Genomic DNA, 138,916 nt, shown 5'->3' with positions numbered 1-138,916 from the left:
TTGGCCTGGGGCAATATGTTTTCTTCTTGGTAAGAATTGCAGTTTCAGCCAGAGCTGATTCAGGGTATCTACAGCTGGGCCACTGTGTTGCCTTTGGTCTTATGGCAGGCTTTCCAAACATCTGTGAAGTTTTCACTTTTTCTGTTAAATTGTCATGTTCTTGCTATACTCCCCCTGGTTCCACCATGGAGCTAAGATTCCTGAGCAAATCAGCTCAACACTCCTACTCTCTTCCACCTCTTCAAGCCCCTTTCCAAAACCCATATAAATCTTGAGCAAAGTCTTTGAACTTAACTGCTTGTTTGAGAAATCACTGGCCTGCCTTTTAAAACTTTTTTGAGTGGTTGTTCTTATTTGCAGTTCTAGGGAAGTTACAAAAGCATTATTGGGAACTATCCTCTGAGATGAAATAATTTTTCCACCCTCAAATAACTGCTTTTAACCCATAGGGCACCAAGTGGATTTGCAATGTTTTGCAGAAGAAAATCTCACAGTTCTGATAAGAAGAGAATCAAGAATTTTTACAAAGGTTTCTATTTCAGATATTTAATATTTACAACTAAACAAAAATACTGAGATTTTTTCCTTGTTTTCATTTTCCAGAAGTGGGCAGAGGGAGGGAAGAAATGAGGTAATACAAACAGTTTCCTATTTACTCTCAGTCTTGCCTTCCCTCTAACATGTCCCAAACAGTGCACAGTTAGCTGCTCACCTAAACCTCACCACTCCCAAAGCAGAGGAGCAATGACTGTGCGTCTGTATTAGTAGCTGTGGATAAAGAGACTTGCAGTTTGGCAGCCCTGTGCAGAGCTGAAATCCTTGGCTTGGTTCCAGCAGCAGAGGTTTGCCCCTTCAAGCACTGCTGAAACAATTGGTTTCATTTTCCTGAGAGAGAAAATGAGTTAGACAGGTATAGCTGACTAAGATTTTCCACAGAGCATTTTTCAAGCATTGCTGGTTTTCTTTTTTTAAAATCTGGAGACAAGGGGATGATTATAGAGAAAATATTTTGCATTAAGCAAATCTTTAGGTCTGTGTGAATAGGTTGACTAGAGGTTGTTTTTTTTTTTTAACCAAAGGTCTGTGAAAAAGCCTGTGCTTGCCCACAGGAAAGGGCCCTATTATCTCTCACTGTAAATACGCGCACTCCGGTTTTCTCCCACCCGTACGACCTGTCAGGGCTTTCCCAAGCCAAGCCACATGGCAGAAGCATTTAGCATTTCTGACCCAGCCTAACCAGAAGCCAAAACCCTCCAGCATCGGTGGGGAGCCACAGGCCCTCTCAGGTAAAGTTTTGATTCCTGCCCCTCCTCAGGTGGAAAGCAGAGCTGAGGCTGGAAGCATGGGGAGGAGGAGCTGTTGCCTAGCTCACGCTGCGTTTGTGAAGTGTGTGGAGGCCCACCAGTCCTTGATGCCGAGATGACACTGTGAAGAGATCCTAACGGCAGCTCCTGACAGTTCATTAGTGCCATCAAAGCGTTCTACTCTTACCCTTAGTGAACTTAATGTTATCTTACTTAGGATTGTGTTTCTGTGTATCGGGTGTCAGAGCCCAGGTGTGGCAGCAGGTGGCTGCAGGGCAGCCTCTGTGAGGAGAGTCCGGGGCTGCCTGGTGCTGAACACAGCCGGTTCCAGCTGGTTCCAGCTGGTTCCAACAGACCCACCACAGGACACAGCTAAGCCCCTCAGCCAAGCTCATGGCACCTCTGGGAAAACGTATTAAAGAAACGTGAAAACTGCTCAGCAGCTGTGAGAGGGAGGAATAAAAAAATGTGAGAGAAGCAGCCCTGCATCCCCGCAGGCCAGTGAGGAAGGCGGGGAGGAGGTGCCCCAGGCACCGGAGCAGAGATTCCCCTGTAGCTCCTGGAGAAGACCATGGTGACGCAGGTTGTCCCCCTGCAGCCCATGCAGGACCGCGGTGGAGCAGATATCCACATTGCAGCCTGTGGAGGATCCGACACCGGAGCAAGTGGATGTGCCCTGAAGGAAGCTGCAGCCCATGGACAGCCCGTGCTGGAGCAGGCTTCTGGCAAGATCTGTGGCCCATGGGGGACCTACACGGGGGCAGTCAGTCCCTGATACACTGTACCCCATAGGAAAGACCCATGCTGGAGCAGTTTGTGAAGGACTGTCTCCTGTGAGAGGGACATCACGCTTGAGCAGGGGAAGAGCATGAGGAGGAAGGAGTGGCAGAGGCGAAGCGTTATGAACTGACCGCAATCCACATTCCCCATTCCCCTGCGCTGCTCAGGGGGAGGAGGTAGAAGAATTAGGAGTGAAATAGAGCCTGGGAAGAAGGGAGTGATGTGGGGAAGGTGTTTTTAATTATCTCTTTGCTTCTTACTGTCCTACTATAATATAAATTATATGGATCTGCCTCAGTGCAGCTCTCCACATCGTGCCACTGGTAACACTGGCTTCTGCCTACTCAATGTTCAGGAAGGTGTCCGAGTCATCTTGATATGGAATATCCCTTTGGTCAGTTGGGGTCAGCTGTCCCAGCTGTGTCCCCTCTCAACTTCTTGTGCACCCCCAGCCTCCTCAGGTGGGGTGATGTGAGAAGCAGAGAAGGCCTTGACTCTGTGTCAGCACTGCTCAGCAATAACTAAAACACCTTTGTATTATCAACACTGTTTCCAGCACAAATGCAAAACATAGCCCCATACTAGCTACTGTGAAGAAAATTAACTCTATCCCAGCCAAAACCAGCACAACCCCAAACATCAGCTCAATGAGGAGGGATCTCTTGGAGGCACTCATCAGCCTGAGCTTGCAGAAGTACGGGTGGAGGCCAGCATGGTTAGCTGGCATTTGGACAATGGAGGCAGGACCTCTCAGGCTGCTGTCACCTGTTGCTGGAACCAGAGGGCAGTTTTTGCCACATCCATTTCTCCTAGGGAGCCCAGGCATAACTGTATATGCACAAGACCATTAAGGATAACAGTTTGTACAACGATGTGCAGCTTTAGATGACACAGAAACTAAATTCTTGCTCTGCCAGAAAAGGTGGCCCCCTTACTCTGGAGAAAGAAACAAGGAATGGAGATGGAAGTAAGGGGTTGGGAGTTGGTAGGAAGCAGTTGTCAAGCTGGGAGGAAAAGGGTTGTTCTTTACCGAGGAGCATCCACCATCTAGAACACGAAAGGTTTCACAGGTCTGTTTCTGTTTCCGTTCTTTGCCACTGAGCCCTGGAAAGACTTCAAAGATGAAAGAGACTTCTCTTGGGATTCACAGTGGAACGAGAGGGAGGGAAAGGATAGTTTCTCAGCTGAAGGGCTTCTGAGCTGCGAACTCGACATGCAGGACATGGAGAAATTAGGATATTCTCAGCCAGAAGTAGGAGGGTTTATCTGCATGCAAGGGACCATGACACCAGTGATGAGTGAGTGAGATAGGGAAATGTTTGTCTGTTGAAGATCCCATGGCTGCCTATTTGGCCTGGGATATTTTGTAAACACGGCCCACTCATGCTTGTCCCCAGCTGTCTGTTTGTAAGTGAAGAATAACTTCAAGTAATATTTATTTATTTGTTTGTTAATTAGGGATCAGTTCTAGTCCCTTTTTGCAAAGAAGTCTCTGGGATGTGCACAAGCTCTCTTCTCTGCACTGGGGAGGACAAGTGCTCTGGCCTAGTCTTCCTTGGCAGCTGGGTTCACAATTTTCCCCATGAAGAGGATGCTGTGGGTAGTTTTGTCAACAATTATCATCAGGAAGGGCCTGTTGAATCTGATGTGAGGAGGAGGAGGAAACTCTGCAGACATTGGTATAATTTCTATCACGGTCACCGCAGCAGCCTCTGTGCCATTCTCACTAACATCTACCACGGCCTTGTGAATTGCCTGCAAGGGAAGCAAAGATTAAAATCAAGGTACAGAAGAGTGAGAAGCAACTGGGGACAAACTTGCTTGCTTTAACATTGTGAGAAGATAATTTTTAAATGAATACACAGAATGAATGTAGAACTGGTGTGAAAAAGATACTCATGTCCAGCCTTTCCAAGACAAGCAAAGTTTGCTCTGAGTTCAGGGAGAGTTTTCTTCAACACTCTGGCAGAGTCAAACTTGGCTGCTTGCAGAGACTGAGCAGCATAGAGGACATTTATCATTCTGTTGTTTCTTAGAGTAAGATTTTCTCCTTAATATTTAACACAGAAGAATAAGGTTTTCATTTTGCATCAATTTCTGTGTATGCAAAAAAATTCTTTCTGCAAAGACACAATAGCGACAAGCTTTATAGGGTGTCTTTCCGTAACACAGTCTACTGATATGACTTTACTTTACAGGGCTTTCTACAGTAGGTATAGCAAATTCATATTTCTAAATTTACGTAATCTTATTTCATTGTCTTTGGTCAGCCCTCTGTGTTTTTTATTCATTGTCCATAACGCATCTGAAAATTCCTCTCATGAGGTCCTGCTACACTTCCTCTATTCACTTATCCTATATCTGTAATCCAGGTATTTACACATGTAATAATTCAGTGTGAGGAATCACAAAATCATTAAATAATATAGGTTGGAAGGACCTCTAGAGGTCATCCAATGCAACCAACCACTCTACTCTGAGTCAACTCTGACACTAGATGAGGTTGCTCAGGGTTTCATTCAGTCAGGATTTGAGTATTTCCAAGGATGGAAATTTCATAGCCTTTCTAAGTAACCCATCCAAGTTTTTGACCACCTTCACGTTGAATTTTTTTCATAATATCTGATGAGAATTTCCCACTTCCTATCTTGTGTGCATTGTCTTTTGTCCTGTCACTGTGCACCTGCAAGAAGAGCCTGGGTCCATCTTCTCTGTACCCTCCTAATAGGTACCTGTAGACAGCACTAAGAACTCCCTTCACCTTCCCTTCTGGCTGAACAACTCCAGGTCTCCCAGCCTCTCCTCAGACATCCCGTGCTCCAGCCACGCAGCCATCCTGCTCACCCTCCACTGAACTCATTTTGCTCCAGTATGTCCACATCTCCCTTGCACTGGTGAACCCCAAACTGGATGCAATACTCCAGAGGTGGTCTCACAAGTGCAGAATAGAAGGGAAGGATCATTTCCCTCATGTCACAAGGCATATATTCCCTGGGACACTAGTGAAATGGCTTTACTTGCCTGTATGCCAGTTTCTTGTTTGTGAAATGGGGCTATCCCTGTCCCACAAGTCCGTTGTCCATATAAATTCTGAGGTGCTCAGATAATGCAGTAATGAAAGGTGTGTATGTAGGATAAGAATGACTATTCCAAAACTTATGTCATAACTATGACTCTTGTCATGCATTAATTATCTTACACCAGCTTTTTGTGAAATTATTCCTGTCATTCTTTCCAGATTTGTTTTCTTCTTAAGAGACTTTCAAGTGAATTTGCAGGATCACTGTGCAGTAAACAATTTAATATTAAACTATAGGAACAACAGCCATTTATTCCCTAACCTTCTCCTTCCTTCATTACCATCAGTGAGCCATGACTACACTCCAGAAGTGGGATGAGCCTATTTGTGGAGATAAAACCTGCATGTAAGCAAGGCAGACAAATCTCTTGATTACCATCTCTGTTTGCATACTTACTTTGGAAACCTTCAGATGAGTTTTATCTGCCACTCCAGAGAGATCAGCCTGGTCACTGAACACCTCTGTCACACCCATTTTCTGAAACAGGCTCATAACATCATAGGAGCCAGAGATGGAGAATTTTGGAAGGTCCAGGTAGATTTTTCTTTTCAAAAATAAACAAAAAATGTGAGTTTATTATTGCAAGATCCCTCAATGCAATAGCTGTTGCAGGTATACACCCATCCCAAATACCTGTGGAGCTAAGGCTTGGCTTTCTAAGACAGTGATAAATCCCATGTTAGAGAAGCAGAAATTGAGGTACCTGTCCCACCAGCCACAGTCTGATCAGTGGTGCAGGGTCACAGTGCTGGTTTATGAAAGTGACTGGCTGGAAAGTATCATCCAGACTGGAGAAAAAGAAATTGTATTTTCTTTTGAACTGGATTCTTCCTACTCAAGGCAGGCTCCTGAGGGCAGTGTACCCATGTGCAGGATCCTCACAGCTGGTAGCGCTCCCACTGTTGTGACTGGGGGAGCTGAGGATAGGGTTCCCCTTAGGTACAAAATTGCCCGATACCTTGTCTGATTTAAAGAAACTATGCAATGCTTGTTCCTTAGAGCTGTGCTTAGCAACTCATTGTGGCATCCTAAGCTTTACTTTGCCTGGATGAGTAGTTATGGCCTTTTTGATATTTAAACAAAGCAGCAGTTAAAAGATTACCTTTTTTCAAGTGATTGCATCCATTTAGACACTGTTTCTTTTAGCAGAGCATCCTCCACTTGCTTCATTGTCCCTTCATCAGGCAGAATAAACAATGCAGCAGCATTTCCTTTGTATGGGAGTTCTACTACCCAGCAAGACAACTTCTCATCCCTATGGATATTAAAGACTTTGTTTTGATGCATCATTTTGACCTTAACAGAATTCTTGACATCCAACAAGAAGTCATCATCTCTGGTGGTCAAATTGCTGAAAGGATTTTCCCAGTAGCCTTTTGACAAAAGAATGAGTATAGAATTGAATAAACAGAAAAAGAGACTAATAAAGGCATGTCACATTAGTTGATGCTTAAAATACTATATTTGAACCGTAAAGGCAACAAGAAGCCTATTTCAGTTTAAGGATGCTTGTTCCCTGGCCATGAAAAGAAGCTTTACATCATTTCAATGTTTCTAATAAAAATCACACAATAAAAATACAGGCTGAGGGTTGCCGTGGAAAAAACCTGAGCCTTTGCCTGCTAAGGCAATGGTAAAACTTCCACTCCCAGTATACAGTCTCCAGGCTTATTCCTTTCATACAAGTGTCATCCATGTTTGACCATGTCCTGCACAGCCAAACACCTGTGCCTTTCAACAAATGATCATAAGTTCCCAAGCTCATCCCTTCTGAATATTTTCAGCTCTGAACCTGGCTTAAAATTGATACAACATTGATCAGTACTTCTACAGGTTCTTTTTTTTTTCCTTTCTTTTTTTTGTACTCTCATAGAAAATGATTCTTCATACTTGGCTTTCAAATATTTCCTTATGTCATTTAAAAGTAGAAAGACATATTTTAAATTAGATGATAGAATAGGTTCATAGTGTGAAAAACATCACATTTCTTAGATCTGGATAAGACTTCCAGGGCTTATGTATAACTGCTACCCATGTTTGTCACTCACCTTTAAAGAAAATGTAGTTTACCAGAACCATCACAGTGTCTGGATCAAGACACTTGAGTAAATCAACAATTTTCCCATGGGTTTTTGTTTCTATGTAGTTATTGATTTCCTTTATAGCCTCTGGAGAATTCCGGAAGTTACTAGAAATAGCTTCAGAATAATAAAAATTTGTGACATCATTCAAAAATTTTTGGAGCAGTTTCAGTCGATCGTCTATGAACAGGGCATTGCCCATGCTCAACTGAACTTCTCGGTGAGGGTCGTTCAGCAGCTGGAGGACACGCTGAAATCCCTCATGGATCTCCTGCTCCTCCATCTCTGTCAGGTTGAAGGCAAGGCCTTTGTGCAACTGACGGAGCGTGTTTGATCTGGCCCCCAGGGAGAGCATTGCAAAGGCAGTGGAGATGCTCAAAGGAGAAAAGAAAATGTTCTTGTTGCCCGCCTCCTCTCTGACCTGCTTGTAAAACCTAAATGCGAAGTCAACATTGCTGGGGGCTATCTTGCCATGAGCCAAGTTTTCACCTTCAGCTGGGGAATAGTCTTCTGGAGAATGGGGTATTTTTTGTTCCTGCTGTTCATCATTGAGGTTGGACTTATGTTGACCCTGGACTTGAAGTCCAAGAAACAACAGACACAAATACAATGTAGTCTTCATTTTCCTTCTGAACAGTTCTGTTAAGAAAGAATAGAGCAACTTTTAGATCTAGAGAATTTTATCTTTCCTGCATAAAAATAGTTTTTGTATTCTAGATACTGATTTTCAGATGTCAGTCTTTAGGATTACTGCTCTCTTGAGAAATACTCTTCTACTTGGCTTCCTGGATAAGTCTATTTCTAATCAGTTCTATCAGTTTCCGACCAATGAGCAAAGGAAGGAAGATATTAATATGACATCTCCAGGAAAGAATTGATGTTGTGTGGGCTTTTGTGAGGTATTATGTCTGAAATAGTCCTTGCCTATGACCAGCATGGCCTCATTGCACTCCTAGGTGGCTTTGGGTGTATGGCTGAGTTCACCTATTGCCTCCCATGTATTTGGTAAGTACTTTGGCAGAGGGACTGTCTTTTGCTGATATGTTTCTATAGTACCCATGGTCTTCTTATGACTTAGATTTTCAAGCACTGCCGTGATACAGAGATAATGTCAGTTATAGCTGTGAATAAAAGCCATCTAAATGCTCACCCCTTAAAGTGTTTATATCTTTCTGCCTCTTGTGTAGCAGCTCTAAACTCAAGAACTATATTATTTCGAAACATTATGTTAAATGTTTCAACAAATTTAACATTATGTTAAATGTTTCAGAGGATAAATCGAGAAAGTTTATTGACTCTCTCTAATGTGCATAAACTATCCATAAGGTTGCAAAGCCCAAGACTCAAGAGCTTAGGAAAAGCTATAGTGGAATCTGCCTTGCTGCATATGCGCAATTTGATGACCTTTCCTCTTCCTTTAACTGACATCATAAGCAAATTCTACATAATCCCAGAGTCTCTCTTCTGCCCTTTTCAGGGGAAGAACCATGAAATATACTGGGGAAGAATGTTCTCCATAGGGTGCCTCACCTAAATTATCTCAAATGACAGAAACTAAAAAACATGAAGTAGGCAGTGGCCTGCAGGAAAACAGAGGTGATTTGAATGTTGTTCATAGCAGCTGTATACTTATTCCGGAGCATGGGATTCTGCCGTAGGGTCTGCTCAGGCTGTGTGTCTAATGCCAGGTTTAGGTCTTACATCAAACTTTTCATGGGGAGTTGTTAATTCTGGATTCCCCCTTTTCTGGCTGCCCAGTATGAAACACTGGAGATATAAGCTGTGGAAGTGCTGAGTATGGGAGCTGTGCTGAGCATCTCTAAAATGCTGGATAAAAACATCGACTGAAAAAAAAAGGCATTCTAAATGGAGGTAGTTCATTTTGGTCTGGTAAGTAATCTTTTCATAATTCCCCAAATCTGCTTTTGAGAGAGACTAATTTCTCTTCCAGGCCACTTGGCTGCAAGTAGCCTGGTGTTTAAGCACACTGGAGGCACAGGGACGTTACTCTCATTAGCCCTGCATCAGCCTGGAGTAGTCAGGACATTGAGATTGCAACTAGATTTACTCCTCTGGGAGCAGAGACAAGGTTTTTTTCTTCACTTTGGTGTTGACTGTTGAGTACTCATTTTGGACCTCATCTCCCAGTCATCCTGCCATTATAGCTAGGAGCTGGATCACTGACTGAATCCTGCTTCCAACATTTAGAACATGCTTCCAGAAGCTAAAATAATTTGCAATTACTGTACAAAATAAATTCATCTCAGAATTAAATATTGTGCAATAAATGGTAAAGATTATAGACAACATGAATTCAAAGACTTCTAAGAAAGTATAATATGGTACTTACAGTGCTGGACCTCTCTTTCACAGAGCTTCTTCCCTATTCTTCATTTTGCTGGGTATTATTAAGTTAATGTCCACTGGTAAATATTAAACAGAGCAAATAAGATTTATTTGCAAAGCAAAGATTAAGCAAGCTTTTTTTTCTGGACATTAAACATTACAAGTCTCTTTTTCCCATCATACAGGCAGGATGATGTCAGCACCTAGGGCTCTGAGGGGAGAGAAAGAGCAGGGACCTTGCTACTCTTGGGCTTGAACCAAACTGTGGGCAAAAGAGCTTTGCAAGGTAGGCTGGCTTAACAGTAGTAAATGAGCTTTAGAAAACAGAATATTAGAAGAACTGGAAACCTAAGATAGGGCCAAAGCAATGTCTCTTTATAAAAAGGATGTTGTGTCCCACTGAACTCTCTGCATGGGATATCCTGATGCAAGGATGCCACCTAACTGAGTACCCAAGCAGCAAGTTTGTTCAAGAATAGCTCAGTATCTCTATGTTGCCCTGCAGCGCACACTGCAGCTGTGCCCTAACTGGCATTATTTGAAGGGCTCATTAAATCATTAGATAAAGGATAGTAGGGGACACTGGTTAGCCTTTTGAGAGGCCTTTGATGAGTATTTTAGAAATTACTAAAGTGAAAAGCAAAGTATTAGCATGGCTTGAAAAATAGCCAAAACAAGAAAACAAATAGAAGAAGGAAATGGGCAATCTTTACCATGGCAAAATTTTTGCTGGGGAGAAGAGGGTAAATCTTCTTAACCCCTTGCCACATACACATAGGATAGGCACGATTTATATACATACTATATGTGACTTACACTGGGATCCCTCTCAGAGGGAGCTGAGAGAAACAGGCACAATTCAGCTATTTACAAGTTTATTTAAGGATGACATACATGCACTCATCCTAATTAGCAATGACTAATAATTTCCATTGAATGTACATTATTTCACCCCAGGTAAATCTGCAATTTATCTACACATAGGAATCTACCCACCATAGTTATTGCTATGTAACTACTATCTCTTACAAGATAGAGGCAGAGTTGGTCAGAAGGTATTTCTGCAGAAAGGTTTTTTTTCATGATATGTGCAAGTACCCAGAAAGTTTATTGCAGTATTATGTAAAATGACCAACGTTCAGCAGGAGCAAGTATGCTGTTGCTTAACTCTAGCAAAGACAAGATATTTTTCTCAAGTCTAGGCCTGCCTACATAGGTAGCATGAATCTTTCAACCCAGCCCTAATGCTTGGCTAAGCATCTGAAGGATGCTACTGTTTTCAGGGAGGAACTGCTGGGAACAGCAGAACTTCTGCAGTGACTCCTCTATTTTCTCCCAGGACATGCAGCAGCACTCAGCGTGTCAGGGTGTCCTGGTTTCAGCTGGGTTAGAGTTAATTTTCTTTCTAGTAGTTGGTATAGTGCTGTGTTTTGGATTTAGTATGAGAATAATGTTGATAACACACTGATGTTTCAGTTGTTGTTAAGTAGTGTTTATATAGTCAAAGACTTTTCAGCTTCCCATGCTCTGCCAGGTGCACAAGAAGCTGGGAGGGGGCACAGCTAAAACAGCTGACCCAAACTGACCAAAGGGCTATTCCATACCATACGACGTCATGCTCAGTATATAAGCTGGGGGGAGTTGGCCGGGAGGCAACCATTACTGTTCAAGGACTGGCTTGGTGTCAGACAGCAGGTGGTGAGCAGTTGCATCACTTGTTTTCACTGGGTTTTGTTAGAATCATAGAATAGTTTGGGTTGGAAGGGACCTTTGAAGGACATCTAGTCCAGCCTCCCTGCTGCGGGCAGGGACATCTACAACTAGATCAGGTTGCTCAGAGCCCCATCCTGACCTTGAATGTTTCCAGGGATGGGGCCTCTGCCACCTCTCTGGGCAACCTGTGCCATTGTTTCACCACCCTCATTGTAAAAAATGTCTTTCTTATATCTAGTCTAAATCTACCCTCTTTTGGTTGTCCTGGTTTTGGCTGGGATAGAGTTAAATTTCTTCCTAGTGCTGCGTGTTGGATTTAGTATGAGAAGAATGTTGATAGCACAGTGATGTTTTTAGTTGTTGCTAAGTAGTCTATAGTCAAGGACGTTTCAGCTTCCCATGCTCTGCCAGGTGCACAAGAAGCTGGGAGGGAGCACAGCCAGGACAGCTGACCCAACTGGCCAACAGGGTATTCCATACCATATGATGTCATGCTCAGTATATAAATAGGAGGTGTGGACTTGGAAGTAGCGATCACTGCTTGGGTATCAGTCGGCAGGTGGTGAGCAATTGCATTGTGCATCACTCACTTTGTATATTCTACCATTATTATTATTATTATTATTATTATTATTATTATTATCCCTTCTTTTTCTGTTCTATTAAACTGTCTTTATTTCAATCCATGAATTTTACTTTTTTTTTGATTCTCTTCCCCATCCCATTTCTCTCTCTCTCTCTCATTGTTTTCCTCTTCATTACAATTTATTATTATTGTTGTTGTTGTTGTTGTTATTATTATTATTTTATTTCAAGTATTAAACTGTTCAAGTATTAAACTGTTTCAAGTATTAAACTGTTTCAAGTATTAAACTGTTCTTTTCTCAACCCACAAGTTTTCCCACTTCTACCCTTCTCTCCCCCATCCCACCAGGGGGGAGGGTGAGCGAGCGGCTGTGTGGTACTTAGTTGCCGAGTGAATTTAAGCCACAGCACAGGGAGAGAGTGGAAAGTTGCTGCTGTCCCTGCTCACCACTCCAGGCACCAGCTCCTCTGACCCTGGCCCAAGTCTCTTCCTAGGCAAGGTTAAGACCAGCAGTTATATCAGACCCACAAATGACCATTTTTGCCTGCAAACTTCAAAGCAATCAGCTTCTCAGCAATTCCAGATAGCTCAGCATGGTTAATGAATGCATCCGTCACACCTAGTCCTTTGAAAATCTCCCTTAGGTCATAGGTGCCAGAAATAGAGACTCTTGGAAAACATGAGTCTCCCCTGTTGAATGCAAAGGAAAATGAGGGTGAATCACCACACATGGGTATCACCAGGATACCTGCCAGATGGCAGCGTCTGTGAGAGGGGAGGGGAAAGCAGTATGTTACTTCTCTGCACATTTCTGTTGGTGCAAACTGCTGTGTCCCCAGAACAGATGTGAAATGTGAGGCTAAACTGGAAAGTTTGTGCAGAGTTTTGCAGGAAGGATTTCCATCCAGGGGAATTTCACAGAGGAAGGTACGGAGCTCCTGGATGCTTCTAGATGAACAGTGGCTGGGACAGAGGGACTCCTGCTCCAGGAACCAGGGGAGTCATGTAAAGGACTGATAGACGTGCTTTTCCCATTGGCCTGACAATGGTCTATATAGAAGGAATTAAGGAATAATTTGATTATCTCATTCCCTACTGTGGGCCAGTGACTCTGCTCAGTTATGCAATATGTCTTGGTTCCTCCTTACAGGAGGAGTTTCATCCCATACCATTAACTTACTCCTGTTGCTACTTGGTTGTCAGATTATTATATGCCAGCTTTGCAAGTTATATTTCTGGGTTTTCCAGGGCAAAGGATTTCTGGCTGTGGGAAGATGATAAGGATTGAGCAAGAGAAATGTGCACTTTGCATGATAAATCCTCATGCAGCCATTTCTTGTTGCCTTATGTACCACTCAAGGTCTGTCTGCAAAAGTTCATATAAATAAACTTCTTGACATAAATAACTCCATTAAAATCAGGAGATTGGGATCATTGCAAAATTGCTGTAACTAGAATAAAAATCAAGTCCTCTCTGTATTTTTATCTGCTTCTGCAAAGGGCATCCCAACTATGATCTTCATGTCTTACAAATATTCATCCTTTTCTCCTTGGATAAGGAAAGTTCTTCTGGCTCCATTTCAAAAACCAGCATGACTGACAGAAAGAAAAAAGCTGAAGGCTAAGCAAAAAGTCTGTGACAGAACTGGGAATAGAAACTAGACTCTGCTTTGTTTTCAGCTTCTTTCACCAATGCATAGGAATCTCGGAACTAAAATTTCATATGAACTCATAGTTTGCTAGATGAAGGCTGTATAAAGAGAATCAAGTAAGCTTATTATTCTTTTATTACCAGGGTGTGATTCCATTTCTCATAACAGACATTTCACCTCAGATGATCACTTTCATCAGTTTGCAGAAAACAATAATTTAAGTTTTCTGCTTTGTCTGTACCTAATCTTCTAACACTGAAAGAAAATGCATTTCCAAGAGCATGCAAGTATTTAAAGCCTGATGTGTCTTCCATGGGAGTCAATCAGCCAGCATTTTAACATTCAAGATAGATAATCCCTCACTGAGAGCTCATCTCAGGTTTTACTGATATATTTTCCATAAAGTTCCCGGATGAAGACATTGGAATTGTAGACCTGCTTGACACTGCCAAGGCTTTTCAAAATTAGTTGCTATAAGATTTTTAAAAATCACTAGAATAAAAAAGGGGAAAAAATAAGTAATAGTAGGTAGGCTGCCAGACCAAAATTTTGCTCTCGAATTGAATAGTAGCTTGAATTTATTTTTTCAAAAGATACATCAAACTCAAGTAGTTAAGACTACAGACCAAAAACCTTAATCAAGAACTTAGAGATGGCATGTATAACTCCCAGAATTAAACTAAATGACAGTAAAGGAAAGTGGTGGGTCCTCCTGAGTGTCAGGAGGTTAAAGGCCAGCCCTTCCAGCACCTGAGTCTGGCTGATAGTTCTGGGGGGTCAGCAGGGCTGACCAGGGAGAAGAAAATGCTCTTGCCGGTTTCTTGGGGAGTCACTTGCCTGTAAAACTGGAAGGCAAAGTCTGTGTTGCTGGGGACTGTTCCAAAGGGATCTCCCTTGTGGGGATGCTGCTTCTGTTCTTAGTTTTGTTACTCTGCTCGTGGCCACTGGACTGTTGACAGCCAGGGACAACAGGTTCAAGTGCAGCAAAGGAGCATTGCATGCAGTCATGGGTAAAGCAAAAGTAAAGCCAATTCAAGGTTTCTTGATCTAATTGTAAATAGATTTCATATCTGGGTACCATGCCAGAAACAACTCCTAAATTAATCCATCTGGCCCTTTGAGAACTTCTTTAGTTATTACTTTATCGGGTTATAGCAACATTTGTCTTTCTGATCTGTCAGTAAAACCATTTCCAAAAATTTTTAACAATCAAAAAATACGAGTTTCCCTTTGGTCTGGCATTGTCTATGAGAATGAATTGATCACAGGGGATCTGGTTACATGTCTCTGATTCAGCACTAGTTTGGCAGTGGTGTTACTGCAGTCATTGTCTGCTTTATTTAACATCACTGTCAGATTCGAGGAGCGGGGAGCTGTGCACTTCACCTCCATCTCTGCCTGCCTCTGCGCAGTCATTGGAAGGAGAACTGCATGACATTGGCCTTGGGTGCTGAGCTTTTCTCAACGGCGGATCCAGCTGCCGAGGGAGAGTCTCCAATGGCCTTTTTCTGCCAGCTCATTCCAGTTTGCAGAGTCAGGGCAGCACCTAGCAAGCAGCTTGCACAACTGTCAAAAAAACTGTCAGGTCCCTGAACCAGTGACAGACTTTCTGGTTCATAACAAAATTCTTGTTTCAATATTTGTAAGGAGGGGGGCAGGATATGGACGATGGACAGTGGCTATGCCTCCACAGTAAGTTGTATCACATTTGAAACTGTATTTAAGTTCATTTGTAATACAATGTAATAGAATTAAACTTGCATATTTTAAACTTCATGATAGTTGCTATATGCTCAGCTGTGAAGTGTTTCAAGTATCTGCATCATCAAAACATTGCTGTATTATCTGAGGACCAGCACAAATCTTTAATGAGGAGCAGCCTTTTGAAGATAAGCATGCACAGTTACTGTGACAGCAAATGCACAGGACCGATCAGAAGAAACCCCCAAAACACATCTATGTGTACACGGGAGTCTCACAGTTTGTGACTTGCAGTAGTTTTGAAGGGTGTTTCTTGCACTGCCTAATCTTATTCCACAGAAGGACAAAGGGTCTCCAGTTCCCTCATTTTTGGGAAGTAGCTAGTGAAGGCCTATCAGCGTGACCTGGAACTTAGTGTCCTTCAAAAAAGGCAGATCGCCAGCAGAGGAGGAGCTTATAGGGCTGAATGACAGAGGGACAGTTTCCGACCCCTCAGTTGGTCACTCTGGCTCCATTTGTACTAGTACACTGAGCAGTGCTGGGGCACAGGCCTGGCCATCAACCTGCAGTCACTCATGTTCTTACATTGTTAGTACAGTTTCAGACACAGGTATTGCTCACGCCAGCTACAATTCTTCCAAACAAGTGCTAAGCATGTTTTTGGAGTTAGCACAGGCCAGGGGATATTTCCAATAAGCAGCCCAGATGTCTTGCAAGGTCAGAGTTAAGCAACATGGATATGAGCTGTGATGAGCCAGTTGACCTCACGGCTAGAGAACAGACCTTGGAGCACTTTATTTACTAGCATAGATGTAAACCATGGGGATATTATTAATCTCAATGTTTGTTTTACCCCTTCCAGGTATTCATACCCTATCCCTTCTGAACTTCTATTTGTTGATGAAACATGAGATTAAATCTATAAAGCAATGCCAGTAGCACCTTCTGGGTGTCTAGCCAACTAAAATATTCCCCAACTCTGATTTAGGCATTGCTTCCACATAGGATGCTTGTGGAGAGTTTGTTAGCTTAAATGGGGACTCAAAGAAGCCAACACAATGCGGGTGGATGCCATCAGGCTGTGAATGTCATAAAGGAGAGTATGGCAAAAGACTTGACCTTCAAAGGAAGTACCTAGGCCTGGTCTGAAAGTGACTGACTCCCCCAGCGTGTGATTTGAAGCTATGCCTTCCTTTTCCTAGAAGCCCTACCAATGTCACAAGATTTCATTGCTTCAGACACCACCCACTCAACAATGTGGTTTGCAGAGAATTCATTAGGATTTATCCGCCAAACCCATTCTCCATCCAGGGAAGGGCAGACCTGGTTTTCCATCTTCCAGGCAAATATCCTTACCAGCACTCCAGGTCCAATGCTAGCTCTTCTTTCGCAGGGGTCAGCCTGACCAGCCTGGAGTTTAGGCTCTTGGAGGCATGGGATTGTCTGCCTTCAGGAAAGGGAGGGGTCTGAACATGAATAATCCTGAATAACCTGTACACAAGGCAAATGTTCTAACTGTACAGACTGGTGTGGGCAGGTAACAGTTACCTTAGAGAGGCTGGACAGAGTAGCTCCTTCTCAGGTACTAATTGCTCTACTATCAAATTGATCTCATGACCCTATAGACTCAAACTTCTCACTTAAAAAATTAAACTCCTGATCACCTAACCCAGTATATTTAAAGAAATTGAATGAGGTTCAACACACTGAGAAGGGTCTAGGTTTTTTTAACCTAAGTCTATGCTGCTGTACTCCTGAGCAGTGTTAAATACATTTATCACTGTTAAACATCTGCTGTTGATCCCACAGGATGGAACAGGGAGGCAGTCAGGCTGACACCACACCAGACTCGCTGTGTTTCTGTTGGCACGCAACCCTTTTCTTGGTGCTCCAGATCCTCACAAGTGCCAAGCCTTGGCTCTGGATTTTGACACTGCCTTGGATCCATAAAGCTGCATTAGGAAAGAGATGTCAAATTGGCACAGACATCCTCAGAAAGGCGAGCAATAATTTTCTCATGGAAATACAACATGACCTTTCTCCATCAATGACATCCATGTGGAAAAGAAGAACTAAGATATCCCTGAGTGAACTGCATTTGTATTTTAAATTTCCACGTCAGCCCTCCAGCACCAGGACCTGGTGAGAGCTGGCAGCAGCTGGAGCAAACCTCAGCATTTTCTTTCCTTCCTACCCACAAGTCAAGAGTGGCCACTTTTTTCAATTTTTATTTACTTAAAATGTTTTAAACTGATTCTCTCAGCTGGATACTTACCTTGTTTTTCAAAGATGGCATACACTGGTCATTAAAAGGCTGATTTATAAATTTTTTCATAATTCACAAATAGGTGTATCTCAGTGGTTACTTTCTGCTGGAGAAGGAAGCAAGAAGAGTGTTTTTAAGAATGACCACACTCATGCCTCATTTCTTTGGAAAAAGAAAATTGTTAGTAACTGATTTGATATAATTTTAATCACACTGAACTACAATTGCATGAAGAATGCAATTTAGATCAATAAGACCAGCCACTGACCAGTCATTTTTCAGTTGGGTTTACAATTTTTCCCATGAAGAGGATGCTCTGAGTATATTGATCAACAATCAGCAGCAAAAATGGACGGTTGAATTTAACAACAGGAGGAACAGAATGAGGAAGAAAATCTGTGCCAGTGACTGCCGCAGCCTCTGTGCCATTCTCGTGAATTTTCAGCAGGGCCTTGTGAGCAGCCTACAATGAAATAGAGCAAGAATTAATGTATGTGGAGGACAGGGTGTGAAATGATTAAAATTAACACTAAGTTAATTCAGTTACTGCCTTTCACAAAAATTGTTGGTAGGCCAGGAACCAGGAAGGAGGCCATTATAGCCCGTGGTGGTTTTTTTAACAATGTGGTCTCCATAAGCAAGTATTCTCACATTCGGAGTTCCTCAACACAAGTGTATCCAACACAGACCTTAGGGATTGCACAGCTTGTGAAATTAGTTGAAAGTAGAATATTCAAGCAAATTCACGAGGAATGACAATTTCAGAGGGAAAGGAAGTTGGGCTCCAGAACTGCCCTGTATGTATCCCTAATAGCATGTACATTACAGTTTAGCCAGTAGAAATTCAAACTTGAAACCAATTTTTTTTTACATTATTGTTCAGCATTTTTAATCTTTTTGTTTTATTAGCCCCAAAATGTTAGAACATTGTAATTGCTGCTTTCAGAATGGCTGCAAGAATGCTAGCCTTCCTCTTCACTTTATCTGTTTCTCTTCACATTATTTTCAGGAAATGAGATGTTTTCCTCAAGTCTGGTCCATCTTACATGATTAGCACTCATCAGGTCCTTCAATGGCAGCAGAAGTTTTAAAATCTTTTAAAATTATAGAATGCACATGTTAGAAAAAGGCTACTTTTTCTGCTAGATATGCTGATGCAAGGCATCCCCAACACAGATATCCTTGGGCACTTCTTTCACATGCAGAAATCGGGCTGTGTTACACCCCTCCCAACCTTTGTCTGTCAGAAGGAAGACAGTACCCTTATCTCCAGATCTTGGAGAAACCTGAGAGAGTTTAAAGTTACTTTATCATCTAAACGTTCTAGTTCAGAGTATCAGCCAGCCCTAGCAATAAGTGAAATTTCACAACTTAGCTTAGGGCAAGACAATTGGGTATTGAGGAATCCACAGACCATTGTTTCTGCTGACAAACTTACTTGTGAAACCTTCACATCAGGCTTTCCTGTGATTCCAGACAGATCAGCCTCGTCAGAAAACACATCAGTTACACCCAGATTCATGAACATCTTCTTTAAGTCATAGGTGCCTGAAATCGATAGTTTTGGAATATACACTTCTATCCTCCTGTTAATTCAAAAGGAAATTATGGTAGTTATTGCAATCAAAGCATGCCTTGGACTGAAGACTCCCAACTTGCTAGTGGTTCTTTTGTGTTAAAATGTTAGTCTTTTCATTTGAAAAAGATGGCAACAAATAGAAGATGGAAAGATGATGGTCTGGGACATGGGAAAGGAGAACGACATCAGTTGGGCTTTCTTGTATGATTCTGCAACACGGTCATTTGATGGGAGAGCAAGCAGCGGTGATGCCAGCATTTTTGGGCCTAGGTTTGCATTCTCTTGCTAGCCTTGAAGGTTTTTCTTTTGGAATCCACTCCCTATTCCCTCTGAGGGATCGATTGCTATGTCGCAGTATTACCACTCTTAACATTGTGTTTGAGACAAGGGAAATGGAGACACTTAATATGAACTAGAAAATGTGTGGGGAAAAAAATTAAATTTCCAGCTCACAGATCTCTTCCCTCATCACAGGGCAACGCTGATTCTAATTTTTGCTGAAAGTATCAAATCATCAAATCATTTGGTCTGTCCCTTTATATCTATTCCATTGCTTAAATCTCCAATCAACAGCAAAGGCTAGTAACTGTAAAACCTGATCATAGTATTCAGACTTTGGATTCTGATTACCTTGAATCATCAAAACAGAATTCTATATTTACCGTCTTTCAAGTGATTTTTCCCATTTAGACACAGTGTCTTTTGTCAGGGCATCTTCCAACTGTTTCATTTTTCCTTCATTGGGCAGGATAAACAATGCTGCAGCATCTCCCTTGTAAGGTATCTGCACCACTTCGCAAGACAGCTCCCTGTCAGAGTATGTTTTATAAAATCCATCTCGAGTCATCATCTTCACTTCAACTGAGGTCTTCGCATTCACATGGAAATAATCCTTGTGAGTCCCCTTAATATTGAAAGGATTTTCCCAGTAGGCTTAAAACCAAAAGAGAAAGTATGCAATTGAACATTTATTTCAAGGAAGATATATTAATATAGTCCAGACTAATGTACACCAGATAAACCCATATCTGAAGATTTACACTCATGCTTGAAGATCAAAGGTATTCCAAGTTTATTAAAGATCTTGTTCCCTGTCATTTTTGCTGTACTGTGTTCAGTAAAAACTAAATATCCCAGGTTAAATTTCATATGGATTTGTACAACACCTTTCTAAGTCAGATAAATTAAAGTAACTTCATCATATTACCTTACTTTTTTATTTGAAGAAAATGAAAGCTGACCAGGATCCAACGAGTTACTTTTTGGTTTCAGAATATTGCTGGTAAAGCAAGTTCCACAGCAGATGTCTGCCTTTTAAAAGGTAGCATGTTGAGCACCTTCCGTGCTTTTTCATATGTTCTTCATCTTGTAGCACTAAGGAAAAGCTTACATGCAAGAACAACCCGAACTTTTGGGCCCGCTCATAACTGCATTACGGTAAATGGAATAGGGCTTCAGGGGCTTAAATCTTCAAAATTGTTTTCTCTTGATGTTTATTCAACTGATATTTTATTTTGTATTAAATCAGGTCATTCACTGAACAAATACACAGGGATCACAGCTTGCCATTCTGTAAGTATGTTCTCTTTTTTTAATATTGAATAGAAATAAAATAAAATTGAAGAATAAATAATGGAATGTAAACTCCACTGTACTCTGATTACTTTATACGTTTGAGCTTTCCTCCCTGCCCCCCCAGTAAAAAAAATATATGCTGGTACATAAAGAAATGCCTCAGATTAGGGTACCTGAGAGTAAGGTACCCGAGACTAGGGTACCCAAATTTAATAAAGTACTTGAAATAAAATCTGTTTTGCTGAAAGTTCATCTATTTGCAAACATCCCTTTCTGGGTGGTAAATTCCATGTATGTCCTGCACGCTGCTACAAATGGATATATCACGAGGAAGTTAATCATTGCCAAAGCAGTGCTTTTGCAAGTGCCTCTTGGGATATGTATAATGTGATGACAAGCTGTAGAACATTTAGACTCCAACTCCAGAGGTACCTACCCATTTAATAGGCATGTCCTGTAAGTAAATTAAAGTGTTTGGCAATTTTTGTTAATCTGCATCTTTGGAAATTATTTTTCTACTTCATGCAGCATGTGAAAACATTGTAATTTTTTAAATAATAAGTAGATAAAGTCTGACAAAAAGAAAAATTTACAAATGCATCAATCTGTTGTGCTCTGGCAATTCCCTAAAACTTGAAGATCGCAAATAAATAAACTTTTATGCTTAGGAATCTAAACATATGCTAGAAAAATTTAGATGTGGAAGAGATTTCAAAGTGTGAGAACTTTCAATGTTCCTTATCATAATACCCTAATATAAACACTGGCCCTTCTTTTAAAAATAATTCAGAAATAACCTGGGATATTTGTTTTAGTGCAGGTGAAACTGAGGTACTGCAGTAAGTAACACCTATGTAACTTACCTTTGAAATAAATGTAGTTAACGATTACCATTAAAGTGTTTGGATTGAGGTCTTTAAGTATTTGGTTTATATTCCCATGGGTTTTATTTTTTATATGATCATTGATCTCTTTTTTAGCTTCAGTGGAATTCTGGAAGTTACTAGAAACAACTTTTCCTTTGTACAGTTTTTTTATGTCCTTCAGAAATGTTTTCAGTGGCTTCAGGTGTTTGTCTATGAACAGGGCGTTCCCCATGCTCAGTTGCACCTGGCTGCCAGGGCGGTTCAGCAAGAGGAGGAGATGACGAAAGCCATCGTGTATCTCCTCCTCCCGGGTGTCGGTGAGGTTAAAGGCCAGCCCTTCCAGCACTTGAGTCTGGCTGGTGGCTCTGGAGCCCAGGGCCAGCAGGGCAAAGGCAGTGGAAATGCTGACTGGGGAAAAGAAAAGGTTCTTGCCAGGTTCTTGGGTGGTTGCTTGCCTGTAAAACCGGAAGGCAAAGTCTGTATTGCTGGGGACTATCTGTTGGCAGGACTCAAAAGAATCTCCCTCATGGAGATGCTGCTCCTGGGGGTCATTTGCCTTGGGCTTGTCATTGTGGTGGTCAGTCTGGGTCAGGCTCTGGACAGTGAGGTGAAGCATGGCCACCAGCAAGCACAGCAGGAGGGTGGCCTTCATCATCCTTCGCCGCTACTGTGTGGACAAAGAACGAAATAGTCTTGGATGCTGGAGGTCAGCTGTGTCAACATCTCTTCTTTTATTTCTATCTGCTACTACCTTCAACAGCTATCTGGTAATCACTGTTATCTCCTGACCTGGTCCTTTACTATGGAACTGTTTTTTAAATCCTTGTGCTTCTGAGTTTATCTGTAATTCCTATCCATTGCTGCCTACTTCAGTTCTGCTTTAGTCCAGCTACAAAAGTCACTTGTTACTGGAAAGAAACATGTGAGTATTAAAGAAAAATAAGAGTCAGAGGGAGAGAACAAGTGAAAAGGCGCTTTTTTTATTTGGTCTCTGTGTAAATCCATTTTATGGTGAGGCAGGACATCAGGAGCAACTCTTAATTCTTTTATGTTTATCTCTGAGAACTCTCAGGATTATTATGCTATTAGTGATTGAATGAGGCTTACGTCAAATGACAGTGCTATGTCAATGGAAAACAATGCTCCAGAGATTGCAGCACTCAAAAGTGGTATTCTTCCTCTCATTCCTGACTCTTTAATATACAAAGTGACTAATCACAAGAGAGCTGGTAAAAATTTTCTGCTTCAATACCTGATTAGATCAGAATATGTTGCTTTATTTTAAACAACCACTCATGTGATGCATGTCTTCCAGATGGATTCCTCTCTGTGTGTACGCCCCCCATCCCGGTCATGGGAGGGTGAGGTCACTGGTGTGGGCTTGGACCCTCCTGTCTTTCCAAACTTTGTATCAGCAGGAAAGCCTCCTTTCATAAGGCAAATAGCCCCGTGGCCAGAGTAGCACTCAGCAAAGGATATGGATGGCGGCATCTTGGCCGTTTCTGATAAGTGTGGCCATTTTTGTTTGTTTGTTTATAGCTTTCTCTTTTACAGGTTAAACCAAGAACATGTTGGGATGATTTGTAGTGTCTGGGATGTTTAACCTGTCAGAAAACAGGCAAGAGCTATTCCAATTAAAAGTTGTACTAATGACGAGAAAAGCAACTCCAAATAGCCTTCACTCAATGTCCTACTTGAAGCAGAATGTCTTTGGGGAAGAAGATCACATGAGTTACCTGCTCACTCCCCAGTCAACTCAGAGACACGGGTTCAGCAGAGCAGATGAGATGTTTATTGGTATTTCCCCCACCCTGTGTAAGCACTCTGACCACTAAGAGTTGGGTGAAAAGGAGCTAGCTTGTCCTTCCGCAGCTTTGCTTTGTGAGATCTGAGTAAATCAGGACTAACAGGGTAGGTTGGCATAGCAAAATCAATTTGTGAATCCTGTCTGGACCATGTTGGTGTAAATAAGCCTGCTCATTCACCTCAGTTTCGGTTATCTGGCTGTAAGCTTTAGGGAACATTAGTAATGATAAAAATAAGACTGGCAGTTGGGAAGTCAGAATACTTCCCCTTGTTAACGAAACAGACTTCGTCTAAATGTGAAAGAGCTATTGGGATAAATATTCAGAGCAGAGTTATACTCTGTGGAGCTGCTATAATGTATCCCCACAATTTGCTATTCAGTATTTCTTGAAATTAAGTTTTGCTGTCATTTGAATGCTTAGAAACCATGTTTCACCCTTGAAAGCAGATGTGCTTCATGACTCACTAGCTAAATGCCATACAGCTGCATCAAAATTGTTAAGGTAAAGATAACTGGGTACTTACATTACATTCAGAAGGGTCTTGCTCTCATATAGGTTGTGCTGTTTCTTGCTGTTCTACTCATACTGCTGTTTTCCTCTGTTAAACATTACATGGCTTCAAATACATATTACCTAGAAGGACAAAGCTGAATGCTGATGAAGCTAGTTTTCTTGGACATCGTATCCATGTGTCCACATACATCTACTTCAAACAGAGAGCAAAGACCATGGGGGTCAGCCGGTCAGTAGGGTGGAGTGTTAAATCCCAAAGGGTATGCAACTCCTAAACAAATAATCATTGGAAGTGAGGTTTTTGTGCCACGGGCAGCTACTTTGCCCTATACGCTGCCTGAGATGGAGATAACTGTTCATCTGGAGACATGCGATTTTACCCAGCACTAAGCTCTGAAGGCCAGGGTCAGGGCGAGGGAGCTGCAGGGAGCACCACTTGTGCTCAGCCATGCTACCCAGCCTACTGGACTCTACTTAAGTGTCAACATCTCATCTCATCTTTTTATTTCTACACAGTAGAGACCCCACTGGTCACTATTCAGAAGCCAATGAGTCCTCTTGGCCTCATTAATAAAGGGAGTACCTCATTCATTCATGTAAGAATGGTGAATTTTAGCTGTATATTGAATGGTAGTCTTATAATCTTTCAGACACGGTGTCTCCTCACAACCTAATAATTCTCTCTGTATTTCTGATAAGGACCACGTAGTATATCAAGATCTGAAAAGTACTTAGTGTAGACTTTAGCACTTGAAAAAACTGTATAAAATATGCAAGTACCCAAACACGATACTGAACAAATGCAACTGTTGTAACATATATAAACAGTAAACCAAGGCATAGTCCCAACTGTCTCAAAGAATAGCAAGTAACAGAAAAGAGCAACCCAGTAACAAATCAAGGCTATCTCAAACAATAAGTCTCAGCCTTCTTGTAAAGATGTATTTCAATTTCCTGGGATTGTTCCAAAGGAAGATAAGTGCTGTGAAGCTGGCTGACCAGCATTCATGGCTGGATGAACTGTTTGGATGCATGGGTTGATCAGCCAGCCAGGAGAATGCCTGCTCAGTCCCTCTATGCCTCTGCTGCACCTTGCAGGACTTGTTACCGTCCGCTCAGGAAGGGGCAGCACAATTCCCTGGATCTTGAAGAGCCAAGGAGCTGTGTAAGTAAAACAGTGTAAGCACGGCTGTTCCCAGTCCCCAGCTGTGCTGCTTTCAGAGGTACTTTATCTACTGGGACTCATGGCCTTGGTCACGCAGCTAGGTTCCCTGCACAGTAACTACAGCCTCGGCTCTTTTGTTTTTTTTTTTGTTTGTTTTTTGTTGTTGTTGTTGTTGTTGTTTTTTGGTTTTTTTTTTTTGTTTTTTTTTCCCAGAATACAGCTGAACTCTGCATGCTCGTTTTGGATATAGCCAAAGTTTGCTGTTAAGTACTTTGGTTTTGAATTTGTATTTTTTCTTACTAGAGTACCAGTTGCTGCTGTCCCCTGGAGTGCTTGTGTAGGTCAGGTGAGGCTTGATGGAGCAGATTGTTCTCTTTTGCCAGCCACAAAACCACTGCATTTGAATTAAATAAATGTATAAGCTAGAATGGTTGATTGCACAAATGCAGTCTTCCAGGAAAAAAGAGTGAGATGCTCAGAGTGCTCCAAGACAGTCAGGCTGTTGGCTGTTCTGTGCTGCTCCTTTAGTCATACAGCTGAGCAGCGTTAAGCATTTACGCTTCTGTTAAACATTACATGGATCAAAACAAAATTATCTGAGGATGCAGATAAATGCTGATGAAACTTTTCCGTCCACATGTAGCCATGCAGAGCAGGTAGAAGTCAATGATCGCAGGGCCAGCTGGCTTTAATGTTTGCTGTCCCCAAACATGCATAATTGCCATAGGCAAACACTCTTCTGAGAGAAGAGGTCCATGACCATGAGCAGCTGTTCTACCAGATATATCTTCCCAGCTTATTGCCAGCTAATGACACAAGTGCTAAATCTTCTCCTGAGGTGTGTTACGGCCTGCCTTGGGGCTTTAGTTTCCTGACTGTTCAGCTCGGACACCTACTACAACATGCTAAACCAAGCTAACTTTCTGTTCTATGAAAAGCAGAGCAGAAGGGGTAATTAACATGCAACCTTTTTTTTGCCCCAAAACGAACTTAGCATCAGTTCAGAAACAGCCCCCACACTCAGAGGCTTTCTTTGAGCCTTGGTTTAGTCACATCAGAAGAGGAAGCCTGGGCAGTGGAGTCCACTGTGCAGCTGCACGGCCAGCTGAAGAGGAAGGTAACAGGAGAGAGATTCAATGCTGTAAAGAAGAGTTGTATGCAAGGGTTGCAGGTAATTCTGGATTCCCCGCATGACTCAGGTGAACCAAATCATACTTCAGTACAGTGAGAAAACTGTGGCAGGGACACAAATGCAGATGTGTTTGCTGTTCAGACATTCATCTGTAGTATTCTCTTGTTGAAAGTCAACATGGATTGATTTTGAAACTCTTTCAAAATCTGCCTCTCTTTGCTTCAATTATCAGTGTTCTCATGAGGTAGTGGCTTGAAAAAGCAGCCCATTGTCCTACCAGGGAGGTCAGCAGAGGTTCTGCAAGCCAACAGCTGGTCCATCACAGGGCCTGCTTCTGGAGAGAGTAACCTGCAGAACGTGCCTATACTGCCACTTTGATTTACACCTTAGTTCATTCCTGACTATGTGACTGTACCCATACTGTTTTACTCCACGTGTCTCTGGTACGAGCTGCCTAGCTCCTTTCACCAGCAAATGCTCAGGAAGCCTTGCAGCCTCAGGCAGCCCCAGCCATGCCCTGCTGAATGCAATGCCCACCCTCAGCATCACTCTGTAGAAACATTTTCTCAGGCTGTTACATAACTCTCCTGATATTTTGGGCACTCTGAAAGAAAAGCAAAGCAAAACAAAAAATGGCAATGTCTCAAAGCAACAGAATGTCAGCCTTGGCTGAGTGAAGACTCAGATCAAGTGCTTGCAGAGCAGATACAGCCATCCCACTCCAGAAAATCTATAACATCCATATTATATATCATATATCTGGTATAGACGTGAAGCACTCTGTATCAGCTGGCCCAAGGGTGTCTTCAAGTCCTGTCCACAAAGACAGTATACGCATTGCCAAAATTCACCATTGCTTACCCCAGCACCAAACTCTAGCTGAAAGGATGCAGACAGTGTGGGGGAGCCAGACGGGGGCTCTGGAGCAGTAGTCAGTGTTAGGTTGAAGAACCTACCTAGAGTATGTCTTGAAGACATACATGGTTGCAGTCAGATTTTCCCATGAATTTCTATTCTTACCACAAGACTGAAGGCCCCCGACCTTCAAGTCAGCAGGGAAGGAGGATGCATGGAAGATAAGCCACACCCAGCCTGGTGGACGTTCACATAAGAATCTTCCCTGCATTTCTTTTTCCAAAAATTTTTGTCTTAGCTCTATTATCCCATTTGACAGATCCTGCGTGCTCATTTATACTGTAGATGGAGATTAATGAGACCTCTAAGTCAGGAGCTTGTAACTCTAATGAGTCTTTAATATAATAATTTGCATAATTTGAGAGGTAAACATATCCATTTCAAATAGTGACTATGGAAGTTACAGATGATGAATGGTATTGTCAAATTATCCAGAAGGAATGTAGATCTATGATTCTCACTGAATCTAGATAGAACTGGGATTCACATGTCAGTCAAGCATAATACAGTAGGAGTTCAGTTCCTAACTGCCATTAAAATCATTACTTTAGGATAACAAATTTCGTATTTCATAGTTTTAAAACATATTCAAGATTTTCTTTAGTTGTCTTTTAATAGTTACCTATGTAAAAAGCACTCCCAACTAGAGAATTGCAGTGAGAAACACAACTCAGTTATAGAGATGTGCAAAATGGTTGTTTCCATTTTCATATTGCAAAGCCTTGAAGACAATATTTCAGCTCTAAAACCTCAGTAAAAAAGGGATATGATCCCATTTTATTTCCTTCATTAAATCCTCAAAAGTTTCCTGTCCATGTATAGTATTTATTGATTCAGAGAAAAACTGTAGAATTTATGTATTTTATAGAGTATTCTGTGTCATGTGGAAAGCAAACTTCTTACACTGGAACGGCTGGAAACAGATTTTCTAAATCCATGTTTATGAACCAAAACAAAAATTTCTTAATAATCATCTGTACTTCATGCTTACATTTGGCAGATGGTTGAAAGAAATGTTAAGGTGCTTGGTATTTGCTGGCCAAGTCATGTTTTTATCCAGGAGCCCTGCTGTGACTTAAAGAGTGTAATTTTAGGACTCCAACTTTGAAAACTCTAGTTACGCTAGTGGAAAGTTTGTCCATGGAAAAGTCTTACTGGTCCTAAGTAGCTGTTATTTAACCTTTTTTTTTTTTTTTTGAGTAGTAATGATTGGCTTAAAAGAGACTTTTTAAAAACAGCAGCCTAAAATCTTACATTAGTCATGCAAACACAGGTTCTGGATGCACTAAAATGTTTCTCACTGGCTTGCTTCATTTTTCCCTTTAGCACATTTGCTAAAGAAACACCATTTTTCTCTTAGCTCTAATATAAACACGGTCTGTGTGCAAGGTTGTTCTGGTCTGATGTATTGTGTTTATACTTTCATGGGAGACAACTGTGTTGATTTTTTTAATTGGTATTAAATAAAACTTTAGCCTTGTGTTTTTGCTTGGTTAGGGCTGTAAGAATTGGTGAATTTCTGTGAACAGTTACACAGTGGCTGTTCAATGAGCCATGCCTAACAAAGTAATAAGGTTTAATTAGCCCGATGTAATCTGACAGCTTGCTGCTGGCACACTATCTGTTAGCACAGCTGGCTAGTGATGTATGTATGCATATGAAATAAAGATCACTCCCTGCAAGTTTTCTATGCTTTTCCGGTATTGTGTAGTTGAATTCTTGCAATCTCAAGTTGTCTTCTCGTACAAACTTTGCTTCCCCCGCCCAATTTAAAAAAAAGTCTCAGTTAATAAGATTAACATGTTCTTCATTTTGAGTTTTGATAGAGGCTGTTTTCAACCTAAGTATTGGCAATGCCTATACGAAATTCATATTCTAGTTGTTTGGGTATGTCAAAAGTCTGGATCACCCAAGAAACCAAAATCCGTATGGCCAAGCCCCCAAGCCTATAATACCTCCAACATGTACCATTGTGCCAGGGTGCAAAAGCCCTTAGTACAGTGCAGAGCTAGGCTTCTCAAGGCAGCATTAGGCCTGCACAGAGATAGTCACAGGTTTAAGTTTACAGCATCTTCATTTATACTTTAAAAATGAGACCTTTTCTTTTGTACACGTGTTGATGTGCATAAGTACAAGGGCAAGATCAGGAAATTGCCTTACATGGATTTCCAAACCCAAAACTCTAAGCCAAGGTTTCCTCATTTTTTGCTACAGACAATTTAACCTACAATCACAATTAATAATGAATAGTGAGAGGACAAGAACTAAACCTGTATTCAGCCGCCCTGGCTAGTGCAGCCTCCCTGTGCTTCCCAGCAAAATTCAGCAGGGCTTTGTGAACATCCTGCAAAGAAAGTGGGCAAATTTCATAAGAACAGGGTTGGGCAGCAGAAGTGTGAAGAGAGGTCCCTGATGCAGTGAATCCCTGGAGCGATTGCATCTGAGGAAACCCAGCCCAGGGGCTGGAAAGAGACCCAGTGGAGGGCAGAGAACTGGAAATGCCAGAAAGAGACTGAAGTAGAAAAAAAAGAGAGAGGTGTGCTGTGCTCCTCTAACAAAACACATGCATCCACTCAGCAATAAAATCTTGTGCAAATTCTGTCCAGCTGTGTTGTCCAATGGCTTCTTGCAGCAACCTCATAATCAACCAATACGTCAGAGAAATACTAAAACTTGGGGATCATAATCAGACATTAAAACATATTTCTGAAACTGTCCCTTTGTACAACATATTTTACTTTTAAAGAAAACATAATCAACAAGTGTGCCAGTGTGTTTTCCCCACGGGATTTTGCCCCTATGCAACAGAATCTTAGAATCAAAATCTAGATTGGAAGGAACCTCCAGAGGTCATCTAGTCCAACCCTCTGCTCAAAACATGCCTATTTAGATCAGGGACATGCCTCCAAGGATGGGGATTTCACAACCTCTCTGGGCAACCTCTTCCAGTATTTAACCATGCATGGTAAAAATATGTTCCTAATTAGAATTTTCTACATTCAAACTGTTCATTGGTCTTCTCTTCCGTTTCTGCCACCTGCAGCATCATACATCTCTTTGTCATCATCCAGAAATTTCTGGGCTGTCATTTACAGTCAGGGCATTGCATTTGCTCAGCTGGACCTTGCTTAGCAGTAATTGAAAGAAAACCTCCATGGATCTCCTCTCCTCTGTCTCTGTCAGGTGAGGTCTTTGTGCAGCCAACTCCACATGGATGCCTTGCCCCCCAAGGAGAGTATTGCAAAGGCAGTAGAAAGGCTCAAAGGAGAGAATAAAATGTTCTTGTCACCTTCCTCTGCCATGACCTGCTTGTAAAACCTAAATGTGAAGTCAGCATTGCTGGTGGCTACCTTTAAATGAGCCAGATTTCAACTACATTGCTGCTTTCCAGGAGATGTTTAGGTAATTCACAGCTTTCAAGCTGTACTATTCACTGGGGTGACCAGTTAGTATGTGGGAGTGAAACCTAATCACACAGTGGACTTCTTGTTTGTTGGCTGTCACTTACAAGATAGTGAGGAATGGAATTGACATCTGAGTAAGAAAACATCATGAAAACTACCCATCTCTCCATAGAATGCCATCAATATTTGTTACAGAGGTTAATCTTATGCTCGTTCAGATCTATGACTGAACTCAAAGACCAGCATGCAAACAATGACAAAAAAGGGTTTTAATTAATGCTTTTGAAGTAGTTTCTAAAGAAAGACTGGAACACCCATTAAATCCACAGAGTGCCAAAAATAATTCCTCGTTTTTGCCCACAGAAATGAGATACAAGGCTTAGGTCTCAGTGGTTAGTTCAGTGTTGCCAAACTCCATGAATACTGAAGTGTTTAGAGAGGCTGTTTTCCCCTTAAACTTCTCTTGACCTTTCATCATCTTCCCCCACCCAAATTTCACCTCCATCCAAAGCACACATGTCACATCCAACTGGAGTGCTTTAGAAAGAAAACAGAGCTGGATTTCTTGGGGGATCATGGGAAGAACATTTTGGGGATCAATGTCAGTAAAAAAGAAACTTGATAAACATAGTCTTTACTGTTAAAAATGGAAAGATGGGACATATCAGACCTCTCTTACTGCCTCTGAACTAATTTGCTCTTTTATTTTTGCTGTGCTGAATTAAATGAAGATGTATATCTGTGATGCTTTCGTTTGTACGGCAACACAACTACAGAAAAGTTGTTTTTTTTTTTTTAAAGGAGCAAGAATTAAAACTACGTGTGTTTACCCAAACTGTGTTTTTGTCCTCCTCTTTTTCTGCATTCCTTTTTAATGCAGAAAGTGGATTATTTCTTCAAGGAGCCTCCACATATTATACTGTCCAAAAACTGGCCAAAAAGTGAGTCATCTCAGAATAGTTCTGAGTTTTGTTTATGATTCATAGGACTTTATTGAAGGAGTTGGATGCAAACAGGTCTAAACTAAACACTGGGTTTAACTCCACTGTACCAGATCTACAAAATCAAAGAGAGAGAGGTAACCATCACTTCATCAAGCTTGGCAGGGAGCAGCCTTTGGGTAGACTCTGAGGTGGCAATTGCTGGCAGTTAGAACGTATGTCTCAGAAGAGAAACTCCATTTGCTGCAGTGCTCTAAAACTGCTACACAGCTTGGTGCAGGGAAAGCCCCACGTACTTCCAAAATAAGGAAGAAGGAGCAAGAAGTGATTGTGTCACATCAGCTGCCAGCTCCTACATATGAGCTTGCCTTGGAGAAAGAAGTTCAGGAAACCTGCCCCAAAGACTCAAGGATATGTAAAAACTAGAGTCAAAAGCTCAAACCCAAAACCTTATGTATACCCTGCACTACATAAATAAAAGACAATGCAAATGAAAGTGTCACATAAAAATGACACAGGAGTGGAAAGTTAACAGAAGGGCAGAATCTTTATTCTGAATGTTTCCAAGTTTTAAAACTTTAAGGACCTTATGTGGCCAGCGTGTGAAGGGCAAACTCCAGCCAACCTTTGGACTCCCAGCAACAGAGAAGCAACAGCGCAGCTGCACTTGCACGGGTCTGAGCCTGTGCCCTGTAACTAAACAACATCTAACTGATGGAGTGAAAAGTTCAGTGTTAAATCTTCTTCCCTACAATCGTTTCCTTTGATTTTCTTTCCATTGGCATCACTTTCTGGCTTATTTATGCCAAAAGCTTTAACATCTGCTAATTAAGTTCCAGTCAAGCCTTAGAAAGACTCAAAGTCTACATTGCATGGTGGCCTGCCCAGAGAGATGAGCTAATTAGCCCCAGCGTACTGCCAGGCTGCTCTCACTTCCCTGCTTCCCTGTCTCATGGCAGCTGCAGGAGGGAGCTCAGCTTGTGCCTCTGCCTCTCACAGCACAACGTGGACATCTTGGCAACCTTGGTAATTCCCCTCTCCCTCCCACCTGCTCCCCATGGACTTCTGCCTTTTTTCAGGGAAGAGCAGTGCTCTTCAAGACATAAAATGTTTCTTCACAGAACTTCCAAGAACACCATTTTCTCACCATTTCACAAACGCAGCTATTTTCCTGGTCCTTGCTTTGCAGAGGGGTGATTCCCTTTATCACCACTGTCAAACCCACCCTTTTACATAGGTGAAATAAGAAACTGTAACACATGTAACACAGGCTCTAATACAACAGTTATCTCACGTTCACACCACTTGCAAGGTGCTCCCTTAGCCAAGATGTCCTCTTCTGCTCTTTGTTCTATTGCTTGTACGCCACACAGCATGAGGCAACTGGATAAGAAAGTAAAAACAATCCCGGAAGCTGTAAATCAGCTTCTGAGGAAGCTCTCTTCCTTTTTCTCTTTTTTAATGCAGGCATTTAGTGGTTTAGGTGCTTTTAAAGGTATTGTGACAAAGAGGTATGTTTTTCGATTAACTCATAACAAACACTTGCAGGTCCATTTCAACTGGAGAAATCTCATAAGAAATGTCAAAGTCAGCTACCTGGAGGGAATGAGAGATATGAAGAATGGGATGGAGAGCCAAAGCCTCAGCTAGAGGCTGCTTTGCTTATGGAGCCATCCATTTGCATGGAGCCATGATGGAAAGTGTAAACCTACTTCTTTCCCAGTCCTTTTCCCCAGATTGAAATGTTTACAACTGAAATTGTTTCTGACTTATGAAATTGTTTCTGGTTTATGGCAATCTTAGATTTCTGGATGCTGAAGCATGTGTCTATTCTTGGAAAAGTGAAGTAGGAAGAGCTACTGAGATGTTCTGACAGCTCTGTAACTTCAACCTCTGAGGCCATAATCTGGAAGCAGTTCTCAGAAATCAAACTGGTCCTCAGGAAAAGCATCCTGTGAATCTTTATCTAGAAGAAAGCTGCAGCCAAAGCCTGGAACCAGGTAAACTTCACCATGCGCAGAAGGGAAGTTTCAAACCACAAAGTAAAGAAGTGAAAGGTAACAGTACTTCCAGTGATTGACTTGTCTGTGTGCATCAACATCTAATTATCATAATACTGTACTGTCTTCATAAGTTCCTAATAGGAAAGAAATATCATCCTCTACGTAAGACAAAAATGACCAAACCATGTTGTCTTTGAAGAAGAGAAATACAACCCTTTGCCAAGCCTTTGCAGGAGTCAGATAACCACAGACCTTCCATTCTTCCCCGCAGGTATTTTTTCTCCTGGCCAAAAGACAAAGCATAAGCCAGGAATCTAATATATAGCAGAATTACTGAGTTAACATTATGGCTTTCCATTAAAAAGGCTTGGAAATGTTTGTGTGAAATGCATTCATTTGTTTTGGTCTGGTTTTTGCAGTCTTTTAGCAGCCAGTGGTACAATTAAATACACTCCATTCCAGAAAACGTTTTCTAGATCCATTACAACAATGAAACTGTTGATGCCTTCAGACCCCCCATTCTGAGCCCCAACTGTACCTCACATAGCTGATTATGCTGGTAACTCCATCTGACATATGCCAGGGGTATGCATGTGGTATTTGGGGATACCAAGGCTCTGTGAAGGCTGCACGAGAGCACTGCCTTGAGCAATACATCTCTCACAAGGGCTTCCTGAGCTTAGGTGTTACTGTGATTAGCAGTTGATGGATGCTGGCTGTGTGGATCTCGGCCACAGCACCTTCATAGCTGCCAAGTGTCTGGTGGCAATAGAAGCCAGGTTTTCAGCACTGAATAATCACCAAGTTCTTTGAGAGATGAGAAATTCACATAGTATTGCCCAGGAATATCTGTTAATTACTAATTGTGTAACAATTGCTACACTTTCTGAATACATAATGAAATACATGACATCTGATTTTGAGAAATCGGAGACCCCCAAGTGACGGGTCTGTGACATGAATGGCTCTGTTTTCCTGCAGGGATAACTATTTTGCCATTAAGATAATGATGTGGGTGCACTGATCAGTAATGAGCACCAGCAAAGGCATGCTGTCGTTAAGGGGAGACTCCACCATCCCTGAAGTATCATGGGGTCAATCCCCACCAGAACTTAATAAACGTTGCCAAAATTTTTCTTTGTCCTTATGTCCTAAGAGTGACATGCAGAAAGAACAGTATCATACAGTACAAGAACATAATAGGTTATTCAGTATCAAGACAATACTAACAAGATGTGACTGTTATATATTAGAAAGTTGTTATATATTAGAAAACAAATTAAAAGGTGATTGCTTTGGAAAGGACCTAAATTATGGTATGATTCTATGGTATCTCCTGCTTGATGAGGATATACTGGCATCAGAACTATGTGCCTCAGCTTTGTCAGGAATTTTTCTCATTTAGCAGCCTGTGCCTTCTACCATTGTTAAAATATGGGTTCTTATTTGTGCTTAGGTTTAACAGAGCATTAGTAGGTCTTTCCAGCACAATATGTAATTTGCTTTTCAGCCCATGACCTTTAAGGCTGTTGCTTATGTTATGTGCCTTTAGTTTCTTCCTAGCAGCTGCTGCACAGCACTGGGAACAACAACAGACCTGCGCATTGATGCTAACCACTGGGTGTTTGAAATATGTTATTTTCCTTGATTTACTTCAAGCATGTTATTTCCTTTTCTGCCCCCACTTTGCTTCTTCTTGCTTGTTTCTTCTTTCCTGATCTTTAGCACTACTCAAAATTGCTGCTAGATTTCTTCCAATGTCTTTTGAACTTCACGTAGTTTGTAGGTAAAGGTTAAATCTACCTCCGCCATGGATTAATCCTGGTTTCTGAGCTCCTTATTTATGCTTTTAAACTTTGTTTCACTTCTGTAGATAACTCCTTCCTAGTTATGACAACAAATACACAGTTTACTGCTATTCCCACAATGCTTGTTTTCCTTTTCACCTTATTTCAGAGAGCTGCTCAGTGTGTGCTGTTCCAAAGCTTCTGTTGTGCTGGCAATTCTTCTTCTATGGCTGTTAACCTAAAACTGCCTTTACAGAAGACTACTTTCAGTCATTCCATCACAGATTTCTCTTAGCGTCCACACAGGCAGTGCTGAGGCTGGAGCTGCTGCACACGCATGGTTGCTTGCACTCCCACATCGGATTTGTGTGTAGGCTTCAGTGCAGGCCGGGTTAGAAGATGTCCTTTGTACTTTGTCCCTCAGGTGATGCATCAGGTCAGCTCCATCTTCCATCAACGTCACTGCATTGAAGTGGCACACCACAGTACTTGCACACAGCAGCAGAAACTCTTGACTAGCTGGAGAAAAGTCCTTCCCCTGTTGCACTGAGGCTTCTTGTTCATGAAATTTACAGTCAGCAAATCAAACCAAGAAAAAAAATCCAGGAAAAAAGAAGCAAAAAACCAACAGGTTGAAAGGAGAAACACTGTGCTGAACAAACCATGACTGCACTGGATTTGTGACAACCTTAAGGCTGACAGTTTTGGGGGGTATGTGCAATCCTTCTGTACTCATTAGGTACCACACAAATTTGCTGTCTGCTGCACATTTCCAGTGAGGGACATTCCCTGACTTTTCTCAAAATACAAAGAAAACTAAGGCAAGACCCATGTATATGGTCCCTACTCCCATTTGAAGATGATCCCCTACCAACCTAGTTTCTTGATATTTTTTGGTTATCCATTTCTTAATTCAGCTTGATTTTTCTCCACCCACTTTCAAATAAGTTAAGCAACAGGGTTACCTCTCAAAGTAAGATCTGATTGGAAAATATTGTTTAGATATTTTTTTCCTACTAACAGACAGAGACTATTGATCTGAGGTCCGTGAGGAACAACAAACATAAAGTCTCTTGGTATTCACCTACAGAGTCATTTGTCATCGCAAAGCTGGACTTTGGCATACCGTCCTGAACTAGCCCTGAAATTTGCCAAGAACTTTTAAATTATCTTCTGTAGAATCAGTTTATCTGTATTACATCAAGACCAAGTCCCTATATGTTTAGAGGTATGAAGCCAACTGTTTGTTACTAAATACTGAACAGACTAAATACAGTTATGAGTAAGAAACTTTTGTCATTGGTTTACATGATTTTGAGGAGGGCTTTGAGAGTGAATGTCAAATGTTACATGGCTGGCAGATAGACATGGAAAGGTTCTTATATTCCTTATTGGTATACTTACAGCTACAATTTACTAATATTGATAACATTAATTTAATGTCAATGAAAATAAAGATCCCTAAACCAATCAAGATAATTATATTTTAGAAATAGTCACCATAATTTTTGAGTTATATTTTTCACAGACATTTTAAGAGACTAAAGTCTAAAAAGTTGCCATTTATATGTGACTTTTTTCCTACCTGTTTGAGATATTCTATAGCAAAAGATTTAATCAATCTGTAATTTAAGTGCTTTCATTGGCTTTCTGTATTTTAATAAGACATGCTAAGGATGTTGGTTTAAAAAAATAAAGAAAAAATAATAAAATAATTTAAATATTTACTGATTTGTGTTTGTTTCCTTTCATAACCGTACAACTATCTAGTATAGCTGGTATGTTAAAATCCTATCAGTTGAGTTACTATAAAACAACACAGTAACAATAAGTTAGACTCAAGAAACCTTAAGTGAAAAGGTACAAATGTCAAGTCACAGTATGTTTTTACTCTATAACAGTAATCCACTGTTAATATTTAAAAAGGTGACTTCTCAAATATTACCTGCATTTTGTATGTGTGTCTACGATAGTTAACAGTCCCCAGGAAAACTCTGCTGTTCCTACTGAGGAAATACAAACTCTCTGGTGTTATAAGTTTTCATTCCTTCTCTTTTCTACCACAGTCTGACAAGTCTAGCTGGGAAGTGTTGTAGTGAAGGTGGCATCAGTAGGAAAAAAGAGAAATGGCAGTGATAACAAATCCATAAAAAGGAAACTGATGTTATGTCATGGACTGCTCCACCATACTTTTATCTCAGGGCACTGGCAATAATAGCTATATTAGCAAGGTAAAACAGAAAGTCTTTTTGCTGGTATGGCTTCCTTTCTTAGTAGAACAAACATTATTTGTAAAGCAAAAACACCCTTCTTGTCTTCGTGAGGAGGGCTTCCACTGAGGAGGAGACAGAGGGAGGCAAGCTAAAACAGCTGCACTCATCAACCCTTTACATTGCTGTGTCCTCCAGTGTCCCAATCGCTGATTCTGCAGCTTCACGCCATTCTTTGTTAAAAACCAAAGAAATTAATGGAAATTCACTCCAATATTAAGAGAATCTGCATTTAAGATTAGTCATCAAAGGTTAGTGGATAAAACAGATGGGACTTATACCTCCCACCTCCTTTTCCCCATTTCCCTTCTCCTGCTCTCCTGTACACACACCATGAGTGTACAGCAATAACTACATCATCCGGAGACTTTAAACCATCTCAAATACCCCACGGGAGCATGTCAGGAAGGGCTTCTTACAAAACCAGTGAAAAGTGACTTCTATTTCCTCAACGCTACAAGCTATGCCCAGCTGCAGACTGGGGGGAAATACCAATGACTTTTGGACAAGAAAAAATAGGGTTTGTGTTTTAAGGGATTGATAATGTATGTAAGGATAATGCTTGAAAGATGAACACTAGTATGTAGTGGTATGTACACATAAATTTTTTGCTGGATCACAGGAATTTAGCGAGCAATGTGCATAAGTGCATGTCCTCTAGTCAATCAGTTATTTTTCAGAGGGTTTACGATTTTTCCTATGAAGAGGACGGTGCGAGTGTATTTATCCAGAATCACCAGGAGAAAAGGCCTGTTGAATCTGACTCGAGGTGGACGAGGAAAATCACCAGATCTCCAGGTAACCTCCTTCACCGTGGCCCCCGCTGCTTCAGTGCCATTCTCATGAACATTTAGCACTGCTCTGTGGATCACCTGCAAGGACACAAAGCAAAACAACCTGCAGCTGACAACCCAGCAAGAAGAGAGCAGCCTGCCACCCTCCTCGCTCTTGCCAAAGAGAGCCCTGCCTGGGGCAAGACCCAGCAGCGCCAACCTCTGGGAAAGTCATCACCAGCCGCTCCGCTTCCCAACGCAGCACAATCAGCCATCAGACCACTCCTGCTAGCCTCCTTCACTGCGTGTGCAGAGAGTAACCCTCAAACAGCAGACAGCCAAAGAGCACTCAAGATGACTGATGGCAAGAAACTCTGGAAGCAAAGAAACCTGGTAATTTAGCCCAGACTTAGTTTTGCCTTTGGCAGCTTCATGTATTATTGTGAAATTACCCTATCATCTAGCGGAAAAAAATAAATTTTTGAGAGCACTAGAAGGGCAGGAATAACAGCCTTTTGCCCTCTGTAGGCAAAATTAGAGGAAATTTTACCAAAGCTAATGTGTTACCTTTAGATAATTTTGTTTGGTAGCCAAAAGAACATTTAATTGTATGTATGTCGTCTTCCTCATCCTTCCTCAACCATGTATGCATAACCCCTTGTAAGCATGTTTGGCTTCAGGTTTAGGAAAGACAGGGCTTGCTTTGCCTCCAGACTGGCAGCTGTTGATGATTGAGTGATGCTTGAGAGAAACTGGGATAAGCTTTTCATGGGATATTTATGTCAGGTTCCTGGGAACAGACAAATCCTGTGGTCGCTGTGTTTCATGTGCTGACTTACTTTCGAAACCATCAGTCCAGGCTCCTCAGTAATCCCTGACAGATCAGCTTGTTCAGTGAACAGATCAATCATACCCACTTGTTTGACTATCCTTTTCACATCATAGGTACCAGAAATAGAAAATTTTGGAATGTGCAGGTGTATTTTTCTGTAACAAATAACACAAATAGGGACAAATTGTTGTCTAGGTAACACTCCTCAGTGGCTTCAGTATAATGACACTTCACACTTATTTTTCTAAATGTTAAAAGTCTGCTCTCAGGGTTCAGATAGCACTTCTGACCAGGCTAGCTATCTAACGTGGAGGGTTGGAGCAGAATGAGCCCATGTTATCCTCTGCCTCCACAGTGGGGTTCAAAGAGTGGGGTGGAAGACACAACTACACCAACGCTGTGACAAACAGAACTACTACTGCTGGGTAGCAGGTTTTTTTCAGAAGATCATAGCTAGCTGCCCTAAGGCTGTTCAAATATACAACAGGGCCTGGGCCACCACAGAAATAGCTGCAGTAAGATGAATGAATAAAATTTCTGCTTTTACATACAATGCTCTCAACACCCTAACACCCAATACCTCAGAAATAACTACTCCATTGCAGTTTCACAATGCCCATATGAAACAAAGGTCAGTTAACTTCATCATGGTGCTAAGCAACTTGTGGTTGAGCCAGGAACTTAACCTAAGATGGATCCCAAGTTCAATGCCCTATTTATTCACTACCCACAGCTCTTTTTCATTTTCCAACTAAGAAAAGGGAAGTCCTGCATGGAGAGGGACCATTAAGTGTATGGAGTTCAATAAAATAACCTGGCCTTTAATGTTTTGTCTTGGTGAGATAAACTACTAATCTATAACATGGTCACCTCTCACCGTAGAAAAAACACTTACCTGTCTTGGAGGAACTTTTCCCATTTAGACACAGTCTTTTTCAAGAGAGCATCTTCCACCTGCTTCATCTTCCCTTCATCAGGCAAAACAAATAATGCCGCAGCATTTCCATTGTAAGGTATCTGAACCAGCCAACAGGACAGCTCTTCATCGAAGTAATTTCTGTAGTAACCCTTTCGATACATCATGTCAACTTTTACAGATGTTTTCTGATCCACAAAAAAATCCTCCTGTTTTGTATATGAAGTACTGAAGGGTTTCTCCCAATGGGCTTATGACAAAAAGAAAAATAATTCAGTGGAATACAAAGAGGAATGGTCATGGTGAATAAAACAGGATCTAGTCCCACAGCCTTCCTTTGATTAGAACAAGTATCTTTTTCAAGTTACTGCACCCTCAGATGTTACAGCATTGCAGCTCTTCTTTTTTTTTTTTCAAGTGCTTGAAGACAATTAAAGACAGTTAATACTGAAAACGTCACCTTTCACTACAGCATGAGTCTGTCATCACATTAAAGAATTTACCAAACTCAACAAAGATATTTGTTAAAAAAATTCAGTCTTTTACTCAACCAGGTGAGGACACAAACATTTATACTGACAACAAATATACATGGTTTTATAGGAATATTTTCCAGATACTGAACATGGTTTCCTCCATTTAAAATATTTGAACTACAGTTTCTTTCTGTTAGGTTTTCATTCCCTCTAATAAGCAATAAGCATCTAAGTTACAACCTTCGCACCCTTTGATATTTCTTACCTTTAAAGAAGACATAGTTAACAAGAACTATTGCAGTGAGAGGATCAAGGTTTTTCACTAGTTTAACAATTTTCCCATTCGTCTTTTCCTCAATATAACTGTTGATCTGATTCTCAGCACCAGAGGAGTTGTTAAAGTCAGTAGAAAAGACTTCAGATTCATAAAAGCTTTTGACATCATCCAAGAACTTCTGTAGTGGTTTTAGCGTCTCTTCTATAAAAAGGGCATTGCCCAGGCTCAGCTGGAGCTCACTGTCTGAACGGTTCAGCATGTGGAGGAGTTGGCAAAAACCTTCATGTATTTCCTGCTCCTGAGTCTTTTTCAGGTTAAAGGCAAGCCCTTCCAGAATCTGTGTCAGTGTCGCTGACCTGGCACCGAGTGCCAGCATTGCAAAGGAAGCAGAGATGCTTATGGGTGAAAAGAAAATATTTTGATCAGTTGCTTCGGATGCGACCAGCTTGTAAAAAGAAAATGCAAAGTCAGCATTGCTGGGAACTAGTTTGACAAAGGTTTTGTTCTTAACTGGATAAAGTCCTTCCCCGTGAGAACTGCGTCCTGGGTAATATGTCCCTTTAGGATCACCCTGCTTATTGCGGTAACGAGGATGCTGGTGACACTGGGCAACAGTATACAAACCAGCCAGCAATAAACACAAGGAGAAGGTGGGCTTCATTTTCCTTTTAACTGTTTCTGGAAAAGAGACAGACATACAAAACATGGCAAGGAAATTAATTTCTTCATGCTGTGTGCTCCAGCCAAGCAAAATGAGGCTCTCGGAACACACCTGCTCTCCAAAATCCCACGCTTGGATATTTCACATTCCTGATGCATGCCAGTGATCCCAAGAAAGAATATGCCTCCTGATACACTGTTTGTATAACCAAGTACTCTCTCAAAAGAGGCAATTTTGATCATATTAACTTAAAAAATAGGGTAGGACTGATTGTTTTTAAATTTGAAAATAACTGGAAGCTTATGACCTTTTCCCCAGTGTAACTGGTAGAAGTTGGTTTTGTACTCAGTACTGCAGGATGGCTACTGCAGCCCTGTTAGTCTTCCTCAATTCATCAAATAATTAGAGAATTAAATCTATGTTAAACAAAAATGTGATATAAACACAGATCATACTGTCTAGGACCAAAATTACAAAATACTTTTACAGTTTCTTCAAAGATAAAATATTGGATCATTGTGGTAGCAAAGTCTATAGGCATCTCTATTGTTTCCAAAACAAATTTTTACTTAATTATGTGAAGTATCTTCTTCACTAGCAGCCAGTTCCTGCTGGCTTTTGGCATGCTTTGATTTTTTGCATAACAGGTATATCCCTTTGTTTACATGTAAAAAGGCACCATTCCCAGACAACAACATAATTCCCCAAAATGAAACATCCAAATGATCCAAGGGAAAATTAAAGGGTACTTACAGTGCTACAAAAGGGTCTTGCTGCGTACATCTGGTCTTGTCTGCTCCTTCTTCTCTTCAGTACCATTGAACAGAATTAAGCAGAGCACCCCCGTTAATCATTAATTAGTTCAAATAAAAATTGCCAGTGTGGATGCAGAGCAAGCAGCAATGACTTGCTGGGTGGTGGGTGGTGGGTGCTGGGTGGTGGGGCTGTGGACGAGAGGGAGAGGAGCAGGGACTGCTGCTTCCGTGTTTGTGGATTGACACGAGAAACCTACTGCTGTGTGTGCCTGGCAGGAGAGCCATACCCTTCGTGGCTGGAGCTGAACACTGTGACTTCACATGAAGGCCACCCCTTGCCTGGGTCTGGCTGTGGGGGACGAAGCTGCCAGCACAGCTCATCAGGCAGCCCAGCCTCCCTGCCAGACCGTCCCTCTTAGCTTGGTCCTGGGGGACCGATAAATGGAACAGGGACACTGCCAGAGTCATAACCTCTCTGTCACAATTTCAAAACAGGGTAAGCCACCTTCAGATTTAGAAAGCCCTTCTGCCTTACTGTATACCTCAGCCACAACCTTTGACATCACGTTTAATGGTTTTGGGTCTTTTCCTAAGTGGAGCTGATGTGATTGGTGAACAGTCTCTAAATTTCTTTCGAGAATAACATGTGACATTACCACCCTAGTGAGGCATTTCCAGTCAATACAGCTGTTCACTCATTGCTGTTGGTCATTGTCTGTGACTGGGTATTTGGGGAGTTGGTTATTGTGGTTTAACCCTAGTCAGCAACTAAACACTACGCAGCTGCTCGCTCACTCCCCCACTCCAGTGGGCCAGGAGAGAGAATCGGGAGACTAAAAGTGAGAAAACTCGTGGGTTGAGATAAGAACAGTTTAATAATCAAAATAAAATAAAGTAAAAATAGTAGTAGTAGTAGTAATAATAATAATAACAATAATAATAAAAGAATATACAAAGCAAGTGATGCACAATGCAATTGCCCACCACTCACCGACCGATGCCCAGTCCCTGAGCAGCAATCGTTGCCCTGTGGCCAACTCCCCCCAGCTTATATACTGAGCATGACGTCATATGGTATGGAATAGCCCTTTGGCCAATTTGGGTCAGCTGTCCTGGCTGTGCTCCCTCCCAGCTTCTTGTGCACCTGGCAGAGCATGGGAAGCTGAAAAGTCCTTGACTGTAAGCACTACTTAGCAACAACTAAAACATCAGTGTGTTATCAACATTATTCTCATACTAAACCCAAAACACAGCACTGTGCCAGCTACTAGGAAGAAAATAACACTATCCCAGCTGAAAACAGGACAGCATCTACCCCTTACTCTATATCATCTACATCATGCCCAGGTCTCACTTTTCCCAGTACATTCCAATTAATCACCACCACTTTTCCTGTCTTTTGATATATACATACAGATATCATTCCCTTAGTCTATGGGCTATCCCTCTAAAATGTTCATTGAGTTAATTTAGTCCATGACTTTGGGGTCCATCTGTCATAACAGTCTTTCAGGGCAGGAGAGATGGTGTGTGGTGTTGGATTGTTGCATGCTGGAGCCAGTTCTGGTTCCACCACCACTGCACTTTGCTTGGTTTCAGTGATGTTCATTCTTCATTAATCTGGGTGACATACAACGTCTTCCTTGAACAGATACCTTTCCTTCACGCCTGACAGCAGTCGCCTCCAGAGGCTGAGGACTTGTGCCCCTTTTCCAATCGTTTTGCCAGCGTCTCCTTCCCTAGAAAGGGATTCCAGCTGCTTGGCTTCCCTACCCTCTAGTTCCTGGCTACTGGCCCCGTTATCCCAGCATCGGGGCAGCCAGGTGACAATGTGCTCGCCTGGACGATGACTGAAATCTTTTCTCATATCTCTCAGCTCACCCAGAGATAGGGATCAGGTGGTTACCATCTCAATTATGGGTTCTGCCTCTTCCTCCTCCTGTTCTCATGATGGCCCTGGTTCATCTTCATCCCTTACTAAACGAGCTGATTTTCTTGTGTATTTCTTCTTATGTATAGGGGCGACTGATACCGGCACAGGTTGGTTCTCTGTTGTGGGGGTTGGAGTAGCCACAGTCCCTGTTGTGGGGGTTGGACCTGAAAGGAGGTTGTAGCGAGGTGGGTGTTGGTCTCTTCTCCCAAGTAACAAGTGATAGGACGAGAGGAAATGGCCTCAAGTTGCACCAAGGGAGGTTTAGATTGGACATCAGGAAAAATTTCTTTACTGAAAGAGTGGTCAGGCCTTGGAACAGGCTGCCCAGGGAAGTGGTTGAGTCACCATCCCTGGAAGAATTTAAAGGATGTGTAGATGTGGCGCTTAGGGACATGATTTAGTGGGCATGGTGGTGTCGGGTTGACGGTTGGACTTGATGATCTTAGAGGTCTTTTCCAACCTAAATGATTCTATGATTCTATGATTCAAGGTAGCGAAGGTGCCTTTCTGTATTTCCTCCATAAAAAAGCCTCTCAGAGGAAGGTTTTCTCCTGGCTTTTTAAAAAATGTGTAACAAAACCATCACCACTATGAAAAAACACTTACATTGAATGGTTCCACAGACTGACTGCAAAGAGAGACATGTGGCCAGTGAATGCCTTGTTTCCTCAGGTTACTCTTCTGTATCATATGTAACTGAAAAGGACCCTGGCAGCACACAAAACAGGCTGCCAACTCACCTGTCAGCCAATGTTAAAGATCACATGCTGGCATCACTGGATGGAATTCAGGGTTGAATATCATATATGGACAGACCACCCAAGGGGCCTGCTGGAAATGCTCCCCTGCCATAAACAAAGCTTCAGGGAAGAAATGGTTGCAGATCTGAGGATTAAGCCACCATCTTACGGAGTGGAGGAAAGGAAGGCAGAGATGAGAGCTGGTGGGTAATTTTCTGGAGAAAGCAATGAGGAGGAAAGAGAGGGCAGGTGTAAGTATAGGAGAGAAACACAGGAGCCATTAGAATACATCCAGTCCCAGAGTGAGACAAGAAACCAGGACTTCCGAGTGTCTCTACAGCTGCGTCGTTAAGTCACCAGCAAAACATGTCATGCCTATTCCCATTATTACAGCCATTTTTATTACATCAAGGCTGGACAGTATTAATTCTGGTATTTCCTAAAGACTGAACATTTGGCCTTGCAACCACAATACTCTGCTAATGTCCTTCTTTGGGATATAACAGACAGTTTTGTACCCTCAGTCTCAGTCTGTACCCTCAGAACCTCACAGTTGCAATGAAATGCTGTAGTATGTCTTACCTTTAAAGAAAACTATAGATATACATAACCTCTCTGAGTTCTTTCTACTTTGCTCATTATTCCTCGTTATTTTCTTCACTTTCTAACCAAAGGTATATTTATCAGCCTCAGATATTCTGGAAGTTGGGTTTGTTTCAAGCTACCTTCTGATGCTATCTAAAACCACATAAAGCAGGAAATGTTTAAGTTGCTTGCAGTAGCAAAAACACATTTATTGTGGTCTATAGCTTGGAGAGCATCGTGGGACTATGATTTACAGCTTGACTACATCAGGGGATATTGATGCTATGTTGCCCAGCAAGTAGTTAATCCATCCTGAGGACTTCCTTTTCCGGGTTCCACTATGCCAAAAAGCTAGATATATAAACGAAAATGCACATAATTCCTTCCTTACCCTGCAAGACAGCCAACGCTTATTCTTTTCTGTTTTTTGGGGTATCTTGCTTTTAAAGCTTTACATTTATTTCCTTTTGTTATATAATTTTCTACCTTGCCAAGATATTAGAGAGAGAGAATTAAAAAAAAAAAATCCCCCACTAATTAAAAATTTTAATGTGCTGGAAAAACAGAGCATACTTTCTCAGCAATGTTCACTTAGGGTTTTTAATACTGACAACTCATATTCATTCTCCTAGAATGACACTAACATGGTCATGTTAACAATAAGTTCTCCTAAAGGACTGTCGCGGTTTAACTCCAGCCAGCAAATAAGCCCCACACAGCCTCTCACTCACTCTGCCCTGGTGGGATGGGGGAGAGAATCAGAAGAGTAAAAGTGAGAAGACTCGTGGGTTGAGATAAAGACAGTTTAATAAGTAAAGCAAAAGCTGTGCACACAAGCAAAGAAAAACAAGGAATTCATTCACTCCTTCCCATCGGCAGGCAGGTGTTCAGCCATCTCCAGGAAAGCAGGGCTCCATCACGTGTAACGGTTACTCGGGAAGACAAACGCCATCACTCTGAACGTCCCCCCTCCTTCTTCTTCCCCCAGCTTTATATGCTGAGCGTGACATCACATGGTATGGAATATCCCTTTGGTCAGTTGGGGTCAGCTGTCCCGGCTGTGTCCCCTCCCAACTCCTTGTGCCCCCCCAGCCTCCTCACTGGTGGGGTGGGGTGAGAAGCAGAGAAGGCCTTGACTCTGTGTAAGCACTGCTCAGCAGTAACGAAAACATCCCTGTGTTATCAACACTGTTTTCAGCACAAATGCAAAACATAGCCCCATACTTGCTACTGCGAAGAAAATTAACTCTACCCCAGCCAAAACCAGCACAAGGACTAACCTAGAAGATGCTTCTCATTTTCCATTAACTCTACCCACCATTTTAACTCGTATTTCTCCATCAGGGAACCCAGATGTGCTTATTCCTTCATGCAGGTTTTGCTTCATCTGTCTTCAAGAAAGTAATTCTTCATGTACAAATCTTGATAATTGAATCTTAAATATAAAAGTTGAGGAAAAGTGAACACAAGATGTATTGTAATCCAAAAGGATTTTGTCATGTGGATGTGGCCTGCTCGCATGTTTGCTTTGTTACTGCTGAACCACACGCAGGAGAATGTCATCTGGCAGATGTTCTTATCAAATACAAAACAAAAAGGAATACAGTGTAAATGATTAAGATACTAATTTTTTTTTGACTGTATTAGTGAAGAATGTCACCATCTTCTCGGAAAAGAGCATTAGTATAGATGAAAGCCTATGCCAGGAGGGAGAACTACAGTAATACATAGCGAAGAGCGGTGGCCAGGTCAACACACACATCCCTCTCTGCCAGCTCCCAAGCATCTGGCTCCTGAGCAGGACCCCCAAGCTACATTAATGTTGAAATGCCCCACATGAGGCGTTCAACACCTCTGAATGGGAGCACCCTGGTGGGGAGCTGCATTTAGAAGTCTGAAGGCAATACTGGAAAGGGAACTGCACTTTTTTCCCCTCAATTTCAAACCCAGGCTCTTGTCCTGTGGTTGTCTCATACGGCTACATAGTCAAGCAGCAAAACAGGGCAGGGCACACCATTTTCTTTTTTAACTCAGCAGTACCAATATTTTGCTTACTAATCTAGTGACTGGAGCACTTGATCACTTGATCTGGGTACAAGACCTGCAAGTCTTACAAACCTGAGATAATCAGACCCAAATCGCCTACTTGGCAGAGGAATAGCTCATCTTCAGGCTGCAAGAGGCTGACGAGAAAGTGAAGGGAAAGGCAATTCCCAGACTTCCTTCTGAGGATCTTCTGCTTAAAAATAAAATAAAATATAAAAATTACTTATGTGAGACATGTAGATAATTGAGGTTTCTCTCCAAGAACAATTCAAGTAGAAGAAGAAACAAAGGCCTTAGGAATTGTTTTTGAATGTGATACCTGATTGCACAAGATGTGCAAGTGTTATTAATTCCAGTCATGAGTAGTGTGTGAGTAGTTCCGCTAAAGATAATCATTACCTTTGCTAAATCAGAACCTGTGGCAATAATTAATGCATTATGATTTGAATTGAAAAGAAACTGAAGAAATGCTATCTCAAATTAATTGTGATGTTTCGATAACATAACAACAACTTCAAAAAACTTTTTTAAGAGCTTTGAATAATTGCACATTTACTGGATTTTATATGCAGAAATTCCCACAATGTTTTAAACCAATTTTTGCTAAAAGCTAGTAAACATGAGATTTTTTTCCCTCCTGATATGAAGTGATGTAAAAATATTTTGAGTTTGTTCACCAAGATTTTGTTAAAAAATCTGAAAACCACTGTTAAGGACTCTCGTGGTTTAACCTGGCAGGCAGGCAAATACCACGCAGCCGCTCACTCACTCCCCCCGCCCCCCCAGTGGGACGGGGAGAGAATCAGAAGGGTAAGAGTGAGAAAAACTCGTGGGTTGAGATAAAGACAGTTTAATAGAACAGAAAAGAGAAAATAATGATAATAAATAATGATAGAATATACAAAATGAGTGATGCACAATGCAATTGCTCACCACCCGCGCTGACCGATAACCAAGTAACGATCGGTACTTCCTGGATCACGCCTACCCTTCATATACTGAGCATGATGTCACATGGTATGGAATACCCCATTAGCCAGCTGGGCTGGCTGTCCTGATTATGTTCCCTCCCATCTTGTGTACCTAGCTCAGTCAGTAGGCACGGGAGCTGTCCTTGGACTAGGAGGGCACTTAGCAACAACTGAAAACATCGGTGTGTTATCAACCTTCTCCTCATACTAAATCCAAAACACAGCACTAGGAAGAAATTTAACCCTATCCCAGCCGAAACCAGGACAAGGGTAAATGAAAGGAAAAAACCCATAGTATATTAAAAGTCAGGTAATGAAATCAGGCTGATTATTGTATTGTATATCAATACTGTATTGATTAGGCTGACAATACGCAGGCTGAGAGACATTAACTCTTTCAGAGAATCTGTCATCAGAAGAGAATATGCCAGTAGTTATCACTATTTTATTATTTTATTTTTAGTTAGATGTAATCTCCTTCCAGCAAGCTGTGGTGAGGTAGAAACTACTGTCTTTACCTGGTCTTGAAATATTATGATGGTTTAGTATCTAGCACCTCTATAGGCAAACTATCCTGTCATCAACTTCAGTAGTGTCCAACTAATATACTGGCCTGAAGAAATTAATGAGATTAAAAATCTGAGCCTATCCCTCTGTTCTAGTCTAATGCAGATTAAGAGCACAATGTCAATGCATGGTATTGATTCACATCACACATGAAATTTTCATAGTACAAACGTTCATGAACTTTTTTTTTCCAAACTGCACTCCTAGAAAAAAGAAAAAGAACCTAAAACTGACTCAGAGGAAACATGGTGACACTCACTACACTCTGCTAGAGCCAAGACAAAGCAGAATATTTAACAAACTGTTCTGTAAGCAGTGGAGATAATAAAGCCTAGTTTACTAAGGATTTATGGCTTTCCTCACCACAATAACTACAGCTTTACTCCACAGCCTCCAGGTCGACTCCTACCAGGCAGGAGAGCAGGGCTGGGGCTGGGGCTGGGGCTGGGGCTGGGGCTGGGGCTGGGGCTGGGCTCCCTGCCATGCACTCATTACCTGCTGTGACCAGCAGAATTTAAAGCAGCTGAGTCCTGCCTGTCTTCCCCACAGCAGGCACAAACTTGCATTTCACTGATTTTCAGAGAGTAGCATAATGGTTTTTCAATCTCCTACCTCTCTGTTAAGCCTGACTGAAATTTGTCAATAAGCTGCAGTGTTATGGAGGGTAGTCAAGAGAAGGCAAGTGGCTACAAACATGAAAATTTGATGTTGTTGCCTTTGGAAACCAAGCTGGTTGTTTTAGTTTCTTTGCGTTTGAGGTTATATGAGCCACACTTTCTCAGTTTTCACAGTTCATGTGACTCCATTTCTCACTAGTTATCATGAATATTTTCATCATCCTTACATTTACTTATGCAAAAAACCCAATTTATTATATATTACCTTTTAATAATGATGTATCTCCATTTTTATCATCATTAGCTTTTCTTTTATGTCCTCTCCAGGAAGAGCTTGTAGACATTCCAACACCTGGTGGAGTGATTTAGCAGTACAAGATGGATGAAAAGTAGATTTGGTAAATGATAAAACTGTTTTATAACATTTTATAACCAGACTGGATGTTCCAGATCACCATATATTTCAGCTGAGATTTTGTGTCATTCATTAATAGGTATCATTGGAGGAGAGAACTTTAAAAATCAATTTCTAAAAGCATAACGCTCAAGAAGCTAAGCTTTACTCTAGTTACCTGATAAAACCTACTGAAGAACTGTGATAAAATTGGTATGAGCGAATATTCAGTTAGCAAATCCAGCAAGCCTATGGGATATAAAAGACATTTGCTGAGATGAATTAGTAGTGACTGGGAAACATTGCGATCTAGAATCCACCTTGGTAAAGCAGACAGGCTATACCTCCATATGTAATCAATCTGGAGCAGAGCAGCCCAGCAGTCCTTCAAACTTAAATTATTGTCTGATTCTAAGTGAGAGACTTTGAGCCTTAAACTAGAGTCCTGCAGAAGCACTTTGGAAAGGTTTTTCCAAGTGTGGACAGTGAATTACAGAATTGGAAAGTGATGAAATTATGCATCTTTGACCTACAGTTCATTGTATGTTTTGGACTGAAAGTGGTTTGCTTACCAAAGAAATGCAGCTGACTGAAGTTTCCACTGCTTTACACTCAGTACAAAAGCTACAGTTATGGATAGATAGCATTAAGCATCCACTTTGCCCATGCAAAAATATGTTTCTAAGATAGAAGGCACCTGTTGATACGTTAGATTTATCTCGGGCCAGTGCCTATGCAATGGGAGAAAGACTCAACACATTGTTTTCTGCAGCCCGTAATAGGGAGTCTGTCCATCACACCTGGGTAAACACAGGTCTTTTCTGACCTTTCCTATTATATTAGCTCACATCTTCCCTCAATAACAAAAGCCTGATGTAGACAGTGCAAGAGATGGTCGAGAGCTCAAGAACTTTTATTCAGTCTCCTTGGGTGGGGGCTGAACACTCTTCCCAGAAAGTGCTCTCACCCAGGTCTGTCATGCAGGGGAGCACCAGGAGGAGATGCATGAGGAACAAGTACTGGGCTGGTACACCTTTGGGGTTGCAGGATCTTCTGTGTGCAGAACTGCCTCCTTTTATTGGCTTTGAAACTGGCTTCTACATGCTTCAGGTGATGGTCTGTAGCTTTAGCATTAGAAGGATGGTAAACATTCAGTCTCCCTTAACCCAATCTGTGCCACAAATAATATTTGCCTTCTTTATGCTGTCTAAGTTGTCACTTTTCCAGGCTGAAGATCTCTCACCTCAAACAGGAGCTGTTCCAGACCTTCGATTAACCTTACTACCCTTTTCTAAATATTTTCCAGTTCTTATTTATCCTTTTTGTTATTACAGGACCAGACCTACATGCTCTAATCCAGGTGTGGATGATCCAGAGATTTACACAGTGGCACGATGTTCCTGTCTGATTCGCTCTCTTTTTTTTCCCTAATAATTTCTAATATTTAATTTGTCTCCTTCCCCACTACTGAGCTGATCTGTACGTGAACTAACTACCATAATACCAGCCCCTTACTCCTGAGTGGCAGAAGTCAGTTCAGGTACAGCATTTCACCAATCCTGCAGCTAAAACATAACAAGAAAATCAAAATCTCCCCTGACACAGCAACAGCAAGCCAGAAAGCTTCTTTTCTTTCTGGTTTCAAAATGAGACAGAATTTGTCATGTCCATTCCTTGATTTTACCAGAAGATGGTGGCACAGGGCTCCTTTTCCTACAATCCCCAGAACTTGAAGCTCCATACTTGCAGTTCTACCTCCAGAAAGCAGTGTAGCAACATCACACTAAAAGCTTGGCTTCTCACAAGGATCTTACTACTCATATCTGGTATACTGAAATGATAACATTTTATCAGCAGAATTTGCCCTATAGACCTTCTTCTCTTGGTGTAAAGGAACTGTTCTTATGCAAACAACATTTAGAGTGACAAGTTCACCAGAGAATAAAAGTTGTCATTTTGGAATGAAGTGGCTACACAGAGAACATTCTTGGAATTATTATTTAAATTTAAATTGATGCCTTACATTATTTATCTTTCTGTTGCAGACATGGCCTTAAACAAGCACTAAGAAAATCCCTTATGTAGATATTTTGGAATCATTCTTGAAGTTTTTTGCTCCCAAAGCCAGATAGAAAGCATTAGGGCTAAACTTTGCAAAGTTATCATTTGTTATTATTTAATAGATTAATATTGTTGGCTATAGTGCAGAAGCAGAAGGTAGATCAGCTAGCTGAATTAATAGATTCAATAAAATGAAGTTTATGACATGATTCCATTGCTTATATCTCTTTTCTTAAACAAGTCTTTGGCACTGTAAGCTTTTGGGATGTTGAGAATCCTCACAGGTCACCAAGATGGTTTAAGCAACAATTCTCTTCCCTGTTTCAATGGAGGCAAAAGAAGAGGCTGTGTGGCTGCCCTTAGCCTCTGCAGCTCACATTCCAGCAGGTTAGCACAATCCCGTTTCCATCAATGGCTTACATTAAAATGCCTCCACAAGACACTTCGGTGTACAGGCTGTACCTATATAGGCTTTTTGTCATGACTGCTGCACCATCTTTCCCACCCCACCAACCTAGAAGCGGCTAGAAGGGATGGAACATATTTGCCTCTATTTGATGCCTCTTCTCAGTCACCCTTGACACAACTGTGACACACAGCACAATGACAGCCATGGGCACGAGGTAGTAATCTCTGGCTGGGGCAACTGGGGCTCAAGATGTCTTAAAATTTCATCCATAAGATTTACCAGAAGGATAGAGCTCAGACTTGAAAGATAGGAGATACAGGAACAGAAAAAAATTCAAGTTGTACATTCCAGTATCTGTCCCTTGAATATGTGAGATATGGTATGGCTTTTTTGATGGCTGAAGAATCTGCATCTGTGTGAACAGCAAATCTAAATGAGGTCTAGGCATATGCTCTCTTTTGCATTCATTTGCATTTTAGGACCTACTTCTCATCACATCTTTCATCTCCTCTGTGCACAGATGTTTTCTCTTTCTCTGAGATTCTTTCCTGGCTGCAACCAAAGTTCTTGTGATGACTACAACACTTAGTGAATTACCTTATTCTATGTTTTTTTTTCCTTTAAAACATTTTCCTTCAGCAGACCATCTTCCATGTGGTCTGTGCTTCCTACACGAGACATAGTAAACAATGTAGCAACTTTTCCTTAAAAAGATATTTGCACAAGTCAGGCAAAGCCTTCTTCAGACCTTCCATATGAGCATCACATTGACGTTAACAGAAGTTTTCCAATCACAAAGGGTACGTTCTTGTTTAATAAAGTAATAAATCATAAGTATTTTGTTTCCAAATGACTTATGGAAAAGAAACTGAATGCAATCAAATATAAGAGAAAAAAAGACTCATTGGTATAAATCAGGCTAATTCACTTGTAATAAATTCATCTCCAGGGGTAGGATTGAACTGAAAAGCTACTTTCGTCATAGAAATTCTCTTTTACAAGAAGCCAGCAAAGTCATTTGCAGCAACATCAATGCTGAGCTGAGTTTGTGTAAGTAGGGTATTAATCATACTGAAGGACATTGACATGAAATGAATGAATTATATTGTTTTCTTTAAAACTATAAGTCTGAAGAAAGCACAATTACCAAGTTATTTAAAAATGGATTCTCTGTTAAACCTGGGACTGGGAACTTACAAAGAATATTTCCAGATCAGTCTTTGCTGGCTAACAGTTTAAAGGGAATGGATGATATCACCATTGCATACATGTTCTCAGTTTAAATCTAATGAAAGCAGCCCTGTGTAGGTAAGGGCAGAGGTGCAGTACCCAACAGGGAATGTTGGATGGATGGGTATGATTAGGAGGATGTGTCACAGGACTTGGAGATACATAGCCCATGGTGGTCTTCATGCTCTTTTCCCTCCTGAGAATTTGCACTCATTCTAGCTCCCGCTGCAGTGAATACTTAGAGTTTTCATTGAAATATTTGCATTTTAAAATGCTTGTATTTCTCTTGCACTTTTTTCTACTGGGAAACTCTAGTGCCTCTGTGCTTTGGAGACAAGACTTGAATGCTGGATTAGGGAGTAACACTGCTATGAGTTCGTTTTTTTTTTAATACCTCCAAAAGCTACTTAGAGTCATGTCAAAGACGAGCTGGGTTGTGAGGCACTGTGACTGCCTTGTAGCTGCCATACAGGTACTCCTGTTTCTCAGAATCCACAGTCAAAACCCACCCTACTCAGGAACTATCATCATCAACTTGTTTTTAAGAGCTTTGTGATTCTGTGCTTGAAATGAGTGTGACTACAAGGAAAAAGCCTGCTGAATCTACCGAAACAATTAGAATAGGGTTGCCTCACATCTGGGTGAATTCCCATTTCCTTGAAATAGTAACAGCGATCAGGGGCTGAACAGATGACATAGCTGTGGGGAGAGGGCTGGTGTGCCCATTCAAGGGCGAGTTCTCCAGATACCAGGGTTGGGGCTCAAATTGCATAGCTGGGAATAAGAAAGGAAAGTCCAAAGTACTGGCAGCATCTGAATAGCAGGGCTTATGTGAGCAACAGGTGCTTCTGTGATTATCTGATTGCTTTGTGCCTTTTGGTATTGAGTCAGCTCCTTTCCTTACTGATGAAAGGTAAAATGCATTGAACACATACTGCATCAGCCTTGAAATCCCACTTCTTCGTGGTTTGTGACAACATACTACATGGACTCTGTCATGGGGCAAAGCAAACAGAGCTTTACTGACAGATAAACAAGGTCAGACAGAACAAACTTACTGTTTCCCACATGGCTCAGAGGCTGCCAAGAGAAGTCTGGCACTCAGATCTGCTGGGATACAACTAGGCTGCCCTTCAGGGACCCACCCCAGTGGGTCCATCTTCCCTTGCAGGGGTCCTCAGCTGAGATACGCTCTCTTTAGGTAAGTCCTTTTCCTCAGAGCTTCCTGTAAGTATGTCAGGTCAGGGCTAACAGACTCACAGCAGGTCATTTATCTTGGATGGTTATGATAGGGGGTCATATACTCCACTGTAAGCTGTATTGTCCCCTTCTGCTGACTGTTGCTGCAGGAAGCCAAGTGGACAACACTTCACAGGGTATGAAGAAGCTCTAGTTCTCTTTCAGGGCTTACGTTTGGATCCAGCTGTCCCATAGACTGAGAGAATGCATGTGTGGGATTAACCTGTCCTAATCAGATCTAGTTTTGTTGTAGTGGAAGATTGAAGGGTGTTAATAAAATCACCTGCAGACGAATGAAAGACACCATAAAATACAGACAAAATGAATACATAAATAGTACATAAATAAAAGTACATAGTACAAAGTACATAAATTAAAATTTTAGCTTATGTTTAAGAATCCTTCCTTTCCTTCTCTACCATTAATACAACTAGATAGCATGAAGAGAAACATTCCCTATCACACACTAAGACAGACAAAAAGCACCACGGACAAATGATGAAAGACAGACCAACACAATTTTCCTGGAATTAGGAACAAAAAAATTAGGAATTAGGACAAAATGCCCCCTGTCTCCATAAAAACTTTGCAGAATTCTCCAGTTCTTAAAGAACATCATCAGGACTATGCTGAGAGTAGCATCAGCCAGGTATATTTAGCCCCCTGCTCTATTGATCTCCATACTGTGAACTATAGGCTTTTTTGTGCCTTCCACATATGTATGGCACAAGACTAGATTTTTTTCCTGTCCTCTCCACATCCTTGCCTTCCAGAGAGATTTGGGATGATCCCTCTTCCCACTCCGGGTCCCTGCCACAGCTCAGGCCAACCTGCTGGTCTGGCGTGTGAAGTTCCTCAACCAGAGGACAACTGTGGTAATGCCCCACATCCTGGTAGATACCTCCCAAGCCCATCCAGCATTGAAAGGTGCCCTGTTTGATACTTTTGCCAAGAGCAGTCGCTCCTCTGTCGCGGTTTAACCTGGCAGGCAGCCAAATACCATGCAGCTGCTCACTCACTCCCCCCACCCCCAGCGGGACGGGGAGAGAATCAGAAGGGTAAGAGTGAGAAAAAACTCGTGGGTTGAGATAAAGACAGTTTAATAGAACAGGGAAAAAAAAGGAAAATAATAATGATAATGATAAAATATACAAAATTAGTGATGCACAATGCAATTGCTCACCACCCGCGCTGACCGATAACCAAGTAGCGATCGGTACTTCCTGGATCACGCCTACCCTTCATATACTGAGCATGACGTCACATGGTATGGAATACCCCATTAGCCAGCTGGGCTGGCTGTCCTGATTATGTTCCCTCCCATCTTGTGTACCTAGCTCAGTCAGTAGGCACAGGAGCTGTCCTTGGACTAGGAGGGCACTTAGCAACAACTGAAAACATCAGTGTGTTATCAACCTTCTCCTCATACTAAATCCAAAACACAGCACTAGGAAGAAATTTAACCCTATCCCAGCCGAAACCAGGACATCCTCACACCCCAGTGTGAAAACTCTTAGTGCAGCTCTCCTCCTGCGGTTCCTTGTCTCCACTCAAAAGTAAAGGCCTGGGAGGTAGATGGGGCAGGAAGTTGCTCCATGTGTTATTTCCCATAGCCTCTGCTCTGTCCTAGCAACGGTGAGATTTTTCCTAACCTCTTTTCCTTTAGCAATAGTCCGAGAACCTGTTTTTCTGCCACCCCACTCTGATAAAAATCTCACCATCCTACCTTCTAATCAGTACTGGTGCACCGATTTATCAGGGTGGGATCTCACTGGAGCTGCTCCCAGCTCTTGTTGAGTTCATACAGCCACCTCAGAGCAGGCTGCCTCATACCACAGCAAGTTATCATTGATCTCAACTCTGTAAAAGCCGCTGCTTTGCACAGTGGCACGGTATCTCCCAGTCCACTGGATGATGATATCTTGCCCCAGCAGAAACAATAGCTCAGGACTTCCACTGAGTTCTTGCTGCTTGGAGCAAAGGGACTCATACAAGGCAGCAGTCTCTAAGCCCCCTGAGTCAGAAGCATAGCCCCCCTGTACATCACCCATGCTACAAGCACCGATGGGTCTCAATAAAGCACTTCTGTGCAGGGTGGACCATGTTTGGGAGAACAGGTCAGAAGACCAGAGAGATGTCAGGGGTAGGGAGCTTGTTTATTGATTTGGGGCTTGCATCGCCTTCACAGTGCTCACAGCACATTGCCAGGACCACTGTAGAAACAAGCAATGTACATTCAGGAGCATCATCTTCCCAGCAACAGGGACTAAACTCCACTTGCAAAAAACTTATCCAGGGTCAATATGCAATGGCAGGAGTCAAAGCAGTGCAGTGGGAGAGCAGCTGCCAAAACAGGAGTCAGTTTCTCCTTGAGGCAGCAGCTGCGTGATAAAGGGTTTGTTATAGACTTCAGCAAGGCTGAGCACTGGGCCCCAGTGCTCCACTCTAGTAAGAGCAGGTGATCTGCAGACCCACAACAGCACAAGAGTGTGTATGTGTTTCTTGAAAACAGGTTTTACCCAAGTAGGCACATAAGGAGAAAATGCAAAGAATTGCCATCTCCATATCAGAAAAGTTGGACTCATTTAACAGACTTTAAAACATATTTTACAAACACCCTGCTATGTTAATAAGAGTGACTGAAAGTTTTTGTTGATTTTAAAAGATTTATAATGGAATAGGAAGAGACGGAGACACTGAGAGTCAGTCCATAAGTGATGGATAAATGACAGTGCTTATTTTATTCATCAGCCATAGCAATAATTTATGGATGACATTGTAGCAGGACAATTCTTTGACAGTTTATGCCTCGTGTCACTGTCTCTCAAAGTTTTTTGCTGACCCTGTGGACTGCAAAAAGACACTTACAGGGAGAGCTACAGCAGAATAAGTCCATTGTCTTAGGGATTTTCTCTTTTTTGTCAATGTTTTTTTAAGACGTCCTAGGCAAAGAGTTGGAACATGTGAGAACGAACAGGCTGGTTGAGGGTAAACAACAATGACCTAGGCAGCAAAGAGCTATGGTAGGAAGAAAGGACTCTGTAGGGACTGGCTCAGGCAAACAGCCTGATCATCAGCAAGTCCCGGAAAAGACAGAATAGAATTGCAGGGGACTTGTTACCTGTTGGGATAAAGTTTTTGGTGAGTAACCCAGAACTGAAAGCAGGCTGGACAAAACTGCTTAGCAGAGAGAATACACTTGTAAAAATAACAGCAGACCTTCCAAAAAACAGTCTTCCATGAAAAATTTGGAAAATGTGTTAATAACTTGAATTACTCAGTTGGGGAAAATGTTACATTTTAAAACTGTCAGTTGCTTGGGTTTTTTTTACAATTTTTTGCTTATTAGTTTGATAAAGAAATTCCTCATTTACTTCTGAATATCCCTCAATCAGAGAGTAGTTAGTAGCACTAACTAGCCCACATGTGCGAACACTGTAGCCGTTATAACTCATGCCGAAAACCAGCATGCCCAATAACTCAGCAATTACTTCTCAGTAGGATTCACAATTTTCCCCATGAAAAGTGTGGTGCTGGTTGCTTTGTCAGAAATCAATATGATGAAGGGCCGGTTGAATTTGATGGTAACAGAAGGATGGAAAACTCTGGTAAGGATTACAGCTGTGGCTCCTGCAGCCTCAGTTCCAGCCTCATCAACTTCCAGCAGGGCCTTGTGAATTGCCTGCAGGGAAAAGGAGCAGACGCTGTGGTTTGTATATGGGCCAGCGAGCAGGTGGTGAAGGTACATGCTCTTCTTATGGAATATTTAGGAGAAGAAAGGAGTGAAAAAGCCAGTGGACCAAACTTTCTTGCATGGTAAACCTCCAACAGTCTGCAATAGGAATGTTTTCCATGTCAGGACTGAACGGGGAGGACCAAAAATAAAAATGGACGCACTGTAGATGCAGCCTCACCAGTGCTGAATAGAGGGGGATAATAACAGTCCATGCACTAGCTGGTTTATTTTCTTAGATGGTTTGGACTTCCACTAGCAACACTTTCTCTGTTATTCCAAGGTTAATAGAAGACTGCTATTTAAATGTTAATACAGGGGCAGTATTTGGCATCTTTGCCACATTAAGTTGTAGCTTAGAGTGACATGATGAAATTCTGCTACTGCAAACTGGAAACTTTGAGAATATGAAAAAATGAGGTACTAATCAACACAAATATCATAACATACTCCTTATTTATAATTTACTTGACACAATCACATGTAAACAATCATAACAAGAAATAATTTAAAATCTTGTGCAGCTTTTCCATGTACTTAATATCCAGCCTATTAGTAGCAATATTAAAATAATACAAAGATGGGACAGCAGACTCTCTCTGTAGAAAAGCACAATTACTAAGCAAGCCCCTACATGTCATTGTGAGTTTTACTTATAACTTCAGTCGGACAAGGAGGGAAAGCAAGTCTTTAACAAACCCAGATATAATTGATCAGAGCAACCAACCACCACCCCATCACCAGCTCTGTCTGTTCACTTACTTGTGAAACCTGAAGATTATGGCTGCCACTGATTCCAGACAGATCAGCATTGCTAGAGAATACTTCAGTAATGCCCATTTCCTTGAAAAGGTTTTTAACATCATAAGACCCACTAATAGAAATCTTTGGTAACTGCAGATCTAATCTCCTGTTGAACAAAGAAAACAAACCAGCCATGAAGCATTGTAGCCTTGTTTCAGCCAGCAGGCTGGAGAGTGTGCAATTCAGTGATGCTTGAAAGCCCTTTGGATTGCTAATTTGTTTGATGGTAACATTTGTATTCCCTAAGCAATTTTGGCATCCATAGAGGTGCGCCATCTTCTTGTACCTACATTCTCTCTTTGATTTTGGAAAAAGAAACTAATTTCTTCATTGCCACTCTTTCATCCCAGTGCCACATACACAGCTAGTAGAGTTTTGTAGCTAGAGGGCTACAGAGAGTAAGCAGACCGACTGTGGAAAGGCGAAAAGAAGGGAAAAGGAGGATACAATCTAAGACATCGTGAAGTAAATTAATTATGTTAGCACCATGAAAGAAGAGGTATGGCAGCCAAAAGGTAGCCAAGCAAGCCTTGAGGCAGTAGTTGCAATGCTGTGTCCCCTTCTGTCAGGTCAGAGAGCCTGCAGCTGCTTATCGATTATGCTCTGCTCTGACTCATCTTGGGAATCGCTTAAAACTCCGCTTTATGAAATTAGGGCACTACATCCAGGAGGAGGTGATCTGAAATTAATGCTTTCTCTTAGAAATAATGATGTGTCCTGAGATATAGTAATCCATCTACCTAGAGTTACCTGGTCGCAAGTTTCTTATCCCATTTACAAATAGTTTCCTTCGAGAGAGCATCTTCCACTTGCTTCATCTTTCCATCATCAGGCAGAATGAGCAATGCTCGTGCAGTGCCCTGGTAAGGCAGTTCTACCACCTCGCAAGAGAGATCCTGGTCATAGTAACTGTCATAGTCACTGTCACGCTGCATCATGTTGACTCTAACAGATGCATTTGTGTTCACAAAAAAATCATCCTCGTATGTACGCAAAGGATCAAAAGACTTTTCCCAGGCAGCTAATGGGGGAAAAGAGAAGATGTTGCACTCAAACATGTGAAGATCATAAAAAATGGCTAATATAAATCAGACCAACTTAAATGTTATGACGCTGGAGGGCTGTTTATGGGAGAAGAGGATCACTAAATCACTTCAACCTCCTGCATAACACACAGTAAAGCATTTTAGCTGTGCAGTAAGTTCAGCATAGTTACTGTGAGTAAGTCCTGTCTTGCTGAAAAACAACCAAAGATTGATGAGGACCAACTGAAAGAGTCCTCCTTCTATTGTAGCCGTATGTTCCCATCACTTGTGCCTTTTATGTCATTTAAATTCAACCACTTAAACATTCAGCCACAGGATCTTGTTATGCCTTTCCTGTTAGGCCTGCATGCTGACCTATGCAAGCTGACTGCACTCAACCTGGTGAGGAATTCATCAGCAGAATAAAGGATCCTAACATTCAAGCAGGGCTCTGGAAACATGGGCCCTCAAAATGCCATGTCCCAAGTTTTCATGCAGTGTACCTAGTAGATCTACCATAATACTGGGGACCCTGGAAGTGCAAGGGTGTCAATCCGCTAAGTTTGACTGGCACATACAGTCAGCATAGAGATCTTGGAAACATTTTTAGTCATTATGCCCTCAGACCAGCAAGACTGCATGCAGTGGGTCCCTGTCTATAAGGCAGTCCACTAGAGTGGGAATCCTCTGTCCACAGCTTTCAGGCAAACTGGGCCGAAATCAAGCAATCTATATTTCTCAACAATCAGATACCCTGCTTTTGGCCAGATCTAATCTTTACTTCGAAGGTCCTGCACAGTTTAGCTCTTTCCTAAATAGTCACTCTGCTAATAAATTATCAAGAGTTCCCTACCATTTTTGTTTTACATCAAACTAATCTATTGGAATATTATGTTAAATATCTTACCTTTAAAATAAATATAGTTAACAAGAACCAATACAGTACTTGGACCAAGACGATGAATTAATTTAGGAATTTTCCCCTTGGTTTTATCCTCTACATACTTATTGATTTGCTTCTTAGCTTCTTCTTGTTTATGGAAATTGCTAGAAAAAAATTCTGCATCATAGAATTGTTTGGTATTTTGTAAAAATGTCTCCTGTGGTTCATACCCAATAGCTGTAAAAAGGGCATTCCCTATATTTAATGTGATGTTAACATCAGTACAGTTCAGTACTGCTAAAACTTTATGAAAACTTTCATGTATATCGTGTATACGAGTCTCAGTCAGACGGTCAAAGCCCAGTCCTTCAAAAATTTGAGACAGGGTGGTTGACTTTGCACCAACAGCCAGCATGGCAAAGGCAGTGGAGATGCTCAGGGGAGAAAAGAAAACATTTTTATCAGCTTCTTTTGATATAGCCTGCTTGTAAAATCTAAATACAAAATCTGCATAGTTAGACCCTTGCTTGTCACAGTTATGTGTTAATAAATTTTTTGTTCCATCGTGCAGATTAGTATTATTGACTTCATGGCAAATGTCTTCATGGTGGCAATGGGTAACAGCACAAAGAACAGCAAGGAGTAAACACAGGCACAGGAGATACTTCATCTTCTTTTCAAATTATTCTGTCACAAAATAAACGGTCATTAGATGAGCGAATGGTAATGATGAGCTTGGTAGTAAGAAATAATGAATAGTTTGTTAGCATAAACATTATATAGTGCAACTGTAAAGATCTAATGTACATAGGATATTTAAAGTGCCCATGGACACTATGCCAAATGTCATTAATAAATTAAACCAAATTATAAATTAAAATGTCAGGCATAATAAAACCATAATATTCCATTGTAACTGCCCTGAAAAGGCAATTCTCTTCTTCATTGGCAATGAAAGTATAGCGCCAAAGTCCATAATAATCTCTATTAATAATGACATTATCTTCCCTGGATCATTGTCTCCTACAGGGTACATCTAAACAAACAAGTTACCATGAGGTAAGACAGGGTGTGGGTTTCAAAGACATCAAATACTCCACAGTACCTGCCCAAATGCAATTTGGTAAATGTGAGGCAGCTCACTTCTCCCTGGAAGTGGGATAAATTCCCTCACTTTCATCAGGGCAGCAGCACATGGACAGACGGCTATCATGGACTACCTGGTGCTTGCTAAATTCACACCCCTGTTTACTTCATGGTTACTTACTCATATGGCCAGACATTGGCCACAGCTGACAAATGATAGATGAAAGTAGTCTACATAAACTTTAAGGCAAAACTCAAGGCAAAAGCCTGGAGCATCCTGTGCCATGGCAGGAGGGAACTCAGAAGTGGGTTTAAAGACACGTGGGAAGCAGCAGGTTTGCACCTGCTGCAGATAATGAGGTGCATGTTTGGAACGAAGGGACCTTCCTTTCGGGGGGGCTGCAACAAGTGTTTGTAACTTGTTAAATGGTGGTTTGCCCCTCACCATGGGTTAACCTGCATGGGATGTGTGGGTCCCTTTAGAGACACAGGAAGGACCTAGGTCCAAGAGGAAAAGAGGAGCACAGATCCCATTTGGAAATCAAAGGACACTCAGATTAATCCCCTTGGAGTTGACAAGTTTCTTCGTTATGCTTGTTCTCCTAATGCTGACATGATACACTTCACATGGGCCTCCTGCCCTCCATAGGAGCTGGAACAAGTCTCTGGTTTACTGAATTCAGTTCCCTGCTATTCTGGGGAGGCATCTCATATAAACCCTCTTCAGAAACATAACAAGCTATCTGTGAAAATAAGCTTTTTGCCTTCACAGCTTCTAAGTGAAAACATTTCTAGAACTTTTCTACTGTTATGGCTCCTCTCCTGGTTTCCAGCCAACACAGCCTGTTTGTACCCTTCTCTTCCAGGAATGCATTTTCCCATGTCTTGCCAAGGTGAAGTTCTCTTGGCCCTATATTCATTCCTAGATGTGAAAGATGACTGTATCTACTATCTAAACAAGATTTAGGTAGAGTTTCTGAGGGCAGCCCAAGTTCCAGGATTCTCAGTGATTAACTTGCTTTATTTTTTTATTGATATGGTGGTCTTTCTTCTTTTTATAGCAAACATATACACTAACTGTGTGTTCTCATATTTGCTAGGATCTGAGTATGTTGAGTATACTAGATCTGAGTATGCTAGGATCTGAGAGCAGACAGTGACTGCTGCAGTAACCTGCAGTAAGAAGTGGTAACACTAACTTTTAATTTCCTTAAACCAAAAGATGGAGTATGGCCCTAGATGGGAATATGATTCAACTATTTGCATCTCTTTTAAGCAGAACTCTCCCTCTTCCTCCCAGGCAAAAAAAAAAACCCCTTTATGTACTGCAGACAAATGAAGCAGTCACATAGCACAGAGGGTGTTTCAACAGTACTTGCTGTTTAACATTTCACAGACTCTTTTTCTCTAGTTATTTGAGATATTGCACACTTAAATGAAAAAGAGGATAATTTTTGTCTGTCCATGATCACTTCCTTTGTCCAAACAGAGCTTAGCCTAAATTTCAAAGAATTTCTGAAGCAAAGAGTATGGTTTTTCTGCAGCAAGCTTATATTAGGCATGGCTCTGTTTTTAACTTCTACTATAACAGATCAGTTAAAAAACATTTCTTAGTATCACAGCTCTCTACAGAAATATTAAAGAAGTACTTCTACCAGAAGCTGGAAAACGCTGAATATTGTCAAGTTTCCCCCAAATACACACTTTTCCCTTTAGAGATGTTAATCACGTTAGTGTCAACATTTTGAAATTAGAAAATTTCAGCCACAAATATTTTTTTGCTACCATTTCAAAGCTGAAGAAACTGGAAAGGTGTTATTAAATCTGGGCTGTATTTTTTACATGCAAATTGGAAATTCAGAAAATAATTCTCTGCCAAACCACAGATTAGTTTGTCTATGGGAATAAAAGGGGTAATTAAATTTAAATTGTGGCTTTCCACCTGCCCCCTACACTTACCCCCGTCCTAATTAGAGAGCCTGGTCTTAGCAATTCAATGGTTGTTTTATACATTAAGTCACCAGAAGAGTTTATAAATTGGATCTGGCTGTTCAGTCACTAGTGGGATTATGATAATTTTGAGTCACTGTGGAGGCTGTTTCCAACCTAAAAGGTGATTTCATCAGTATTCTGCTTTAACAACTACTTAATAAGTCCCCGTGACTTCAAAGGTTATTTTATTCTAATTTCAGGCTAAGCATATTCCCACAGAACAGCATGGTCCCTTGCATGTTTGCTTGATTTATATTTCATGGCAACATCCGCACACAACCAAGTCACAAGCAGACAAGGAAATTAACCCAGCCTGAAAATTCCACCAACCGCAGAAAGCATCATTTGCAAGTCTCTAAGAAAAATGCATGTGCAGTACTTACAAAATCAGAAGCCCTGCTGCATTCAGCTGACCATGCTGTTCTCCACACTGTTACTTATACTGCTACATCATCTTCTGCTTAATTTCCACTGTTAAACATTAAACAGACCTGATAAAAATTAGAGCCAACCAAAAAAAAGGAGGAAACACAGCAAATATTGATGAAATAGGGTTTCTGAGGATCATCTCCACAATTCAGCCGATGGAGCTGACGATCTTCAGCCATTTGAATAGTAGCTGTGACTTTCTGTCTGTTGCCTCTGACCATGTGGAGGAGCTTAGCGCAAACATTGTGTAATTAGGACCCTACTGGAAACCAGGAGGTTGTGCCTGGAACCACTGGAAACAGATGCTAACTCTTGGTGCCAGAAGTCAGACTTTCTGTGCTGTGCTGAAGCACACATGGAGCTGACAGCCACACATCACAACAGCTCAGCACTCTTTCAAAGCCGGACCAGAGCCAAATCTTCCTCTTGATCCTCAGCCTGAATATGGACTCTGAACTAATTGCCTGTACCTTCTCAATCTGACTGTAATTGCATGCCATTGAGAGGATATGTGGTAGACATGTTTCCCTGATGGTTTTCCTACTCTGCCTGATGTAGTCCCTTCATATATCTCAGTTCTGTGTGCATCTGAGCTACTGCCTCAGGCAGGTGGTGGGAATACAAGTAGCAAGCTGTTTTCTCTACTCCCACACATGCACATACTGCATGTGCGCACCCACTTCTCCTTCTCCTTGTCCCTCTCGTACAAATTTATTGTTGGAATGAAAAAAGTACTGCTTGTTTCTATTAACTTTTTCCAATAGGAATAAAATGCTAGTGGATCAAGCTGACTGAATTTTTCCAGTTAACAACAAATACCATGATTGAGCGGTGACGTGAAATACATTTCCCTGTTCGTGACAACTCTTTTTCCTTTGTACTTGTTTACTCACATGTGTAATTTTGTCATTACAAACATAGATAAACACGGAGACAGAACATAGATAAACCTTGTCTTGACACTCCCCTTCTTTGTTTTCCTCTTTGTTTCTTTTTCCCCTTTCTTTTTTACTTATTCCTTCTAATTCTGGCTGTAAAAGGTCACAAATACAGAGATTATTTTACTCATCAAAGCCTAGGTGAATGACAGGTTATGGTGGTCAAGGACGAATTGTGTTACAAAATGGTTATAAGCCTCTTGTTTTCTTTTTCATTTGTCAGGCCTTGTAATTACTGTTTTGTTTTTAATAACGTTAAGCTACACTTTAACAAGGCATTTCCCTAACATTTCATTATAGCAGCAGCAATAAGGTGCTACATCAGCTTTAAACTAAAACGATGAACAGATGCACGCATTCCATCTCCTCACTGCCATGAGCCATTTACAGTCCCACCTCTCTACTGACCACAATTTCAACTCTAAAACTATGTCATGAAACCACGTTAACCAGATTCATACTGATCATTCATCTGCTGAACTAGATCTTGCTTCTCTACTACTTATTTTTAATAGGAATAAAAGCCCAGAATACTAAAATAACCAAACAGATGTGGTTTATTCCTTCTGATAATTAAAACCATGACAAAGTCTACATTACCGAAGCCTATGTTACTGCTGTGTACTTCATGTAGGTCAGTATCTATACCACACCCCAACTCACATTTTGACTTCTTTAGAAGAAATAGACCCATATAATATTTAATGCATTTACCAACATCTTGCAAAGAGCTTCCTGCCAGTTTGTTTTGTTTTGAACAAATCATTCCGAAGCAGGTTTAAAGAGATCTTAATTAACCGATGGTTGGTATATTTGATGACAACAGAACCATTCAACTTGCCCAGTATTTTTGTTATGCTATTACACCTTAGGTCAGGAAATTATAGTTGTCTTGTCAACTTAGCAACAGTAATAGCTGTTCTGGGATTATGGCTCACAGACACACAGGTTGCTTCAAATATCAAAAAATCTTTATCCCTATAGAACTGTTATATCATAAGTAACACAAGGATTTGTAAGTGTAAAGTACATAGACCACAAGTATATTGACATAGCAGCAATATGAAGGAAATGGAGTGTAGAATTAGGAAGGAAATGGACATTGCCTTTCCCTCCCTCCCCCCCTGATAGTTTCTAGTTATTTAATAGTCTCTGGGAAGGATCAGGCAACCAGAGTGCAGGGAAAATTGTTAAGATTGAAGATGTATGCATGTCTGGTGAACTATGGTTCTTCTAGTCTGGATGAGGTATATAACAAAGCAAAAAGGCCCAATCTGCACACAGTGGTCATGACATGCTTTCAATACTTCTTGGAGAATCTCCTCCAATGTCCTGCCAGGAAGGCAAAATTTATTAGTTTAGAATGGGAATGTGAAATGGGGATGGAATACAGTCTGTATATAGTGACGAGAACATTCCCGAGGAGGGGAAAGTTCTGCTAACAAAACTGTTTTTCATTTGAATTCGCATTGCTAATAATATGTATGAACTAAGCAGAGAGCAGGGACTAGAATTTTTTAAAAAGTATACTATACCAATGGCAATGACCGATAGTTAGCACTCACTATTTTTCGGTTGGAAAACCAATGCCAGTTACAAATTACCTACTAAAAGGTAGCAGGTGTGTTACATGAATGGTGCACCAATAACAACTAAACCTCCTCCTGCTGCTTCAGAAGTGTGCAGATTGGCAGATATGGCAGATATGCTACAGGACCTATAGCAGACTTGAGCCCTCCTGAAAAAGGGGCAGGAGAGGAGGCAGGTTGTTCTAACATTTGAAACCTTTATTTAGACCCCAGAATCTTTCGAAAGAGGGCCTGTTTTTCATTATTTCTGCATGTAACAGCTTCATCATGGAGTTTCTTTTCATTCTTGAGTGTTTCTTTAATACTAATATTAGTAACAAAATAGCTTTCTGAGATTTTCATATCTGAATGATTTCCAACAGAGGTCTTGTGAAAGAATAGTATGCATTCCACTTCCTTTTCTTTCTAATCTCCAAAATAGTTGACAAGATAACCATGTTGCAATCTTTTTGACTACAAAGATCTCCAAGAATATTTTCCATTGCCAAAATACTGTTCAGGATACTGGAATGACTTCAGGATGGGATGGACTGCCTGATGAGAGAACCACTGGGTTGAAAATTCAGGATAGATTGCTAGCTCTGTTGAGCAGCTCAGCTTTGACCTTGGGAACATCACCTACACTGTCTGATAGGCTTCAGTTTTCTCATCTGTAAGATAAAAATAACACATCTAACTTCCTCATTGAAATAAGATGATGTGAAAATGGCCTTGAGCATTATTTCAGTTCTTTATTGAGTTTAATAAGACAGGATCGTTTTTTATCAGATTGATACCATGGCACTTCCCTTGGTAACAGTGATACACAATTTGAAAATCTGTGGTCTGCAGGATGCAGCTTTATACAGCTTCAAAGTGAAATTGGAAATGTTGCTCAGTTGCAAGCTTCCATAAAAAGTCCTCTGAACTTCACAGAAAGTGTCTTCTTTCCTGGTGTGCTTAGTACTTGCATCCAAGAGGTGCTAGCTACGAAGGTACATGACAGCATGAGGAGAGGTGATTAAGCACACATAAATTGCAAGTATTAATATTCTGCATGCACCACATGACACTACTCAAGCCAACCCTTTTACCAGAAATTTTTTCTTTCATGACTAGAAAATGCAAATAACCGTTGCCAGTACCTACAACACAAGAATCTTGTATAGGAAAATAGAGAAAGATAAGATCTTTGTGCTCACTAAATTTTTTTTTTTCACCTTCCACTTTGACCCAAGCACCATGCCAGCAGGGATCATTTCACCTGAACCTCTTCATCTACTGCCAGTCCAGTGTTGTGCTCATACTATTTACCTACAGTAAGGCACCTGAATCCTGCTCTGACTGTTTAAACAAAGAAGGGAAGGATGATCATCCTCAGTGGATAGCTATGAGCAGACAGGAAGCTAAGTTTATACAAAGTGAACCTGTGACTGAGCTGGGAAGGGAAGCAGAAACTCCCAAGTCCCAGCCCAATGCTGTGTAACTACTGGCCCATCCTTCTTTCCTAATAATGTTCTTGCGTTAAAGAAAGAAAGAAATTAATCAATTAATTATGGGTTTCCAACAGCAATATAGTACTTAAAATTGTAATAAATATGTGTCTATACAACATGAAAATATAGTTAACAAGAACCATCCCAATGAGTAATTCAAGACTTAAGCAACTAACATTATTTTGAAAGCCTTCATTAAAAAGTTCTTCTTCACCTTCCCATTTGGTCCACTGACCCTGCTATCTGGGACCATCTCATCTGAGTTGCTTTCTTTACCTCCTCTGTACTCCTGAGTGATACCGAATCGAGTGCCTACCTTTAATCACGCAGCTGACCAAGTAAGGCTGATCAAAGTGGTTTGAAGTAAACAGTAATGGCATTATTCTGTGACTCAGAAGTCAGCTGCCCAAGCACACTATATGGATTTTGGCTAATGCTCAGAAAGTGGTCTTGCAAGCCACAGAGGCAATCTACTTTTTTTATTACTCCTTGTCAGTCTCTCTACTCATACAGAACAGCTCTGTTGAAAATGAGGGTACAAACACAGGAGTCCACCAGGGAACAAACGCAGAAGGGAGGCAGGTTTCAATTTTATTTTGAATGGATATAGTGTAGATTAATCTCTGTTCTGGCCACTGCTTTTAACTATGTTGGGAGAAGATTTGGGCCAACACCACAGAGCTTTTAAACATCCTACTCTAGATCAATAAGCAGACAAGTAAAAAAAGGCATTTTTCCATGGAATCAGGCATTACACAAGCATCTCAAATTTGTTAGTTGTAACATAAAGCTATTGGAATTGTGGCTATTTCAGTACAGATCAAAACTTCCCTACCCCAAACTAGTCAATAGCCTGTCTAGTGTTGGCTCCTACATACTGATATCAGACTTTTCCTGCCTTTCTGCACATCACCCATAGTCACTTGCACACTGCTCTCATCTCCTTGGCACACCATGCCTCTACCCTTGCTCCCTCCATCAGCTTGGAGAGCAATGGCCAATAGAGCCTGTTGAAGAATCATGGAGGAAGGCATTCCCAAAACAACAAGATCCTTCATCAATAGTCAACCTTTGGGGACCAGGAAAAGCCCAGACTGATTTTCACAGAATACCCAAGGGTATTCTTCCATAGAGCAGCAGAGCATTATGGCACTCCTAGGACTGGGGTCAGCAAGAATGGGGCTCAGCCGTAGAAAGCAAAAAGGTTAATCAGGTCACAAGAACTTCTAGGTGACGATGTCCTGCTCTCAGGTTCATTGATCAGCCAGTGAGAGTATTTTTTTTTTCCTTGATGATGCAACATTTTTAAATTAATGCCTTTGGTAGAACTTAGGTGGGTGGGGATTATGAAAACCAGGTTGAGCTGGTCTCCAGCCTTTGTGAATGCTCCAGCTCTCATACTAATGATGATTGAATTAATCTCTTAACAAACACGTTTGTTTTTCTAATTCGCCTCCACACTCATAATTACTATAACTTCAAACCCAACACCCAAATATTACAGCACAGATGACACTTAGCATCCCCTGCTCTTCGGAGATCTCTGAACTATTGAGATCCCTCCTGAGGTAATTTGTGAAGCACAGTGACTAGGATCTCCTCACCAGAAACAGAATCCTGCAAGCCAGGACTAAGCCTAAGAGGATTCACTGTCTCCAAAGGAGGCATTTTTTTACCAGCACGTTCTAAACACATTTCCCTTCATAGTTTACTGTAAAACCAGTTATTTCCACGACTACTCTATGGGCACTCAGTGCACAATCAAAGCTAAGAAGTCGATAAATCCTCTGAGTTGGGGGTCCCTACTTCGACTTTGATGGTAGTATGGTTATAACTGAGCTACAACTTCAGCATTATATTACTTATGAACTACTTCACGAATGTTCACGTCAATTTTTTTCTGCATCTGAGAAACTTTCCTAGATTGTACAAGTACCTAGATTCTTCCTGTAGCCCTTATTGTGCCCCTTAAAAATCCTTTCTCAGAAAAACTTCTTGGAAGTTGTCTGAGGGAGCAATTTCCGTGTAAGAAAGCAGAGTCGGAGAAATCAGAACATTTTCAGGAATGCATTGGCTTTGTCAATTTTTTCAAACAGAAGTGATGAAAATGTTCCACACTAACTTTTATTTTATAAGATACTATCAAGTGATAAACTTTTCTACCATTTTCCAATAAAATGGAAGAAAATTTCAAAACAATTTTCAGGAAAATTATTGAGAATTTAAATTTTTGTCACAACTTTAGAAAATTCAACACCTTGAAATTTCTCTTGGGAGAGAAATGTCATTCATTGGATGTGAAGATAATACCAATATGGGACTATGGGCATTATCTAAAGGCTATTGTAGAAAAAGACTGACTGGAAAGAAAGTAATTGTTTACAATAAATTTTAGATCAAGCACTTATTTCTTCAAGTCAAGATAGAAAAAACTTCTGCATCAGTTGTAGGGGACCTGAACAATGCGGAAGTCATTATTTTGCCACTCAAATTTTTATTCTCATTTGCCTTTTTTCATGGACTAAAAATAGATTTGTCATATAGTGTAAGGTCATAGATGTAGAGGAAAAATAGTTTAGAACTGGTATACTGAGAGCTAATTCACATTAAAAAAAAAATTGAACAGGAAAATTTGGTATGAATCTGATGGGAAAAACAGGCTAGCAATGAGGTATTCCCATTAAAAATATATATATATATTTGATAAAGAAATAAAAGAACAAAACCCAGAAACATTAAATGAGAGATATGAAAGATCTGGTTAGAGTCTTTGTGAAGGTACACTGGTAAATAACAAGGCATTCATGTGATTGTAAAAAGTATGATCAATGATTGCAAAAAGACCAAAACTGCAAATAAGCATACAAACGTAAATTCACCTACTTCAATCGTTCAAAGAAGTGATAAAAAGACCTTTGTAAACTACCCCCAAAAAATGCACTTCTTTTTCTATAATCAGTGCTCCTAAACTACTGAGTCATATAAGTCGGCTTCGATTTTTAGTTATTTCCTACTGAACCACTGAGCTGATAGAAGTGTTGCTGTTAATTGAGGAAATAAAAATGCTCTTAACTGCCAGCCCCATACAGTTGTCTTAGACACCCTCGGGCATAGTAAAAGGAAATAAACACTTAGGCTTTGGCTCTGAGTTGAGCCCATAGATACACAGTATACGTACAGATAACATTATCCTCTAAGCAATATAAAATGGCCACCCCTAGCTTAGACTGAAGGTTCATCCAGTTCAGTATCTAGTGCTGCACACAGTGTACACAGTGTGGGCATACCATGGCACAGGGGCACACTGATGTTTCCTTTCTCTCTTCCTTTCTTCGTATCTCCCACTGCTTGGTTTCCTTTTTCACCAGCACTGAGCATGGAGATGACATATTCAGTGGCCTATCCAGCATCACTGCAAAATCTCTACCCTGAGTGGCAATGCCTAACTTTAGAGACCAGCACGCCATATATAAAACAAGGGCTTCTTTCCTTGTATTCTTTGCTTTGTATTTATTGGCAGTGGTTTTCCTCTGCCGTTTTATCACTGAGTACTGTGAGATCCTTACCCATGAACAAGGTGGGACCACCAGCAAAATGTGTCACCTCACAATTCATTAAAGTTCCACATGATCTCTGACTTCTCTGAATAACACATGCCTGAACTTATTGCTTATAAAGGGTTTTCCCTCCCTACTAGCCTAGGTTTTTTTTGAGATCCTTCACTGAGGAATCTTATCTTTTTTCTGAACTATGTGACACATATCAATCAAACCATTGTAATCCACACATATATCAACTCTTTCAAAGAATCCTTTGGTAAAGGATTCTGGCTACTGCCGTAAAAGACATAAAAAATGTTTCTCTAAATACATCAGCAACAAAAGGAGGACTAAGGAGAATCTCTGTCCTTTAATGAATGCCAGGGCAAACATAGTGACAAAGGATGAGGAAAAGGCTGAGGTACTTAATGCCTTCTTTGGCTCAGTCTTTAATAGTAAGAGCAGTTGTTCTGTAGGTACCCAGCCCCCTGAGCTGGAAGACAGGGACGGAGAGCAGAATGAAGCCCCCATGATCCAAGGGGAAATGGTTAGCGACCTGCTACACCACTTAGACACACACAAGTCTATGGGGCCAGGTGGGATCCACCCAAGGGTATTGAGGGAGCTGGCAGAAGTCCTCACCAAGCCGCTTTCCGTCATTTATCATCAGTCCTGGCTAACCGGGGAGGTCCCAGTTGACTGGAGGTTAGCAAATGTGATGCCCATCTACAAGAAGGGCTGGAAGGAGGATCCAGGGAACTACAGGTCTGTCAGTCTGACCTCAGTGCCGGGGAAGGTTATGGAGCAGATCACCTGGAGCGCCATCACGCGGGCACGTACAGGACAAACAGGTGATCAGGCCCAGTCAGCATGGGCTTATGAAAGACAGGTCCTGCTTGACTAACCTGATCTCCTTCTGTGACAAGGTGACCCACCTAATGGATGAGGGAAAGGCTGTGGATGTTGTCTACCTGGACTTTAGTAAAGCCTTTAACACCATTTCCCACAGCATTCTCCTGGAGAAACTGCCTGCTCATGGCTTGGACGGGCATACTCTTGGCTGGGTAAAAAACTGGCTGGATAGACAAGGCTGAAGAGTTGTGGTGAATGGATTTAAATCTAGTTGGTGACCACTCACAAGCGGTGTTCCCCAGGGCTCAGTATTGGGGCCGGTCCTGTTCAATATCTTTATCAACGATCTAGACGAGTGGATCGAGTGCTCCCTCAGTAAGTTTGCAGATGACACCAAGTTGGGCAGGAGTGTTGATCTGCTCGAGGGCAGGAAGGCTCTGCAGAGGGACCTGGACAGTCTGGATCAATGGGCTGAGGCCAACTGTATGAGGTTCAACAAGGCCAAGTGCCGGGTCCTGCACTTCGGCCACAACAACCCCAGGCAACGCTACAGGCTTGGGGAAGAGTGGCTGGAAAGCTGCCCGGAGGAAAAGGACCTGGGGGTATTGGTCAACAGCCGGCTGAACATGAGCCAGCAGCGTGCTTAGGTGGCCAAGGCGGTCAACGGCATCCTGGCCTGTATCAGAAATAGCGTGGCCAGCAGGAGTAGGGAGGTGATCGTGCCCCTGTACTCGGCACTGGTGAGGCCGCACCTCGAATACTGTGTTCAGTTTTGGGCCCCTCACTACAAGAAGGACATGGAGGTGCTGGAGCGTTTCCGAAGAAGGGCAACGAAGCTGGTGAAGGGTCTGGAGCACAGGTCTTATGAGGAGCGGCTGAGGGAACTAGGGATGTTTAGGCTGGAGAAGAGGAGGCTGAGGGGAGACCTCATCGCGCTCTACAACTACCTGAAAGGAGGTTGTAGCGAGGTGGGTGTTGGTCTCTTCTCCCAAGTAACAAGTGATAGGATGAGAGGAAATGGCCTCAAGTTGCACCAGGGGAGGTTTAGATTGGATATTAGGAAAAATATCTTCACGAAAAGGTTGTCAAGCCATGGAACAGGCTGCCCAGGGAAGTGGTTGAGTCACCATCCCTGCAGGTATTTAAAAGACGTGTAGATGAGGCGCTTAGGGACATGGTTTAGTGGTGGACTTGGCAGTGCTAGGTTAACGGTTGGACTTGATGATCTTAAAGGTCTTTTCCAACCTAAATAATTCAATGATTCTATGATTCTATGAAAGTTGTGTTCGTTCTTCAATATTTTGTCATACTTATCCATAGAACTACAAATTCTACAGTTTCCAAAATACCAAAGTTGGACTAACTGTTCTGAAATTCACTGCATGCTCACTTGCATCTTTTTTAAAAAATTTATGTCACATTTGTCACTTCTTATTACTCTGGTACAGAGACCAGTCTAACTGATGTATCACAGTGGAAAGCTTAACATTTTTCTCCTTGAGACAGCTAAGAGCTCTTGCGTGCATACTAAACAGTCCTGGCAATTTGTTGTTACTTGCTCATTTATTTTTTTTTCTAAAAATTCTTCTACTGTTAGTTCAACTGGAAATAGTTGCTTAGGCTGAATCACTGCAAAGGAAGTACACATGCAACGGATTGAGCTTTTCTGTTTTGCCAGTACCCCCCTGAAGCACTTCTTTTACACTTTGAACATCTAGTGTCCCCTCAGGCTCTCTGGCACGGGTTGTTCTTTTTGGCAGGGAGTGTTCCCAGATTTGATCATTACTTCCATTTTCTGCAGTGTTTCCTCATAATTCTAATTCACTTTGCTGTGAAATATGCCAATTTTTTTTCCTTTTTAAGTTAGGTTTTTTGTATATACATCCAAATGCATTGCTATACATTTTTACAGGAATGCAAGCTGCAAGATCTGGTTATGTCAGAAAACTGTTTGTGACCTAGCAAGATCTGCAGTGTCTCTAGGTCAATATAAATTACAAAGATCTGTAAGAACCTGTAGAAAAGTACCCTCTGTCAAGGTTTGCTATGGATCCAGTGATGTAGTCAAAGACAAATGAAAACAAATAGATTTCATCTAGTTTTCAGTCTGGGAAATACTAAATTTATTCTTCCTCATTGCCCGATTTGAATGCCACAAAAATGAGTTTTTCTTCACTGTGATTTTAATTTGGAAGTGGGTTCCTCTATAAAAAGCTGATAGCTTCTAAGGACTTTTCTTGTTTTCCTGTCATAATCTATTTTAAAAAGTATGATCTGGATGGCCCATATTTCATTTATGGAATAACAGGAACCACAGCTCAAAATACATGCCAAGACTGGTAACATAGGTACTAGAGGGAGTCAAGAGAAAGCTTTTTAGAAGAGAGATGAGAGATACACATGAAGCTACACACTTGATAGAGGAGAAGGAGCACACTGTCTATAGCCTTTGAAATAAACATCTCTGCAACAAAGAAATGCCCAACCTTCCCAAAAAGTTCTCCTCGTTACCTACTATGTGCTGAACAGAGATTTACTGCTCAGGACAAAGGCAGAGGGCTTTCTGAAGCTCATTATTGGCATTACCTTGCTGATCTAATTTCCATGAGTGGTATAATAGTAACTGTTTGTTGACACCAGTCAAAAAAACCTGCTTGAACATACTTAAGTCTTAACTCTGAATTACAGAAATACAATAGAAAAATTAGAAACTTTTTAATGTCATGTTTATTCTTTGTTATTCTTCTACCATATTACATTTGTCTGCATATTTCAAGGCTGTACAAAGACTGGTGTTAATGCTTAATACCTATTAACAGACTAACCCATTTTAGTCAATAATTTACCCCTCCTGCAACCAGAGATCAGATATATACTATGAACATGAGCAAAGAAATAAAATAATGATAGCTGTTGTGAAAAATAGAAGAAAAAATAGATAGGAAAGTAAACAAGAAAAAATAAATACGCATGTGCATTATGAATGTGACTTTTAGTATTGTGTATCTTAATAGTGAAAACAGATCTTTATAATATTGTGGCTATACTAACCATGAAGCGGATGAGAAATAGAGTACCAATGTTATATTACTGGACAGTCTGGGAACAGAAGAGGTTATGTCAAGAGACACAGTAAGTGTCACTGATGGGGTATAGGTGTTACTGGTAGGGTGCTTGGTCCTACAAACAATACTGGAATGGTGCATACTACCATGGGTAATCTCCCAAGGCCAGACGGTAATGGTACAGGCACTGGCACCAGGGGGAGATGGCTTGTGTTTCCTGCTGCTTGGGGGCTTCTAGAAGCTGGTTTAGGTGCAGGCGTAGGCTAGAAGTAATCTTCTGGCTGCTCTGAGCTGTAGAGACAAAGCCGACAAAGGTCGGCTCCAGGGCACTGAACTGCAGAGATCTGATCTACCTCTTCTTTTCTTAGACCCAATTCTTAGACCCTGTAACATTTGCCCTGGAATGAGTCTGGACTGTAAACTCTCACAGAAACAGTGAGCAGGCCAGTATACATCTCCAAGGGAAAAACACACCTTCTTTGTGACCCCTGTGCAGCAGCCTAGCTGGGACGACAGCTGAAAGGCAAGGATGTAATAGACTCACTGGACAACAATGGTACTATGCAAGGTAGTAAGCATTATGCATGTTAAGATCTATGCTAGATATGAACTTCATGCTGGTAGGAAAATGGGCACAAGTATAAAGTGCCGTAACTTGTACCCATTTGTCAGTCAATGCAAAAAAAATGAGAAGGCAGCCGTGGGGGAAGAAGGAGGCTTACACAACCCTCTCCACCCACATGCTCCTCATCTTCCCTGCTAGAAGATGTATCTATGCTGTCAGTATCACACAGGCCTATTTTGTCCCAGATTTAATGACAGTTCTGCCTGAATGCAACCTTCTTTAAAAAAAAAAAATTAAAAAAAAACCAAGGCCCAAACAAACATGCAACTATGACAACTTAAATTGACGAAGAGTCTCATCTACAAAAAACAGTGAATAACATCAGTTAAGGGGTGGAGAGCCCTCTGTAGCCATGCCATACTCATCAGGTCGAACACTTGGTTTAACAGTGGTGATGACCACATACCTAATATGTACATCAACTTAATCTTTTTTCAGAGGGTTCACAATTTTTCCCATGAAGAGTATTTTGCTCTCCATAGTTATGACCATTAGGAAGGGCCTGTTGAATGTAATGGTAACCGGAACGGACATAGGCACTATTTCCATGCCTGTGGCAGCTGCTGCTTCGGTGCCAGTCTCATCCACCTTTACCACAGCCTTATGAATAGCCTGTGAAGAAACAGACATGTTACAAGTCAGGGAGGTATAAAAATCGTCACCTAAATAAGAACTTGAGCTAACAGTGCCTGAAGAAGTTATTGGTAAGAAACAAGCATCAGATGGGTAGGTGTGAGTCCACTGCATAAAGACAGCAAAGTTGGAAAAAAAATCAGCAGGCTACATGTAGCATAGCTTTCCTAGCCCCAGAGAGGAAAAGGTCATTCCCGGTGGAGGGGCATGTCCCTGCTAGTGAAAACATTTGCTTTGTTTCTTTTCTTATTCCCTGCTCCCACTCATGCAGATCTGTGGAGCTAGACAAAAGGTTAAGAGAGCAAGACCATATTTAGCTGTCTATTAAAAGTTCATATAGTTGAAGAATTAACATGCAGCTTAGCACGATGAATAGCTTCCTGAAATTATGCTTCCCATGTTCCTTAATGTCTTGGAAAAAATGGGAGCAAAGAAGAAGGGCGAGAAATGGAGGGCTAGAGCAGAGAAACATGTAAGTTTTACCTTGCAAAATCAAGATATTCACAGACCCTAATTCACCAACCTCCACCTGAGGTCATGAGGGCAGTTGTTTTGTTCATATTAGACAATGAAATTTGCACTGACTGTCAGCTTTAAACTCTAGGTTTATTGAAGTATGACTTTACTGATGCTTTTGCCTGGGCATGGCACTAATGAGAATCATTGCTCATAGGCTTGAAGCCAAATATTTTTAATAACTGCATTTTCCTTTCCCCCAAACAATTTAAAAGCGAACAGTGTTTTTCCTCTCCCCTCCCCTCCATAAAACAGAACCAGTGATATGTCCTACAGCTCCCTACTTGCCCACAGGCAGGCTAAAGAAGGTTAAACACAAACAGAAGCAGCAATGTAATGACTGTAACAATACGCTGCAGGAGGGTACTAAGGTGTGAATAGACGATGATTTGGTCATATCTGTTTTATAAGGTTGCCCCATACAGATCAAAAAGGTCTCCTAACTTAAAAAATTACAGACTTGTAACCTGCTCCAACTCAGTTGCACTGACAGCACAAGCAACTTGAGCAAAATATTCTGTATGCCAACAGCCACGTTTTCATGGGAAGCAAAGCCTCTTTACATGAGTTTTGCATCGTGAATAGTTGTAAAGAAAGTGATGTAAGTATCAGTAACCACGGGCCCATAAAACAAAAAGCAGTATGACTTACCTGGGAAATTCTGTGCTGGGGCTGCCCAGTGATCCCAGACAGGTCAGCCTTATCAGTGAATACATCCATGATGCCCATTTTATATAATATATTTTTTAGGTTATATGTGCCATAAAGAGTGAATTTTGGAAGATACAAATTTGCTGAGCTGCCAGAAAAGAAGTGCAAGAATATGGTGAAACTTTTGGTCAGATATCACAGTATAACACAGACTCTCGAGACAAACTCATTTTGCTTTCTCCGCAAAGACATTTTGCTTGCAGGATCTCTCTAGCCTACATGGGAGATGTATAGTGACATTAATTTGGGGAGAACAAAAGAAAGTTTATAACGATGTTGGAAGGCTGGTTGAGAGGATGGGGTTGTAGGTTGCTGGCTCACAGTCTGCAGTAAGCCAACACATGAACAGTGAGATTGACCCAGTGATCATTCAGCACAACAGTAGAGCTGTACCTCCCTAAGGATCTTCACCTGACATTCTCAAATGTTAGTGATATTTTGTGCATTCTGCTGGAAGCACCTTCATCATGCCCCATTACTGAGGATGCAGAGGATCCACCTTGTGAAAAAGTGATTCTTTTAGGTGTCTCAGGCTGGGCACAAAAAACCCAACACATCCAAGTTCACTGGTTACTTTTGGGAAACAAGAATATGTTGGCCTTATCATATAAATCGGGACACAGAAAACAAAAAGGTATACCAAAGGAGCAGGACAATATGTGGTGGTGATTGTATGGATGACAAAGTAAAAGCCAAAAGCACATTGACAGAATATACTTAGTCAATATAATTCTTTTTCTATGTCAACTCCAATATCTGATTTATTCAATTTCTTTTTTTGAAAATGACTAGTTTGCTGCTTTCCGTAAATGAATCAAAGCTCCATATTTCTGACTCATTTCTTCCTTGCTCTTTCAGTAAGGATCTAACAATTCCTTTTCAAACATTAAAACCAACATTTACAGTTAGAAGCAGCATAATGAGACAGAGGTTAGTGATAATGCTGACAGTAGGTACTGTTTTCTGGTGAGAAACCAGGATAACTGTCCAGGATTCCAGGTCAGGGAGATATGGAGCACTTAATGAAGCTGGCCAAAAAGCAAGTCATCTCGTGGACAAGTGGGAAGGAAGGGGTCCATACCTCCAGCATAGCACAGCGTCTAATGTGCTGGTAGATTGATAACAGGTTGCTGATCTCTTACTTCTGCCTAATTCCTGACTGTGCTGATTGCTGTCTTAAGTGAGGATGCAACTATCACTGAATCATCTGTCTCGCTATTATATAAAGACACTCATTCACAAGCCCCCACTTGCTTTCAACATGCAGGAAAGGGAGAGCCGTAGGCACACAGCAACAATGTGACCAGGCAGGAAACACTGGGATACACTTTCCAGAAGAGAAAGTGATGTTTTGTCCACAGTTCAGCCATTAAATAGATCTCAGCTGCCTGTACTGACAATACTTTGGCACTATCCCCTGTTCAGCAGCCAACAGTAATGAAAAATGTTCCTCAAAATGCTTCTGCAATTTGTGTCAACATCAGTTTGCAGATAGAGAAACAGGGACAAACGTAGCTTGCCCACAGTCCTTAAATCATTCCATATCCTATATCAAACCCATTTATCAAGACCTCCAAGAGACTCTAAATAATAACAAAGGCAATCAGTTGCTTTGAAAACTAGAGGGAAAAGGAGGAGTTTGTGTCATTAGTTTGCAGGAGAGAATTGTCATAATGAAAAATGGAGAGCTGCATGAAACAAGCTCATCTTTGACAGTGATGCCTTTTTATATTATAAGATTTGCGTCTCCTATTCATGGCTTTTAGGTAGATTATTCCAGTTTGGGGAGGGCGTAGAGGATGGAGAGAGGAAATGTAAATCCCGCCAGTTGTATTTAGTGTCTTTCTTGCTGATTTTAAATGCAATTTTGTTTCTTTGACAAAAATGATTCATAAATGTCTTGATTCACCATCTTATTTGTCCTACAGTGATTTTAGTCATAAACCACATAGCTGCTCTCAGAAGTTTCAAAAGTGTGAAGGTGCACAGAGAATTACATAATGTCTTTTTTTTAAATGAAAAAAAAATTTAGATTCTTTTGATAAGATTTAACAGTGAATCAGAGTTAAGAGCATGACTCTGGTTTGGGGTTTCTGTATTAGGACGACACTTTTGTCTTGAGAACTGATAATCAAAAATATGATTTTCAAATGTGTATGTGTGAAGGGCTCTGACATGACACATCAGATTCATGAATGAACACAAGGGCTTGATTCTGTAAACATGTTGTGCCTATGCTTGTACGCATATTTTGTCCCGTCAGAGGCTACTACTACACATGACACTAAACGGAAGCAGTCTAAAGTTGTTCTCAGAGGGCATATAACCTTTCTGCCTTCGAGTCTCAAAGTTACCTTGAAGCAAGTGTAGCTTATTTCAATTTTGCCTTCCTAAGTCTTCAGAGAGCCTGAATACAGTGGCTCTGCAATATGACAGCTGCTCTATACCCTCATCATTGAGTTTTGTCCTCACAATTGCCAAATAAAAACTGTTATTTCAGCATTAAATGTGCAGTTATTGGTAACTGTAATAGACAGAAACGAAGCAAGAGACAACAAAAAAGGCTGAAGGAAAGTGGTAGGAATCTACTTGTAAACAGGAGAAGGCAGAAGACCTCCCCCACAAAAGTGAGAAGAGGTCTTAAGACAGAAAACCAGGGGCTATGGAGAGTTGAAGACGGGAAACAAAATGCGGAAACAGCAAAAGTCCTAAAGCTGTGAAGGTTTTCACTTTGTGCAGTACTGAATGTGAAAACACAGGGACACCAGAGAGCCAGATTTCAACTTTGTAGATTAAAACAGAGCTAAAAATAGTATCCTCATTCTGTGTCATAGCCCAGCAGATTGAAACTGATGTGTCTCCTTGCCTACCATCTGAACCAAGAACTGCAGAATTTTACCTTTTCGAGACTAATGTCCTCCACCTTGACATACGTTCACACGACAATCTTTTCTCCAGCTTCCTCATTCTTCCTTGATCAGGCAGAACAAAAAATGCCGAAGCACCTCCTTTGTAATCCAATTGCACCACAGTGGAAGACAGCTGTTCATCATAGCCATGCTTGAACAGGCCCATTCCGAACATCATCGGGACTTCAACAGCCTTGTTCCCATCCACAAAGAATTTGTTCTTTTTAGTGTATTTTGGATCAAAAGGTTTTTCCCATTCAGCTTGAAATATAAGAGACAAAGTTACAGGATATTTTGAGGACACAAAACCATAGGACATACCACCATAGGACACATTCATAGATGGCAGAAACTGGTACAGCTGGATCAGCTTCAAAGACAAACCAGTTTGCAATGAGCACTTGATCTTACTGAATACTCAGAATAATTCAACAGCAACACACAGTAGATAGAGTGTGATGTAAAAACTTCCCTCAGATCTTACAGCAGGCTGCAATATCCTCCATTTAGATGAGATACCAAGTGTTCCAGTGTGCACTTTTCCTCCATGACAACAGTTTTAGGAGCCCATAAAACCCTCATATGATGCAGCCTTTAAATGAGAGCTCAGAAGGAGAAAGATTCTCTCCTTTCCTTATTCCCACACCAAAAGAAACTTGTGAAGGGTGACATGAGGGACGAATTCTCCAAAGAAATGAAGGGATTCAGGTTACTTGCAGAGAGAAGGGTTTTATATGCCACCACTTTACATGTTGATGGACAATAAAGTCATGAAGAACTTAATTCTATCAGACTGCTGGGTGAAAAAAAACAAAACAAAAAAACAACAACAGAAACCTTTTGTACTGTCATGCTCACAATATTAAATTTCCAAAGGCTCCTGGCTTAGTCATACTGAAACAAACTGTCTACATTGAAACACTGAAAGATTCATATCCTCAACGGAGAGGAATTTCTGAGCCAAATTCCAGCTATCCACCTCATCCATTTCAGAGGCTGAGCAGATTAAAAAAAGGGGAAAAGTTGGGGGGTTTGTGTTTTCTTTTTGTTTTTTTGTTGTTTTGTTTTTTTAAAGAAAGAGGTGTTGCTCTGTAGTAAATTTTGCCTTCTAGGACAAAACTAGTTTTTAATCAAATTTAGTGGGCAAAAGTAGAGCCACAATGCTAAGTAAAATAAGTGCCATCAAGAAAACCATGAAACAAGATGCAACCCCTTTTGACTTCTGATTTCTATTTGAATAATGATTACTAGGCATCTTGTACAAATGAAAGAATTATTGTCTGCTGTTTCCACCATCTGTGAAATAGACATAAACAGCACTTATTTAGTATTTGGAAGGAGTGGAATAAGACTTAGTTAGTGCATGTCTTGGGCTCTGAAAATATAAACTGACAACTGCCGATACTCTGAAGATGGGAAAAGTTGCTACTTTTACGTTTCTTCATTAACAGTGACTTCTTCTATCATCAGATATATAACAAGCAGGACTAGTGCCTTGATATGCTTAAGGAAAAAAAAAAAGCAGAATGAATCACAGAAACATGAATGACACAAGTCCTGAAACACTCAAACAACCTTTATCTAGTGCTCAGCTCAGGGAAAACACCCACTGATTTCAGAAAGAGCTTTGCTTGGTTAAAAACTGAGTAGGATGTTACGATTTAGCACACAGATTAGACAGAAATGATATTCACTAATCCTTTCCTCCTGTTTCAGAGGAACTCATTCCTATGCTCTCCTCTCTCTTGGGAAGCTATGTTCCAGGGATGGCACCTTTCTCAAATGCTTCACAGTGTTCAAGTGGAAAAATAAACCTCCAAGTATGATACTTTGTGGTGACCAGCTTGGCTAGGGCATGATAAGGGACTGGTGTAGTGGAATAGCATGCCCGCTGGCTGAGAGCCAGGAAAATATTGTCAGACTTTTGTCCTTAGGGAAGGACTTCTACACTACACTACACCACAAAAAAGGGGGAGGAGACTCACCAGTACTGTGCAAGGAAGGTTGTCATGCACAGAGAGTGGACAAGAGCCTAGAAGTGTAGACTGGTTGTAGAGGAACCTCTCCAGATTAATCCCAGCCTCTAGATCAATTGACATTAATCTACTCTCAATTTCAAGATAAAAATCCTTATTATTGCTATTAATGCTATTTTTTAAATATATTTTCTTTAAAATTGAAGAGCTAAAACTGAATCTCCACCGTCTTTGGAGGAGCTGGGAAATGATTTCAATAATAAGAACGAACATCTAATTTTAAACAAAACTTAATTTTAGTGTATGTAAAAGTTATCTGTAATACAAAGTTATCTTTAATACAAGGTTTCTCAAGCTTGTGCTACTTTCTCCCCATTGTGCTACTAAATGTATTGCTCCTTCTTCAAACACCTTTCAGTAAAAGAAAAATCAACAGCTTTTTTTGCCTTTTTTGAAAGACGTGCTTGATGCTAAATAAAAGTCTGTCATGAAACCATTATTTGAGACAAACAAGTATGTGTTCGAAATAATTAAGAAACATCAATCGTCTGTATTCCAAACAGCTCCATTTAGCTGTGGCCAAATCTTCAGAGATTAACACAAGGGGCAGAGATACAGATAAAAAGCAAAACAAAACAAAAATATGGTTTTGAGTTACTTTTGGGGGAAGCCTCATATTGATGAGAAGAGTGGAAGCATCCAGGTTAACAGTTTTGAAAGAATAGCATTTCTTTTAAAATAATATAATTCCTAATACATCATCTCTGTTTCAATTAAAAGACTTAATGATATTTTTATCAGATAAATTACAAAATACTATTTTTCTGAGTATAATTGCTTTGTTTTCAGAATATGATAAAATGAGTAAGAGAGAGAAGGTTTGAAAGAAGACGCAATATCTGTTATTAGACCACTGATTGAGCCTTACAGCCTTGCTCCTCTTCTTCTCATTAGATCAGCAGTCTGAAAAGCTCTGGGAAGATCTGTAGACTGTATCTAAGCAGACTGCACAAGTTAATTAAGAAAAACAAGCTTATTGTCATTAGGCTTGTATTTGATACTGGTGGGTCCATCTCTTCACTGGAAAATATTAGAATCTGCAAATCAAAAAAAAAAGGTTGAAAACCTATGCCTTTAGACACATCAGGACTACAGCCACACTATCAGTAAAGACATAGTTAGTAAAAAAAAAAAGAGAACATGAGTGTGAAACTAAAGCTACTGTTACATGTTTAGTTTTGGATACATGAACATACTCAGTAACAGCAAAACTATTGAGTAAACATATTTTCTTCTAGGTAAGATGCTAAGTTTTACTTTAACAGTGTTCTTTGAATTTAACTCTGAACTTGTTAAATAAAAAAACAGCTGAAGTGGATTTCAAATTAATTCCTAGCCAACAAAGCATTTAAGAGAGTGCTTAAATCCCACTAGATTGTATAGGACTAGATGCTTTACTGAATAGAGATGCCTTCCTCAAAGTATATTTCACTTAATCTTCAGCAGGAAATAAATGCATATATTAAAAGATATAGGAAAATTTGCCATAAATTTTGCTAGGAATTATCATCAGTGTCAAGCAGAACATAATTTCCAATAACTTTGTTTAAAATTAAGTGTAAATGAGGACCAAAAGGAAAACAAGGTATGAGTCCATCTGCAAAACCATATTGCAAAAAAAGGTGATGAAGTCCAAGACTGACCTGAGGAAATAATGTATGAAGTAGGAGAATATCCTATGTATATCTTACCGTTAAAATAAATATAGCTAATAAGGAGAATTTCAGTAAGTGGATCAAGGTTATTTATGAGGTTCTTGATTTTCCCGTTGGTTCTTCCTGCTACATATTCATTGATCTTTATCTGGGCTTGATCAGCCCTCTTGAAGTTCATAGGATAAACTTCTCCTTCATAGAAGTTTCTGAGATTACTTAAAAATTTATCTTGTGGCTTCAGTCGATCAAGCACAAACAGGACATTTCCCATATTCAGCTGTAACCCCTCATTCTTTCTGTTTACCATTTGCATGAGTTGACGATAACTTTCATGTATTTCATTTTCAGAAATCTCACGTGGGTTAAAGCTAAGGACCCTAAGAATCTGTGTCAGAGTGTCTGATCTGGCGCCCAGAGTCAGCATTGCAAAGGCAGTAGAGATGCTCAAAGGAGAGAAGAAAACATTCCCACTGTTTTCACGAGAAGAAATCTCTTTGTAGAAACAACACGCAAACCGACAAACACTCTTCCCTATAGTCTGCTGTGGCATGTTTCGGTTTTCTTGGCCTCTTTGGTTTTGGTTTCTTACAGCTTGGTGATTATGCTCATAGCAATAACTGTTGGAACGAATCCCAACAATTAAAAGACACAGGAAAAACAACATCTTCATGTTTCTATAACTCTGTAAAAGAAGAAAAGAAAAATGACATTTGGCTTACAAATCTTTTTACCTTGTGCTTAGCAGTAAGTCAATCCCTTCACTGTACAGAGCTGGCTTGGTAGTAGTGATTCCAAGCCATTTGAATTCAGGGATACCAGCTTTCTATTTCAAGGAAGCAGATTCTGGAAAATTACTCAACCTACTGAAGAAGTTATGAAAGAATAAAAATTAAAGTCAAAGAGGGATGAAGTAATACCAAAGACACTGTCATTAAGGGTAGGCTACATTTCCTTTGAAACTGTTTTGTTTCCAGTATTCTGTTTTTAATGTGGTTTTAAGTGATAAAAAGCTGTAAGTCAAAAGTACAGGTCTATAGAGCAGAAAGTAAGGGAGCCAGTCAAGGCTAGTCAGTTAAATTTAGCAAGATGAAAAATCAAGGCAGAAGAAAGGCACAATATTCCTCCATTGTGAGAATTAAAATATTATGCGTTTTTGAATGGGCTGTGTGTAAACATATAGGCAGGCACAAGAGAGAAAGTTAATGCACTTGTTAATGAGGAAGTGATGAACATTTACAGTGATTCCATAAAGCTTGAACAATTGAGCACCATTTAAAAAAAAAAACCCTTCCACATAACTAACAAAAGAGAGAAATATGCATTGAGCAATTAGGAAGTTATCCTAATTGGATAGGATAAACAGTGGAAATACAGTGGAAATACAGTGTTTCTTATTAAGAAAGAAAAATGAGTATGTACACAGAACAGCAAATGGAAACAAATGTGCCTGCTGCATGCAAAGGCATGTCCAGCCCAGTGACTAAACCAAATCACCTAAAAATAAAAAAAAAAAAAAAAAAGAGAAGCAACTCTAGAACAATCATGGTGTTTATCATCAGAAAGCTAGCAAAGGGTTATTTTGGCAGAGAAGGCTACAATGGTAAAACGTGAAGATGAATGAGTGAATTCTGGAGGAATAAAGATACTAAAAGATACCGATACAACAGGAAAGCCTTTTCCAGAGCGGCATGGAAACCATCCCTTCCACATCTGTGACAATACTTTTAACTCTAGAAATTAGTACTGTACTACACTTGATTCAACAACTTTTGTCAACAGACAGAAGGAAGTAAAGATGTGGAATATCTGGAAATCCAGAACATCCTCCTGGGGTACATGATCACTTTACCTACAGAATCTTTTATAAAATAAAGTACTCCTAGAGAAAAATGTAAGGATTTTCAAAGGGGAAAAATATCTTAGGTTTCTGATTTGCAATGAGAAATTATATTCAGACTCTCATGCCTTGTGAAATCATTGAATCCTTATGAGCTCCCACCATGACCCCGCATTTGTGTTCTCCACTTTCCAGCGTCTTGGTTCTCCAAAATTCAGTGAACTCAGAATGCTGATCTCTGCTTTAATAATAAATGCTATAAATATTCCTTAATTCACACCCTTTGAATATCATGGTTATAGCAATACTACTATCACTAGGAAGGGCCTGAGCCCCATGACAAACCACTTTCAGATAATTCACTTTCATATCTAGAACACATTAAAATTCGAGCTCTTTGATTTGTTTGTGACTTGCCCTACCATCACTCTTACTCTAATTCTTTTAGCCTTTACCTCCATCCACAGTTTATTTTTTTCCAAAGTCTCTAGAAGCTTTAGCGAGCAATCCTTAAGTCCCCACTTCCATTTCATTTCATGCCCTGCATTTGTTATTATTATCCATTTACTTCATTTAACTCTCTAAAACATTTGGACATGCAGTTTTCCTAAAGAGAGTTATGCTATACGAACATGCCTATCTCACAGACGACTTATCTTTTTTATTTAAAAAACCCAAAACATAATAAAACAATATAAAAAGCTTTAAATTGCAACTTGAATATGAACATGGTAATTTCTCAATTAATTATTCAGAAACTGTTGTCCTGCATATAACATTTGACAATTTTTCCACAGACAAAAAATGCATTACTTACGGTACAGTCAAAAGGGTCCTGTTGTATTCACCAGGTCTGCACAGGTCCTTGTTCAGTTGTTTATGCTGCCGAACACAAAGCAGGGTATCCTCTAGTAAAGGTTAAGATCATCTAAGGGCTGTGACTCACACATTATAATTTTAGAGATTAGGTAGTGCAAACAATGTTGAAACTAGTTTTACTGGACACCTAACTTTGCTGAATATATGTTTCACACGTGACTTTTTATTATTCATGACTATCTGATCGCCCTGGTTAGATTCAAACCAATTTTCCTCAAACTGAACCTACTGTTTTTTAATATCGAACATTCATACACATCTCAGTGGCCCAAATCTACTATATTATGAATAAAAGAGTCATCAGAAGCAGTAACTACAGAGAAATATCTTGAACATAATTTCCAGTGACTATAGCATTGCTGCCACTAAGGCAGGAGGACAAGGCTTGATGCACTGGGACAATCTGAATTTTTGTGACCTCGCCTGCTTGTCTCCTGCATATCCATGCCTGGGCTTGATTGTCTCCAGGTGAAGGCAGTGCAATTCTAATGTTTTGCTAATGTTTTGCTACATTAGCAAATGCTGCTGTAAATGTGCCTGACTATCCACTCCCACACGGGGAATCCGCTGGCAGCAAGAGCTGTGATAGCGACTCCTGGGCCACTTGCATGGCCCTGCGCCCGGGGAAGAAGGAATGCGGCTGGGATGCCATTGCACGCAGGTGATCCCAGTTACAAGCATGGCCTGGGGACAGGGGGCGGAAGCCTAGGAACATGGGTGTTAAATAGAGCAAGTCTTTAGACCAGGTTACTATCTTGTGATCTGGGATGTGGGGAGCAGGCCCCTCTGATCGTGTGCCAAGTTCGGCTGCGTCAGATCAGACAGCCGCCCGTCCTGCGCTCAGCTCTACTCGCTACAATAAACTCCTGCGACTGCTGGGGGAGCTGGTGGGCGCAGAATGACAGAAGCATTGAAGAAGGGAACTCCGGAGACCATGTAGTCCAACCCCTTGCACAAAGCATGGTGAGCTACAGTGAGTTGCTCGGGACAGTGTCCAGTTGGGTTTTGACTTCCTCCAACGATGGAGACTCCACAATCTCTCTGGGCAACCTGTTTCAGTGTTTGATGACACTGACACTAAAACAGGTTTTCTCTACATTTAAATGGAATTTCTTGTATTTTAAGTTGTGCTCATTGCCCCTTGTCCTGTCACTGGATGCCACTGAGAAGAGGCTATCTCTTTCTTTACTCCTCCTGTGAAAAATCAGGTATTTATACACATTAGTAAGAACCCCAGAGGCCTTTTCTTTTCTGGGCTAAACAGTTCCAGCTTTCTCAGCCTCTCCTCATATGCTAGGTGCTGCAATCCCTCAATCACCTCTGTGGCACTTTACTGGAGTCACTCCAGCATGCTCATGTGCTTCTTGCGCTGGGGAGCCCAGCACTGGATGCAGCACTCCAGATGCATGCACCAGGGATAAGTAGAGAGGAAGGATCACTTGCCTTGACCTGCTGGCGATGCTTTTCTTAATGCAGCTCAAGATATTGTTGGCTGCGTTTCCTGCAAGAGCTTACTGCTGGCTCACGGTCAACTTGGTGTCCATCAGGAGCCCCAGACCCCCAAGCACAGCATCTCATGTCTCCATTTCTAAAACTACGATAATATTTTCTCTCATTTTCCCTTCAAAATGCAAGCATTTTCAGGGAGGGACCAACCCTTACTATACACAAAACAGATGGAGCGTTGATCTCAATGCTGTTTTTGAGCACAATTGAAATACTAACCACAACAATAACTCAGCAACCGTTTCTGGGAGACAAAGATGCAACCAGTGAAAGTTGTTGATGATTATGACCTATCAAGCGACTCAACAGATTGCAAAAAACCCCTCTGAAACAAGTTGCTTATGAACTAAACCTTGAGAAATAGAAGGCTTTGAGGCAGTATACTGGACTCACACATAATGTGTTCTTCACGCAGAGCACTCATCTGAAAGAGTACTTGAGATACTATTTTCACTGCTTCTTGTATAAATAAGAACCAAGAATCTCCCTTAGAGCTAACTTTTAATAATGGGCTGAAGTTTTCATGGTATATAAAAACTTATTTCTGTTGAAGGAAGGAAGGAAGCCCAATTAAATACAGACGCCATGCTAATGACAAGGTGATGGATGAATGACTAAGCTAGATTTGAACACACCTAGACCACACCTCAGGACACTTGCAGGAGAAAGCCTGCTACTGAACATGGAAAAGTCTGCCCTGCGATTGGAAAGAAAGCAGAGAAAATCAATACACGATCAATTTATGTGAATAATGAGAATCTCTGGACACTGGTATTAAAGAAAATCGAAATTTGTCTTTCATGTCTTTCCAGTGTCAAGCCATGAGAGGAAGGAAGGTAAAGGAAAAGGTAACAGTTCCTGACCCAACTGCATAATTTCTATATTTGATGAAAAACTTCAACAACAATAAACAATCATTTATATCATAACTACAAGCAGAATACTGATTTACAAAGAATTCAGCCATTTTGTTCGATTTTGAAGATTGGCATATTCCAGAGTAACATTGCATCTGTTGAAGGTATGATATGGATAGTGAACAGGAATTTCCTTCACCTACACTGGGAAATTTTATAAAAGTTCCCATGGCTCTTAACACAGCTAGCACTGAATTATTCATATGTACTTAAGCCCCAGCTGGCAAAATTTCATGTAAATACTTCTGCTTTGAGCAAAGAGGTTGAAAGAGGTTTGTTTATGCTAGGTTTCTCTCTTCGCTATATCCAGTAACCACTGGTGGCACGAGTAGGGAATTCTACCGCATAAACAAGGCCCCAGAGCCTCTCCTTAACCTGTGCTAAACCACAGATACCAGGTGTGTATATACCTTCAAAGAGATGGAAGAATCTCTTAATTTGTTGTCCCATTGAAACTAAAGCACTTCCTCATAACCATAATTAAAAAGGGAGGCAACAGGGACTGGAAAAAAAAGATTATATTAAGTTGTACTTTTCTGGAGCTGGCAGTACTTTCTCCTGAAAATATAATAAGGGAGAGTGTACAGCTTATGTAGCCTATAAGGTGTGATCCATCTGACTTAGGACATCTGTTTCCCTACAATAACAAAAATATGGCCTTTTATAAATGGTTCAGATCTTGAAGAATTTCTCAAAAAATATTGCTCAGTACGTAGAGCACTGTTAGAGATGACCTACAGAGATAGAAAGCACTCCAAGGCATCTCTGTTTAGTTATGGGACTTTTCACAATCCCTTTAGTCCCAGGATTTCCTACCAGTAAATCCATTACACTACACAACAAACAGGTTGAAGAATTCACCACACTATCAATGATTGGGGTAGCTTGCAGTGGGCTGGCATCTCCAGAAAGCATACAGCTATATGGTTTCTGGTCCCGAAACTATCTATCATCTGAAGCATCCCTCCACCTGGGAGCATCACCCTGACAGCATCATTTGATCTAGAGTCTCACCAGCATGCAGTGCTTGAGTTTAATAGAATAGATTTGCCTATATTAAGCTGCCTTATAAAAATTATAGGGAAACAAAAACCAATTGACAAACAAACACCACGCCACCAAAGGCTGAAGCGTTCTCTTCCTTCAGCGTCTCATTTTTATTTCCAATGATCTTTCTCAATCTCTCAATCCTCTCTCTCATCACTCAATGGAACAGACAGCAGCTCACACATCTTATGTCCCCAGCATCCTGGTCAATGATTCCCTTAATTTTCAATCTTCTCCTTCTCCAGAGCCCCCAGATTCAAAAGTCACACTTTGCCTACATTTACTCTTCAAAGACCTGTGCTAGTCACAAGCAAATAAACACACTTTACTCTTCAATATTTCCTAGGCACACTTAGTGATACCTTACCTATCACTGGAAATGCATGGCTGTATGTAAAGACATGCAACTCTCTTGCAACACCACTACAAGCTTTTCTTGAATTAGGTGACTATCCTCAAACCCAGCAGTGTTTTGTCAGAAATGAGAACACCTTTCAGGAAAAGGGCAGAAATGGCTGTGGCTTGGCAGCTCTTCTCCCTCTCTTTCCCTGGAGAGGAGGTGGGGAAGGATCCCACCTGGAGAGGAGGTAGGGAAGGATCCCACCGAACTTCTCCTGACATCCCTTCTTCTGCAGAGGATTCAACAGAGCCATACAGTATCCCTGAGTCCTCTCTCCCCTTTTGGCTGTTCTTGCTTTCCTAGCCAAAAGTACGGGTGCCAGGAAAGGAGGCAGGAAGAGTAAGGAAGAAATATTATATAGGACAGGCCTCCTCTGTACAATACCTCTCCTATCGAGTCAGAGACCAAATCTCACTCCCTCACACACAGTCCTCCCCTGAAATTCAGTGTCCTTCTGGCCCTCTCTTCTCGTGCACCTTTAAATCCCTCACCCAGTACCACAAGCCCTCTAAGCACCAACACCATTCCAGTCACCACCTCCTCAAATGACTCGCCACCAAGTCCTCTTCAGCTCCATTGACACCTTTTGCCCTCACCTCAAGCATCTCCTTTAGCCTCAATGTTACACAAAGGGGAGAGGGAGAGGTAGAACTAGTAGGTAGCAGTTTGCCTCAAGAAAGCTGAAGAACCATCACACTGAAGAACTGGTATTTGTTTATTGCTCATGGCTTCTCCTCAAAGCCAGAGGATTGTTTCTCCCATGAGAAATTAGCTCCCTTCCTCCTCAGCACATCCTTCAGTTAAATATGACTTTTCTGTTACAAAAGAAAACTCCTTTCCTTTTTCTCTTCCCAAGCTGTCTGTGAATCACTGCCACACACTTCCTATCTTTTGCAATTTTAACGGCTTACCTTTGCAAATTTTCTTTGATCTGCCTTCGGTGAAATTTTACAGCTTTTAAGTTTCTGTCTGCTGGGAAAATTCGCATAATACCATTTTCCTCTTAGTTTCAACAATGTCATTGTCCCAAAACACTAGCACCTTGATAGCAGGCACCAAGGTTAGTGGTTTTCTACAGTCAGTCCTTATCATCAGCTCTTGACATTTTAAATAAACGAGGCAAAAACACTACAGAGAAGAAAATGCCCCTATATTCAAAATGAGATTCACAGCTGACCACAAAGAGAAAATTCTCAATATTAAATTAATAAACCATACATAGACAACCATCCCAAGAATATCTTGATTCCTTTTTCTTACTTCCTCTCTCCAAGTTTGACTTCCCTCCTGAATGGCTTTCTCAAAATAAACAAAACTAAAGAATTTTGTGTCCTGCACAGATAGTCAGACTAGCGGCAATCCCAAACTACAGTACTCTTCCATGACACTAGAAACATGCACCTGAAAAAAAGGGTGTTTACTCAGGCACCAGACACTAGCACATTTTTTGTCAATAAATCTCAAGGTGCTTCATATCGTCAAAGAAACCTCAATAGATGTTTTGTAGAGAACATGCAGACAGCAGCTTACTCTGTCAGCACAAACAACAGAAACCAGGGAAGAGGATGACAGTTGTCATAAGAGATCCTTTTTTTTTTGGACAAGATCAAGTTCTGATGAGTTTGGTTAAATGCTGAGTTATCTGAATACTGTTGAGTACCAATTATCAAAATACTCTGGAAACAGGTGTAAGAATTTAGTTACCAACTATTGCTCACTCTGTGTATTTGAAGTTGTTTCTCATGGGGGCTGGGGGGAAACATGACAGATTAACCTAAACTGCAGCATAATACTTTCTCAAACTACTTCTGCTAGACATGCAGTGAGATCTCAGAGATAACAAACTGAGAAGGGCAAGTAAGAAGCTGTGTCTCAGAAAGCAAGAGGTACTGCTCTCCATGTAGGACTGAAACATGGAAAGGAGACTTTTCACTGTAGGATCAAAGAGAAAATAGAACTAAGAAAAGAGCTGAGAAAGTAGGGCTGAAAAGCAAACTTTACATTTTGGGAGCTAGCCCTAGAGATTGCTATGCTGCAACAGATCACTTGGTGGTCCCAGAACGGAAAGCAAGACAACTGAGGCAGTGACATGATGCTGAAACTGTGCAGGCCTCTAGACGTCAGGCTAATTGTGATGGTGTGGCTGTGCTACTGTTCAAATGTGACAACTGAGCTCTGCACAGCATGTTGCTTGCTATAAACTAACACCAGCCTATTCAGAACAAACTTAGGTGTCTAGCATGACATCACATTGCACACGTTGAACACAGACAACAACTCTCTCATCCAAAAAATCCTTCTGAATGGAGTTCAACACATAGAAAAGCTCGGAGAGAGACTTCTGAATGAACAGAGAATTAGCCCTAGGTAGCTGTTCCAACATTGCCCTGAGGGAAGTTACACGATCCAGAATTAATCTTGTAGACAGTACCGCGCATGTTCTGTCTCAGACATGCATGAGAATCCAGAGTACTACCAAAATGGGAACTTCAGTCAGAAGGACACATCCTGTATCAGAGTGCCACGCTGCACGACTCCACTGCTTCTGACATCTGACCTAGCTCATCCAGGGCTCCCTTAGATATCTCTGCAAACATCGGCTTTGCACAGAGGAGGCATACTCTGGGAAGTAAGCAAATCTGGCAAGACTAGCTCATGATGCCTCCTGTGACAACCAGCCCAAGGCAATACAGATGTTACAATATGAAAAAAGAAGCAAAAATGTAATTGGTTATACAACTTCGGAAGAATTTACAAGCCACAGCAGTTGTATAGCATAGTAAGAGCCTTGTCCTTTCTGACTACTAATTCAAAAGAATTTTTCATAGAAGCACTAGACAACATTGCACCAGGAAATGAATTACTGATAATTAGAAAACAGATAGGTCATTGCTCATTGTAAATTGGATCCTGGTGCACAGACCCATGTGCTGATTAAAACTCTGAAATTGCAACTAAAGAAAAACTTTGAGTTTTTCACACAGGTGAAATTCAAAGTTTGCAGCAACAAGCTGATGCACACTGAGGAAATGTATGAATTAGAGGTATGGATAAATAAATGGAGGAGAAAAAAGTGTACTCCTTCCTGAGAGCAGGGTCTGTAAAAATATATTATATCCTTGCTTTCTGGTCTCAGGGCAATGAACTCACTGCAAAGGGAAATGAGACAAAACAACAGAGAAAAAACTTGAGCATGTGTCCTTGAGCAAAACACCCCCTGGAATGCAGATTGGATCTGAGAGGTGACCTCTCAATGGGATATACTTTGGACTTAAATAAACATACTTCTTAACAAGGCACACTTCATAATTCAACAAGAAGCAACTTCTTCCCTTCTGGAAAGTTGCAGGTGAAGATTTATTCACGCTGGTTGGAAAAATAATGTGTATTTTTTTTAAATGATTATTTTCATGCCTGTGAAATAGCCTTAGGGTGAAATATTACACATGTTCTACTCGTATATTGCACCAACCCATTGTTCAGGAGATACACTCTTTCCAGCTACACAATTGCAACTATTTGCAGTTGTATTCAGAAGGCTAAACTCCATTATCCCAACTCTGACATGCTGAAAAGTTAAATTCTGATCTGGACTTTGCACTGTTTAGCAACAAGCAAACAAATGAGCAAAATGGGATTTGTCATGTGCAGATATTTAATTTGGCAGACAACAAACAATCTGAATGCCTTTAATGTCTTTAGCCTAGAGACAAGGGAACTGTAGGCCTGCACAATTCTAAAGAAATGAAATTGTTTATTTGGGATGCTGGGTGCATCCATCACTTCATAATCATGATGAAAATCACACTTATAAAAGAAATTAATGATCATAATGAGCACACGTTCAGTGGTCTATGGAGATCGTCATCCAAGGACAGACATATATGCTGAGGATTAAACATCACCTCCAAATTCTGAAAGACAGACAGACAAAGGACATTGGATTTGCTGCTCTTCCTGAACAGGCTTCTGCTAGGCAATGTTGACAATAGCCCAAAGAAAATGAGCTCTAGGACAATAAACAACAGGAACCAGTAGTAATGATATTGGAAGAGGTAGCTACATGTCCAGAAAGCAAAGGACCTCAGAGATGTACTGAACTTGGTTAGTCAGGGTAGCTAGTAAACTGGTTCTGGGTGACTGGAACTGTTTGCAACATCATAGCATGGCTAATATGTCTGAAGTGGGGAGAAAAGGTCTAGTGATGAAAATCATGCCTGTAATGGTTTAACTCAGTGGACACAGAAAATGTGGGGTGTATCACTGAAGAAGCAGTGTGAGTTACCACTGTGGCTTTAAATGAAAAGGGAATTGCCTTCATTATAATTGCCATGTAACACACACTAGATGATGTATGCCCCAAATGATTCAGCTCAATTGTTCCACAAATGCTTTTTTTTGGCAGCAATCTGTGAAAATCTTCAAAAGCTAAATATGCCTTTAAACCTATTTGGAAACAGAGAGATTATAATTGCATCAACATTGGGCATGGGAAAGCTGGTTGACTTAGGATGTTCTGTAGAGAGGTGATGGCAGATCAGCGGCACAATACAGCTGCTTCACTGCTGGAAGGAGGATTCAGTATCCTTACTCTGGGCATATCCATTGCTGCGCAAACAGCATGCTCCTTTTTGGATCCTGGATGCATAGGCACCACCTCGTCATGCTGGGCACCTTCCTCTGTCACCTCCTCTATCTGCCAAGCATGTGCCTGAGCAGCCCAGCAAGTGATCTCTCTGACAAGGTGGCATTTGGGACAAACCCTCTCTCCACAGAAAAGACTAACACATGTGGATAACAGAAATGTGAATTTGCTAGGAAAAATTCCAAAGCATCACAAGGGGAGAGACATACTTTCTAGAGAAAGAAAACAAAAAGAAAATCAAGTAACTTTGTTTTCCTCAGGCCATAACAAGACCGAAACCTCCCACAGACACGTGTCCCTTCTACCTCTTCAATCAACGTACAAGCCAGTCATTGAAGAATGTATATATTATAGATCTATCTATATATGTATTTTAAAAGTTGCTTAATAATGGGCTGTGGCATGAAAGGAAAGAAAAAAGCAACAGTTGCTCAAGAGCTGTTAAGTGAAGAGACACTCTGCAACAGCTACTAAAGCAGGAGGAGCTTTGGCAACTTAGGACAGAAAAAATGTAAAGGAACTCACATTTTGGACTTGGCTGGTGGTGGCTGCTGCTTCCTGGAGAGGTCCTCATCCAAGCAAGCTAATGACAACAGGAGCCCTCCTCCCTGATTTCAGCAGGGTCTGGATCAGGTCCCTGCTGTGCTCCACTGGGCTTCCCGACCGTCCGCAGGGCAAACTGCAGACTCATGAACGGTTCATGTGGTGGCAAAATGATGTCGAGACTTTATGCTTTGCCTCAGCTGTTCACAGCCTGGAGCAATCTCAAGACATTATCCCTGAACTCCTGCAAGATTGCAACAGCATACTTTTGTTGCTGAAGGACAAAAGATGGGGCCTAATCCAAACCCAACTGAAGACAGCAGAGAAAATGCCAATGGTTGCTGCTTTTTCAAGGCTTTTCAAGGGAATCAAGTTTCAATCTCTTGGAGTTTCCTTCATATATCACAAGCTTTCTTTACAGTTTTGCCCATTGCAATAGTTTCCTGAACCTATGGGAATTAGAAGAGGTTACTGCAAGATAAGCAAGGCTGGGAGTGGTCACTCAAGCAAATATATATAGGACAGTGTCCAACAAGGCAGCTCTCGTACTCCAGTGCAAACAACATAACAAAGAAAAAAAGCAGACATTAGCTCCTATTTTTGTTGTGAGATCAGTTCCAGGATTAGTGGCTTAGTTTTCACCAGCTCCTTGAGAAAACGGGCTGTATATTACACATAAAAAGGTATAGCAGTGCTATTTTTCACATCAAGTCATGATTAATTTACATTTCTCAATAACTCTGAACATTAAAAGACACATTTTATTTTTCACTCCTGCCAGTTTTAAGGTACTTATCTGATGGGTTTGGAAGCTTAATGGGATTCCTTCATAGCTCTTCTAAAAATATGATTCCAATTTTTGCACTTTTCTAAAAGAAAACCTGTGCTTGCCAAAGTACACATTCTCCAGATAGAGCAACCATTGTCAGCAGTCTCTGCAGTTTGGCTCAATGTGATAAACATTGATGGGAAGGTATAAGGTAATATTTTCAGAAATGCCATAATGTTTTTGAGCCTATGTTCCATCTTCAAAAGTGAATGAAGTTCTAAGGGGTCAGATTTTCAAAGGAATTTAGCATACAGAGAAATTTGAGTTTGCATCAGCACATACACAGGCTTGTAACCAATTTGAGCACTTTAGAAGCCTAGGGGAGTTATTTTTATGTGCATGAACATTTTCAAAAATCCATTCCTTGAAAGCTACAGTTACAATGCTTAAAAGAATTGGATTCTCAATCATTAAAATATTTTTATTGAGATTTTGCTGTATCTTTTAGAAGTAAAGGAAAACAAAGAAATAAAAAGAGAAAGGAACTATGAAATGACAAATACAGTTCTAATAATTAGATATCCACAGAGCATAGGATTTAATAATTAAGTCATAGATACTGATATTTCAGCACTAACAACTATAGGTATGGATTTAATTTGATTTCTTTTACTATGTTATATAATTTCAGCTCTCCTGCTTGATGAACCAAACAACATTGGGCAAGTGGTATAAACACATTTTAAGTGAAAACAAAGTGGAACAGCTGAAAAGGTGAGCAGCAGCAAGTTAGAGAGAATAATAGAAAAATAAGGAAAAAGCTAGAAGAATGGGAGACAAAGAGGAGACAAGGGGCCTCTGAAAATGAGGTTAAATATGTTAGCCACACTTCATACAGTCAGTTTTGTATCTATACAAAATAACATCAAACCATTCATAGTCCTGTTATTTTTTTTTTAAATTCCAATACAGAACTTTGTAAAAGGAGATAAAAATAAAATAAAAGATCACTCTCTGTTTTGAGGCAGAAGTCCCTCCAAATCTCTCATTAATTCATGAAGTATAATATTAACTACGTTCTTTGTCTTCCTGCAATAACTGAATAAATCAATGTCTCTAACTTACGTGTAGATAAACATTTCAGTAAAATGTCAACCTAAAATACTGTTTGGCTAAAGATCTTTTCCCAAAATACTCCTGATGGACATTTCACCCCACAAAGGAGTTTCACAGTAACAAATATAGTACACTACACACAAATACAAATACACTTTGCCTCTTACTAAGACGATACTGAGTACTGCATTGCAAGTAATACCCTTCTAAGCTTCCTTTCTGTTTGTGTACAACCTTTTGCTATGGTAAATGTAAACCACACAAACAAGTTGCTAAGAGATAAGGCAGATTGTGAAATTACGGTACATTAGCAGCAACTGTTTGGATGCCCATGTAATCTTACCCCCATTGAGTGTAATGTAGTTTGCACCTCAACGGATGGGTGGCAAAGGCCTTACATGTACCATAAAGAGAAGCCATTGGGTGGAGTAGGTAACATGCTGTAAATCCACACCCCAACTTGCCTCATGGTAATTTGTCCATGCAAGTATCCCTCGGGTTGCCTGGAGATGGATATTCTTTCCCTCTTCAAAGAAAACAAGGAAACTGTACCTGATGAAAGACAAAATTAAATATTTATAGAAAGTGCAAGATACTTCACTGTTGCAAATAACTGAAAAGTTAGAAGCCGTATGTGAAAATTTATCTCTAAGCAGTGAGTTATTTGAAACAACATATTATCTTCTGTTCTGTTAAAACTGAAAACCGCTTTTAAATTCTTCTAATAGAAATCCATGGTCTGATTTTCCAAAGTAAATGTTTGGTTTCGAAATCTTTGTGAACTCAGAAGTCCCTAGCATGAAAACGAGCTGAGATGTGCAAGAACATGGTAGTAACCCCCCCTCCCCCCCGCCCAAAATGAAACAAAGTTATACCCTGAACGACCTAGCACTACCCTCTGTAGTAAACTCAGTTTATGATTCTGGAACACTGTTAACTAGGCAAATTATATAATTTTTCATTTTTCTTATGATTTGTATATACTTTATCATATAAATGAGCCAAAGACAAAATACTGAGAGGGTATTTTTTATTTGCTTGGGATTTGGGGTTTTGTTTTTGTTTTTTACTAAACTTCATTAACCTAAAAAAGGCTCTATTTTTCAAACATAGTTGTATTTTGAAACATTTCAAAATCACACTGTCATGCACAAAAATGAGTATGTTTATCAGTATATATGTTCATTTATCTGTGTACTAAACTCACTTTGCAGTTAAACTTATCTGCAGATGTGTTTTGTTGACACAAGTTTTATTCAGTTGAAATTTAGTTCTAAAAGCACTTTTTCCCATTAAAGATGAAAATCCCGTCACCAGCCTTTTGCCAGCGTGTAGTTCCTCTTTAGATAGTTTTTGCCCTTGAGACAGCAACTACTTCAGCCAAGTGAGTGTTGCAGGAATCATCTTAAATTTTAAAAGATATTTTTAGGTAGAAAAGAGAGTAGAATCACCAAGTAGAAAAAAAAAATGGTTTTGGGATGATGTGTTACTATGTTTTATCCACTCTTTTTACTCAGTATATATCTCAGATCAAAGATATACCCTGTATAGTATTACACCAATTAGCAGCTAAGAGGAGAAGGAAGTCGGGGCGGGGGGGAAAAGTAAGAGGGATTAGCAGAAAAGTAAAAGAGTGTTTATTTGAATGCCTGAATCTTACAGCCCACACAGTCTTAAACTGGCTGACTAACCACATCATTGCCTTCACTTCCTAACTTGACTTTTTTTCCATGAGGATTAGTTCTGTATGTTCCAAGAACTCTCTCTTTTTGAGGTGGAATTTTGTGGCTTGAAAAGCAAACAAATGTCTGGTCATTCAGGAAACTTCATGATGCAACAACGCTCAACACAATAACCACTTTGAACTACAGGGAGATCTGTAGTATGGAAGGCCAAAGAGAACAAAACCTGCCATGACCTCAACAAAGCTACAATCATCTGCTTTGTGTCAATACAAGGGCATAAAGCAACAAGCACAGAGCCAAGTTCAAGCTCTACAGTTAGACAATCCCTACGTATAGATGAAGGGCTCAGCTATAACTCCCTCCTGATGCAGGAGTGACAGACACACCCACATCAATGACTGGAGAGAGATTTACTTAAGTGAGGCATGCAGGGCCAGTACAGCAGGATAGGTGCAACAGCACAGTATGCATCCCGCCAGACAAAACTCCATAGCTATTTGAAGAAGTTCCTATTAAACTCTTGCTTCATCCTCAGTACCACCCTGAAGGAAGGAATGTGTTTATGGCACAAGTTAACAGGCCTGCCTACACCCTTGTCGTGGGGGAAGGCACAGCCCAAGGAGCATGAAAAGAGGTCAAGCCGCAAGATAAAGCCCACAACAGAAACAAATGGCAAAAATACATGCCAATATCAACTTCAAAGTAGATAAAGCAATGTAAGACACAAACAACATCAGGCCCGAAGATATCATCTGATGCAGCAAATGCCCATAACTTGCCTCTTGGCATTATGGTAACAGCAGAAGTATGTTACATGCTTCCTAACACGCAGAAGAACACAGGACTGCATGTTTTTCATGACCGATAACTCCAGACCTATAGCACTCTGGTGGAGACCAATGTATATCTGGAGAGACGGGGGTGCTCTCCAAAAGCACAGAAAACAAGACTGTTCAGGTCAGTTTGTAACAAGCAAACAGCTGGGGAAGCAGTGCTCCCTCTTCCTGTACACTCCAACCTTCACCTGCTTTTATAGCATGGTCTTTCCTGATCTCCATCATATACTTCCTCATCACTTCCCTCTTACCACACGTAACTTCTCACTCTCCCTCAAATTCTTCCCTCACATGAGCTTGCTTTGACCACTCCCATTATAAAAATATCCCACCCTGAACCAACCTGTTTTGTTAGTATCACTCCATCTTCTTTTCATTCTGAAGTTCTTTGAACACAACCTTTATAGTTTCTACCTGGGGCTTCTCTCCTTGTGTGGTTTCTTCCCTTTGCATCTGGAGCTGTTTTTACCAGAATATTTAATAACATTTCTGTAGCCAAGAGGTACATCGGTAACCTGTGATTTATGGGAAAGGAGGGGGGGAATCTGTGTACAACTTATACATTCTAGTTGATGCTATACAGTTGTTAGGAAATTCTTGAATCATGGAAGATCTCATTATATGGCAAATCCACCATTTATTTACAAAGGCTGCATCACATCCCTCCCAGACAAAGCACAATAATGTGTTGTTATAACTTTAATGATAACCTATTCAAAGAGCTCTGGCATAATTAGTTGGATGAAGTCTAAAGAAACCAGCTGAATAACTACTCTGCGTGAAATGCAGAGCAGAACAAAGGAAACCAGGCCTTCAAGGAAGGAAATCAGAATCAGAGGCTGGATAGAGTGACATTAGTAATGAACAGGAAACTTGGGCAGGAGTGATGGGTTCTGCGTAGCTTTAGGAACTTAGCCCTAAATTAATACAAACTAAGCAAAAATGTGAGGGACAGGGCATCCAAAGACTTGAGGGCAAAAGGTAGTCTTGTTGTCTTTGGATTTCTATGAGTTCCTTTGGTTCTTTTCTGACCTCCTTAATTATTCCTTCAATATGTCCCTCAAAGACGACACCGTGCAATGAAGTCTAGCTGAACATCTGCTTTTGGGCTACTGACCGAACTGATAGCTGGTCTTTAGCCAACACTTGGTCTTTGGCTAAACAAATCCTTGAGTAATCTAGTCAAAGCATCACCCTTCAGTTTTGGGTTTTCAGGCAAACTTGTGCAATGCAGGTCATCCCCACAGTTCATTAGCCTGTCCCGAATGTACCTGCCTTTAAAATTCTACTGTGACTTAAGGATACCATTTTCCAAACTCTAAGGGGTTGTACAAGCATTTGTGTTTACAGTCGAACTCCAAAGGCACAAGATAAACAAGACAGAAGTGTTTTACTGAGCTCTTGCACATCATTGTTTTGCTTAACAGGCAAAACCCAGAGGTTACAAATCCTAAGGAAAACTTCCAAATATGATGCCTCTTCTGCTAATTCTTGCTTTCTTTGGTAAACACAGAGAGTCCATCTGTGCTCAGCAAAGCTGTTTCATCCTTCTGCAGTGAGCACTTGAGCAGTTCCTCCCCTAGTCAGAACTTGTGGAAAAACAAAGAAAGCAAGCAGTTTCATTCTTTTCTTAAATTCTTTTTTCTTCATAGGATCCTTGAATTTGCTTTCTCTTAAGAATATGCGACTGACATTTTGTAAGGTCAAAGGCAACTCACTATTCTGTCTCTAACTATGATTAGCACTGGTTCTTTAGGGATACAGTATAACACTGAGGTCAACTAAAGGCTGATACTTCCCTCCCACCTTGTGGGAATCAGTATTTTAGGGATTTCCTGAGCCAGAGGTTGCCTCCAGAGTTGATTATCCCTTGACAGAAGAAAAGCATATGATTTTTTTCAAACAGTTTCTGAACCCATTTATACTTTTGTCATCCTTTCACAAGGAGTTTCACTATTTAATTCTGTGCTGCATGAGGAACTATTTCCTTTCACTTGTTGGAAACCTGGCACCTAGTAATTTACTTGGGCTCCCCTCTGTTCTTGCAGTAGAGAAAATACAAAAGGAAAGAGATTCTGAGAAATACGGGTTGAGTGGAGGGAATGGCATGGCTTTCAAATTACACTCCTGCCTGCCCTCCCACCTACTCAAATTTTCCCCTTCCTCCTGTAAGGGGTTCTACATGAAAGACCTGAACCACGACAGACGTTGTCCATACCCCTACTCATAATAGCTTAAAGAAATTGCATGTCTTTATTGAGAGATTCTGTCACAGAATTTTTAGAAGTTCAAGGACAGTATGTCAGCCAGATCTATTAATTTGTGAAACATGATTCACTTATAAATAAACTATGCTGGTTCTTCCACCATACTTCATAATTATTTCTATGTTCACTAATTTTATCCTTTATTATAGTTCCTAACAACTTGCTTGGTATAAACTTTGTACTTGGTGGTGCACACTTGCCTGGATACTCCCCTACCCAAAACCCTTTAAAGAAGACTAAGGTCACATTTGGACGAAGGCATGGTGATGTTCCCATTTATTTTCCCCATTCATTCTACATCATCTTCCAGACGAATCAGTGTTCTAAAATCTTTTCCTACAGCATGTTTAAGTAAATTTGTTTTCAAGAAGATTGCTCTCTTGAGAAACCAATTTTCCTTCAGAGGATCTGTTTCACCGTACAGGACGTGTTAATATTAACTCTGTCTAACCATCCCCTGTTACTGTGTTTGTGCCATCACCCTTAAGAACTTCAGCCCCATAGGAATCCAGGGAAATCACAGGAAAATCATGATCACTACTAAGCTAAAAATAAAGCTTGTAATCTCAGATATAAATATAGAGAGTTCATGATGTAAAGAAAATACCTTATTTTGAAGAACTTGTCTGTGACCTTGTACTATCACACTTCCAATTTCTGATGGGGATTTTATAGAATACTGGCTTTGGTCTTTTCCTTCTCCTCTGTGCCTCATCTTGGGATATTTCATCCACAAACAAAGGCAGCTACACTATTACTGAATCTCAAGTCTGCCCCTTTTAGCGAAGCTGAAATCTTAGCCTGTCTCTCTGTCATCTCTTCATTGCCTAGACTCCGCATCAAGCTCAGTGCAGCAGAATAAAAACTCTTAAATATTCCTCAGAAGGAATTTTCACTACCACTTACCATGCACATATCGGAGCGAGGGCAGCTATAGTCTGAAATGTCTGCACAGCCATGAGGACATGACGCTACGTGGAAGAGACATGGAAGCACACAGCACATCAGCTAAAACTAATGCAGAGTTTAAGACTACCCTACTATTTCCTCCCAGGAAATATGTGCCTGGACACCATTAAAATCTTGTTTGCTTGAAAGACTCATAACCTGCTTCTTTTCCTCAGATGTCCTTAAAGTCTTCACAAGCAGTCTAGTTTAAGTCCTGCAGATTTTTTTTTTATGTAACATGTTTATATATTGCCATTGTTGTCCATGCACACAGCAAAAATTTTACCCAAGTAAAGTGTACCACCAAGTCCTTTCCTGTTCCTGACAAATGTACTCCTGCAAGGATTTTTCAAAAATGTCACACTGTCCTTTCCCATGCATCTGTTCACTCTCTCTTCCTTTTAATTATATCGAATATGAACTCTTTATCTTCTTTTCAGACTTTTTCTAGTCTTTCTACTCCCTAAATCTCTCATTCAGTGTCAAAGGACAACTCTTGCCCCTTATGCCCCTCCCCACCATTCCCATATTACATTTTCAAACAAAACACTTTCATATATTCTCCCATCTTGACACTAATGTTTTGAGGGAGTTCCCTATAATTATTGACACAGCCATTTAGTTGTTCTTTTTTTAAATCTTCCTTATACTTTCTTTTGGTATTGTGCTTCTATGGTAGAGAGTTATTATGCTGTTCATATGGTTGTGACGCTCATTCAGTGAGAACACTGCAAATCACACTAGTCAGTAGGGTCTCATTGCTGCCACTACTGCTCATCAGCCTGCCTACATTCATCTTTCCTCTCTCATCTAATTAAACCAAAAGTTCCTAGGCACAGTCTTTTGTGTGTGTGCATTTGTGATTAGCAAAGTCAAAACCACAACAGTGATGAGATACCACTACACAATATAAGATGCAAGGCCCGAGGAGCAACTAATTTGAGCAAGTATGCTAAATACGTATGGCACAAGAACCATGTCTGATTTCACTGAAGATAGAAAGGGAAATTACTGATACCAATATTGCAAGATGGCATCCTTAAACACTCGAAAGCATCCAGATGAGCAAGCATCTTTGTGATTCATTCCTACCTGCCTGTTGATAAAGAATATTACAGGCAGCTATTGTGATTATCACCTTCTCCACCAAACGTCGGTAAGAATTTCATCCTCACTGAGGCTTGAGAGTGAGCGAAGGACAGTCAAAGGAAACATGAACGTGATAACTTCTTACACTGCTGCAGTGGACCACCAAAAGGACCCTGACTCCTGTGCACTTTCTCCTCCTCTGTGGTTTGCTAAATACTTTGTGGTTTCCTATATTGCGTTTTTACTGTTTTCTACATTGTGCATATAAATGGGATGTTGTCATATCTTTGTTCAACACAGTACTGTTTGCTCAGTTATATCTTTCCTACAGCCCCACGTTTTCCATGCTATTAAAGAAAGTAAACTGAAAGAAGGAACAAGACGTACACATGGCAAAGCTTCTTTAATACATGGTCTTATAACATTGAGCTTCATCTTTGTATTCCTTTCAGTTCTTGTTTTTCTAATTCACTGTGGCACCTGCCTGAAATTAGATTACAAATGCACTGGGTCAGGTATTTTGCACCTCTTTTGCCAAGTGCTTTGTGCAAATTCTATGCAAATAGTAAACATCAATCATCACGATAATACTAATAAATGCAAATTAAATGCTGCTCCAGGAGCTATTCCCTCAGACTAGTAACAGTCACCATTTATGTAGGACTTCCCCCCCCCATCCCCCAGACTGGAAATACAGTAATTAATTGAGGCTGAATGACAATGCCATAATTAGCCAAGCCCAGGCTTCTCTTAAGAGTGATGGGGCTACCAACATAATGAAGGCATTCATGATTCTAAGAAAGTACTCATTGCCATTTCACTGGATGGAATTAAAATATTGTTTATGCACAGAATGATTGGTCTCATGACAGCACCAAGGCCATACAGAATTGTAGGGAACATGGGAAATGAACAGAAAGAGCTTGCATCTCCACTCAGCAGCTGGCAACCATGACGTGATCTATAGAAACATTGTCTGAACAACACTGGAAGGTTCAGTTGTTTTAGCCTTTCATAAACATAAAGACAACACACAGGAATCTACAGACCGACCATTGTATGTAGTACACATCTTATGGATATGGATTTACAGTCATTAAGGAAGGATACATCATTCAGGATATACACTGACCCCACCATGTGCTTGGAAACTTACAGGAAATAGATGAGTTGTTCCCACTGTGTTAACCACGAACTACTGATGACCATCTATGCCAGGGAAGTCCATTCTTTTTCATGTACCTTTTCTCTTAGGCAGTTAGAGGCAAAACAAGGAACAAGCTGATGAGTCTAATTACTTTTAAGAAATCAGGCTCTTTAGTTGCAAAGCTGATTGCGTCTGATTGGGCTATATCAAATAGAAATTAAATTAATAATCTACTTAGAGCACCACAGTCTCCAGAGGCAGTATGCTCCATGACAAGAATGTGTATTGTCTACTTTCTACTGACTATGCTACCTGCTGAAGTGAGCCTATGTCAATCATATGTGGGACATAACATCTACAGATAAGGAATACTGCAAAAGTTCAGAAAGAACAGGATTGATTCAGTCCCTGATTTCTCACCAAATGATACAGCCTGCATTAGGGAATAACACTGTCTTTGGTCATGCTGTCATCACTTTATACACTGTCCTCATGTTCGGTATATGCATGATTACACAGGTGCCAAGGAAGGTCATGCAGTATGCTACTGCAAAAAAAGGTTTCCTCTCCAGAGATTTTTTTTCAGCATCACAGACGAACCAACTCAGGACTGCCCACGCATTGTCATCTATGTGCAAACCTCCCAGTTACACCAACTTTGCTCAAAAACCTTGATGTGGCAGGCACAGGAGATGTATGTCTGCCTGGTGAAAGGTACTTGTGTGCACAAGTGGCTGACATGCCCTATTTCCTAACTTATCCGTCATAGGCATACATATGCAAACCTGTTGAATCCCAGGAGATATCATTATGGCTATGAGCAGTGGGTATATGTGCTACACCTTAAATTGTTGGAGTTAAGGAAAAAAATGACCTAAAGCCATTATAGCAGCTTCTGAGTATCTCTTGCAGCTAGAGTGATCCTCTAGGATGATTAGCAGTCCTGATGTTGTTCTCATTTACCACAGTCTCAGAAAAGCTGTCAACCAAATGTCTCACAGTTCACCTGCCTTTACTTTTCTCCTGATATTTGTTTTTCTCCTCTCCCAGAAAACAGTGAGCTGGAAGCTGCAAGCAAGCAATGTGTGCCATCTCCAGGCTGCTCCTAACATGAAGAAATATCCCCAGGGGTGCAATTTTTCAGGATCCCTACATATGACCTGTAGTTCTGTAATTTGATCTTTCTTTTGGTCTTTCAAATAGAAAAACATTCACAGATTTAAAAAGTCAAAGCCTTGCTGTCACTCAAAAATTTAACCTATTCTGTCTAGTGCTTTACCCATTGGCTGCAGAATATGTCATGATATGGGGAAAAAAGTCAATAAACACTGTTAGAGAAAAGGAGTATATTTTCATGTAGGTTGAAATCTTGCATCAAATGCAACAGGCAATACCACTTGGAAAATCTTGCAATTCTCAGCATCCCCATTGCTGATATTATCATCAAAAGCCACGAAACAAGTCAAGTCTGGTGATAAGAGCTATGCCCGTCACTAGTGAAACATCATGCAGTTATCAAAACACCAAATCACTGCCATCACCAACTGATGTTTATCCTAGGCACACCAAAACTACTTAAGCAACCAGGCCTTCTGAGCTAACCACCATACACAAAATTAAGTTACATATTTTGCATGCACCTACTGAAAAAAAAAAATCTACCGAATACCCCCTGTCTGTCTACCGAAGAAAATGAACTGGCAGTGTAAACACTATGCCCCAGAGGTTCATTTGTGCATGAAAACAATTGAAGATTAATCTATTTGCAGTTTGTAATGTATTTGACTCTATGCTGGTTCACTCTATTTATCACTTCTCTAGCTATAGGGATAGCAGAAATTCAGCATATCTTGGTGGCGGTCATTTTCTATGGACTGAAAGAGAGAGAGAGCTGTGCTGGGAGACAGCAGGAAGAATGACCTGTAAGACAGTTTCAGCGGAAACATTTGCCTTTTTTCTTGCTCTCAGTTCTTTCCTTCAGTAGGAGAAGGTATCTGGCCACTTTCCCAACATCTTACCATGTTCTGAAGGTCCCTTTTGCTTCCCAGAGGACGAAAGGAGATACAACTACATCCAGCCACTACCAGGTGAAAGGTGAAAGGGTGATACTCGGCTCCAGCACTGGCAGCTAGAGACTGCTATGATAAGAACAGAGGTACATCAGTCTTCATTAGTGAAAAAGAAGTTTCCTTTAATCATTTGATGGATGAATACCAACCTATAGGTGATGAAGAAGTACAGCAGTGGCCTAGTGAATAAGCTGGCCTTTGCAAACAGAAGCTCAGCAAGCAATCCCACCAAAAAGTAGACTTTTGAAGAGATGCTGAAGGACAAGAAGTAGGCTCCTCCACTCATTCCCTGTGTGATACATAGTTTTTTGCGAAACCTATATCTGATCTGGCGTGAGAATTTAGACCACAACACAAGTGCAGAGACAATAATGAAGATGCTGATCACACACGTGTAGTTTGATTGCCATTTGGATAACCACACCATCACAGTATGAATGAACTAATCAGAGCTGGGCATGAGGAATCTTGCTTGTCACCAACAGGTCTCTCAGTTTGCTCCTAACAGCCTACTGGGAAGGAGAGACATGTGGTACCATTGTCAGATAGCTGCACATCTCCTGTTTTTGAAGTTCATGAGAGAAGGGATACACAGGGCACTGTAGAACATCTATGCAGCTCTTATCACTGCAATACCTTGCCTTATGGTGCTCACAGTAAAAATTATGTTTTGGATGCTCTGCTCTCCTGCATCTTGCAACAAACACTGGTACACAGGCACACCCACGCTGCCCACTGTTGCTCAGTTTTGCTTAAGATCCCTTGGTATCTGCCATACAGTATGTATGTATGTGTGTGTACATGTGTACATATATATACACACACACATACTTCCTACAGCACTTCCTGTGAGTTCTGCTGAGTATTTCTGTGACATTCCCCTTCTTATTCCCTTCTGCAAACCCTTTTGTTGCATACGGCACAGAAGATACTTGCGGATATCCTGTTCAACTGGAACCTTTGGGTGGAGCAACACTGTTGGCAGCAGAACCTCCTGTTTTCTCTCCTCCTTTAGGCGTAGTCCCATCTCTGGTTATCTAGAAGGCTTTATCACTGCTATTCCTAAACTCTGGCATTGCTCATCTGCAGATGACTTACAAACATGTCACTGCTGGCTCCTCAGTGTCCTGCTGCACAACCCTTCTAACCAGAAAGTCAAGCACTGTTTGACCTTACTTCACCACTTTAGGGGCACTAGGAACTAATGTATTGCTCCCTGCATATACGTGCAGGGAGAAGGACAACGCCAGGGAGCAGCCAGCTCCTGAGATACAGAAACTCTCAGTCCGATAGGCACAATCACAGGCAAGCTTGTAGCTGGTACCAAGGGACTGAGGTGATCAGAAAATCCAAAGGGCTCTTTCTGCACTTTGCAGGTTCCCTCTCTCCAGGACTGCCTGTTAGCTTACTTCAGTTCCCTGCCTAATGTTCTTCATATCTCAGGCTTCTTCAGCAAGGCCTCCTTCCATCCTCATGCACTGTTCCTCTACTCAGAATCACAGAATGGTTGAGGTTGAAAGGGATCCCTGGAGGTCATCTTGTCCAACTCCGCCTGCTCAAGCAGGGTCGCCTAGAGTAGGTTGCCCAGGACGATGTCCAGATGGCTTTTAAATATCTCCAAAATATCTCCAATATCTTCTTTACAGCCACCCTTCAGGTATTTATATACATTGATAAGATCCCCTCTGAGCCTTCTCTTCTCCATGCTGAACAGTTGCAGCTCTCTCAGCCTTTCCTCATGTGAGAGATGCTCCAGTCCCTTCATCATCTTTGTGGGCCTTTGCTGGACAGTCTCCAGTATGTCCACATCTCTCTTGTACTGGGGAGCCCAGAACTGGACACCGTTCTCCAGGTGTGGCCTCAGCAGTGCTGAGTAGAGGGGAAGGACCACCTCCTTGACCTGCTCTTTCTCTCTGTCCTTCTCTGTTCCATGCACTCCCTCCTGTATGATCCATCTTTCTTCCATTACCTTTGTGTCTATTTAAATCCTTCTTAAAGATGGATGTAGAACTAGTACACTGTCGAACAACTGCCATGTTTTTGAAGGACAGTAAGTTCTTCCCAAACCGTGTCACCCATCAGACACAAAAATTTCATATGCAACAAGTGATCGGATTTCAAGTAACTATATTTTCTTGATGCTAGGGAATAAAAAGTTAACCCACTGTTACTATGACCCTCCATCACAACCATTAGTAAAAACAACCAGAAACAAAACCATACTCTCAACAGACTTTTTCACATGAACAACTTCTTCCCCTTTTCCTATATTTGAAGTTCTTCTTCATTGGCTTTACCAAGCAAACAAATAGGTAACAATGATGATGTAATCTGACCGCTTTAACAAACGCAGCCAAAATTTTTCTCAAAGATACAGGCAGATAGAGGCTGGTATGAGAACAGCTATGTCTTTACCAATGTCCTCTCCAGAACATTACAGATGTGCACTTCCACAAATAATAACTAGAATTAGAAGCATTTGACTGACTGATTTCTAATGAATGTTGGGAGGTAATACAGATATTATTTCCAAATAATTGTACACTCTACTTATTATTTTACAACCACTGTAGTACCTAGGAAGTTCTTATGCCAAATACAGGCAATGAAAAAACAGTAGCCCATACCAAAATGCTTAGAAACAAGACTATGGGAGACGACAGGTGGAGAAGACAAACAAACATGCAGTAAGGCAGCATGTCAATTGTGCTGCTGTTAGTACCAGGCAGAGTATATCAATTGCTTAGTCTTACACATAGTTTTGGACTAGCAAACTACCTTAAAAAGCATTATATACTACTTTTGTTATGTGTAAAATATGTAGTACCTGTATTAATTAAAAAGTACTGCACATCGAAAGAACAATATTATTAATCTCAGTTGGTTAAGTACAGTGATATTTAAGCATAAGACCACAGCATTTATAGCCACAGTCACTACAATATGCATGGAAATTTTCTACCCTAATTAATCCACAGGTCTTCGAAAGAAAGACTATGATACAAGAAACAGAGTTTAAAAATAATAAATAGAAAAATGGATTAAAAAAATCAAATACAATTTAAGATTAGATAGATTAAGATTAGATCATAATTAGGCAAAATTGTTTATGGAGATTAGACATCAATAACAGACCAGGCGTGTGCCTAACAGCTAAGCTATGCAGAAGCATTTTGTGTGCTCACACCATAGGAACATTCAGAGCATGTCTAATACAAGATTTGTTTCACAACATAAACTTGTGTAGTTTTAAACATACCAGTAGAGCCTTTCAATGCACCTAGCTTGGGCACAATTGTGTAAGAGGCTGTACAGATGAGGTATATTTTTCTGCTGCTGTAAGCAAATTCTGACTTGGAACCCACCAGCAAAAATTTTACCATTACTTATTTATTTTAAATTATACCTATAACTAGCATAGCCTTAAAAATATTATATAAAAATTAAACTTTAGAGTGGTAGAGATCATGCAAGTAAACAAACTAAATGTTTAAAACAAAATTTCAAGAAAATACTGCATCTGTGAAACCAATTCACTTTCACAAAAGTCTTCAGATTTCTTTCAGAAAAGCTGTTGACTTTTCATTTTTTCTCTATCCCCCTTTTTTTCTTTTTGCTCACTGAACACAACAAATGAGTTTTGGGTATTCATCCTTCCTTTTTCTCTTTTTAGGCCAATAGATTTTGAATATTTTCTCGGTTTGGAAGCTTTAAAAAAAAAACTAAAACACCCTTAGGGAATATAGAAACCAATTTTAAAAGGTATAAGAACCGCAAAAAGTTTCAGACTGAGTGTTATAAAATTACTACTCCCTCTTGCTACCCTGTAGCCTTTCTTAAATCAGAAGAGCTTTTAAAGAATTCTTAAACATTTTAGAAACTTCCAAAAGAAGAAAACTAAAATGAAGAGAGGAACAAAGGAAAAAAAGGAGAAGGGAAAAAGGGAAAGGATGGAAAATAAGCTCACATACTTTTGACAATACTCACCTTATTACTCTAAGTGACAAAAAGGAAAATATGAAGGAAACAAGATATCAAAATGCAGAAAACTCAAAGTATTTGGAAAAATATTTTGTGACACAAACTTACAAACTGTCCGTTATCTACCATTTTAAAAGAGAAACATCTCCTAAATTTATATTTGTTTTTCCCCTCCAATATTTTGATCACATTTATAAATAAATACCTCCTGCCAGTGTCTCAAAACTCTGTGTCCTGTGTTCCCTGTCTCTTCTTATAAGGTGAATGGAGATAACTTTTTGCTAAGTGCCGGTTCCGTATAAACCTCTCATTTTGATGGCAGATGAAAGAGAGAAAACGTGTAGAAAACTGTACTTGAGTGTAACAGGTCTTGGTACAGCCTAGGTTTAAAATAAATGACCATGAACAAACAGGGATAGAGTGGCTGCTGTCATTTAGCAAGTTCCATCTCTCTTTGTCTGTTCCCAGGAAGAGCTCTGGTGGAGTTTCTCTGGTCAGTATTAGCTGGCTGGCTACTCAGGTATGGAGAATTTCAGACCAGATATTCCATCTTGGATGAAGAAATTGGTATTTACTCTTTGACATATATTCAAACAATAGAAGCAACAAAATAACTTCACTGAAAAATTCCAGACCAGTTCTCTATTAAAAGCACCCGTTCTGTAACAGGGCAGAAATCCATCCTGCTATGATCAGATAACCAGCACCTTGATCCCTAAACTATCTTTATCAAGGTTGTCATTTACAACTACCATAAACCTGACCCAAAAACATGCAGACAGCCTTGAGCTACAAGTCTAGCAGTGCTATAAGATATCCTGCTTCTCCAGATTTGCCCTGTGGCAGAAGCCTGGACAGCAGGTATTCAGAGGCATTAAAGTACAGATGAGACAGCATTACCTTGAGAGACAAACTCTTTGGTTACTCCTAAGAGTTTTCTAAATGTTATTTGGACTCTCAGGAGGTTCCATTTTTAATCTTTTCTTTTGACTGAAGTGACAAAGGTGGAATGTCCCCAAAGGGTATCTTAGTACCAATCTCATACCACCCTCCAAAACTGGTTGTCATATCAGTATCTGGGAAAGACCAGGGTTAAGTTCATCATCACTGTAACTCCATACACTCCTTTAAATATATATCCTTGTAATAACTAGACTGCTAGTATCTGGATTAACCCCATGAACATAACACTGCATAAAAGGTGCTGTGAGCATAACATTAGAGCCAAGGGTGCCATGCGTATCATGGGTTCCCCTTTCGTGCGTAAGGTGTGCATACGCATGAGTAGTGTGTAAAAGTTGTGTGAGTGCTATTTAAAAGGAAGTTAGTACTTAGTCTGGATAGCCCAGTCTGAATTTTCAGTCATGTGGAAGGAGAACGAAGGAGGTACTTTTAGATACAGTCAGAAATTTTAAGAGTCATGTTCACACTCCACAGCAAAGATTAGATGAGCATGCATTTGCCTGGAAAACACCAGAGGCAAGAGGGAATCTTCCAAATCCTGCACAAGTCCATCCCTGCCTACACCCCCGCTCTTAATTCCTCCTATTCTTCATTTCCATTATTATGCCAGTGCCTCTGGCACCACTGCTTCCTCGGTAACTCCCTCTGCCTCCACTTCCCGCCTGCTCCTTGTACACGAAACTCCTTCTAGCTCATGGACAGGGAAAGGCAGACACCCTCTTTTCATCCTAATCCCTTCTAAAATGCACACCGCCTTTTACTGAGCTTGCCAATGCAATCAGAAATGGTGCTACACAACTAATAAAAATAATTATCAGGCTTTGATGATCATCCAGGATGGTTTTTATGTGTTTTCTCTCCCCATTTACACAGTAAGTCTCATAAGACTGAATTGAATTTTCTCTGCTTGCTATGAGCATTTAAAAAGTAGTCTCATCAACAAAAATATCCAAAGCTGAGCACAGAAGGTCTGTTCTCACATTTAAGCCCAGTCTCGTCCATGCAGGATTTTATGCTGTGCAGACTCTATGCAGTGTCACAACAGTAATTAAATTTGCACAAAAACCTTCACCCCCGAAGAATCACAAATTATTATACATTATAATATTATACAAATACAGGCTCCAGTTTGCATGAAGGGAAAGTAATTTTCCCATCGTTAAAAGCCAGTGTCAAAAGTAGCAATGAGGGCGCAGGTCTCAGGATATGAGCAGCCACCGTCTCATCATGCTTTCAGGAAGAGCCAGAAGAAACCTGCCTGCACAGGTGCACATCACCTCTGCGGTGTGAGCGTGTGCCAGTGCCATCTAGCAGCCACCCAAGACACCCACATCACCAAAGACAAGGGGTTTTTGCCTCCTTGCTTTTATAGCTCCTAAAACACATCCTGCCTTCCTCTTTTATTTCAAATCTCTTTTTTAATTTGAGGTCCAATCCTCCACACCTGAGCCAGGTTGGAGTCGCCTTCCAAGAGCTGTGAAGCATCAACTCATCATCAGCAGGCTGTTGTCATTAGTAGCATCCTCACCTCTGTGTTGTCTCTTTTGGAGATTTTTGAGTCACTTGGGGATGAATACAGTACCTGAGCACCTCTCTTTTGGCATGGAAGGTCCTCCAGGACAGTGTTTCGCAGTGACACACAACTGGCAGAGTTCCTAACACTTAAGAATAGTACTTAAGAATAAAAGAGCTTTCAAGCTAGAATATAACTCAAACCCAACTTTCACATGCTGTTGGCTAAATCCTGCTTTCCCCACTGACTTCCTTGGCCGAGGTGTAATATATTCATTACATACAGAGAAGTTAAAGGAAATGGGAGAAAGGCAATTATTTGGCATTTTTTTTCTGTTATACAACATGATGTGCCATTTTCCCTGGTAAGGAAACCTCCTCATTTAACAGCTCATAACTGGGTAAATGTCTGTCCAAGTTATATTGACTCACCACAATTCAAAGGAGATTTTTTTGTAATTTTATTTATGAGAGAAGAAAGTGGCTAAGAGGGGTTTTTTTACCCCAACAATAATTAGCTATTGATCAGCCTTTCAGTTAATAAAATATAAAATTGTTTCAAGATCATGTGTTGTTGTTCCAAGTCCTCCTACCTTTTTTCATCCAATTACTGATGACCTTTTACAGAATAGGTAGGTTGAACTGGAATTCCTTTTGTGCTGGATAACAGAATCAAATTAATCCTATCAGGCTGACAAAATCAACATTCAAACAAGGCCAATTAACATATCCATATTTTTTTTCTTTCTTGCATCCTCTCCTTTTGGAAGAAACACCTTCAACTAAGTCATACAAAGGCTGTGGTCATGTAAGGAAAAATCTGCCACCCTTACAAACTCTGAAGTAACTGTGCTGCGATAGTGCCTGCAAGGAACCTGCACTGAAGAGACGGTAGAAGAAAAGAGTAGGGACAGAGAGAGACGGAGAGAAAATGGGCCATGATTCCCTGGTTGCCAGCAGGGTGGAGGCACCTGAGAGGACAGGGAGGTAGCTGGCTGATCTGGGACTGCCTCGTTGCTCCGTAATATGGCCCTGTTTTGTACAGTAAGGAGCCAATCTGTCCAGTCACCAGGGCTGGGATTCCCCATGAAAAACGTGGCCACATGGTTGGCAAGGGAGGGGTGGAGGATGAGGCAAGAGTTTTGTCAGAATCACTCCTCCACATCTCAGTGTGGGATGTGCCTTCCAAGATACAGAGCTGTCCTCCAAAGTACCAAATGCCCTGAGCTAAAATCAGCCCAATTAAAAGGAGTTGGCAATTTAATGGATGAAGCTCTTCGCCAACTGGTATTTAAACAGCTGGAATGAAAGATTTAGTGTGAGAGTATATTCTCTCTCGGAAGAAAAAGCAAACTACCCTACCAACAAAATACACAAACTCAAACCTGCGCTCTGTGCAAGGCAAAGCGTCTAGAGAAAACAAGAGGATTTGCACTCAGGAAATCAGGACCAGATCCAAATCCACTGACTGCCTTGGCATTTCTGCTTAGGTCTGAATATGCCAAAATCAGGTCAAAATCCCGTAGTGCATTGGCAGGAAACTTATTTTAACCAAAAAGCTCACCGAGGCAATATAATGCAAAATATGAATGTTACTCTCCTGTTTATAATTTTTGTTGTCATCTAGTTACCATAAATAGAAGAACTTTATTGCAATTTTGATTCATTATTTATTCAACGTACTCTTTATACATGTTCTGAAACCAAATCAAGCTGATTTGTGCCACCTACTGGTAAAGCAAGGCTTTCCAAATCCTAAGTACTTTAAATATATGACAGAGCTAGTTTATTTTAAATCTGTTTCAGTTTATTATTCACCCTACACAAATGTATTAGTTCATTGCAAGCAATCTCATATATATCCTGTCTAATAACGAAGACTCTGTTCACATTGTCTGAGGATGACCAACCGCACCATATAGGACAAATTAATTCATGGGCAGCTTTAATTAGAGTGACATTATTATGATTCTATTGAAAAATCTCAAAGGCACATTTTTAAATTTGTGCAGTAAGCCTGGATACTGGATAAAACCTATTTCCTAGCTTGCACTATCTTTTTGCTTATGAACTGCAATGTTCATATTGTGACAGCTGCAGACATGCTCTTTCACATCTGAGTTACCAGTTTAATTTGGAACCACTATTCTGGACCGAGGTGTTCACAGCAGAGTCAAGGCTGGTCTGCCCCTTTTGTACAAGGCACTGATAAGATCTCACGCGGGCGTACTGTGGCCAAACCTTGCTATTCATAGTCAAAAAGTCTGATTCAAACCGTGACTGGCTTGCTCAGAAAAGGGCAACCCTGGAGAATGGAGATGCCTTTACAAGAGAAAAAACCAAAGGACCTAGCTTGAATAGTGCAGCAGAATGAATAAAGGGACATGCTATCTCCTGCATCAAGAGATTGAAGTGAAGGAGAGAGCAGAGGGTTTTTTCAGCTTCAGGACAGTGTTGGCAAAAGAACAAATGGGCGTCAGCTGGCCATGAATATATTTAGGTTGGAAATTAGAAGGCTTCTAACCATCAGAAGAAAGAGGTTCTGTGACAGCAAGCCAAGGGGAGCGGTGGGGGCAAACAACCTAACTAGTTTTAAGATAGATCTTGGTAACTTAATGAAAGGGATTATGAAACATGGATGTCTACAACAGTAGAACACTGGACTTGATGACCCAGGCAATCCCTTCTAGCCCTCTGTTCCCACATCTCCCAGAATGTTCCTCTGTTTTGACTTCAACATGGTGCCCAATTTCTGACAGCAGTGAATTTAGCCGCCTGTCAGGAGGCTCCAAATTACCGAAGAGTTCTGTCAATCCCAAACCCTTTCATTAGTTGGGATATGATTTGGTAGGAGTGGCCAATTGCCTTTTGTCTCTAAATCCTATGTTGCATTTGTCAGATCTGCCTTCTAAAGCTTTTAAACATAGTTTGCATTCATTTTTATTGTAGGCTGCAGGCAACTGGTGAATTAAAAGTGAATTAAGCAAAACCAGCCATTTTTAAGTACAATAGCCAAGGGATCAACTAAGATGTAATTATCTGTCATGTTTAACAAAATCACCACAACACAAAAAAAGGGGGTGGGGAAGTCACTGTAAGTACAATTTGCAATGGAAGTAACTTAGTAAAAGATGATGATTTATTTCTAAATGGCCTCATGTTGCTTTTAATTTGGGGTATGCTTCAATACAAATGAGACACTAATAGATCAGAGACATGACCCCGTATCTGCAGACATTGGATAGTTGCTGTTAAATGCCAATGACGTGCTGTTTAAAAAGGGCTTGGGCGACTTGGCTGAGCCCCCAAACTTCCAGCTGTAATTCACAGAAACAGCAAACACTGGGTGACCTCTGAATCAAAGAAAAAAGCCCTAAGTCTCTCAAACTGAGCACTCAAAATTATAAGTCCCTTTTGAAAATTCAGTTCTAAAGTAAACATACAATTAAGTCTATCAGCTGATACCGTTAAGAACAACCCTCTGCCTTTCTCTCTCTGGTTGCCATTTCACCCTCCCCAGCTGCTGCCGAGACAATTTGAGTATAATAAAGTAGCAGGGCAGGGCAGAGCTCAGGAAACGATATGGAAGTGTGTGTGCCTGTGAGTCCCTGTACAAAGGGCAGAGGAAACGCGACACGTGCAGCTCCCCAGGCACCTTGCTGGAATTCTGCACCTCCTGCTGCCTGCGATTAAGCACACGGCAAAAGATTTTTACGAGGATCCTCTGAGAACTGTTTCGTTTTGTTTTCCTGAAGTAGGAAAATGTCAAAGTTCTTGATCTAGTTCATTCAGATGTCCAAGTGAATCATATTTAAATCTGAAAAAGTGGAAATACAAGAAAGCCAGCCTAATACACTTTCAAATTATATTTAGCTGATCTTCCCCTTTTTGGAAGGATTTGCTGTGTGGAAACATTTAGCCTGGCTGGGTTCTATTCGACAACCAGAAAATACAGAAAGAACAATCAATCAGGCATCTCACGAAAACATTCCTCTGGTGTGTCCAGCTGTACTTTCCATACAGAGTGGAACAATTTGGGAAAGAAGAAAACTGGCTCTAGAGGAGGTCCTCTGCCAGTAACTCTCTGTCACATGGGTACGTAAACTTACTGCTTACCTGAGTGAAGTAAGTGGGGTCAAGAAAGTCCCGCTGAGCTTAGTGGGAAAACTACTACAAGCAGAATGGATCATATCATTACCTTTTGGCCCAAAGGTGAACGCCCTCCCCACAGCCGCCCCAGGGCAATAGGAGGAATGAACACATTAATGCCAACCTGGTCTTAGCCTCTGGGGAACACTCCTGAGAAACAATGCAGATATATCTTTCTCTTTTTGATGAATTAATTCTTCCCTCCATTACACAAACTGCAAAAAGCTTCAAAAGCTCAGCATTCCTTCCTGCTGGGTTTCTACTTCCAGCCCTTCAGACTCGACAAAGGAGGTGCCGCTGGGAAATATAACGTAGGCAACATCCAGGCTGTAATAGTGCTCCCAGATGGGTTTTCAAAAACGTTCTGTAACTCTGCCTGTTTTCCTCCATCAGTGCAGGTGTACGGTATGCCATTACCATATAGTTGTTGATTATATACAGTGTGTCCTGAAGCAAGCTCTAAACTTTTTGCATTGGGCTACATCATTATCTAAATGGTAAAAATTTCTACTGATGTACTGTTTCTTCAGATGGCCTCCCCAGAAAAGTCAGAGCTTACTATTATTAGTTTGGATTGCTTTGCTGACTGGTATTTTAGTTGGCATCAATCTGAACTGCTGCTTGGTTTTTTTTAGACAATGTCATAGACCAGCTTCTGTCAAGGGTCAACAGAATCTTAAAAAAACCCTAAACACCTTTATTTAGGAATTAATAAAATCTTTTCTCTGCCTTGCTCCCTACTTCTCACCCTTAAAAAATAAACAAAAAATAACTGAGTGGAGAAATGAGACCACACTGCAGCATGCTCAAATTTAAATACAAACACATATGAAACTATTTTAAGACTGAGCCTAATAAGCCGCGTGGTTAAGATTCTGGTCTTTCCAATGGCAGCAGGAGCTATGCCACTTCCTTAAACAGGTTCATAATTTCAAGCATAAGGTGTCTGATTCCCATCACTACACCCTGCACCTTTTCTCACTTCCCTGATCAATGATTCTACTCTTTTTCCTCCTTCAGAAATTGTTTCTTTCTCTACTAAACATTCTGTAGCATGATTTTTTAATTGAAAATACCTTTGGCGATGAGATTCTGGAAAATACTTAGCCCATTTCATTGTACTTTTCATATTAGATTTTGTGACATTAACATCCAAACATTTTATGATGTCATTCTCAACTTCATTTCATTTTTCTTAGATGTCACTGCTACTGGGTGGTTTTCTTGGTCTTTAGTACTACACTAACCTAGAAGACTGATCGTGCCATTTGCAAAACAGGTTGTGCCAGAGATGCTTGCGTGTGTGTAGATCTTATGATTTGCTAAATCAGTAAAAGAAACATACAGCTGTGATCTCCCTATATTTTGAATGCAATAATTTTAACTTAAGCCAGGGTAATTGCTAGTTAATACATATTTAAACCATTAGTTTCACTCCCACGCGATGATCACAGTAACAGCAGCTTCCCACTTTATAGCTTGCTTGCTTTTTTTACTTCCATGGAATTGCAAAAACTGGCAAAAGTGTGTGGGTTTTTTTTTCTTTTGGGTTGTGAAAGAAACTCAAGAAGTTGCATTTTACAGATAGTTTTCTGATGTCTCAGATGTTAACTTTGCATTTCTTTATTCCACTATGAGTTTTCACCACTAATTCAAAAACATTGCTTTTCACTTCAGATATTAAGACCCTGTAATCTTGGGGCACAGGCAAAGGATCAAAAGCAATTGGGTTATCCCAGTTTAACAACTTACCACATAGCTACTCGACCTGATCTTGTGCTCCTAACCCTTTGCATATGTGAGGAAAAACATCATCGCTTAAATCTCATCAACAGCAATTCTGGATACTTGCTTTTGCAGCTCTTTGTCTTAAAAACAAAACACAGATTCTGGAAAATCACAAAATGAGAAGAGAGACTATAAAGAGAATGCTGCAATGATAAAAACAGGCCAAACTGTTCAGCGGCAGAAATATAGCGGGATATGCCTACGGAGAGCACCCGCTTCTTTCCAGGAGACACAAACTTCCTAACTCAAGGGAAGCACCCTTCCACATGATATGTATTCTGCCCCTTTGCCACCATAGTTGTTGAATGCATCCACAATCTTGTTTCAGAAAGAAAAAAACATTTTTGTGCCCTGACTCTGAGCACAATGTAGATGTACTTACGAACATTATGAAATATTCACTGCATAATGTCAGTACTCCTGATGGGAGCAGGGTATTTTGGAGATAGTTTCATGGGCAAACACCTCTGTTAGCATTTACTTAACTTGTCTGCATGCAGAGAGGAAAAACACTCTAAATAACAGCTTGAGAGATATCAGTTTAAAATTTCCTTGAACATATTCCATCTAACAGGGACAGTCTGTACTTGTAAGTATATGAAGCAGGTGTTTTATACATACATGAAGCAACAGTGACTGTGAGTGAGTGAAGTCAATGGATTCCTGTCAATGAGAGGTTTGCTTGATGGCACCTTCTATCCATTTAATATGGACCTGAAAGGTAAGGAAATTCTGTAGCCTTACATGTTCTCAAGCCATGATTTAAATGGGCAGAAACCCAGATGGAGTGTGAAGACATGGTGAGGCTGTTCACCACATGGAGCAGCCGAACTTGACAAAGCAAGGCCCCCACTTCCAAATCCATATTGATTCAAATAATAGCATGGGGTTGAATGGACCTACTGAACAGGTGAGTCAAAACTTCCGGATCATGCTCCAGATAATTAATTTCCAGTAATTTGGCTTGGCAGGCACTGCTGATCTCCAGCCAAATACATGAGCAGCAGCAATTCGTGGGGGGAGAAAAAAAGCTTAAGATTCCTAATTACCCGGAGAAAGTGCTTTTATGCCGGGATTGCAGATTTACATAATGTTCAGGCAGCACCAAAGTAGAAAGCACTTGTACTGTAGTGCGCTGTTGAGAGTGGTGTGCTGAGCTGCAGCTGCCTCCCGCTGTAGCCACAGTATCTGCACAGTGTTTGCGGTCACCAGTTCAAAGCACGTAAGGGGACGCAGCACTCCCGTCTAGACAGGCTGCAAAACCAGATACAGCTGGGAGCCCGATGACTGCCTGCTCTTCAGCGGGTTTCACCACTGGAGAAATCTTACTGCTGCACACTTCTGCTGCATCGTAAGGAATGAAACTTAGCACCTCACAAAAGTATACTCATCTTGAGTAAAAATACTTCAGTGATAATACCAGTATCTTCATTCAGGCTAGTAAAAAAATCAAAAAAAAGGAAGTTAAAATGAGAATCCAGTTTTCACCTGGGAGACTAACTGCTCCAAATGGAGGGATTTTATTGACAGCATCATGTTAAACAACATCACATTACACAATGACTTGCTACAGGACTGAAGTTGTACATTGATGGATGAAAAATATGACAGATCTGCTTTTTGCCTGCAACATGTCTGAAAGTCACGAAAAGCCAATGGAGAACTGTCTTTGTTTCTACTAAGTGCATGTGAAAAGTCAACAGCAGGAATACATGAACTGTAAAAATGCTGGCATGGCATTATCCACCTTCACTCACCTTGAAATCTATGTTTGGAAGATGCAGTAATTTCCATCCGAACGCCTGATTTTAAGGAAAGCTTTTTTCCCACTTATTTCCCATTTTCTCCCATATGTACATGCATTTTGGGACCACTCATGGTCCTTTTTTCCAGCATATGGACAAAATGGAAAGAAGGTAGAAATGCTTCCATCTATTGCTATCGATGTGTTAAATCCGACAATACTCAATGGGACTTTGGGGCAAAATTCTGCTAACAGTTTCACCCAAGAAGCTACTTTTACCGTCAGAGAAGTTATGGAAGTATAACTCAGAGCAAACTTTTTCCCAGAGCTTAGCACTGAAACTCTGTTTGGGAGGAGTCTTTTCCTCAGCATTCAAGACCTCCTTATGGTTTCTGGAAGAACTTGTATAGTACAGTTGTTAGAAAAATGACACAGAAAGTACCTGCCATGGTGTAAGACACAGTATAGCAGGTTTTTAATGAGAGTGTTTGTCAGTATGCTGTGGTCAACAGAGACTATGAGAATTTGTTACCTGTCATCCTCATTTTCTTCATTCTTAAAAATCTAGTACCGGAAAAGAGAGGGAACACTGCTCTGCCCAGAGAGAAATTTATTTTGGCAATTAGGAACTCCTGTCTAATACAGATTTTGTGCCTCCACAGCATTTCCACCTTCTCTTATATGTAACTTAGGGTTATTTCCATTAAGTTACAGAAATATTTTGAGGTTTAATTCACATATGTTTCTAAGGAGCAGACAGCCATGGAGAGACTGTCCTTTGTAATGACAAATAAAAGCACAGAGCGGAGCAGTGGCTGCCAGCAGGAAATGGAAGTTGACAGATTTGTACAAATGTCAGCACTTAAAAGAGGTGGGCAGTTAGTTTTGCATTTGCATTCCCTGTGCCACGAAGGGGAGGGCAAAATGTGTCCTGAGAAAGGGTATGAAATGCAACTACTCACATCTTGCTAGACAGGTGCAGTGCCATCAGGCTCAATTCTGTTGGCACCACCAGACAGAAAGAATATCTCTTGGCATGACTGGTACATCTCCTCTAGTCATCACTAGCTATGCTAATAGTCATGGGGAACATCTGGCTTGCCACTGTAGAAGTACAAGAAAAGCTGACGGACCATGCTGAGGTTTCAAGCCAGTACCCAAAAGCAGCTAGCATCTAGCCCATCATTTTCACATATCTTAACCAAGCAAGAAAGGGGCACAGGACATGAAGTCTGGAGAACACAGAGCTTTTACAGATGCACAATGAAAAGATGGTGTGCAAGTGAACAATGGAAGGGCAAAGGACAGCATGGATTTCTGGCATGTAAAATTGTTCTTTCAACTGTAAGTGGATCTATATGCATTGAGAGACTTATGTGAGGTTTGGAACCAAATAGATAAATATAAAGTAAATGAGCATTTGCAGAACTGAAAGGTAGGTGAAAAGAAATTGCTTCCAGAGAAATATGTAGATCAGAAGCCCATCAGCGGTCTTCCTGTGTTAGAGATCCAGAGGCTACTTAGTAGCTGCCAATAAAATGGTTGGTGGGAGTTTGCCAAAGAGAGCCACATGCTGTTGCTGGAAAAAATCTTTCACAACTGAGCTTGGCACATACGTCTGGGACTGCCAGAGAGCAAGAGAGACTAGCTAAACTGCACGCTTTTCACTGACCACAATTAGTATGAATACACTTAAAATTAGGAATGCGAATGCAAGCTACCAGCAGCCCTACACTTCATCTGTATGCACCTTGGTCTGTATTTAAGCACTGTCAGGGTAACACCCATGGAAATGAACTGAGAGATATACAGCAGACTAGAACTCAGGCCAACAAGCTAGATGACACGACAGTGCCCGATCCCCATTCTCCCTCTTTTGAGAAACATATGGTCTATGTTTCAGCTGGGAACTAGCAAATAGTGATAAGGACATGCAATTGTTGCTGTGCGAGAACAGAACATTTTCTCTGCCGTTATTCAAAGAGGACACTGACTGATAACTCAGACTTGGGGCCTCTGGTCACTGCAGGCTTCCATAGACATGGGTGTGTTTTCAGAGGTGGGCGCGTGTCAGCCATCATCCAGGGATCCAAGCCTCATTCTTAGTGAAGGGGCATCCGGAGTGCAGATGTCAGCAGGGGTTCCAGCCATGGACAGAGAAACTCTTTTTTTTCGTTATATGAGATGGGGATGAAGAGTTAATTCTAGGTAGTTGAAAGCTTGCTTTCTCACTGATATATAATTAATCTCCTGAACTATGCAATAGTTTTAAATAACCCATTTTAAAATGTCTGAAATACCAAGAATGTTTTACATCCCTCAATATTATTCCTTTGGTACTATTTGAAAGAACTGTCCCCACAGCTGACACAGGTGATATTCCTATAGCAGCTGCTCTGTTCACATTCCCTAACATGGGTGAAATAAGCGTATCCAAAATACTTTTCAAATAAGTAACACAATAGCTTCAGTTATAATGAAGACTTGTAACCTGTTCCCTGGATACAGAGGTTTAATGGGAATCACATGATACAGATACTGCTTTAGGCTTAAAATCCTTGAGATGCATGTAGTCAATCATAGGTCATTTAAATGGAAGAACAGAAGACCATAGATCAGGTCATTGAGGAAAAAATCAAAACAAAGACCACCTATGTGAGGTTTATATACAATATCTTCAAATGAACTTAATAGGAAGAAATTTTTTTGGCTCTTTCTCACAAGCAAAGCAAATTGAAAATCTAACAGGATATTCCATTTCTTACACTTGTCATGATACTTTGCTCACTGAAAGGCTAGAATATGGTACTTTCTCTGCCTAGACAGAACAACTTCCACTATTACTAAGAGGAAATAGTCATTTCAGGTTCCCATCTCAAGAACATCAATCTCCAAAACCTTTCTCCAAAACAAATTATTCATGCGTGACGTTCAATCAGCAGTATCCATTTTTCTTGCAGAATGTTCCAGACATGACTTCCACATCCCAGCTACTCTCCTCCTGTTGGAAAAAGCTGAAGTCTCTTTTACCTTTTGGAAAGAAATTGCTTCAGAATAGATTAGCAAATTCTGGAAATCCTCTCAAAAGAGTCCTGAATGTTCTTTCCTGGTTCTTTTGACTGTATGCAGAAGGGTTGCCAAGTCCTCACTCAGAAATTGCTAAAGAACACTCTCAAAGAGGGCCATAAGCAACCATTCCAGGAACTGTACAAGCACAGATCCAAGTACCTTATAATACTTCCAAATAATGAAATTATTGTCATTCATCTTTACTCGTGTTCTCACTTAAAGACCAACATAACAATCAAGATTCATGGAGTTCCTGGCCTTAAGCTTGGATGTCTTTAAAAACCAGCTTCATTTCAGCTGATTTCTATTACCAGTTATTTTAAATGATTACCATGAAATGAGGTGCCAAATGGATACCAGAAGATGCTTGAGTACAATTATATACCTAATAATCCACATGCTTTACTAAGCTTGCTGAAGGTTGGAAAGTAGATATGAAAATGAGCCCATATTTTTCCTTTCAAAGTTTCCAGGGCCTTTCTTCTTCTAACTGAGCAGATATTACCACTAAAATATTTCTGCTGTAATATTTGATATAAAGGAGGACAGATATACAAGAAACAGTGGAATTTGTTTAAAACCACAAATGGTAAAGGCCAGTCACAGTACAATAGGCAATGGCTTCTAGTCATCATCATATGAAAGAAACATTCACACTGATGACCTCACTCTGATTTAAAATAACCAGATCTATGAAATGCAACTTTGCATTCTGTTAAACATGCTGTTCTCATCTGGAGCATTCTAGGCTGACTTAATTGCCTGGCTGAGGAATTCATGATGTTTCCCAGACCCATGCAAAGGGACTTTCTCCGCCATAAGCACTTCTATGGCTGAATTGCAAAAATAAAACAAAGACCCTTCTCAGCAAAGCACTTGCATACCTGCTCTAATACTACTGATACTAGTAGGACCTAATTTTCTGCTTATACCTTTGCCTTTGGTCTAAGCTAGAAAGATAAGCACAAGAATGGAACTTCGAGAGAAAAAAAAAATCTTTGCATCAATGATTGCAAATCTTTAAATCCTTAAAAAGCAAAAGATAAGAGTGGTAATAACTGTATTTTTAATCTTTAAAGCATCTCATAGTGCCAACATTTTTAGCTGCTGAAACATCAGGTATAGCAGACAAAAACGGTACCGTTGATATTTAACACTTAATGTAGAAGAGAGAGCTGAAAGTAATTTGAGTCACTAAGTTATTTTGGCAAACTGTGACTAGAATTCAGGAGCTTCCAAGACAGTACACAGCACTTCTTATTTAGGCTCCTCTGGTTTGGTGCTTGTTTGCAGAGCAGCTAATTAGAACAGTAGGAAAATACAATAGACATAAGTTGTGATATATTTTCTTTCTAGACCAAGCAACAAATCCTACTTGGCACAATAGAAAAGAGAAGAAAAAATGGTGGGCTGGGCTCCCACTTATTACTTGATGATTTGGGGCAATTTCTCACAAAAACTCTTAAGTTTCATTGTTACCTGAAATAACAATATTGAGCCAGACAATAAGTTTTATTAAACAGAAGTAATGGGGAAAAAAGAAGGGAGGTGAGATTCAAACCAAGATAGTAATTCCATGTAACAGAATGAATAGTAAGAGATGTACCTATCTGATAAAAAACAAACTAACAAGATTATTTACAAATTGCAAGATTAATATTATAAAAATATGCTAAATCCTTTAGAGGAACTCTACAATTAAATCACCCACATAAAAAGGAAATTCACACAGAATTTTTGTCACTTACCTAGTGTATTATGCAAATTGCTAAGCACACCATAGACATAATATAATAAATTCACAGTTGCCTTAAATTGATCTGCCTGCAGGCTACTGCAAAAGGGTCAGTCCCACCCTTTTCTGCAGATCCTATTGCAGTCCTGGCTCATACTTTGTTTCAGCCCTAGCAATTATTCAGTTTCATTGCACATCAGATCATCTCACTGATCTGTTTTAAAACACTTCTTCTTAATTTTCAGTTAAATTTCAGCTAGATGAACAACTTCTTCCATGGCCTCATGAGTGCTAGAACTGATGTGAAGGAAAAGGCAGGAGCACACGGCCAGGGCAAAGCTGGGCATGCGCATTGCAGGCAGCGTGGCCTTACATCAGTCTAAGCTATTTATGAAACCCTCTGAGTGTATGAAAGCAATGTGGCTACAATGAGAGGACAGACAGATGTGAAATCAAGAAGATCAATTCAAAATCAGTCTTAATTGATTTGAATAGCTTCCGAGTAAATATATTTTATGCTACTGAAATAGTGATGAGTGTTTGCCTATTACTATATTATAGACTCAGTTTTGGAACTGAGTCAAGGTGTTCAAGCATTCGGTTGCTTTACACAAGAGCAGGCTCCTTGAAGTCCCGTTGATGTACTTATATAAGCCACTTCCCCGGTCTACCTGCCCTGATTTTCATTTCTTCACACAGCCTTGCAAAATCATTATTTAAGTACTACTTATTTAAGGTGAAGCAGGAATTAGTTTCTAATGAGACATTCACAACAATAACCAGCCACCTTCTGCTGAGGAAGGCTCTCATCTCAGAGACAAAGCTATTGGAACAGCTGGTTTTAAGAAGATTGGGGTTTCTTAGGTTATTTGATACATATTTCTTACAGTTCGTGTAAGACCTGAGCCACTAAGTAGAAGAGTTCATAATTTTATGTGTGTCAGCAGTAAAGAGAGAACACAAAATGGGATAAGCACTATTTCAAAGGGAAGGTTTTGGTAAATACTTAGACAAAAAGCCTAGAAAATTAAGATCAACCTCATGTATAACTCTGAACAAAAAAGGAAATAAGCCCAGAAGAGAACTAGATATGAAAAAAAAAATTATGATCAATGGAAGACCTGCCAACAACAAATATCATCTGAGTCATTAGCAGCAAATCATCCACTGTAGCTTGCATCACTGAGATCCAGCTAGATGACATTTCAAGCCTTGTACTAACCAATCTATTTTCCACCCCACACAGACAGGACAAGCAATCTCCCAACACACTGTCTTCTCCACAAACCACATTTGAAAAGATAGGTCCCTTATGTAAGACAAATACCACTGGATTCATTTACTTAGCAACAGAAACAAATCTAAGGTAAAGTCACTTTAAGTTATAGACAAACATAAAATAAATAATCTAAAGGTGAGGTCAGTGGTACTTTAATGGGGATACTCAGGAAAGATCTGCCATTCTGGGCAAGTTCAACATTATCAAAGACAGACGTCTAAATTCCAAAATTCACTTCTCTCCCGCTTACTTTCAGAAGCCACCTCTAGTCCAGCTCATGAAGCCTTTCACATCTGAGTCTTTTGTCAATGCTACATCTCAAGCAGAGTCTTTCATAGGCCTTTAAAACATTAAGATGATAGAGACCAAACCACAGAAATGTTAGGTGAGAAGGGACCACAGGAGATCTATTTTAACTTCCAGCTATGAAAAAGGAGTGAGTAAACTTAGACTATCCCTGACACTCACCTGTTCTTAAAAAAACTTCTAATTATGGGGATTCCACGACCCCCAAAAATCTCACCTGTCCCACTGCTAAAATATCCCACAAAAAGTATTTTCTAGTATTTAATCTGGATATCCTGTGTCCATTTCAACTGATTACCTCTGGCCTTATCTCAGCTAACACTGGTAACAGTTTACTATTGGCCTTCTTGTCATAATATTTAAGAATTATGATGTCTTTCATAATTGGTCTCTTTCTTAGACTTGCATAGGGTAAGATTTTAGACTAGATGTCTCTTTTTTTTTTTTTTCACCTTGGGACGCCCTAAAATTTTTCTAGTCATTCTCAAAGAATAATGCTCCACACTGGACAGTGCTCCACATGAGGTCTCACCAATGCCAAATTAGGAAAACAACTATTTCCTATTCTTCCATATGCCTTTCTGCTAAATTTATTCCAGAATTGCTTTTGGTGGTTTTGCAAAGATGTCACACACTTCACTTAAATTTAAGCTCTGAACCAATAATCCCAAGGTCCCTCTTGTTCTACTGTGGCCTATTCTGTTAAGATACTTATTATATCTCTGTGTTGGATTGTTGGATTTTCTCTGTCCTAAATGTAGGATTTTGCACTTTTCTCACTCAGTTTCAGCATATCCTTTTCAAGCTGTGTCTTCAAATGTTGAGAATTATTCGGCATTAGAATCTTGTTTTCTCCCAGTTTTTTGTTGATGCATCAGCTTCATCCTGGTGAAAGTCTGATTTTTCTTGCTGTTCTAGAAAGAGACTGCATTAATAGATGACGCTAAGGAACCATCTCCTGTCCAGCAAGAAACATTCAAGAACCTAATTCAAATAAAGACTTACGGACTCTGTCACTTTTTAAAGCTCATTTCAAGGAAAGCAACACCCTACAGACATGACAAAGAGTATAGGACACTCACTCTTAAGTCAACTTAGAGGACAGAAATACAGAATCCACAGGGCAGGGGGTTGATAATTTGGTAAGTCATTATTACTGTGTATTAGCTACACAAATTTGTTCCCAAATCCTCCCTTCCTCCTCATCACCCACATAGGTGCATGTCAGCTGAAGACAAACGATTATATTCAAGTGCTAACGGCAGAGAACAAGAGCTGAGATAGACACAATAAAATACAATGAATTCCTGAAAATGTGTAATTTAGCTTGCATCCAAGCCAAGGAAAATGTCCCATCAGCCTTCAATGAAGCTGTGAAGCACTCTGTCCATGGCACTTACGAGAAGATATGCACCTAATGGATCACAACTGTTTATGCAGTTGAATGTAGCAATATGAAGAAGTCGTGATGCAAGCACTATGAATCCAACCCATGGCCTTCCTCACCTAAAAAAACAAAGTAAGGAGTCTAGTGCTAGTCAGGTCTTGAAACAGTCAAGAAGTCTGTCAGAAGAGACTTTCCTTCATCCTTCAAATATACAATAGCCAAAGAAATGCAGAAGAAAGCATTCCTTATATGGTAGTCCAAACCTTTCATTCCTGAGCAAGCTCTTAGGAAAGCTAGCCCTCGGCCATATTCAGAATCATTTAAATGAGATTATATCTCACATAGAGCAGAATCTGGATGCAAGGCCAGGAACTGTAAATGACATTTTAGTGACAATGAGGTTTTATCTCCTCCTATAAAGGTACAGGATTCGATATATACAGCTCAATGTAAAATACCACTCAAACACCTGAGAAAGACTAGCAGTCCAGGTAGTCCTCTTAGAGTGAATGGACTTTTCAAGTCTGAAGACACCTAATGATAAATATCAATAAGCAGTAAATTCACTATTACAGCCATTGCTTCCAAGGTCACGTGAGCTGACTGTCTTTCCAGTTCTCTGTATTTAGTATGAAACTATAGGGTTATTTAGAAGCTCCAACTGCATGAAATGCTACAGGACATCCTATGAACAGCACAATCTACCATCAAAACATCATACCCATCCTCCCTTCTCTTCACTCAACTTTCTAACAACGTGAAATAGAAATTATTTCAGTTTTAATATGCATATGTAATATGCTCTGAAATAAAAACATATATTCTTTATATTTGAATTTTTTATACTTACAGGTTTATAAATTCAAAGTGGCTCTTTGAGAAAGGGGCTTTGACTCACCGTACACAATTCAACTCAACTGCAGACAAGAAGTAAGAAAGATGCTATTTTGCACAAGGAATAAGACAAAGTAGACAATCTTTACAGGCAAGTACAGCAAGGTCGCATCCTAGATACATTGAACATTTAGCTTCGAAAGGAGATGAACAAGCGAAAACATAATAAAGTATCAGATACCCAGCGACTTTCTGTCATGTTTTGTAACACAAGAAAAAGTATTGTAATGAAATAAACAAATATTTAAAAAAAACAAAAAAAAAACAAAAAACCAAATGGAAAATTGCAACATTCAAATATAGTAAAAGGCAATGCGTGTGTATAAAATCACTAATTTAGGAACTCTTTCCTAGAGAAGGATAATGAGACTGAGGAGTTAGATGAAAAAGCAGCTAGGTATTTGTGTAGGTAGCAAGAGTTCCCTAACATGACACTGAAAAACTGTGTGGAGAGCATATCAGACAATGTGCATCAGGCATTAAGCAATCTTTTAAGTGCTAGTCGATAAAATAAAGTCTAGTGACAGGTCAGACAGTGCCATTTCTGCCCACTGCAGGGTGTTCCCCTTGTTCTCCAAAACATCTGGAACTCACTGCTCTCAGATCCATCCCCCTGGACCTAAAGTCTGAGCCAGCATGGCAACTCCTAAAACCATGAACAGACAGATTCATAAAACTGTAATGTGAAGTTACAAACACATTTAATTCACATTTGCAAAAAAGGAACACCTCAAGAAGATTTTACTTGTGAAGGGTAGCTGCCCTTCCTTCTGATCATGTTCAGAGAGCATCCTCCTACGTATTTCTCTCCAACATTGCAACTCTTGAAAGGCTCCCTTCCACCTAACTCAAGGTGATTTTCTGATATTGCAGATAGTCATTCAAACACGGAGATATATTTATACTAAGAAAGCATTTTAATTGAGGGTCAAAACATTGAGTTCCCCAATGCATTACAGGCTCTATCTATGCAATTCAAAGGCAGCTTGCCCCAAAAAGACTTTGCAACAAAACATGCAGCTCTTGCTTAATTTTGAGGATGGTTTTGATGGAAAATAAATATTGGAAGAGGGAGGGGGAAATGTACTGTTATTAAAACTTAGTAGATTAATAAAAAACATTCTGTTTATTAAAAAATAATTATAAGGCTTATTTTTTCAAAAAAGTGTGATATTGGATATAGCATGTATAGTTTACAATTTGTTCTCATCCATATGAAGTTCATTTCCAAATTCACTTTGATACTATGTCTGAACTAGAAAGAGCAGAGGTTAAATAGGAATGAAACAGGAAATGGAACAACAAATAAAAGCTATGAAACAAAACCCTATGTTTTCTGTAATCTGGTCACTAATGGCTTTATGCAGCAGGAACACTACACATGGAGGGGGGCCATGGAAGGCAGTAGACTGTTGTGTATCCGACTCCTGTGCCCTGCCAACCTACTCAGCAGAAAGCTGGCTGGGGTCCAAAGGTCTAACTAGGAAATACAAAAACGCAGTTCTAAAAAATCAACCCTTTCAAGCTCCCTGATCCACATTTCTGAGTTCTTCTTTTGGACATCAATTTTTTTTTTTTTTTTTTTGGTGCAGGAACAGCTGCAGAAACATTCTTTTTTAATTCTTCAGAAGTTTACCCCAAAACTGGATTAGAAATGACATATCTGCTTAATCTTGGACCAGAAAGCTTAGGGCAGATTCTTTGTAGACATTTCTGGCTACAACTCATGCCCCCACAAACACACAATGCTCATACATGGTCTTTTGGCTGCCTTTACATATAACCATCTGTTAGGCAGAATCACCCATTCACAAAGACTTCCAGCCTGCTTCATGATAGTTTCTGACCCAAGCAAATGCTGGCTGAGATATGCATTTGTGCTGTTGCCACTCGCAGGAAATATCTTTTGCTTCACTGTAATGCCAATCGCACTGATCTCACATATTTCTGTAGATTTTATCGCACATAACAGAACTTACAGCCAAAATGAGCAATGAGTGGATAATGGGAAAAGTGCTTTATAGGCACTTGTAGCTCTGGTGTTTTGTAGTAGAAGCTGCTTAGTAATCTAAGGAAATTAGGCAAAGAAGTGGCCCCAACTTTTGCTGACTGATGGGCAATGATATTCAGCTAATCCCACCTTGAGCAACATTAGATTTTAAGTTCAAATATTTCAATCTCACCATGGCTATAAGCAACATGAGAACAAGCCATGAGCTGTGTGATTGTTGACCTAAGACCTCAAAATAGAAGTTGCATGCACATATAGGATGGAAACTTGTTAATGGAGGCATAGGAAGTACAAATCAAAACTAAATGACCCAAGTGAGACCCATAATTATATTTTAATCAAACTTGACAGCAAATCTGTGAACAAGACTAGTGTTTCCATTTCTTTGAAAGACAGGCAGATGTAACTCCAAATTTGACAGTGATGCTAAAAAACTCCTCATAGTTAACATTTTTGTCTTTCCTAAAGTTTTCTCTTTAAGTGGTTCTTTAACGAGAGAGGACAGACGTCTGATAAACATAAAACAGACTCTTCCATAGGCTAAAAAGTGAAAGATTTTTTATCATTTTTCTGGGAGAGATCATTCTTCCCTATTTTTGGTAAGGCAAAACTTGTAGAGTAAAGTAATACCTTAATTAGACCAAGTGGTATAGCTGGAAAAAATGGATATGCTTTCAGCACAACTGCTGAATACTTTCACGATCTGCCCATAGCACATGCTGATAGTCACCAGATGAGGTTACACTAGCTCTTTTTTACAGAAGTCTCTGATTCTGGAGGCTCACTCTTGCCAGCAGTTGCCCAAATTTGGAAAAGTATTTGGGCATATGTCTGAAAACTCAGAGCACGTTGTGCATGGAAGTCCTACTATTTTAAAAAGGAAAAAAAAAATAGTTATGCAGGTGTTCAAGGTAGCAACTACATTCAGATAACTGATTCTGACAGAGGCCAGAGACCCAAGATGCTCCATCAGTCTATTTTGTTCTTACAGCAATCTCAACTGCCTGTAAATCCTACCTGTCTTCACAGCAGGCAATGGTAGAATCCTTCTATGGGACATCTCAGCCATGACCTGTTCTATGCCCTCCCTAGGACATCCTGCCTGCCCAACATCACTTCTGTAATGTCTTTGCAAGTCTAGATGGGAAACACAGAGAACAAACTTGAGGTTCTCTTCCCAGTTGCCTACAAGCCTGACTTCAATGAGCTCCTATCAGTGAAAAGTATGAGTGATCAAGCCCAGCCTTCAGGCCACTCTTAAAAGACAGTGAAGACACAGCTGCTACATTTTGCTGGGTTGGGGCCAAGGCATTCAGGAATATCCAGGCCCTGAATCAACTTAGAAAATTACCCTGAACTCAAAAAAAACAGACTTCTTAATGTGTCTTGAAAAATGGACTGTTCTTTAGGTTATTTGGTGACATTGAAGTCAATACTGTCATGTCTGATGTCAGAACAGTCTTAAGGCATGCCAGTTAAACAGTAGAAGCTTACAGTGCCTCAGCTGCCAAAACTCAGATTTTTTTTTTTTATTGAATACAACTTTACATCTTTCGGTTGAACATACTATATAAGCATCCACTCCAATTCATTAGGAAAAAGTAAAATTCCTAATTGCACACATCAGCTTGACGTTAATTTTTATTGGAGTTTTTCCTCATCTACAATATAGTCAGTCTATTCATCTGCACATCTGAAAGAACTGCACATTTCAGAGTTTGTCATCTGACTTCTTGTAAACTTCTCATTTGGCACTAAATGCAATGACCATGTTGATTAGAGCAACCGTATGACATGGGGATGGAATTGCTGTCAACTCATTACAAAAATATATAAGGCCTCACTTTTAATTACTCACTTAGTAACAGATTAGTTCTTATTGCCTGCCAACAGCATGACCTCTCTCTCTTTCAAGGTCAACATAAATCAAAAGTAATCAGATGAGCTTGAACTTGTCGTTTATTCACTTCTAACCCTTTCATAAGAAAATCTGTTTAACAAAAAAAGCAAGTCTCCGTTCAATAAGGAGACCATTATTAGGGCTAAAGAGCCAAATTTCCTGTTGTGTTTTTTTTTTCTGAATAGCCTCAAGTAATATACCAGGAAAAAGGCCTTGATACTGTTTTCTTTGTGGAATAAAAAGAAAATCAGCATTAGAAACATGAGATTGCTTACAGGTTTCAAATACCCGTACGAATAAGGGTTTCCTGGTTCCATGCTTTAAGGATTAACGGTATTAAGCACTACAAAATGACATTTGTCATGTTTACTTTAGCTGTCTTGATCTGACAAACCTCTGCAAGCCTTATAAATAGGGGCTGAATGTGACCGTTTTCTGAGATTGCTGTCGAATACTGCAAAAATATACAAAATGCACCATGTCACTTTCAAGGAAAATCCTAAATAAATAAAAATTCTTAAATACAATGAAATGGTACTGCTTTGATGATTAATTATGACTTTGGGATATGAAAGACTTGGCTGCATGTCTCTGTGTCAGTAAAAATCGCTTCAAGGTTTTGCTGTCACTTTGATATTTTAGCACCTAGATTTTCATTAATTATAAAATTATCTTTGTGGGCCTTCTGGTCACAAAGAATGTGTTTTACTGGCCATGTAGCACAGACTGCTTTTACAAAGAGCTGTATATTTATGCAAGTGCCCAGCCGGTTCAGATGGAGGGCAGGTGCCCAAAGGCCTGGACCTCATGACTTTTTTGTATTGCCATAAATATTTTCAGTAGGTCTGACTTTTTTTTTTTTTAACAGAAATACTTAATCTGGCCTATTCCATAACATACATACATTCCACACTCTGCTAAAGTTGTGTCTCATACTGCTCAAGCTTATTTCCAGTCCCCATAAAGGAACAAGCCACATCAACAGAAATACATGCACACCAGATCTTGCACTCTTTATGTGCCCCAAGGCTGGAAACACATTTGATTAACACACACAAACCAGCCTGTACTCTCAGGACTCAGTTTGTTGGGCCAGATTGTGGATGTTCATGGAGCTAGAAGGAAAAACAAGAACAATTTCCCAAGTCTCAGTAGCATTCTTCATCCACAAGACTGTATGGAGGGCAAATCTGCCTCTGTCCTACAAAGAATGTTTTCCAGACAAGTAACATTGGGTGAAGTAATTTAAATGTTAGAGATGACATAAAAGTTATGTAGTTCCCTAGTAAAGAACACAGAAGACATGCAAAAAACATTAAGGGATACAGTCATATTTATCTTCTGAGATACACTAACAGTTATTAAGGTACAATAATTTCCAAACAGAGCCATCTTCAACTCTCACATTCAGATGTCAATCTATTAGTAAGGCACCTGACTAATTCAGTCATCCATATATTTCTGCAGCATAATTTGTGGGTTAATTACAGCAGGAAAATTATAATGACAAATATATAGACAAAGCAATATATATTATTCATATACGCAATAAAAACATCAAATGTATTGTCATGACTTATTGCAATGCAATGTGTATGGCCTTTTTGGCCAGATGATACACCAGATGTTTCCTTTCCTTTAGATTTGAAAAGTTCACATGCAGCAGAAGTCAGGTCCTGAGGGTAGGGGTGGGGCTTAACTATTTAAAGTTAAACGTGCAAATATTGACAAATAAGAAACTGTCAAAGTCATATAATTCATTTTTTGCTTAAGTCTTATTTTTTCCTGTCCATCCCCTCAGCAGAATGCCCAAACTGCTCAGACAGACTGTAGAGAAAGACTTGATTAAGGTTTTGTCTTTCACTGCTCTCTCCTCACTTTTCCTACTGTAAAATAAAATTTATTTAATTTTTAAAGCAGAATAGGATAAATACATATCTGAAGTAACTATAGAATGCATTACAAGCAGGAATATATTGCTTTTATATATACAGCCATTCCTTTCACAAGCAAAAAAAAAAGGTGGGGGAGGATAAAAAGCAACACTTTATTTTAAGGTATCAAAGACACATCTGCTCTCTAAATGCATTTTGTCCATGAGCAGAGAAATACAAGCAAGGTGTTGTATAGATACAAACCTGTCCCTTAAGCCCACTATGCCTGGGTCTTCCCCTGTATCTCCAACTGACATGTAAAAAGAATGTGGGCTCAGATCTACCAGGCAGAAATAGTCACACGAATAAGGAGTCAGTGCACAAAGTACAGGTAAAGCATAAAGGAGTGTGCTGCCAGTAGAGCAGACAATGCACTCAAACCACTGAACCATTGGACATGGCAAGAACATTGCTGAAGCTTTCACTAGAAGTAAACCACTTTCCCCTCTTTTTTTACTACCCCCTGAATAAGAAGGTGGCAGACTTGCTCCCCTCCAACGGGATGGCAGCTTTTGGCTGCCCATTCCCACATTTCAACAAAATAGGCCGTAGCCACCAGTCCTCCCATTAGCTCCACAGATATTTCATTGAAAGTTTAGCAATACTCAAGGGCAACCTCCAAACCTGGGCCAGCCCCAGCAAGTGCAGAGGGAATAAAACCCTGCAACACATACGGATCCCACCTTTCCTTCCTGCAAAAACTGCCGACCTCTCAGGAAGGAGGCAGAACAAATCTTCACAATCCAAGATTTTACAGTTCTGAAGGGAGCCAAGATGGTGTAAACTGCAACTAGACCCTGGTGCATTGTTAAATTTTAAAGAGATAGTTCATCAGGATTTGCTGGGTCTTACAAGTGCCTACAAACAACCTTCACAGGCATCTCAAAGGTTTGACTCTGGAGATGGGGAACAGATCAGGCTGGTTTTCATTTTTTTCTGACTCCATTTGCCTATCCTGAACCATAACAACATTAAAGCCTGAAAACAGAACAGGCCACAATGGAAACTGTATTAACACTGCACTCTGCTGTATGTTATATGCTATACATCCCTTCTATAATTTCTTCTCTGCAACTCTGTTTAACCTCAGGGAGTAGTTTGAACTGTGGTTTGTATCATA

General features: G+C 40.5%; 5 protein-coding genes across 5 annotated transcripts; all 5 read right to left on the bottom strand.

Moving 5' to 3' along the window:
* Positions 1–3,507: 3,507 nt before the first annotated feature.
* On the bottom strand, positions 3,508–9,632 carry LOC142082757 (alpha-1-antitrypsin-like). Its single transcript, XM_075151180.1, has 5 exons — positions 9,596–9,632; positions 7,213–7,884; positions 6,267–6,537; positions 5,561–5,708; positions 3,508–3,839 (listed from the first exon to the last, which is right to left on the bottom strand). Exons 2-5 carry the CDS (start codon positions 7,865–7,867, stop codon positions 3,630–3,632), a joined length of 1,284 nt encoding a protein of 427 aa, XP_075007281.1. The 5' UTR covers positions 7,868–7,884; positions 9,596–9,632; the 3' UTR covers positions 3,508–3,629.
* A 7,827-nt stretch (positions 9,633–17,459) lies between these two features.
* On the bottom strand, positions 17,460–23,954 carry LOC142082758 (alpha-1-antitrypsin-like). The gene is made up of 5 exons (XM_075151181.1): positions 23,861–23,954; positions 21,527–22,196; positions 19,751–20,021; positions 18,948–19,095; positions 17,460–17,972 (listed from the first exon to the last, which is right to left on the bottom strand). The coding sequence occupies exons 2-5, from the start codon at positions 22,182–22,184 to the stop codon at positions 17,781–17,783; spliced, it is 1,269 nt and encodes a 422-aa protein (XP_075007282.1). The 5' UTR covers positions 22,185–22,196; positions 23,861–23,954; the 3' UTR covers positions 17,460–17,780.
* Positions 23,955–33,723: 9,769 nt separating this feature from the next.
* On the bottom strand, positions 33,724–42,194 carry LOC142082756 (alpha-1-antitrypsin-like). Its single transcript, XM_075151178.1, has 5 exons — positions 42,156–42,194; positions 40,730–41,419; positions 39,968–40,238; positions 39,080–39,227; positions 33,724–38,339 (listed from the first exon to the last, which is right to left on the bottom strand). The coding sequence occupies exons 2-5, from the start codon at positions 41,400–41,402 to the stop codon at positions 38,133–38,135; spliced, it is 1,299 nt and encodes a 432-aa protein (XP_075007279.1). The 5' UTR covers positions 41,403–41,419; positions 42,156–42,194; the 3' UTR covers positions 33,724–38,132.
* A 15,470-nt stretch (positions 42,195–57,664) lies between these two features.
* Positions 57,665–64,899, bottom strand: LOC142082755 (serine protease inhibitor A3M-like). The gene is made up of 5 exons (XM_075151177.1): positions 64,856–64,899; positions 61,419–62,081; positions 60,237–60,507; positions 59,445–59,592; positions 57,665–58,631 (listed from the first exon to the last, which is right to left on the bottom strand). The coding sequence occupies exons 2-5, from the start codon at positions 62,062–62,064 to the stop codon at positions 58,437–58,439; spliced, it is 1,260 nt and encodes a 419-aa protein (XP_075007278.1). The 5' UTR covers positions 62,065–62,081; positions 64,856–64,899; the 3' UTR covers positions 57,665–58,436.
* Positions 64,900–76,025: 11,126 nt separating this feature from the next.
* Positions 76,026–85,883, bottom strand: LOC142083255 (alpha-1-antiproteinase F-like). The gene is made up of 4 exons (XM_075152490.1): positions 85,481–85,883; positions 81,744–82,014; positions 78,785–78,932; positions 76,026–77,596 (listed from the first exon to the last, which is right to left on the bottom strand). Exons 1-4 carry the CDS (start codon positions 85,866–85,868, stop codon positions 77,408–77,410), a joined length of 996 nt encoding a protein of 331 aa, XP_075008591.1. The 5' UTR covers positions 85,869–85,883; the 3' UTR covers positions 76,026–77,407.
* Positions 85,884–138,916: the final 53,033 nt, after the last annotated feature.

Source organism: Calonectris borealis, chromosome 5 (assembly GCF_964195595.1).
Source record: "Calonectris borealis chromosome 5, bCalBor7.hap1.2, whole genome shotgun sequence".
Classification (NCBI taxonomy): Eukaryota; Metazoa; Chordata; class Aves; order Procellariiformes; family Procellariidae; genus Calonectris; species Calonectris borealis.
The sequence above is the reverse complement of the archived record's forward strand: the minus strand, read 5'-3'. Positions and strand labels throughout refer to the sequence as shown.

Excerpts from the sequence above, each read along its gene's own strand:
- LOC142082756 (XM_075151178.1), bottom strand. The coding sequence starts at position 41,402 with ATGAAGCCCACCTTCTCCTTGTGTTTATTGCTGGCTGGTTTGTATACT. Across the intron at positions 40,239-40,729 it reads TAACTATGTCTTCTTTAAAG|CCCATTGGGAGAAACCCTTC; the intron begins GTAAGAAATATC and ends TTTTGTCATAAG. Across the intron at positions 38,340-39,079 it reads CTGGACTGATGGTTTCGAAA|GTGATCCACAGAGCAGTGCT; the intron begins GTAAGTCAGCAC and ends GTGTCCTTGCAG.
- LOC142082757 (XM_075151180.1), bottom strand. The coding sequence starts at position 7,867 with ATGAAGACTACATTGTATTTGTGTCTGTTGTTTCTTGGACTTCAAGTC. Across the intron at positions 5,709-6,266 it reads ATGCAATCACTTGAAAAAAG|AAAAATCTACCTGGACCTTC; the intron begins GTAATCTTTTAA and ends ATTTTTGAAAAG. Across the intron at positions 3,840-5,560 it reads CTCATCTGAAGGTTTCCAAA|GCAATTCACAAGGCCGTGGT; the intron begins GTAAGTATGCAA and ends CTTCCCTTGCAG.
- LOC142082755 (XM_075151177.1), bottom strand. The coding sequence starts at position 62,064 with ATGAAGTATCTCCTGTGCCTGTGTTTACTCCTTGCTGTTCTTTGTGCT. Across the intron at positions 60,508-61,418 it reads TAACTATATTTATTTTAAAG|CTGCCTGGGAAAAGTCTTTT; the intron begins GTAAGATATTTA and ends TTCCCCCATTAG. Across the intron at positions 58,632-59,444 it reads ATAATCTTCAGGTTTCACAA|GCAATTCACAAGGCCCTGCT; the intron begins GTAAGTGAACAG and ends TTTTCCCTGCAG.
- LOC142083255 (XM_075152490.1), bottom strand. The coding sequence starts at position 85,868 with ATGCTGACTCTGGGCGCCAGATCAGACACTCTGACACAGATTCTTAGG. Across the intron at positions 82,015-85,480 it reads TAGCTATATTTATTTTAACG|CTGAATGGGAAAAACCTTTT; the intron begins GTAAGATATACA and ends TTATATTTCAAG. Across the intron at positions 77,597-78,784 it reads CCCAGCACAGAATTTCCCAG|GCTATTCATAAGGCTGTGGT; the intron begins GTAAGTCATACT and ends GTTTCTTCACAG.
- LOC142082758 (XM_075151181.1), bottom strand. The coding sequence starts at position 22,184 with ATGATGAAGGCCACCCTCCTGCTGTGCTTGCTGGTGGCCATGCTTCAC. Across the intron at positions 19,096-19,750 it reads GAAAAATCACTTGAAAGACG|GAGGATAGAAGTGTATATTC; the intron begins GTAAATATAGAA and ends TTGAATTAACAG. Across the intron at positions 17,973-18,947 it reads CTGATGTGAAGGTTTCACAA|GCTGCTCACAAGGCCCTGCT; the intron begins GTAAGTTTGTCA and ends ATTTCATTGTAG.